Source organism: Saccopteryx bilineata, chromosome 5 (assembly GCF_036850765.1).
Source record: "Saccopteryx bilineata isolate mSacBil1 chromosome 5, mSacBil1_pri_phased_curated, whole genome shotgun sequence".
NCBI classification, from domain to species: domain Eukaryota; kingdom Metazoa; phylum Chordata; class Mammalia; order Chiroptera; family Emballonuridae; genus Saccopteryx; species Saccopteryx bilineata.
In genome coordinates, this window is record NC_089494.1 from 35,217,786 (window position 1) to 35,361,964 (window position 144,179).

Genomic DNA, 144,179 nt, shown 5'->3' on the forward strand with positions numbered 1-144,179 from the left:
TTAGCCTCTTGAAATTTGTTCAAGGGGTCAGATTGCTCAAGGTGAGTTATATCTCATGACCTGGAAATAATCTGTAGATGAGATTGTGAAACTAGAATTAATAATCTTTTTGAGATATCGCAGAAAACCAGAGCAGTGACAGAACAGTGCAGACAGGCAGCCATTGATCCTGATTTTCAAAAAGATGGATTCAGATGAGGTCAACTTTGCTCTCAGGCAACTTTCTGGATCTGTTCTGGAATGAATTATTGATGGGAGGGCCTAGAGCACTGGTCCCAAAGGGGAGGCAGGGTACTCAAGAAAACCAACCTCATTTTCTTTTGAGAAAAGATTTCTAGACTGAGAAACTAGTCAGTGTCATTGACACAGTACTGGGGCTTTCCCAAGGCACTGGACAGTGTCTGCCCACCCTCTGTGGAGGAGATGGAGAAAGGTAAATGCATAATGCCAAGAAGGGTTTGTACTTACTCCGAGCAACAGTTCAATGTTAACAGTATTGATTAATTTTCTTGTAGTTCTCCACTTGGCTTATTCTGATCAATATTTTAATCAATGATTTGCCTTCAGAGTGAAGGCAATGTTTATCAGCTTTGCAAATAATAGAGTAAAAGTTTAAAAGAATCTTGAAAGGATAGAATGCACACATAAAATTTATAGTAAGAATTTAAAAGTTTCCAAAAGGACAAAAAGAGGAAACACCACTTAAAAAGTCATGAGGCATTTCAAATAATTGCCAGCTTATGAGTCATAAATGATTTTTTCCTAATTCCTAAGAATCTCTGATGTCATAAGCATGAATAGTACTCAAGTAACAACTGTAGCACCAACAGCCACAATGAAAAATATTAACAAACCAAAAGGTCATTGCTTCTTTCGGTTAGTTCTAAGTACATAATTAAAAGATATTTTAATTACTACTATTTCCAAACATCATTCCAATAACGTGGCAATTGCATCGAGTCGCCCATGCAAAGACTGTTTCGATAAGCATATGCTACCTAAACATATATTACACTAAAACGATCGGAAACAGTTGGTTTGCTGCCAATTTCCATCGTAGTCATATGGAAAATTCACTTTACTTTCTGGCTGGCTGCCTTAGTTTCCCCTCCTGCTAAACAGGGTGGATAACACTTGCCAACACTGCTGGAGAGGCATGGATCATAAAGAGCAACAAATCAATCTTTGTCAAGCCCTTTGGCTTAATTCCTTGGAGGGAAATGCTTAAACACCCTGCTCCTCTGGCTCAAGACAAATCTCATTCTACAGTGTAAGAGGCTCATGACTCACCAGCCAAGCTTCCCATTACCTGCTCTCTGGTTCCGTAGCGGAGTGTAGATGCTCATCACCATACCTGGGGTGCAGGGCCTGCGCTGGGTGCTGTGGCCTTCAGCAATTCTTTCCTAACAGCAAAGAACACAGCCGATCCAGCCTGAAAGCTGAGGGGCGGGAAGCTCTCAGAAATGAATCAGAGGCTCCCGGCCGGTACTGCCAATGGTGGCACAGGCCTGGCAGGTTCCAGCTGGGCGCTATGATTTGTTCACATTGAGGATGCCAAGGGACGCTTTCTGGGAAGAGAGTCCATTAAGGTAGTTGGGAAAGGAAGTCATCACAGTCAACCCAGGGCTTACCTTCAATGGTAGGGCTTGGATTCAACCAAGACACTGAGTATATATGAGCTTTTATTTTATTCTCTCCCTCATTCTGCTACCTTCTGAGGGGAGGGAAGAATTTGAATTGTGAGGATTTATTGTAAAGTCTTCTGTCCATAAAGAAAGTCCAGCTTTTTTACTTCTCATTTCTTGTGCTAATGTTGGAGGGTTCTCTGGTGTTTCATTCACTTTGTCACATTTTTTTTAACTAAGGCATCTTTAATACATGAGTTTTTAAAAATCCTATACAAATCCAGCCCTGAGACTAATGTGTCCAGCTGTTTGCCTCTGATGGTATGAGGGGCTTCATGGGGCAATAAGACAAATAGGCTGGTGACATTCCTCCCCTCAGCCTCTGGCCCAGTGGTCTGGCAGCAACATTTATGGCACACTAATTCCTTCTGGTGTGGGAAGTACTTTTAGAACAAGACATAATCCTTACACCCAAAGTGTTTATAACTTACTATGGGGGATATTCAACACAGACAGCCTTCATTAAAGACTATTACATAGCATGCTAAATTCAAATATTCAAATCACCAAAGTATTTTTTTTCTGGCTAGAATTAGCAGCATGCCTGTTTACACAGACTAAACATAGACTGTGTAGCCTTGTTTTTCTCATTTTATTATAGGAATCAAGATAAATGTGAATTACCTGCTTTCGGTGTCTTTGTGCACAAGAGCCAAACAAAAATCTTTGCCATGAAGTGGGATAGAGGAAAAGTTACACAAATGCAAGAAAGACTGCAAAGTTTCCAAAGTTTCTTATTTGTTTTGCTTTCCCAACAAACACAAGGATGCTGTTTTTCTTCAGGTAGAACAACAAATTGAGTTCAGGGTCTGAATCACGCTCAATGACTTGTGCAGAGGAAATAATTCTATAGAATGAGGCAGTTTTCTGGTGGCCCATTATTTCTGAATACATAGTTAAGAGTCATTTAGGATATGTTTGTTGATCTTGTTTGCCTGAATTGCTCAAATACCATTCTTTGCAATTATAAAATAATGTAACACTGTATTATAGTTAGTTTTATTTCATCAGGACCAAGGGTTGGCTTTGTTTTAGAAGATAACCAGCAAGAATCTGCATTCTAACACAACACTGGTTTGAGGTAAATAATAAAAGGTTATGAAATATTGAATACTTATAAACTTAAAAATCTTTAGGTCACACAGTTGAGTAAGAACATTTTAATGCTCATTGCTACCTGCAGAACATGTTCTTTGTTCTTCACTGACATTTGCAAAGTTAAGAAAATAAGACCTTGGCAACAGTAGATAAAGAGCATTATTTCATCACTCACAGGAAAACACTGGCACAACCTACTGCCACTTCCGGCTAGTGAAAAGATTTTCGAAGACTTGCTACCTCCTTAGGAGAGGGAACACGGCACAGAGGAAAGAGTACAATTTTGGAAGCAGATAGGTGAAAAGCAAGGTCCCTCCAATGCCTGCTAGCTGAGCAATCTTGAGTCTGTTATAAAACTGTGCTGAGCCTCCATTTCTTGTACAGCCCTGTGGTGGTGCAGGCTCCATTTCAAATTGGTTAACTCTTCCCCTTTGTCAGTGGTGCTGAAACTGAAACAGGGTTGCCCTTCAGGTGGAGTGTCAAGGACAGTGAAAAGCAAAGAGCACGTCCCATTTATGAATTACGTTTTAGGCAGAGGCGGATTAAGATCGGTTGAGGCCCCGGGCGCAGAAGAAAATATTGGGCCCCTTAAAAAAGAAAGAGAGAGAGAGGGAAAATAAAAATAGATGTTAACTATATTTTTAAATAAATAAAAAATATGATGTACTACTAATTAATGTTAAAATTGCACATATGAAACCTAACTTGATGTTGTTAGAAAAAAGTGTGAAGTTGTGGTTTTGCGGGGCCCTTCAGAAGTCGAGCCCCAGGGCGCGTGTGCCATTAAATCCACCTCTGGTTTTAGGAAAATCTCAAAAGTTGAAAGCAAAAGTGGCCAGAAAATTATTTTGCCCGTTCTCATAAGTGATACAAGAATCTCTGCTTAAAGGAGCAACATATTAAAATGTAAACTAACTGTGAAATGTATTCCTAGCTTTCCGGTATGGTTTCTCTTCTATTCTTGCTTATCAAAATTTTGTAATTCTTTGCAAGTGGCCTGAAGGTTTTACTCTCATGTGTGTTTGTGGTGTTGGTGGTGTTTCAAGGAGACAGAAGGGAAGAAGGGAATAGGGAGGAAGAGAGAGATGAATAAAATTGTAATAAAGAAAAGTGGATGCCTAACACTTAGATGAATACAAACACAATTACAAAATGTAGTCATAAGTCATCAACACGATCAGGTGCTTTCCACCTAAGGATCCTAATACCTTTTATAAGTAGATTCTCTCTCCTGTGTGTGCTCTCTCACACACTCTCTTTCTTTTCCCCAGGAGAACTAGAAATATGAATTGATATGAGTTTTTCAGTCAGAGAGCAAATCACCAGCTCACACACTCATCACCTGAATAAACATCTACTTTTCTACCATGGTTCCTTTCTCTACACGAATTTAGAAAAGGCAGTGTGGCAAACTCTACCTTTCTTCTGTTCATAAAGAAAACAACTTCATTTGACTTCTTAGAATGGACATTATGCTAAAATAATTGGCTGAAAGTTGTGAAGTCTTATAGAAAGTACCTATTGCTGTGTCCACCTGAGAAATTTGCCAAGATGCTCTAGTGGAATGACGGACAGCCAGCCATGGGGGGTAAGGTGATTCTGTCCTGTCCCCTGAGTGTGTTCCTCCGATCAAATCCTGTCTCCCTATGCTGCCAACCCTCTTACGTCGCTATCATCCTCCGCTAACTCCAGTTTCCTCCTCCCTTATGCCAATTTGGTATTTCAAATCTCAATCTTATTTTTACACAATGCACACTTCTCCCTGCCCTGGAGGTGAGCCACTGGAATAAAATTTCTTAGAGTCAGCAACAAAAGCCTTCTTCAGTCAATGAACTGGAACTGAATCATGTAAATGTAATGAATTCAGGCACATTTGCAGGTGTTACATGTGTTTGTTTACTAACTTGTTTTAAATTTAAAAACTAATGCATTTTTTAATTTAGAAATTAAGTTTAATGGGGTGACATTGGTCAGTAGGAATACATAGGTTGCAGGTAAACATCACTATAGCGTTGGAACTGCGGATTGCATTGTGTGCCCATCGTCCATTTTCCATCACTGTTTACTCCCCTCCCCCCACATTCTTCCCTCTGGTAACCACTTCACTTTTGTCTAATGTATATTTTTAAAAACTAAGAAATGCAAAAGCCTATAAAGTAAAAAGTGAATATCCTTTACAGTTCATATTACTAATAAAACTATTTAGAAAATTGCCTTTCACTAGACAGTATCATTTCTGTTGGTGGATACAAGCCAAATCTGAATCATAAGCAGTCATCATTTTCTATTCCATTCAGCTGGATAGGTTTAAGGGACAGAGTAATGGAGAATATCTTCGAGAGGAAGCCAGTTAGTGTTTATACCATTTAAAATATGATTTCTAAATTGCTTAAGCATATTTATCAAAATCTAAATGGGACATTTAAAATCAGCATCATATAAAAGCAATACTCTGTGAAATGATTTCTGAATGGTGCAAATTTGTCTTTCAGACCTAGCATCTTTGAGCATAAGAATGGGATAGATTACTATTCTGAAAGATTCATCCGCTTTTCTCCAGAAGTTTGGGCTTGATTCAAATGGGTATATTCCAAGGAACGTAGGATCCAGGTTTGTCTCTTGGAATCTAGAATAAAAGGACAAATTTGTAAGTTTGCGTTTGGAAAACGTCTGTGGTGGGTAAAAAATAGCAGAATATAAAACAGGATAAAAACCACTCAGAGGGTGACAGGAACAAAACGAGAGGTCTTGCAATGACAGCACGACAAGTGTGGAGAAACCTAGGAGAAGACGAAGCTTCGGGTGGGACAGAGCCCCTGTGAGAGTCATCATCCCATCTTGAAGATGGACAGATCAAAAGTGGATCCGGGCTGTATTTCTCCAGAGTGAAGAGGTGATTCGTGGGTTAGGAACAGTCATAAGAGGGGCCACAACAGCCAGGATGACAGGCAGTACGGAGGGGGTCTCCCCTTAATATAGGAATAAACAAGGAGTAACTTGTTTACAGTCAGAAAGGTGACTGGGAAGGACATGAATTCCTCCCAAAATTAAAAATCCCGTCACTGTTTCAGTGTCCAAGGAGAGGTGCGAAGTTTGCTCGACAGGGATGCGGATGTAGGTGGGATTGCTGCCACTGGGGGTTGGAAAAGGGCCCTTCGAGGGCATGTGACTCAGATCAGGAATTGCACACACTCCGGTGCCTAACTGGCGTGGCCGGAGAGGTACTGCTGGAGCAGCCCATATCCTTGGCCTGGGTGTCACAGGCTCAGGGCACGGTTTCTGAACCTCTATTCTGGACCAGTGTGTCCTGGGAAGAAAACAAAACCAGGAAGGAGCATATACCTGATGATAAAAAAATAAACCTTCCTTTTTGAGTGGGACAGAACTGAACCCCCGTGCAGGCCAGCCAGGGCCAGGCTGGTAGAAAGATGCTATTCAAGGGTAGCTCTGCTCTTCTGCTCAAGTGCCCTTGGGATTCCTGTCACCTTTTCTTCCATGAAAAACAGCTATGGTGGGTTCATAAAACTTGACCACAAGAACAGGGGGCAAAAATTCATAATTTTATGAGCAGAACATACCATTTTTGTGAACTTGTCTTCACAGGCCATTCTAATCCTCTCTGGGGTCAGTGGACTATTGAGCGTAAATGGTCCAGACAGGCCTCTCTCCTGCCGTGCAGCCTTCACCGCGTCATGGATGGCAAAGAACACCGAACACCCCAGGAACATCCCGGACTCTCCCAGACCCTTGCAGGGGAACAAGTGAACTAGATTATGACTCTCTCTCTCGCTGTGTGTGTGTGTGTGTGTGTGTGTGTGTGTGTGTGTGTGTGTGTGTATACAGGCAGTTTCCAGCTTGCAAACAACATGGATTCTGTAGGTTTATTCTTAAGTTAAAACAGGTATATTTACCTATTAGATGCAACTTAGATGGATGTTTGTCATAACATAGTATTCAGTTTTACATTTCTGCACATATAAATACTTAAACATTTTTGAACCTACAGAACCTATCTTGTTCGTAACCCAGGGACTACTGGTATTTATGTATGTATGTGTGCATCTATAAGTAATATGTGCATATATAAAATATTATATATATGTGTAACTTTTTCCTTTAAAAAAAGTAGTTTATTATTTAAACCCAATATTCCCATTCTTAGGATTATAGTTTAAGAAATGATTCCAAACAAAGGAGATATAGGTATAATGATGATTACTGCAAAGCAAAAATTCAGATGTAAGCTAATGGTAACACCAGTTTGTGTAGGAGTCTGTGGCGTATTTTTAAAAAATTTATAATGTTGTTAAATTATTTTATATTTTAAATTATTTTTTATTTAGAAAATTAATTTTAAGAGGGTGACATTGATCAATAAGTGTATACAGATTTCAGGCAATCATCACTCTATCATTTGAATAGTCAGTTATATTGTATATCCATCACCTAAAATCAAATCATTTTCTATCACCTCATATTTGTCCCTCTTTATACCCTTCCCCCAGCCTTTTTCTTCTACAATTCTGGTAAAAACCCCAAACAACCAAGAGATGAATGTAGCTTTTCCCTCCCTGCACAAGTATACATAAATATGCATTTATTCATAGAGCATAGCTTACCTTAGATGAATACAGGGTATTTGAGTTTTCAGATGGAGGCAAGAAAGAAACATGAAACTCTGTGGGGGTGTCCCGGATGGTGGGGATTTTATATTGGTTTGGACCACGAGTGTACAGGACACCCTGAGGAGAATAATGCAGTTCCTCAGTTGTATAAAGTCCCATGCCTTGAATAAATGCACCTTCAACCTGAGGCAAAAGAAAAAAAATTAGAATTTCCATGCATGCGAAAATACAGTCAACAGTAGCATTTCAACTTCATGCTATTTATCTGAATATTTATAATACAGTGCAAAAGAGATTTCAGTATGTCTTGGAGAATGTCTCTGAGAGTTTACTTAAAAGTTTACCTAAAAGCATGTCTAAACATCTTATGAACACTAAGTTCAAAGTCAAAGGCCTTGAGTTCAAATCTTAGCTTGACCTTAAAGTATCAAGGACTCTAGAAGAGGACTCAGAAAGCTGGTAGCTCAAATGCCCTCATTTCTTCTTCCAGATAAAACTCTCTCTGACTGATGTGTTCGCAGACCCCGGCATACGAGGACAGGCTCTCAAGGCTCTAGAAACGGTCATCACGTCCTAACGTCCTTGTTCCCGAGCTGGCTGGCCTCACATCTCCAGACTCAGTTTCCTCACTTGTAATAAAAAGGGTCTGAACTGTGTGTTCCCCAGTTCTTAGATGTGCTAGACTTTTGAATATTTATGTAAAATGGCTTGTGATCTTTCAATCTTGTCAATTACCTTATATTTAAATTAAAATGTCTGTGGACAAAATAGACTACCTATCAATACTGCTGCTATTGTTTGATCTTTGTTATCCCTGCCCAACTTCAAACTCTTTGAGGTGAAAGCTCGTCATATGCCCGTGGCTCAGCACTTAGCACTGCATTTTAATTCTGCTCCAGATGTGTGGGGCTCACCCCTCACCTCTACGCTTAGTCCTCCCTCATTCAAGCTCCCCAGTCACAGGCTGTATGTTTCTTCAAACACTACCCAAAACACCTTTGCCTGCTTCTCTCTTTTTTAGAAAGATAGAGGGGGGGGAGGAAGGGAGGGAGGGAGAGAGGGAGGGAGGGAGGGAGGGAGGGAGGAAGGAAGGAAGGAAGGAAGGAAGGAAGGAAGGAAGGAAGGAAGGAAGGAAGGAAGGGAGAGAGATGATAAGCATCAACTTATAGTTGTAGCACTATAGTTGTTCATTGATTGCTTCTCATACGTGCCTTGACTGGGGGGCTCCAGCTGAACCAGCAACCTTTGGGCTCAAGCCATGGGATCATGTTGATTGTCCCACGCTAGGCTGGTGACCCTGCACTCAAGCTATATTAGCCCATGCTCATGCCGGTGACCTCGGGGTTTCAAACCTGGGACTTCAATGTCCCAGGTCAACGTTCTATCCACTGGTTAGTCTGCCTTCCTTTTTTAATCAACAAGAGAAGTGAGTTCTGTGGCTGGTCTGAACAGAAAGATTCTGACTACAGGGGTAGAAAAGTAAGATGATGCATAAACTAGATGGAATGTTTCTCCCGAACATCCCTATAGCAGTTTTGGCTTTTACAAAGAGAAGTGAAGGAAATCAGTCACACATACCTGGCCGATATCAAGGGCTGGATTTATACTGTAGCCAGCATCCATGACAATGTCTGTTCTGATGTTCTAGTAATAAAAAAAAACAAAATTGTTTACTGTGATGAACACAACTTAGGGAAAGAAAGCTGAGAAATAGTTCCCACCAGGATGGCATTGATATAGAACTTTTCTTTGGGCTACATTATATTTCAGGAGAAAGAAGCAATATTTTATGTCACGCAGTTTATTATGCATAAATTTCAGAGTTATACAAATACGCCTAAACAGCTTAAGCACTGATTATTTTTATTGGAAATAATAGGAGAGAAAAAGTATTTACTTGACTTTGATTCCAGCTGAGTGATGTAACATACTGAATTTAATCCACTACGATGAGCATAAGATAAAATGTCCATGGTCTTTGTGATCCTTGTTGGAAAACTTTGTGGCAACCGTATAACCCAACACCCAGAGTCCAACCGGCTGCCCGATGTTTACTGAATCATAGAACTCACGGTGCGTCAGCAAAAATGATTTTCAACTGTTATCTGCTGTTCTAGATTTTTCCTTTTTAGAGCAGAAGAGAGAATAAATCTAACATTGAAACTTGGTGACTAAAAATTATCTGAAAACCTACAAATGAGGAGGAGTAGAGCAGGCTCAGCCAGGGTGGGGCTAACACTTTTGCTCTCCAGCAAGTTTGTACCTTCTTTTATGTGACATACGGTCTCATAATGGCCATGACAAACAAATTCTACTTAAAATTATTAATAGAGCAAAGGAAACCTACGAGTGTCCTTATTTGAAGAGGGACTTTCACCTAACATTTTTCTTATGAAAATTAGATAGTGAGCTAGAATGTTCGACTATAAGAAATCTTCAAGCACTCGTCTCTCTTACTTGAAGACACAATGAAATATAAAGTTCTCTTTGACACCAGTTAGTAAGGTTGGCGCCTCCCATGAGACAAGTGGCCTCAAGTGGAGAGCAGGGGAGTTACTCTCAAGTCTGTGGCGTTTATGAGGGTTTTTCTTTCAAAGCTGTGAGCTAACTACTGTTTCTCATTGGCCTTTGACCGAGTTAGAGAGAGGGGCTTTAGTTGTAATTGCCAGCCTCTCAGATCTCCAGCCTCAATGGTCTCTACGTCCTAGTTTCATAAGGATGAAGCTTTGGCTTGTCCCCTCCTGGTAAAAATACCAGGGTTGGTTTATGTGACCATTAGGATATGGCAGAAGTAATAGTATGTCACCCCAATATTAAGTTATAATTAGTCTGGTTATATTATATATAATCTGTCTTGTTAGCAGAGTATGGATGCTTATGAAATCCTCAAGAATGTCATGTGATCACTGTTAGATTCAGGGAGTACTGGGGCTGCCAAAGAGTGTAACTATTGAGGGAACAGGGAGTGTTGCAAAGGGTGTAACTATTGAAGGAACAGTAAGTGCTGATATGGCTCCTGTGAGGCTGAGAACAAAGAAGGTCAGAGACCCTTATCAGAAGTTTATGTTTGAAATTCGCCACTAAGCTATGCCGGCCCCTGTTGCTATGCCAGCCCCTGTTGCGTATGACCTCCCTAGCCAATAGCTAAACTGCCACATCTGACTCTGTACTATGCTTGCTCACTTAGGATATATAAGGGCCTGGCTGTAAGCTCCAGGTGCGGCTCCCATTTACAGCTCCTGTGAGCACGGTGTCTCCGGACATCTCAGGAGTTCACCCCTGCGCAGGTTAAACTGGCCAATAAAGTAACATCTTAACTCCTGAAAGTCTCCGACGTTTGTTCTCGTACCCGGTGGATGCTACAATCACATGTCACAAAAGCGGTCACCAGGGCCAGTTGTCCCAACAGTCTACATGAAAGCCCCCTTTAGGTTGTGTTTCTTCCCTGAAGTAGCTTCTGTCCTTATTCCCTCTCAAAGGGCCAGGGAGATAGAGAAGAGAGACCACTGGTTGTTTTCCGTGAAAGCAACCATAGCACCAAGGCAATGGCAGAGCTTCTACTTTCTTCTGGTAACACAGAGAAATTATCTTTAGGTCAAATACATGGTGCTTCCACAATGCTCCGATAGATAGGAAACATGGAATTCAGGTGTATCTAGAAGACCCAACTGGTACTGACCTTATAAGCTCCTGTCAGGCAGTCTATTTCCACCTCGGAACAGGCGGCTCCGTAAACAAAGTATTCGAAAAAGTGGCCTTCGCCTGTTTCCCAGTTCATGTTTGACTCATAACCCCTGGAGAAAAGAGAATTCTTGAGGAATGATGTTATGTGATTATCTCTTAATTGCAGATGTGATCACTAAGCAGGCCCATTAGGAGCTGAACTTGATCCGTATGTGCTGTAAGCCAGAGGAGAAGACTTGTACAATGATGTGTCAGCACATAACACACACAATATATGTGTTGAATAAATCAGTCCTTACTTACTTCTTATTAAATTTGTCTTGTTTGATAAAAAGCATCCAATTTCTCCCTACCAATGACTCCTTATGCCTGGAAGTTAACTTTCACACTATGATTATCCATCCAATGGCTTTGGCCTAATATTGGCTCAGGTAATCCTATTGTCATCAGATTGGGGAATTCCACTTGTATTTTACACAGAACACTACTTCAAAGACTCACACTGGCCTGTTTATTTGTCTTTCTGGCTCTAGGATTTAGCCCCCTGTGTGAGGGATCAGGCCGGTGGCTGTCTCTGTCCTGCTTTGAGACTACTCCAATCTCCCCCATCAGCTCATCTCTAAGGACACCAAATGAATGTCGCGGTCAAAGAGAAGCATAGGTATATACCCCAAAACCTCAGAAACATTGATACGTGAAGACACATGTAGCCCCATGTTCATTGCAGCACTGTTCACAGTGGCCAAGACATGGAAACAACCAAAAAGCCCTTCAATAGAAGACTGGATAAAGAAGATGTGGCACATATACACTATGGAATACTACTCAGCCATTAGAAATGATGACATCAGATCATTTACAGCAAAATGGTGGGATCTTGATAACATTATAAGGAGTGAAATAAGTAAATCAGAAAAAAACAAGAACTACATGATTCCATACATTGGTGGAACATAAAAAATGAGACTAAGAGACATGGACAAGAGTGTGGTGGTTACCAGGGGTGGGGGGAGGGAGGACATGGGAGGGAGGGAGGGAGAGAGTTAGGGGGAGGGGGAGGGGCACAGAGAACTAGATAGAGGGTGGCGGAGGACAATCTGACTTTGGGCGAGGGGTACGCAACATAATTTAATGACAAAATAACCTAGACATGTTTTCTTTGAATATATGTACCCTGATTTATTAATGTCATCCCATTACCATTAATAAAAATTTATTAAAAAAAAAAAAAAAAGAGAAGCATAGGCCAGCAGCTCGCTAGCACATTCGACCCTTTTTCCCTCTGCTCCCCCAGCCTGGAGGTGGCCATGACAAATGCTCCCAGCGCCTACTCCTGATAGCCAGCCAGTGCCCTGGCACACCGGTGACAGCTGGCAAAGTGCAAAAATCAGGCAAGCCTCTGGATCACCCTGCTCTCTGATGGCTTTCACTCTCCATTAAATAACTAGATAAATTAGCTTCCAAAGGATGTGAGTTCTAGTTGTTCCACATCTTGATAACACATAATTATTGTCAAATTTGTTTTCTTTTGCCATCGAGAAAGTATAAATGGTGTTTATCTTTTTATGGGTTTGATTTGCATTTTCAAACTTTGTTTCTTCACTTAAAGGATACACTGAGGTTTTCACAAAAGGTCAGCCAGTGCTGTGGGTTCCTGCCAGTCTTCTGCACTAACCCCAGAGAACCCTCTAGAACTAACTACCCAGTATGATCTGAATCATCAATTCAGCTGTATTTTATTTGCGTGCCTACTTTTCCCAATAAAAGCCTTTCTGGACATGCGGATAAAATAGCAGCTAAATGTTCTTTATATCAGTGGGTCACTCGTAGGCACAAAATCAATTGGTGCCAAAACCGCAAACAGAAGTGAAAATGTCCCTCAAGATGCCCTTGCTATTTTCCATAGCACATGACCGGAGGCACTGTTTACCTGAAGTATCCAGTAGCTGAGAGACTAATGCTTTCCGCAAAAGCAGCCTGCGCCTGTGAAAGAAGGGCATCATATGACACAATAAGGATGTCTAAAATGAAAATGACTTGAAACTTCAATTTTAACTTTAGTACGTGTTAAATCAAGCTCTCAGCAGTGATGACCAGGAAGAGCCAACATTAATGTATTCCTGTCGGCATTCTCCATCTCCACAGGCACTTGTGGTTCACTGCCTGCAGTAACAGCAATCGTTCAGTGCCTCTCACTGTGGTCGATGAGGCCACGGGTGCTACACTTACAGCCTGGACTAGGCGGGGCAACTCATATTCTGCTTGTAACAACTTTCACTCAGTCATCTGGAGAAACTAAGCCTATTAACGTGGAGCATTTCAGGAAATGGTGGATGGTTGGCTGTTTAGTTTTAACATTATATATCCATAACAGTCATAGGTGAGGGGTAATATTTTGCTAAATTGTATCATTTAATACAAAAGTTCTCCTCACTTTGCAGTACGAACAGTTGACTAATAGGGAAATGGGGGTTAGGTCCAAGTCCTCAAGTCTGAGAAAGAAAATCTGAGAAGTATAATCATTATAGAAGAAAGTGGGCTGGATGGCAGCATTTCATGCCAGGGGAACACTGACCCTTTCGTACCGCATCTGACCTCTGTGAGACGGTATTTCTCCAACCAGACCTTCTCAGCCTTCCTGGGCCCTGGGCCCAGGCAGCACAGAGCAGGGAGCAGAAATAAATACGCCCCAAAGGACTGAGAGCTCCCTAAATATGAATTATGGAATGAGTCCTAACTCTATGGAACAGAAGAAACCATTTCTGAGTAATATTTCCCAAGTGTTATTTCCTCCAGACCAATACTTTCTATGTGACATTCTATAACAGTCATCATGGCACATACTCCTAGCCTTTATTGATTTCCATTCCATATCATCTGGTACTTTAGAGCCTATTGCTCTGAAAATTCTGTTCATTGACTTTAGAATGTGCGTTTTCTCTGCCAACTACAACATAAGTAGATCAAAGGGAGCAGTTGAGGATTTTCATCCCATTCCAACTATTGGTTGAATATATACCCAATGATTTGCTTTCTTATTTCCAAATAACTGTTTACATGGTTTTCAGTTTTAAGGAAGAAGAAATGGGAAGTGTTTTCTTCCCGTTTTAGGAATAGTGGAACCCAAAGAAAGAGAACAAACAGATTTATAGTTATTATCTAGAAAATACCTAGGTTCCATAGGGAGAAATTTTAATTAATTATTGCTTAAAATAAGAGTTGTGATAGAGTATAATCAATAATATTGAAGTAACTATCTATGGTGTCAGATGGAGACTAGATTTATTGGGGTGCTCACTTCGTAAGCTATATAAATGCCAAATCACTATGTTATTAAAAAAGAGTTTCTACTGTATAATTTCAATTTTAAAAAACTATAGACCAAGCAACTGATCTCTAGTGACAGAAAGCAGATTGACATATTTGGGGATCGTGGAATGGGTATGGGAGGGAGGGAGAAGTGGGCATGCATTACACAGGAACACTACAAATCTTTTGGGAGTGATGAATATGTTCATTATCTTAACTGTGTTGAAGGCTGCATACGTATGTACATATCGCAAAACTTAAATTATACACTTTAAATATGTGCAATGTATTTTATGTCAATTATACAGGTTTTTAAAAATTTAAAAAGTAAATATATTAAAACATTTAAAAAAAGAGTTCTGGACAGACTAACCATCGTTTTCTCTGACATAGGATTTTCCCAGATGTGAGGGTTCTTCCATCACATCATGACAGAATTTAAACATGCGGAGACTTTCCGAAGGGCCTCTACTTGTTACCACGTAACTGCAGTACCTGTTAACGCGCTCTTTCCACTGATAACTAATTCACACTTATCTTTCACCCCCTCCCCGTCTTTCTAACAGAACACAAAGTGATTCTCACCCAGTCCTTCCACGTGCCTCGAGGGTTCTTGCTGATGATGGGTGCAAGGCGCTTTAGGAGAGTTTGACAGGCATCCTAGGGATTATTTTTTAGTTAAAATTATTATCATAATTTCGTGCAAACACCGATATCAAAAACGCATGCTATGTGCCATTACAAAGGCTTATTTAAGAGACTCAAGAACATGGAAAAAGAAGGAACCAATCCTATAAGAGGTAACGTGACAGACTTCACGGGGTGGGTTGAAGTGTGACTGCCTAGGATGGGTGCCGTGCTAAGAGGTAGGATTTACCAGAAAAACTGTTGGCAAACCACCAGCCAGTATTCGTAAACAGCATTGTCAGGTTTATTTTGTGAGAAGGTCACTCCGACCACAGGAAAGCAGAGTGAAAGGCAACGGCACTAGGGTGGAGAGAGAGCCTGCCGCGTGCTGGCAGCAGAGGTGAGTCTGTACAAAGCAACCACATTACCGGAACACGGAGTGGATAGACAGAGGCAGTATTGCCTCGAGTTGAACTGACCTGCCGACCACTGAGCTGTCAGGAGTGATGGAGAAAGAGAGGTGGGTTTCCAGCTCAGGAGAGCGACTGGGTGTTATACTGCCCATTGAGCCTGAGGCTGGGGGAAGGGCGGTGCTCACCGAGAGAGAGTGGCAAGGAGATAAGAGCTGGATTCATTCTCAAACCTTCTGAGTGCCACCCACACGTTGGTCCTGATGGTGTTAATGGTGTGAACACCACTGCTACGATTCTTACCTTGACTGCCATCCCATTGAAATCTGCCACCACAGATCCTCCGGAGACATTGGCATTAGGGATGGTTTCCGTGCTTGTTCCACGCAGGTGGACATTGGACAGCGGCATCCCTAATTCACGACTGGCCACCTGGATTTTAGAAGAGAGCCCCCCCCCCACCAAATACTTTGGTTGGTCACAGACCCATGAATGTGCCCACATGGTAGAACATATGTGAAGCCCTGATATGCCCAGTGGGGATTAGTGGGCAGAATCACAAAAAGTTTCTCCTTATAAAAACCCTGTAGCTAGTCTGGACCCCAAGCCCTGAGCACATTTTCTCTTTTATCAGGAAGAGAAAGCAAGGTCCCAGGCCAAGGTAGAAAGAAGTGCTTTATGCCTTTGTCATCATGAAATCAACACATGTGAGGCCTCGCCTACACTGCATTCTGTAGAATTCTAGAAAAGCCAGCCTTATCGGAGAAGAGATGCCTTATCCACATTTTTGGAAGTGCTCCGGGAAGAGAGGACTTCTGAGAAAGAACAGTGGCCTTGTCAAAGCGGCGGCGCACACAGGACCGCAGGAGGGGAGGGTGCTGGCCGCGCACACAGGTCCGCAGGAGGGGAGGGTGCCGGCCGCGCACACAGGACCGCAGGAGGGGATGGTGCCAGGGCCGCGCACACAGGACCGCAGGAGGGGAGGGCGCCAGGGCCGCGCACACAGGACCGCAGGAGGGGAGGGCGCCAGGGCCGCGTACCCAGGACCGCAGGAGGGGAGGGCGCCAGGGCCGCGCACACAGGACCGCAGGAGGGGAGGGTGCCGGCCGCGCACACAGGACCGCAGGAGGGGAGGGCGCCAGGGCCGCGCACACAGGACCGCAGGAGGGGAGGGCGCCAGGGCCGCGTACCTAGGACCGCAGGAGGGGAGGGCGCCAGGGCCGCGCACCCAGGACCGCAGGAGGGGAGGGCTCCAGGGCCGCGTACCCAGGACCGCAGGAGGGGAGGGTGCCGGCCGCGCACACAGGACCGCAGGAGGGGAGGGTGCCGGCCGCGCACACAGGACCGCAGGAGGGGAGGGCGCCAGGGCCGCGCACACAGGACCGCAGGAGGGGAGGGTGCCGGCCGCGCACACAGGACCGCAGGAGGGGAGGGCGCCAGGGCCGCGCACACAGGACCGCAGGAGGGGAGGGGGCCAGGGCCCAGGACCGCAGGAGGGGAGGGTGCCAGGGCCGCACACAGGACCGCAGGAGGGGAGGGTGCCAGGGCCGCTGGCCAGCACCGGGGCCAACGGGCTGCTTTGTTCTTCTTGCTTTCGGTGCTGGGGAGCAAAATCACATTACTAACTTCAGCTGATCCAAAAGTCTCCTCTTTCTGCAAGCAGTACAGCTTCATATATAGAATTTATTCAGAGCTGTGATAAGGGCAGGGTCCTATGGAGTCTCTCTGTACTGTTGATTTTCAGAAGATCGTCTACACAAAATGCATAAGCTTAGAAAATAAAGGTCTGGTGGCCCACTAAAGAAAACACTGAAGTCTCACCCCCAAATGGAAACAGATATGACCAGACAATTCTCAAGTGACTAATAACATGAAAGAAAAATATCTATTCAATGTCTCTCTAATCAGAAAAATGCAAATTAAAGCAATAAGAAGGCAGTATCAATCACCTATTGATTTATTTAAAATTTGTAAACAAATCATAACATACAATGTTGGTGAGTGGTGTCATGAGATGGCTACTTTCTGGAAAACAATTTAGTAATATGTTTCAAATGATTTAAGATACGTCCTGTGACCAGTAATTCCTTTTATGATAATCTATTCTAAGAAAATATTCATTGATTTGATCACGGGTTTATGTAAAAATATTCACTGAAATGTTCATCAATCGGGGAAAGTTAAATCAATTATATCTACGCCCACATGCAGCCATTACATATCATGCATGCAAAGAATTCTTAATGGCAGGAAGAAGTGCTCACTCTATGTAAGGATAGGTGAAAAACAAGGATACAAAATTATATAACCAGAATGTTAGCAATTTTTGGAAAAAGAAAAAAAAGTCAAGAAGGGAAAGAACCCCAAATAGTGATTATTACTAAATGATGACATTGTGAAAGATCTCCTAAAAAAATAATTATTTGCTTCTTACAAATGTTTTATAACCTATATTATTACTAGTATGGTTAGTAATGTAAATAGTTTGGGGAATGGTTAGATGGTTAGTAAAATAGAAACAGTACCTAAAAATCTAAAGTAAACGAGCCAAGAGAAAACCGGTGAGGTTTGGTTAGAAACACCAGATGTGATTTATATTATCAACTGTTTAAAGCCCTTACTATAAAAAGCCAGAGATAGCATAGCACATCACTTTTGTTGTTCAGCAAAGGTTTCAAAAAGACAACCCACTTGTTATTCTATCCACAGAAAGCGGCAAATAACCCCACAGCCTTGTTCAGCAAGAGGACAACCCGAGACTCTTCTGCCACATTCTTTTAAAAGGGTCAGTCACAAACCGGCTTGTTTACCCAGTTTCTGCTAACAGCTTACCAGTTTAAGTAGTCAAAGCTAGAGTCTCCTTTTTATTTTGGATCAGAGAATGCCCATTCACAGTTTCTTTCTCACATACATATCTATAAGCACACATACAAGTTCATCTGATTATTGGCCTTCTTACCTGAATCATTTTAGTGTGGACACCTTGTCCCATTTCGATTCCACCATGAGTCACCAGCACAGACCCATCCAGATAAATGTGAACCAGGGCAGAAGCCTAAACAAAAAAGATACAATTTCCATGATCTTTTTGGCTGATATTATCATATGTCTTTCCAGTTAAAAAAAAAAAAATTTCCCTGGAAAGGATCCCCTCTCTTCTGTCTCCTGCCAAAATTTACAGACACTTTTCCTATCGCCCAGGGATCTCTGAGCAAAGCCAGCGCAATGCTGGGGCATCTGAGGATCTCCCACGAGAGGCCAGACTGCTGCTGGACAGCTTGGAGTCTGGGGCAGCACTGTATTCCTTAAGCTATTATTTCATCGTTGAGACTTTCAAGCTTACTGGTACCTTTCAACGATGCCCTGACATGGGTGGAGCAACAATTTAGGTTTGGGACTTTTGGGGGAGCAGAAGGGGTGTCAGTTTTAACATGCAAAGTTAAATGTAGATAGTTTGGGGAACAAGGAGAATTATTTATGTCAACACACATTCTCACAGTTGTAGATTGTTATAGAGAAGCAAAAATGAAAATCCAAGTAAGAGGAAACAGAAAGACATTAATTTTTTTTTTCACTGCAAAATGAGCTAAGCCCACTCTAAATTATCTTGGCACAGAATTACAGAGCTTTAGTTGAAGGGGAACTTGGAAGAAATCTTATCTAACTGAACAGCTCCCCACAGGGATCCAGAAGGAACCAAACTGCTGACAGAATCAAAGGCTGCTGAAACCAGAAACATCCAAACTCTTAAGCTAAACACATTTTACAATTAACAACAATATGCCATCTTGCCAGTCTGCTCATGCTAAACTACTAGGGGGTATGGAGCTATCTCAGGAAACTGCAGAAAACAAGGATGGCTTCTTCACTTTGAGTCTCCAGTGTAAGAGCGACAGTAACAGCATATGGTCTTAAGAAAATGCTTCTGACGCTGCGGTTCAGGAAGGGCCATAAGGCGTAGCTTTGCAGCCATTCCACTGGGAAGTCCCATGCCCAGAGATGTGGTCTGGAACTGCCAGGGGTCACTTAAAGCTCTTTCAGTTAATTTTCTTAATACCTAAGTTCCGATCCAGAGTGACATAATTATCTAGGATTTGTAAAGGCAGGGTCTACAGAAAATTCTAGTAGCAAGCTAGTTTCCATTTAATAAAGCTAAGATCTTAATAATTATTACTCACTGAAATTACTTATAAACAGCCCTGGTCATAAGCCCAAATCAATGGACTTTGTATCAATTGCCAGGTACATTCCAAAGGAAGGATTGCATTCCTAGTTCCCCAGAAGGACCTTAATAGCCACCTGTGGGCCATAGGTCACATTTGGAGAATTGCCTCTTTACCGCTGTCCAAAGGCCTACATTACTCCAGCAAATGGCAAGCAGAAGCCTCTAACATTTAAAATAAGACACTTTGACAGTAAAAATGGTTCTGTTTACCTGGTCACGTGTGTGAACTAAGGATGCAGTGGGAAGATAGGGACATAAGGGTACCACCCTTTCTTCAAGGACAAAGGCACATACATTCGCAGCCCAAGGGAGAATTTTAGAACCTAAAGAAAGGCATCTAGCCATTATAATCAGCCCAAGGGCCTTGGGAAGATGTAGCGGAGTGTGTTTTACACTCTGTTCACACAACACTCTTGGAAACACACTCTTGGAAACACTGCCTTATGTTCCTGGCCATTTATTCTCAAAACAGTAAAGATAAGGAGTGGCATTCTCTAAGACAGCCAAGAGCTGGCTGCCCTAAGGTTGTCCATGGGGTGCCAGCTGCAGTGGCTGCTCGGGCCCGTTCTACGGCACTTCATTGCACTCTCCTAGAATGTGAGCCCCTGAAAGGGAAACCACTGTCCTAAGGCATCCTCTGGAAACAACATAGTATCTCCTACTGAGTAAGTGCTCAATAAAAGTTTGATAAGTGAATGTGCATCAGCATGGACATTCAATCTGTTTCTCAAGCTTATAGACCGTATTTGGTCTCTTTGGCTCAGCTAGCTTTTCAGAAGTTGTGAGTGAAATTCGTAGCCGGCTCATATGACCGAGTGATCATTACAGTGCATTGTGCGTTTCCTACAGTGTGTGACCCTGCTGGCAGCGAGCGGCAGTCTGCTTGCGTTGTCCAGGGCAGCATTTCTATCAAAGACTGCTGAATAATTTGTTCCTTGTGCTGCTGCTGCAATCTCCTTGGGCCATTTGAAATGTCAAATTTGGTTCAATTAAGTGGCATCACCGGATAGTTCATTGTTAGCATCACAAAAGATAATTCTACAAAGCTTCATCTACGAAATCGGCACAACTGGAGCCTTAGAACAGATGGTTCCACAGTAGAAGCTGGGGACTTAGCCTGTGAAATTTAAGTCTTCAAGCAGTGCCTGTTGGTATTGGTGAGAAGTTTGCTTTGGTCCCAAAGATTCCCAAATGTCTCAGCCATTCCAACATTTGAGCTCCTACTCTGCTCCAGGTTCCACACTGAGATATTGGGATTGCAGAAGTCAATCAGATACTGTGTGTCCTTTGGTGTTGACGGTTAGGAATTAAATATAATGTAGGTGAGCTATGTTTGACCCCTCAGCTGTTGGGAGCACAGGAGCTACTTCTGCTCAGGGAGGCAGCGTGGAATGATGGGGCACATGGGATCTGTGTCTCGACAGTCCTGAAGTCAAAGCCTTGTTCCGTCACTCACAAGGCTGAATGTCCTTGGGCAAGAGAGTGAATCTCTATGGTTTATAGAATAAAATCACAATTCCCCCAACAGACAGGGGTTCAATCAAGTGCAGGAAAAGAAATCACCCAGCCTAGGGCCTTATACATATTAGGTGCTCTGTTATCATTTCCTGTCCCTCTCTATTTGGTTTGCTTCAGAGTAGTCTTTGAGCATACGGCCTACAGGAGGCAGACTGACCGATCTCAAATTCTTTGATATTAAGCAATGACAACCATTAGATAGAGACAGCTGCCATGTCTACCGCAGCCTAATGCCCAAGGATTTCCACACAATGATGGAGATTGTTCTCCCTGTGATCTCAGCCAGCCTGCTAAAGGACAGGTAGCCTGGACTGACTGCTCGCTAGCTGCCAGAGAATCAGTTTACCTGAAAACTATGTGCCCAATTTCCCTGCTCACTATCTTTTTTCTAGTGGTATTTCCTCCCTCTTCCATCCTTTTGAATAACTTTGTTTTTGCCTTTATTCTGCAACCAAAGCCTCTTGAGTGTCTCCCTCTATCAAGTATTAGCACTTACATGTTTTTTATGCTGCTTTTGTGTGAGTTCATGAGAATCCTTTCCTTATGTTTCTGATATAACTCAACCTAGTATAGGCACACTGTAGACTCTTAATACTGGATGTATTTGTGAATAGCTGTCTCCCTCATCTGGGTAAACTGGATGTAGATGACTACACAATTCTGCATTGTTTCCGTCATTACAAACAGGCCAGAGATGAAACACCTGTAGTAAGATCACCACCTGTATTGTTTCATTGCCTCTCTGAGTTAATCTATCTGCAGTCAAAACTGCATGAAAATGATTACACTAAAGCTGAACCAGGATGGGTAAGATGGACAGATGACAATGAAAATGAGGGAAGGATCTTCCCACATGCTTTTCTTGGCCTCCTCAGCACCCAGCTCACCCACCAGTGGCCCTCACAGCTCCACCCCATTTATCCCTATTCTGTCATCACTCAACACACCTGCCACACCTTCCTCATGGCTCAGCCAAAAGTGTGAATTCTGCAAAGGAGAGTGACAATCGTTCCGAGGGCTCTGCTATCTAATCCACAAATACGTGTATATATGTGTACATATACGTAAGCATGTAGATAACAGGGGTCCCACGTCACTGCTGTACAATGAGCTAGGAGAGAGCAGTCCTTCGCCAGCTGTTTGGGATAAAGTTCATTCAAGAATGAAGAAGTGGGCCCTGGCCGGTTGGCTCAGCGGTAGAGCGTCGGCCTAGTGTGTGGAGGACCCGGGTTCGATTCCCGGCCAGGGCACATAGGAGAAGCGCCCATTTGCTTCTCCACCCCTCCGCCGCGCCTTCCTCTCTGTCTCTCTCTTCCCCTCCCGCAGCCAAGGCTCCATTGGAGCAAAGATGGCCCGGGAGCTGGGGATGGCTCTGTGGCCTCTGCCCCAGGCGCTAGAGTGGCTCTGGTCGCAACATGGCGACGCCCAGGATGGGCAGAGCATCGCCCCCTGGTGGGCAGAGCGTCGCCCCTGGTGGGCGTGCCGGGTGGATCCCGGTCGGGCGCATGCGGGAGTCTGTCTGACTGTCTCTCCCTGTTTCCAGCTTCAGAAAAATGCAAAAAAAAAATAATAATAATAATGAAGAAGTGGAAACAGCAAGTGAGATTTAGCAAACAAGCAGGGAGTTATTTAATCAATTAAAAAATTACACTACATGAATAGCTTTTTCAGTCTTTTCCTTCACATTCTTAATGTCTATGAAGTGAAAGAATTCCTAAAACTGTGTTATTCAATTATTCAAATGATCTAATTTTCTGGGCTCAGTTTACCCACCAAGAAGGGAGAGACACCAAGTAACTCGTAGCTTCCTGTTTCTGTTTCATGGTCCAAAGACACAGGATCACGGAATTGAAAGTGGAGAATTGGCAGTCATTGGTCCCACCTTATTACATTGTATTTGAACAGTCTGGGGCCCAGAGTGAGTTGACTCAGCTGCTCAATGCTAGGTCCAGGAGTAGAGACTGGGTCTCCCAATTTCCCAGGAAGGTTGCTTGTCAGCAACCCCAGGAATGCTGGCAAAGATGTCCTTGTCTCCTCTGGAGAAAAGCTATTTTGATTGAGCACAACTCTGGTGAAGTATTTAGCGATCAGGTATTGCAAACATACGACTAAGTCACCTTAATGGAAAATTTCCTGAACATCTTTTGAATTGTCTGTTTGGAGAACTGACCTGCCCAGCAGCTTGTGAGCCAACGCCAATAGGGTACTTCATGGGAACCATGGCCAGCCCCTTCTTCTTCCAGTGATTCTCCGAGTTGAATTTTTCCACAGCCGCTTTCCTCAGGGAGTAGGAAGACATGGCCATGCATTCTTTCCAACACTGGATTAGAGTCTTGGCATTAATCTCTTGCTTGTAGTGCGTTTGATCAATTTCCTTGTACAAGTTTATCGTTCGAACCTATAAAAGAGAAGGAAATGAAAAGGGTGGGGGTGAGGACTCTTGGCAGACAGACTCTTCCAACCACTGTCCTCCTAGTCAAAATTTGCTCATCCTGTATTAGACCCAAACTGAGTTCAGTGTCCACCTTGTTGAAGCATGACATTCTCTTCTACCCAGAGCCTCTATCAAGTATTAGAACTTACATGTTTTTCATGCAGCTCTGCTGTGAGTTCCAGGGGAAGATCCTTTCCTTAAGTTTCTGATATAACTCAACCTAGTGTAGGCACACTGTAGACTCTTAGTACTGGATGTATTTGTGAATAGCTTTGGACAGGTAATTCTGAATTTAATTTCCATGCTACATGATCTACATGATTCGGATTATTCAGATGCTGTGGCAAGATAAGATCACTTACTTCTAACTGGCAAAGTTTGTTTAAATATAATCCATAACTAGGATGAAGAATAAATTAAAAGATTCCACCCCAATATGTTCGAAGCACCGAGTAGAATTCTTCCTGAATTCTCAGAATTGGAGACTAAGACCCACAGCTGAGAAGGAGAAGTCAAGTACTTCACATTCTCAGTTGGGAAAACTCAGCAATTAAAACTCAGCCATCTCCTCAAGGCTGACTGGGGCCATTATAGACATATAGTCTCCCCACTCTCCTAAAAACATCCCAGATTATTATTAAAAATGACTAAAAATTAGTGAGCTATGCCATTTTGGGGCAGGCAGGTTTTGGGTTTTTTTATTTACTGATTTTTAGAGAGAGAGAGAAGAGACAGAGAAGAGACAGAGACAAAGAGAGAAACATTGATTCACTGTTCCACCTATTCGTGCCATCACTTGACTGATTCTTGTATGTGCCCTGACCAAGGATTTAACCCGCTATCTTAGCATGTCAGGATGATGCTCTAACCCAGTGGTCCCCAACCTTTTTTGGGCCATGGACCGGTTTAATGTCAGAAAATATTTTCACGGACCAGCCTTTAGGGTGGGGCGAATAAATGTATCACGTGACTGAGACAAGCGTCAAGAGTGAGTCTTAGACGGATGTAACAGAGGGAATCTGGTCGTTTTTAAAAAATAAAACATCATTCAGACTTAAATATAAATAAAACGGAAATAATGTAAGTTATTTATTCTTTCTCTGCGGACCGGTACCAAATGGCCCATGGACCAGTACCGGTCCGCGGCCCAGGGGTTGGGGAACACTGCTCTAGCCAACTGATATACCCAGTCAGGGTCAAGGTGGTGATTTTAAGGGTGACTATTTTTTCCTCCAGCCTCCCCAGGGATGAAGGGAGGTCATTATCTGATTTTCTTCCCTAGTGCTACCAAATGTGACAGAGCACCTGGGAGGGAGAGGCCATGGTGAGGTGGCCAGGGAGGGAAAAGCAAGGATCCTCCACAAGTGCAAACAGCACAAAGACGATGGTTCCCGCTTATGGTCACAGAGTCTCACAGTGGGGGAAAGAAGTTAGATGAATTGAGGACAGAGGCTTTCTGAGGACTGCTGCAGCATGGGCAGAGGAGTGGGCATCAGGGAAAAGCTGCGTGAGGTGCCAGCTGAGATCAGGTGAGACTGAACGCCCCCTCAGGGGACTGTTGACTTATTGAGAGAACTGGCAGAAATGGAACCTAGAGACAATATACTTGAAAAGTGGCTACATCTAACCAAGGAGAGGCAGAGAACTCCCTGGGAGGAGTCACATGAGGAGATGGCATCTGTCTTCCTGGTCCTCCTCTTCTTCCCTGCCCCAACAATGCAGCAGAAGGCACAGGGGAGAAGGGGTAAGAGAGCACACCGAGTCCCCCGACCCTAACTCCACCCAGGATCCTGGGTGAACAGGTGCAAGGAAGAGAACAGAACTTGTTCATGACGGAGTTGAAACTTACTTCCAGAGCTGAAAGGAGACCACTGTCAGAACTGAAACTTTATGACGCTGCCTGAGATGTTAAAGAAGCAGGGGAAAGAGGTTGTGACAAAGTTTGTCGGTAGCAGTTACGTCCCCAACCATGGAGACTTCTCACTAAACAAATTAAAATGTCATGCTTACTCTTCAATATCTTCTTGTTGCCAGGATTTCTGACAAGGAGGCTGAGTAACACAGGGATCACTGAACTTGGAGACCCGGCTCTGCATTAACTAATGAATCGGGTTACCTGGGGCAAATCATTTAGCCTCTATGTACCTCACATTCCTGATCAAAAGGACCACCCCAATGGCTCTCCCACCTCTACAATTCATTATCTTTTGTACATGAGTCTATTTTAGTGTTACCTGTTCAGGGGACAATCCACACTTAGCTGCAACCTCCGTGATACAGGATTCGGTGATCAGCCCTGCCTGAGGAAAGCCAAACCCACGCAGAGCCGTGTTGGACGGAAGGTTCGTTCTGCACACCCATCCTCGGCAACGCAGGTTGGGAAACTTGTAAGCATTGTCTATTTTCAGAAGTCCTATGTCTAACACCTGGGGAAATTCAGAGTTGGTGTGATGAGACCCTTATCCTTCTGCACCTGTGTTACCATCCTGAGACCCCAGACCAAAACCAGGTCAGAAATGACCGACCTCCACACCATTGCACCAAACACGCTAAAATAGACTCAAGTCTCCATTTAAATGCATTTTGATGTAAAATAATATTTAAGAATTAAAATATTTTTTCTTTTAAAATAATTTCTTATTTTCATATTTTAGAGTGAATGTATTTCCCCCCTCCCCCCAGGTTTCAAACATTTTCAAAAGCCTGTGAAGCATTCATATACCCTAACTACTGACTCTACAGAATGTAACAAATATAGATAATATCCTAGAAAACAGGAAAAACATGTTTTGGCATTTGGTCTAATGCATTGGTTCTCAACTAGGGGCAATTTTGCTCTCTTTTCCCCTGGGACATCTGGCCATGTTGGGAAACATTTTGGTTGTTAAGTGAAGTAATTATGCCACCGGGATCTGCTGGGTGGGGCACATATACTGCTAAACATCTTCCAATGCACAGGACAGCCCCCACAACAAAGAAAGCTCCAGTCCAAACTGTCGTCAAGGCTGAGGGTGAGTTCTAACGCTTGCATCTGGGAAGGAGCTGTAAGTGCAAGGAACATGGAGAGACCACGCAGAGGCAGACTTAGACCTGTCCCTGGGCTCACGCTGGGGGGCTCTCCCCACGATGAGGGTCTTATTGCTTTTATAAATTAAATATTACTTAGCTATTGAAATTTTTCTGAGTAAAAAAAAATTTTCTAAGTAAAACCATTCCAGAATGTGAACTTGCTCCTTAAAATACTTACAAATTGTGACTCATCAAGGGTCGCACCTCCATTGCAATAATGCTGTATGTCCAGGGCCAAGATTCTGCCGTCATTCATGAAACCAGCCTGGGGAAAGAGGGCAGACTTTTACACTAGTGCTGGAGGCCAGGTCTCTCCCAAGTGTGCTTGGTTACTTGTGAATCCTCTACACATAGGTAGCATGGCATTGGACTTGGTAATGATTTCTTGGATATGACATCAAAATCAGAGGCAGCAAAAGAAGAAAATAAAAACAGATAAACTGGACTACATAAACATTAACAATTAAAAATTTCCCAAGGACAGAATAACAGGGTGAAAAGACAACCTAGAGAATGGGATAAAATATTTGCCACTTCTGTATCAGTTAAAGGGTTGATGTTCAGGGTGTGTAAAGAACTCTTTCAGCTCAACAACAAAAACCCAACCATCTGATTTAGAAGTGGACAAAAAACAAGAACTATTCCAAAACTAAAGATCTGATAAACATTAGAGCCAAAAATTGCATTCATAACCTTTGGCTTCCTCCCAAATGAAACAGTAACTCAATGAGTACAACATTAAAACATACTCATTAAGTGTTTCCCAGGGTGCCAAAGTTTCAACCAAAAAAGGGGGGGACTTGAATAGACATTTCTCCAAAGAAGATACACAAGTATCTGATAAGCACATGAAAAGATGATCAACATCACTAACTGTTAGGGAAATGCAGATCAAAGCCACAATATACCACTTCACATCCATTAGGATAGCTACTATAAAAAACTCCAGGAAATAGTAAGTGTTGGTGAGGATGTGGTGAAATTGGACTCTTTGTGCACTGTTGATGAGAATGTAAAATAATGTAGCTACTATAGAAAACAGTACAGTAGTTCCTCAAAAAATTAATAATAGAACTACTATATGATCCAACAATCCTACATAGAGCAGCATTATTCATAATAGCTGATGGGTAGTAGTAACTCCACTGTCTATCAATGAATGAATAAATAAATAAATAAGATGTAGGCATATACAATATAATGAAATTATTATTAAGCCTTAAAAAGCAAAAAAAATTAATACATGCTATAATATGGATGAACTTTGAGGCCATTATGTTAAATGAAAGAAGCCAATTACAAAACAAATACCATGTGATTCCATTTATACGAGTAGTCAAATTTATAGAGACAGGAAGTAGAATGGTAATTTCCAAGGGCCTTTGGGAGAGGAAGGAATGGGGAGTTATTACTTAACGGGTACAAAATTTCAGCTTCATCAGATGAAAAGAATATCAGAAATGGATGCTGCTGGCGATTACACAACAATGTGAATAGTTAATGCCACTGAAACGTATACTTAAAAATGGTTAAGATAGCACACTTTATGTTATGTGTATTTTGCCACAATTAAAATAAATAATTAAAAAGGAACAGTATGACTATCACCATACTGTTATCTATGTCTATGTGCTTTCTATTTTTAATTTTTTAAAATTATTTTATATATGTATATTTTTGCTTAATCCCTTCATCTTCTATAATCTGGTCCCCCAGCCTTCCTCCCCTCTGACAGCTGTCAGTCTGTTGCATGTGTCCATGTCTCTGTTTCTATTTTGTTTGTCAGTTTAATTTATTCATTAGATTTTACATATAAATGAGATCGTATGGTATTTGTCTTTTTTCTGACTGGCTTATTTCACTTAGCATAATAATCTCCAGGTCTATCCATGCTTCCCAGTCTCTTTTGCACTGAGGTGGCAAAGTTCTGGCCAACAACAGGTAGGCAGAAGTGAGGCCCACCACTTATAGATCTGGTGACTAAAACACCCCCCACATGACACTCCGTGCTCCCTCTCTCTCAGTCTGTGTCCTTTGCAGAAGATCCAGTGGAGGACTCCGAGTCCCTAGGGCCGTACTATCCAACAGAACCTTCTGTGATGTTCTAGAATTGCATGTTCAATATAGCAGACATTAGCTACATTGAGCACTTGTCATACAAAGCTAATGCAACTGTGGAACTGAATTTTAAATTTTATTTAATTTAGTAAATTTAAATTTAAATATATCCATAGGTGCCTAGTAGCTTCCATGTTCAACAGTGCAGTCCAAGGGAAAGCTTGAGTCCCTGCATGATTTTGTGGGGCAGGTCCTCTTTCCTTCACCTTCTCCCCCTCCCCAACCCCCGCCGGTTACATTTAGCTGTTACTTGGGCAAGAAGTAACATAATAAAGGTTTAAATCCCTGAGAGTTTTTAGTTGTTACAACCATTAGCCCATTCTGACAAGTTAACTTATTACTTATAAAGTAAAAAGATAATTAGTTTCTGCTATGGAAAATTTTCTGGGACAGTCTTACAAAAATACCCCAATATATTTAAATATGAGGAACTTGTTGGCAAATAACTATAATTTCACACAACACTGATGTTTAGAAATCATTCTATTTTTAGCTATTTTATATGTGGGAATAGTATGATTATCAGATCTATTTTTGTGGATACACTCAGATGTTTTCCAGTTATTCACTCAGTAGCAGCCAGTACCACCTAGCACTTTTCACAAATGGTCATCCTTGAGCCAAGTAGAAAAAGCTTCATTGTATGAGTCAGTAATCACGCAATTAGCACAAGGAATAGAAAGTGAAACAGAAGCACAATTTGTTGATTTGCTCAATGTTATTCCCCATTAGAGTAGCCAAGAGCCACCCACTGCATTCCTGAAATATTATAGTGACAACATGAATCCTTCCCTTCCCTTCTTCTACTCACTTTGTACTTCCCAAGGTAAGGGTGGCGGCCCGCAGTTATTAACATGTCTTCTCCACGTTCCAGAATGCAGCGGACAGCACGACCATGTCTAGAACAGGAAAAAGCAAGGGAGGCAAACTCTTTAACTAAGGAGGTGTTCCCTGGGCTTTACGTAACCCCTGGTGATAGCTTAAATGGCGCCCACACACATGATAGAACAACAGAACCATTCCCTGAGCCCAGGCTGTGCTGATCTCAGGCACCCACAGTGGCCTCCCCTCTCTTTGTGTCAAGACACAACAGCTGGCATTCACAACTTATGGGAGGGAGGGCACAAGTGCCAGAGGCTCCAGAGTATTGCTTTGGGGGTATATCCCACTGTGATAACAACCTCCACAATGGGCAAATAGTCCAAGGACCACATTAGGACAAGTATCCGCCACTCTCCAGGCACAATAATACTTTTACTGTGGTTTGTATTCTTTTCAGTAACTGATTCTCAGTTTGGTTCTTGCAGTGCAGTTTAAAACAAAGCTGTTACAACTGGCAGCTTGTTTATGTGTGTGTTTATTATAGGTGATTTTGACCCAGCATTCTTCCTTCTTAATTCTGATATGCTAATATTCAGCACGACCTCATATCATAGTAAGTCTATTTAGGAGTTTTTCTCCACTTACTTGTTTGCTGCAAACGCGGTGATGGCTGCCATGAAGCCAGTTTTAAACGCCTTCCCCCCAAATGCTCCACCAACACGCTTCACATGACACATGACCTTGTTAGCTGGGAGCTTCAAAACTGAAGCAACTATGTCCTGTGGATGATAACAGCTCTTATTAATTGGACCCATCAGCGGCAAGGGAGTTGGGACAGCCCTTACATGTTTCATTCTATAACATTGTATATGATGCACAAACTGCACAGTTATGCCAAATTACGGGCTAATTTCCAATAACCTAGGCGTGCATCCATGCTGATCTCAGTGGTATTTGGCTGCAGTGACATCATCAAAACTATCAATTAATACTGAGTAGTCCTTTCAATAGCAATGAGGTATTTCTGTGCTAATAATTTTTAATAAATTTTCCCCGTGAACTATATCCTTTTCACACTAGTCCCGAGGAATACGTTTCCTGAGCAGTGAGGCGTGGTGGCCTTCCAAACCTCTTTCCGATTAGGTCTTTTCCCTGCCCTTTCTAGCTCTCCACCGGAGAATGCACTCTTCTCGCCTCTCACTTGGATTACTGCTACAGCTGGCCAACAGATCTTCCCTGAATTCAGGTCTTCCTCTTTTTTGCCATCCTACTGTTTAGAGGTCAGCTAGTCTTAACAACTCATTTTTATAGATAGGGAGAGTAAGAGGGGTAAAGAGATGGGCCCAACATCACACGGGAAGTGAGAAGCAGAACAGGACTGGAATGGAGTTTGCCTGACCCTTCTTAGTGCTCCACCTTCCACAGGCCTCATTCTCCACATTCCCGCATTCCCACCTGCTCTGACAACAACACTGCTCTCTATGATCTACTGAATCAGGACCCCTCTGCTTTGTTCCCTTGCTTTCATCGTGATGCTTAAACTAGATGCCCCTACAGTGCATCCTCCATGCCAGCTTAGGCAGTCCTGGTGTTCTCCCTCCTTTCTTACATGCATGATGCCTGGTATATAGGCAAAAAGTGTTTGTAGAAGGGACAGGTGAAGGAATGAAGGAATGAATGAATGAGTGGTATTTGACCTTGGTGTGGACAGCTTGGGAATGACATCTCACCATTTAGAGAGATCTTATTCTCAGTATAAATCCAAACTAAAGACCTAATTTCATGGGACTTTCTGGCTGATTCTAGCTCTTGGCAGCCCTCTGTTTCCTGAACTCTTCCAGGTCTGTAAATTCTGACTCAGCTGATTTACGCGAGGTTGCATTCTCCCCAGTATAGTTTCCTAACTGCTTCATGTGAGTTGGGTACTACAGATATTGAAGGGCAGGCTTTCCTCTTTTATCTTTTTTATTATTTTTTTCAGTTTTATTGAGAAATGATTAACATATATCACTGTATAAGTTTAAGGTATACAGCATGATGGTTTGATGTACATATATTGTAAAACGTTTATTATAATAGGTCTAGTTAACATTCATCATCTTGACCTGTGGTGGCACAGTAAATAAAGTGTTAACTTAGAACGGTGAGGTCACCGGTTTGAAACCCTGAGCTTGCCAGGTCAACAAGAAACAATACTATGAGTTGATGCTTTTTGCTCCTCCATCCTGTTCTTGTGCTCTCTCCTCTCTCTAAAATCAATAAATAAAATATTTTTTAAAAAATTCATCATCTCATATAGATACAATAGGAAAAACAGGAAAAAAAGGAAAAGTAATTCTCTTTGACTCTCAGAATTTACTCTTTTAATAACTTTTCTCTATTATCATTCAACAGTTTAAGTGATAGTTTTCACTTCTTTTGTATTCTTAACAGTGTCAAGAGTATAGCAAAAGAGACCTGCTGATTCTGTAATTGTTTTACACTTACAGACACACAAACAGAAGGTCTCTACTCTTATAATACTAATTTAAAAGCTTTAAAATAGTGTGGTTATTAATATCCAATTGGTATGGCTATTAGTATTCCAAATTCCTTCAGTTTCTGAAATGACATTTTTGTCTCAAATTGCTCTTGGTATATTTTTCTGGCAGAAACCATTCAGCTATGTCCTCTCCACAGTGGCCTTATATTACCTGTATGCCTTTGGGATACTGTGTGGACACATAGATATCCATTTCTTGATCCTCTCCTCTGGGAACAGCAAGCATGCTTTGGGTTTCCATATAAAAATGTTCTTGACCCCCCATATGTATTTCACCTATTGGAGGAAAATATAGCATAATCAAGAAGGCTGTCAGAGAGGACAGGTAGCATCCCCAGATGTTTTCTTATTATAATAGGACAAATTCTGACAGTGCTTCTGCTGGGGCTGTAGGCTGCCTGGGGAAGGGCCACCAACAATAATCTTTAGCTTTCTTTATACCTGCAGGTTTAAAGTAGAGTTCTGTTGGGGAATCTGTCATGCTGGCCAATATAGTAGATCACATAGTCCTAGGGAAAGGTGTCTAAAGTAAAAATAGGATGACAAGGAGGCCCTGGCCGGTTGGCTCAGCGGTAGAGCATCGGCCTGGCGTTCAGGGGACCCGGGTTCGATTCCCGGCCAGGGCACATAGGAGAGGTGCCCATTTGCTTCTCCACCCCCTCTCCTTCCTCTCTGTCTCTCTCTTCCCCTCCCACAGCCGGGGCTCCATTGGAGCAAAGATGGCCCAGGCGCTGGGGATGGCTCCTTGGCCTCTGCCCCAGGAGCTAGAGTGGCTCTGGTCACGGCAGAGCGACACCCCGGAGAGGCAGAGCATCGCCCCCTGGTGGGCAGAGCGTCGCCCCTGGTGGGCATGCTGGGTGGATCCCGGTCGGGCGCATGCGGGAGTCTGTCTGTCTCTCCCCGTTTCCAGCTTCAGAAAAATACAAAAAAAAAAAAATAGGATGACAAGGAGACTTCTACTTCTAAGACAACGGCACGTTTCCCTGTTCTTTGTGCTGACAACCCTAGACATTATACATAAAAGAAACATCAGAAGACTTTAAAAGAGAGAGAGGGAAAAGAGACCAGCCAGGGACTCTGGAACCCAACGAACGATACAAAAGTGAGTTCAGTGGGTTATGCTGCTATTGTTCACTTCATATAGCCTATACTTGGTACCAGAGGAGCCAGAAACCCCAAAACACTAGCAGACAAAGACAGAAAAAAAAGTCCCAAGAAAAGCCTACTTTCTCTAGATAAAGAACCAGGAAAGGAGAAGCCTAGCAAAACAGAAAGCATTTATACAAAAACTACTCTACTTCAGCCAAACAGTACAGAAAAAACTGTTGATCTATCTTTATCTGCAAGAGTTGAGTGGACAGCTTAGAGTTACCTTATCAAATTATAATGAGGTACCTCAAGTCCTCTGTTGGGGTGGTTTCAGTGGAAATCATATGGGGAGCCCAGACCTCCTCCCTCTACCAGGCAATAACAAGGTATCACCCCCCCCTTTCCCCACCAACACAGGGCCTGAAGAATTCTGGTAAAATAAAAGATTTAAGTAAGATCCAGAGTCTTATAACATAATACCCCAAATGACCAGCATACAATAAAAAATCACTCATCATACCAAGAATTCAACTCTAATGAGAAAAGACAATCAACAGATGCCAATGCTGAGATGACACAGACTGTGAAATTATCTGACATGGATTCTAAAGCAGACATCATAAAAAAAAATGCTTCAATGAGTATTGACATGAACACATAAATGAGAAAAATAGAAAATCTCAACAAAGAAACAGAAAATATAAAAAGATCCAAATGGAAATTTTAGCACAACCACCACCAAAATATAAAAGGCTTAATGGATAAGCTCAATAATAGAGTGAACAGAAATTATCAATGGACAAGAAAATAGAACAACAGGAATTTCCCAACCTGAACAACAGAGAGCAGATTGAAAAGAAAAAGAACAGAAACTGAGGAACCTGTGTGACTAAAATAAAACATCAAAACTTGGTATCACTGAAGTCAAGCATTGGAAAAAATAATAGCTGAACATTTCCCAAATGTGGTAAAAAACAACAAATGTTCTAATTCAAGAGCAGAGTAAATCCCAAAGGGATAAACCAAAGAAACCCATGCCAAAACATCAGAGTCAAACTTCTGAAAACTAAACACAGAATGTCTTGAAAGCAGAGAAAGAAAATATTACATCATCTACAAGAAAAAAATATTTCGAAGGGTAGCAGATTCTTCATCATAAACCATGAAGGTCAGAGAAACTGGTACGCCATCTTCCTTCAAGTGCTACAAGACCTATCAACTTGGAATTCTATATCCAGTGAAAATATCCTTCAAGAATGAAAAAGAAATCTAGACATAAGGGAAACTAAGAGAGTTTGTTTTCAACAGAACTATTCTAAAATAACAAATGGCTAAGGAAAGATAAGAAAGATTAAAAAAATATTTTAGAACATAAGGAAGCCAAGAGAGCAATGGAAAGAATAAAAGTACAGGTAAACACCATTGACTTTCTCTTCTTCTTGAATTTTTAAAATTGTGTTTGAAGTAGAACTACAATATTGCTCCATGTGGTTCTCAACGTATGTAGAGAACATTTTAAAGACAATTATATTATAAATGAAGGACAGTATGTCTGGGCCAAAAGAATAAGGGATGTTCTAATCTATACTGTATCCAGATGTGGTTGTCCAGAAAATGTAATGAGAATGAAGATTCAACAAAAAGTTCTATATATTAGTTATCCATGTACTTGTCACCACTTTTAAAAATCTACAGTTAATGTGGATGAGAACTAATCACTAAATGTCAAATAAAGTTATAAAATGAAACAAAAAAAACCCTCACTACTGATAAATCAAAATGGAATTCTAAAAATGTTCAAGAAACTCATTGAAAGGCAAGTAAAAAATTAAAAACAGAGGTTAAGAAAACAAAACAGAACACATACTCACTTTGGCAGCACATATACTAAAACTGAAACAATACAAAGAAGATTAGCATGGCCCCTGTGCAAGGATGATTTGCAAATTTGTGAAGTGTTCCATATTTCTTGATGGACACACAATGCAATATGCAGATCATGAATCATAGAAATCTTCTATACATGAAACTTCTATGATCCTATTAACCTCAATACATGAAACTTCTATGATCTTATTAACCTATGTCACCCCAATATATTTAATTAAAATTAAATTTAAAAACACAGAACACAACTATGACAGTCATCATACTAGGAGGGAAGCAGAACTTTTAAAAAATTAAAAATGTACCCAATAATGGTGATTTATAAATTGTTTGAGGAAGAATCCCAAGGAAATTTTTTGTAGTGGAGTCTGGACTTTCTATCTTATCCAAAATCTGAGTAAAGAAAGGGTACAGAAGGCCCTGGCCGGTTGGCTCAGCGGTAGAGCATCAGCCCAGTGTGTGGAAGTGCTGAGTTTGATTTCTGGCCAGGGCACACAGGAGAAGCGCCCATCTGCTTCTCCAACCTTCCCCCTCTCCTTTCTCTCCATCTCTCTCTTCCCCTCCCACAGCCAAGGCTCCATTGGAGCAAAGTTGACCCGGGCACTGAGGATGGCTCCATGGCCTCCACCTCAGGCGCTACAATGGCTCCAGTTGTAGTGGAGCAACGCCCCAGATGGGCAGAGCATTGCCCCCTAGTGGGCATGTCAGGTGGATCCCGGTAAGGCACGTGCAGGAGTCTGTCTGTCTGCCTCCCCCGCTTCTCACCTCAGAAAAACACGCACACAAAATAAAGGTACAGAAGAATGAACAGAGTCTGCTTCATTTATAAGGTGCAAAAATTAAAAGGTCAAGGGCTCATATCTCAATTTCAATTTAAGCTTTACTTAAAGACTACATTGAAAACCTCACTTATTATTAGGCTCAAAATTCATGGTTTGAAATATTAATGATTTATACCTCAGATTTTATTTTGTTAAATAGTTATTTCATTTAAAAACTACAGAATTTAAAGAAAAATATTAGAGCTTTTTCTGCTTAAACCTTTCAGGTAGGCAAGTTCTAGAGCCGTTACATTGCGCTGCCCACCCACACACGCCGACATCCTCTCCTGACTAGGGTGTTGCTCTCCAACTCTCTAGGCGGGAAACCAATTTGTTCAACTAATTCCTGAAATAAAAATTTTATCCCAGTATAGGTTTAGGAGTGATTCCTTCGGGCATATTTACATTTTAATAAGGGGCCCTTAAAGAAGCAAAAGCCGTGAAGATATGAAGGCGTTTATCAGCATTCTGCCCAACAGGACAGGTTGTGGGAAGATAATCTCAGTCCTAGTGCTTCCAGGTCTCTTGCAAATCCTGCAGCAGAGATTGTCATCCACCTCGCCAGGGTAAAGCCTGTTCCAGCTAATGACGTTTTAAAGAGATAAATGAGAAGCAGTTTAATGCAGAGGAGAGAACGTGCTAACTTCAGAGTTGGGGAACTTAGATTTGATTCCTGCTCAATCACTTGCCTCCCTGACCTCGGCTGGCTCATTTGTAAACAGTGTTCTTTAATGCCTATGACACCAGGGTTAGAGAGGGCTGAAATCTATCTATCTTCACAGCTGGTAAAAGCAAATTATATCACTCCCTTCAAGAATGCAGTCTAAGATTTGATGTAATGCTTCACATATTTTATTTTTGAAGTGTTCTTTCTTTCTTGGACCACCTATTTCCCTAAGGGGCAGATAAAGTGCTCTTACGATAATTATTTATTACCTCACATTGAAACAAGTGGTCCAAATTCTTAAGACAAACGACAATTGTAGAGTAAGAAAACAAACAAACCTCAAACTAGTGAGTTAAGAGAATGAAAACAAAAGAGTCCCTTTTAAGCCGTCTTAAGCACTGTACTGCTAGAAATTATTACAGATGTTATACTTGTTAGCAGGGTATGAGGCAGGCAGCATGTCAGCATTCAAGTGAGAGACAGAATGCACAAATTACCTAACTGAAGTCAATAATTAAATACGATGTAAGGAAAAATACAAAAGTTAAATTACTACACAAAAACTACTGTGACAAGAGCAAAGGCAGGGACATATTATGGCACAAGTCGGGGAACCCCCTAATTATTGCTCTTTCCAAGATGTCCATTCCATAGACTCTCTATGCAAAATATGCTCCCTCTTTTCCCAGGAAAGCAGCTCACCCTCCGAGTGGACGCTACATTTTATTCATCCTAAAAATCTCCTGGACCACTGTTGAAACTGGTCAAAAACCAGAATCCTGAGGTGCCTTGCATCCCCTAGCTCCAGAATCCCAAGAAAGGGGCACAGGAATCTCCAGTGAGGTTTCATAAGCATCTCACAGTGAGAATAAATGGGAAACCCTGGGTTTGATAAATGCACGCCTGCCAGAGTGTTAGCTCAACAAAGATCATCTTTTCTAGAGGAGAGCAGCAAAAACATCTTCATCTAACAATAATTATGGATCTCTTCCTATGTGCCAAGCACACATTTATTATCTCTTATAATCTTCACAATGGATCTTTGAGATCAGTATTATGTTATCCATATACAGGCATATTTCATTTTATTGCATTTTGCTTTATTGCACTTCACTGATGTTGCTTTTTTTTTTTTTTTTTTTTTTACCAATTGAAGGTGACATCTTCCACTAGCAAAAAGGTTACAACTCACTTTACTGCAGTGGTCCAGAACTGAACCCACAATATCTCTGAGATATGCCTGTATATGTTTTGGAAGAAAGGGATAAATAAGAGAAAGGATGAAGAGAAAGAAACATGGGTTTCAGAAATCATAAAAAAAAGCTGTCAATTCCACGGCCAGCTTTGTCTCTTAGTAGTTGTTGTATGACCATGGTCATGTTTCTTAACCATTCTGAGCTTCAATTCCCAACCTGCAAGGTGGTTGTGAACAGAACAAGAGAAGACATTTATGTAACAGCTGTGACCACAACTGCTTCCCCTTCATCACATTTTTTCATGTAGTTTTACCTTCAAGAATTTGATCAACCACTTTAAATGCTTCATCAACATTCCCGCATTCCAATTTCCTTTCTGGCGCAAAGTAGGAGTTGTGTTGTATAGCTTCCTAGAAAGAGAACAGAAAAGTGAGGCCAGCTGGACATGGTCTCCAGCCCGATGGCAGTGGCCACGTGCAGTGGGCATCATTTGAGTCTGGGCAGCATTTCTCCTCTCGCTCTGAAATGCCACACACTTTCAGCATGACTGCACTGCTGAGCTAAGAACCAGACTCCAGGGAGACTCCCCACAGAGCAAATACAAATGTCCTCCTCTAATGAAAAGAAATAGAGTAAGCTCAGAAAAGACCTGGCACCCACTTGGTCCCAGAGTGGAACTGATCTTTTCTGGGCAGATTATTCCTTCATTCCACAACCCATTTTCTGTAGCCAAGGCCACACAGAGCTTGGGCTCTGGACCCTATCCGAGTCGTGTCTGGTTCTTCCATTTACTAGCTGTTGACTGTGGGCTACTACTTCACTTCCCTGAGCCTCACCTGCCAGAATGGAGGTGTAGTTGTGCATAAAGCTCCAACAGAGTGGTGGAGAGGATAAAATGAAACAATGCACATAAAGAAGCTTACACAGCTCATAATCCGTGCTCAAAGTCAGCTGAAGACACTGATAAGGATCATGGCGGCTCTCTGCCTGTGTCCCCGGAGAAAGCCCAAGTCCAATGGGCTTTTTCCTCCTTGGTTCTTGTCATGCTCACGAGAATGAATTCAGGTGATAGACACAGTGTAGCGTCCCAGCAAAACAAGCAGTTTATTAAAGCAAAGCTATACACCTGGCATAAGGAATAAGTGGGCAACTCAGCTAGTCTGAGTGCCCTGCTTGTTGGGGTCTTAGGAGTTATCTACTCTTAGTTTCAAGGCTTTGTTTCCCTGTTATTGAGCCTAAGGTATGGGGTTTCAAGGATCCTCTTCCCATAGACCAACATACAGGGTTTCAAGGCCATCTGGACAACCGGTGCTTTTGTTCTGGCAGACCTTAAGCTGCTGACTCCTTCCTTCAGTAGGTGAGATGAACTTCGCTTTGCTCCCCCCTCTCTTTTTCCTGCCCTGATTGTTGTCTACCCTACCTAACACATCTGCCAGCTCCACGAGCCTGCTTTGGGGAGATGAGCACACCATTTGCATAGGGCAGTACTATAGAACCCCTGGGACCTCCAGTCTTGAAAGTAAAATTCCATTACAAGCCCAACATTGGTACCACCAATCCGATTATGCACTGGTTCTTATTGGCTTCTCCAGGGTTCCCTGTGAACAGGTACAGTAGTGGAGACACATAATCTGGGATGCAGCTACAATAATCTAGGTTGGCTTTCCTATCTATCCTTAGGAATTTACCTTGCTGTAATAATCCCTGTGTCAACAGGAAAATGTGACACGCCAGCTCCTGAAGCATTATCTACCATGGATTAGTGCCCATTCATGAAATTCCAACCTGCTGGCAGTTGGGGATTCTCTAACTCTGGTTCCCTTCAGCCACACCAGGAGGCATCTATCAACATAGCTTTCAGGAATGTTCTATTGCGATCCTGCCAGTTCCTCCACTAAAAGGCAGCTGGTTTATTTTTACTGTGGGGCCCAGTTTCTTTGATATATGTTTGCTGACTGCTTCTATTATATTACTGACTAGCTGTGTCACCTTGGGTAACCCTGCATTTTAGTTTCCTTATCAGAACAGGGATAATAAAAGTTTTTAATCTCATAGGATTGTAGTGAGCATATAGTGAGTCAACACAGGAAATCTGTTTAGAACTATGCAATTCCATAGTTAGCTCCGTGTAGGAATGAGCTATTATTGTTGCTCATGATGACTGATAAGAGAGTCTGGTCAAGAGCATATTTTTCTAACCAAGGTCATTGGCCTGATCCTTTGAGCCAATAGTTTTCCCATTCAAACTATTAAACACTCTAAAAAGCATAGGTTAGGTAAAACCTTAGAGATTAGTGACAGAGACACACTTGTTTTTATCCTCTTATGATTAATAACACACTTTTTCTACTGGAATCAATGCATGTGATTTTCTTAATCTAAGACTCAAATATTCCAGTTAAGTTTTATAAACCTTATTTTTAAAAGTTTAATCTCATTCCCACTTCACTTGCTGCTTGTTTTTTTAATAACTTTGAGCTAATTTACTGAATATTTTCTTGTGAGGAAAGTGATTAAAAAAGAACTTTAATGTATAGGGAGTTGGGCATACTTCCCAGCTATAAATGACTTTGATTAAATCCAAATCTAGCTCACTGACCTTGGATAATGATAAAAACACTTGGTAGTTCTACTCTACACGTTGGAGTTTAATATTGGTGCTGGTGTTTTCTGGAAGGCAATTAGAGGTCTGCTGACTAGAGTTGGGAAGGACAGAAAGAGAGTATTATCTATTTGCTTATTTGAAATTTTATTTGGCTAGAAGGTGGGGTGAAGGGAGGGAAGAGAGTAAGCCATTGGCATTGGACAAAGGATTATAAACCATTTTTTTATGAAGCATTATGTCAATAATTTCTTATAAAAAAGTAATTCTAACACTGAAATAAAATGTTGGTCAAGGCGTAAACTGAACTAAGGCAGCAGGCACTGTATGAGTGACAAGGGCCTAAGAAGGGAACATGTCTGAATTTGAAACTGGCCAGAAAAATTTAGAAGGCGTAATCGCTCTTTAAATCCAGTTAAACTTTTATACTTTGTTTTCTTGACATTTTATTTTAATCTTAAAACACAGAGGACATTGTTCAGAAACAAACTCTGAACTCTGGATGCCCAGGCGTAAAGCAACATGAGGAAACATACCCAAGGCCAAGTTCTCCTGGAGGCACCAAGCTTGGCCAAGCCCTGTCCTCATGTTCTGCATCAGGGCATGCCAGCGCCCAGAGAACAACTGCTCCATTCTGCTGTGAAGATAATATTGTATTCCCAGAGTACATCGTATCTGTGTGTGTTGAAACTAATCTGTTCGTGTTCCTTTCCCAACTTTCATGCTTTTATTAGTAAACTGTAGGAATAATTGCATAGAGGTGCATCGTAAAACCTTTATAAATTTCAAACTCTTTTCTAAAAAATAGGATAAAAAATGTAATTCTCCAACTTGTTTAAATTGTCAAAATGCCTGAAGTCACCATAGGATCTACTTCTCATACTCATTTAAGATATGCATGAAAGGATCTAAAAATCGTGTCTCCACGATTTGCTTCTTAGAACATCTTGTTGGTTCCCACCGTGTGCCTGGGTGAGGAGTGTCTGCGTGAGTCTGAGTGAAGGCGAACACAGCAAGTTTGCACCCAGCTTTGATGGGTTCATGGAACTGTGGCAAAATGATATATAACAAAACCAATATTACCACAAACTAATTGATGACAGAAACAAGAGTTAAGTTCCTAAGGCATCTCATCACCATTATCACAAAAAAAAAAAAAAAAGGTTAAATGAAACAATGTTATTCAAGCATTGAATTATAGAGTGTTTCTATAATTATAGAGTGTTTCTCCTCCCCTGGACCTTGTTGGTTATCCACCCAGCATCCCTCTTACCTGTCCCCTTCCAAACAATGCTCAGATTTCTGTTTAGGTCTCCACCACTCCCCCATACAGGCCATATACTTCAAAGAAATCTGACCAACCAGCAGTAACCAACAGCTCTCTGTTCCTCTGGTCAATCAATAACTCCAAGTTGGATATGTGACTAAGTGGCCTGATGAGGCTGGATTTCAGGACCCATGGAATGTTGGGCCAATGCGTTCTCCTTTGCTTCTGGAATGTGAGCTGGAAGCCCCTGCCTGCCACCCTGTGACCACAGAGGATGAAGCCTGGACTGACTGTGGCAGCAGGGAGAAGAGGTGGAAGATCAGGTTTCTTGCTTGAGACTTATTTGGAGGTTCTAGCAGGGGAGCGCAGCTACTCGTATACCCTTGACCGAAGAACGATCCTCTCCTCTAGTGGGGAAGGTCGTCCTCTTCAACCGAGCGCACAGCTTCGGGAGGGACGCACATGGAGCGGTGAGGGAGGAAGGGGACACCCGCCTAGCCAGCCAGATCAGCCGAATCAACCCTGGCAATCAATGGGGTGACAGATGTCACAGCCAGATCGCCCTCACATCCAGGTTTCTTGCTAACACTGATATAATTTGGGGCAATCAAACCCCTATGTTTTAGAAGCGTCTTTGTGTCAGATTTCCTTTCCTGTTAATGCAGTCAAAGCATTTTTATTGACACACCACTGAAATCTGCTCTTCTGGCACCAGCCTTGAACTCATTACCTCAATGGTGAAGATCGCTGGCTCCACATCTTGGTAGACAATCTTCACTAGCTTCACAGCTCTCCTTGCCTGCACCTCGGAGTCCGCGATCACCGCGCAGACCAGCTGGCCCACACAGAATGCCTAAAACACAGGGAAGACCTTTGTGTTCAAGAAGGCCAGGCCCCAGGGCCTCTCCTCTCGCCCACTGTTCTCCTTCCTCCCAGCACAGAGCTGGACACATAGTAAATGACCCCTTCACCTGTGTCTTAACCACAGTGCCATGGTTGACAAAGGTTTTGGTAGGAAAGTACACTTGTCAGAGTTGACCTGCTGCCCTTCTGCACTGGGGGAGTTCAGGTCTTTTTGCTGCATTGTTGGCAGGGGCCACGAAGAGGTCAAGAGTGATGCTGCCTCCTGTACAGCAGACTCAGGCTCCATCCAGGCCCAGCCTACAGGGCTGCTCAAAGGCCAGCTGGTGCCTATGAGCACGAGCAGAGCCATTCTGAGAGGCAGCTGTGCCTTCACAGATAGGGAGCGCCAGGAGGTACCGCCCGTCTCATCCAGAGAGGAAGGAGGGGGAGTGAGTGATGGTGCAGCACTGCCGTGGGCAGGTCTCGACCCCAGCCATGGCGGAGCACAGGCTTCCAGTGAACAGACCTGGCCACGGTGTGACCCCGCACAGAATGTTCATTTCACCTGCGGTGGGCGAGGCAGCCTAAGGAGTTTACACAGGGAGCAGGGCACAAAGTTGATGGAAAACAAAATCAAGGCTCCAAGAAGATAAAACATTCAGGCCTGGAAAAAGTCACCTTGACCATTTTGGTCTCTCTGTCATCTTATCCCATGATCACAATGAAAACTTAATCACTTATTTTTAAAATCTACATTAGACTAGTAGATCTTTTCTACAGGGAGCATATAGTAGTTTTATCATCCGGGGGAAAAAAATGGTAGTAAAAGAGTTTAAATCCAGAACACACACTCATGCAAAGTGTTTGTTGGGTATGGGTGGGTGGGGGCGGTAAGGAGACTAATGGCAAAATGTTGGTAATTATTGAATCTCTACTTTTGTGCATGTCTAAAATTTCTACAATGAAAATAATTTAAAAAGGCATAGGTGCCATAGACAAATGTTAAAAAAGAAATGAAACTAACAAAGGCAATCATTTACAATGGCTCTGTTCTCTGCTCTCCATTGATGACTGGTTTTACCTCTGGCATAGAGACACCATCCCCAAGAGGCTCATAACCAACAGGCCCACACCTCAAAGTGTGGGAACTACCATGCAGATTGGAATGATCTTGCTTGTTTAGTTAACATTTATGTAAAGGCCACAATTCTCCTTGTCTTCTGCCAATGCCACACCATGATGTCTTGGGGGAGTTTCAACCTTGACTGGAGACTCTCAGTCATCAAACTTTCATCTTTATCAACTAAGTCTGCCAGCAAGAGCTAGAAGTAGCTCTTGTTTCAAATGACGATGCTCTTTTGGGTTAACACAACTGAGAAGACTGAATTCTGCACAAAACCTGCTGAAATGTCTTTGCTGCATTTTCTGATAACTAAAGATATGGTAGCCAAAGTTTTAATTACTTAAAACTTTCAAATAACAACAATGCTAGCATTGTTTCTCTACTCATTTACCCTGCTACTTGGGAAGCAGTGTGTGGACTATACATATGAATCATACATGGAGTCTCAGTCAAAGACTTTTATCAGGTAGAGGGAATATATAAGTCATAAATAAATAAGCTTAATATAAGATAGAAAGTTCATTAAAGGTCTACTTTGCCTTCCCCTCTAAACTTAAGCTCTGTGAGAACAAGGACCACACTGGTCTTGTTCAGCTACAATGAGTAGCCACAAGGTCAAAATGCCTGTTGACCTTGATCTCAAACTTGAAGGAGGAGTCAATTTGCCCAGTGAATAAACAAAGGGAGACTGGACTCAATAGCCCTGCAAAACTCCTGCCCTCCAGACCCGAGGCTGCATGGATTCATTGCCCTGTGTTGACAAACTGCTTTGCAGTTGCCTGGAACAAGGGATTAGCTCTAGTTTCTGTCTCTGCCAGGGCAAATACTGAGAGATGTCAGGCTCAGTGACTTCAGAGTTGCACTTTATTGTGTGTGCCACAGAATGGATGTATTTTCCTGCCCCTGCCCCCCAAAATGAGAACTCGGGGGCCAAGACAGAGTTGAATCCTAGTAAATGAGATCATAGAATAAACTAAGGGCCACCCCAGAAAGCAGAGAGTGAGGAAAGTACCCAGAAAGTATCCAAAAAGAGTGAATAGCAATTGATCCTGCAAAGTTTCCTGTACAGAAGGGCACCGGGCTCGCAGAGATGGTGAGGGAATGTCGCCTAACGTCAGACCAATAATCAATAACTGCAAGGCATGTGAACACCAACTGTCCTGGGGTCTCCCATGAACTCCTGTCTCTTTTCTTTTGTAAATATAACTAATAGTCAAAACTATAAACACACGTACTTATATAAGTGTTTTCTCGAGATTTCATGTATGATCAATCTATTAAAGTGACCAATACATTTGTTTACAAATGTAACTGATCATTACAGCTCTCTTGATTTTTCAGCTATCATTAAGTTCCCACTTAGATGTCAGTGAGCTCTAACATACAAGTTATATATTAACAGTAATGCTTATGTGTCTTGTAAATATTTGATTAATGTGTTCCTGGCTTGTGTTTTTATCAAAGCGTGGATTATAAGAAAGTGTATATATCTCATATTTGTATATTTCTGAGGGGAAGGGTCATATTTGTTTAATGCAGGAGTAGTCAACCTTTTTATACCTACCGCCCACTTTTTTATCTCTGTTAGTAGTAAAATTTCTAACTGCCCACAGGCTCCACAGTAATGGTGATTTATAAAGTAGGGAAATAACTTTACTTTATAAAATTTATAAAGCAGAGTTACAGCAAGTTAAAGCATATTATAATGATTACTTATCAAGTACTTTATGTTGGATTTTCACTAAGTTTGGCAGAATAAATCTTTATAAAACAACTTACTCTAGTTAAATCTATCTTTTTATTTATATGTTGGTTGCTCCGCTACCACCCACCATGAAAACTGGAACGCCCACTAGTGGGCGGTAGGGACCAGGTTGACTACCGCTGGTTTAACGTATTTTACACAGTGTTAGTTCCATGCACCAGGGCATACATGAACAATCCAATGTGAAAAAGATGCCCATTAGAAACATGGCAGTATGAATGGATGGGTAAAGGTGAGTTTAGAAAGGGAGAGAGAACTCCTGGATTAAAGGATAAGAAAAGGCTCCATGGGGGTGACATCACTTGAACTTGGATTTGAACTTTGGACACACTGACTGGAGCAATGGCAAGAGATTCTCAGAAGAAAGATTAGCAAATAAAAAAGTATCATTATTTTCTCTTCATTTGTTCTTTCATACTTGTTAGCAGCACCCTTTCTTACTGCTAGAGAATATGAAACAATCAAGTACAGTACCTTCTATACAACTAGTCAACTTCTGTACTTACGTGAAAAACAAATGTATTTGAATTCATTCATCATTAGAATATAGCTTTTTATAATAAACATTCAAAGAATATTGGAATCATTTATGATGTGCCAGACATGATACTATCTTTAAGAAAATCTTAAGTGCCATTTTGAAGTAAGTTATTATTAAAACAGAAAGCAAAAATGCACTACCTTATCTGACTCCAGAAGTTTCTCAGGGCTGCCCAAAAAAGAGAAGGAGTTTACGCCGTGAAGATGTTCCTCAGTCAAGACGTCCACCACGCCTGGCAGGCTGAGCGCTTCCGAAGGATCGATAGACCTGCATGATAGCACACAAAGCAGGGCCCCTCAGAGCAGCCCACAGCCGAAGACCAAGGAGAACAGGCTTCATTGGAGAATGAGATATAAGAGAGTTAAGACATGTCAAAAACACTCCAACGGTTCAGTGCCAGACAGTTGGGGAAACTTTCCTGGGACAAAGTAGTTATTAGATGGAAGGACAAACTTCAATGAATCTTAAAATTTCTATTGCATTTCACTTCTAATCTTCATTGACTATCACCAATAGCTTACCCTCCTCATACCATTACTGTCCACTAATGGGACTTAGATGTGAAGGCAATCATTAAAGTCTACTGGGTAAGAATTTTATCACTTACACAATCTTAGCATGAGCTCTTGAACTTGTTACAAAAGCCAGGAAAAGTTCCCCTTCCATTGCAGGCATGTCGTCACAGTAGATGGCTTCACCTGTAGCATGCTTAATACCAGACAGATGCATGATGGGATGGCCAACTGGGTCTTGAGGAAGCTGCTTTGGGTCTACATTCTGTTTAATCAATAACCAACATATCATTTTTATAATCATATTATACACATCTTCCATAAGACAGTAGATATATGATTACATCTAAACCAGAACACTTTTGAAAATAAAAAGTTATTATTATTAAGAGCAATACCAGGACAATGAGCCTATTTTAATGATTCAATAGGGAAATTGGGATATGTATAGCCATGATGTTGTTCTTATTTTTCCCCACTTTTTTGTTTTATTTATTTATGTGTTTGTTTGTTTGTTTGTTTTGTGACAGAGACAGAGAGAGGAATAGATAGGGATAGACAGAGAGGAAGGGAGAGAGATGAGAAGCATCAATTCTTCATTGTGGCTCCTTAGTTGTTCATTGATTGCTTTCTCATATGTGCCTTGACAGGGGGTGGGGGTAGGCTACAACAGACTGAGTGATCCCTTGCTTAAACTGGAGACCTTTGGCTCAAGCTGGTGAGCCTTGCTCAAACCATATGAGTCTGTGCTCAAGCTGGCGACCTTGGTGTTTCGAACCTGGATCTTCCACGTCCCAGTCTGATGCTCTACCCACTGTGCAACCGCCTGGTCAGGCCCCACTTTTTTGAATATAGACCACAAACATCTCTGATACAAATTCCATTTTTATAAGTAAATGAATATAAATTTTCCTTCCTGGTAACATAAAATCATGTCTCTTTGCTAATGCTCAGGTATTTCTTTGAATTTTACTATCAAAATTATTTTACTGTTTGAATCTAAGCATGGCACATATATTTTGCAGAAGAGCACAAGGACCTCATGACTATGTTTATGGAAAATGTTAAGAGCACGTCATCAGCCAGAAGAGCTCTTTTTTTCTATTTTGAGTGAAGAAGCCTAAGAATAAGTGTTAGGCTTAGACACTTCTGATAAAGAATAAAACCAAAGGAAGATACATTTTGAGTGATGATCAACTAATATTACTCTTTCTTAGAGATCCATGGGGTAAAATGTCTTGCTACTGGTTCTGTAAGTACCTTAAATATGTTTCATTAACCAAAGCAGAAATTAAGAAACACAGTCTCTCCCCCAGTGTTTCAGCTTTCCTGGTTGATTGGTTATTGGGGGAAGAAGAATTGGAAGAATAAAGAAAGAAGTTAAGAGACATGATGTAAGCCAAACTCAGAGACTGGGGTGAAGGCTGTGGCTGGGAGGGGGCTGATGACGGGAGTGTGGGAGGTGGAAATTCCAGGAAAACTGCCAACCACGCAGCCACTCTCTAAAGGAGGCACAGCTCTGGGTCTACCGCTCTGCCCAAGGAGCTGCCCGCTAAGCTGTGCTGGGCAGTCCCATCCACAACTCACGGGGTCAGCCTTGTGCTTGAGTGAGCCAAATTCCCGGGAGCTCTGCCTGGAAGACTTGGGGGTAAAGGGAATACAGGAGGTTGGCTAAGGTGTGGCCTGGAAAGAGCTGTGGAGGTCTCCTCTTCTCACTCAGTCAGTTGGCCCACACTGCAGTGCTTGTGCCGCTCAAGAGCCCTGGATGGGGCAGGGACTTCTTCTTGGAAATGAGCCTCACAGTGCCAGGCCACATCATACAGCCGGAGAGGAGAGAGAACACATCACCAACAGAACACACACTGCCTAAAACCTTTCCTGGGGGAAAAGGAGCCAGAGAAGCTGATCTTTTTCCAATGCAGCATCATTTAAGGCATCTGAGGGGGAAGAAACTTAAATAGTTCTGTATTTGATTACCAGAATGTGCAGCTTGAGAAAACCTATGCAGTACATATTGACAATAAATGAGACATTTGAATCCACCTAAAAAAGTCATCTCATTTCAATCATAGCAGCTGATTTTCCAGAGTCAAAGCCTTCCCTGGTCCAACGAAAGCTCTCTGAAGTTCTTTCTTGTTCTACGGAATCAAAGGGAAAGACCCTTGCTGACTAGGATCCCACTGATTAGCTGACGTTTCTTTTCATACAGATGTCTTACTCTCTTTTCCTTTCTGAACATTTGGATTTAACTGTGCAAATACCGTGAATGGGGAGGGCCATCATGCTTACGATGGGAACTTTATATAAAGACAACTGAGAAGAACACACTTCTCCAATGTCCTCTGCTGCTCACGGGACTCCAGAGGCTGGTCCTTGCTCACTGCCAACCCGCTTGAGGGATGCCAAAAAGAAACCTTTGGTTTGCACTAGCTCAGAGGCCCCCAGGCGCAGGGTGAGGAGGGCAGATGGGGGCAGGCCTGGCACATGAGGAGAGAAAAGGAGAGCGGCCTCTGTGATTTGATAACATGTTTGTAATTTTTATAGTTATTTGGAAAATGAAAAGAGAATCCTACTGCTTTCATAATATAAATGACAATAAATAAAATATCAGCCAAATTTTGGCTGACAGTTGTATAAAGAAAGTAGAGTCAACTTTAAAATTAACTTGGCATACGACATATAGGATGCTCTGAATTTATTCCTATTTTATGTAAAATCCGCTATTTCATAATAAAATACATACTAACTGATAAACATTTATTGTTTTAATGTCCATATTTGTTTCATTTTGATGTAAATTTTAATTTTGTAGTTACTATAATGGAATGCACAAATAAAGACTGTGGGCTAAGATTTAGGGTGTTGCTGTTGTCATCCTGACGTCATAAGATAGAAAGCAGAAGATTATCAAGAAAAACAATTGAGAACTTGGTCCAAGCATCATTCAAGAACGGTAGATATTAGGCCATGGAGGGGAACAGGGAAAAGGAGAGGAAATGTTACATATTGGGATTTAGGCATGAAGAAAGCTTTGCACCAGCCTCTGTGCACATCTGTTCCACTGACATAACTCACTGCTTTCCCCACCACCAAAGGCTCTCAGCAGGTAGGTCTCTTTTCCCTCTCCCCTGGGGAGCTGTGAAGGTGATCAAAAGACAACAGAGAGTACGAGGGCTCTGTTTGGTGTGGTTTTCATGTTTCAGGTGATGGGTAGGGATCGACTCCCACCGTCAAGTATCCTCCAAGTGCTACACCATGAGGCTGTGTTGAGCTCTCAACTTGAACATTTCAGTGAAAAAATCACCTAAATCTCTCTCTCTCTCTTTTTCTAGTTCTAGGAGGCTTCTTCCTTCCTGAAGCAAAATTCCAGGTAATTCAGAAGCTTAGACACTAAGGAAACACTTCTGTAGCTATCTATAAAGACACTGGGAGTTTTCAGGGATGTAACACTTTTTACTGTAATAAAATACACAGATTGGGGGGTGGGGGATGCTTTTTGAAAATCACTGTGTGAGGCTTGCCAAATAATGGGGGGAAAATCCCACAGTATATCTTTGCCCTATTCTATAATCAAATATAAACTTGATCATTTTAGCTGAAGACATAACATGTTATTTTTGGTTGCCAGCTCTGGTGAATATCCTGGTGAAAGAGGTTGTACTTAATAGTTGCTTCAGCTTCTTTTGCCGCTAAAGAGCTGATGGAAGAAAGAATGCTGTGCTGTCAAACAGATGATGTCCTGACCTATGTCAGAATGCTTTCAAAGCAAATGAACTGACTTGGGGACAAAGTGTTCAAGCAAGGGGGTTTGTGTGTGTGTGTGTGTGTGTGTGTGTGTGTGTGTGAGAGAGAGAGAGAGAGAGAGAGAGAGAGAGAGAGAGAAACCACAGGAAAAACAAACAAAACTATCTGTGTGGGAGATACACTGCTTCTAAACCTGGTCCTGCAATCTACTTGTAAGGTTACTACATTACTATGAGATTATCACTTTTCTTTGAATGATTGGAACACCCATTAATTTGTTGTGGTTCATTTCTAAGGTTTACTCCATTGTCAAGGTTAGGTATTTATAAACCAAAGGTTGCAGCTGCCATATTTTGCAGATTTCCAGGGAAGAGGGCAGCTGTTTTTAACAGTCAAAATAATTCCTTTCAATAGAGTTTGGTGTATTTGAATTTTTGAACATATTAAACCTAAACCCTGAAGGGTATACATGAACTTCAGTGTTCATTACAACATTCTGTAAGCTTTTATAACTAAATCCAACAACTCAATCAACATTCTTGACTTAGTAAAACGCTCAAGGTAAAGTTTTTTTAATAATACTTTCAAGGAAAAACACATTGAATCTTATCCAGTTTACCAATAGGATGCTTCAGGTGATACTTTTATGCTGTGGCAGAAAATTCCATTTGAAAGTTATAAGGAATTCTCTTCTCCCTGATAGTCAGCCTTCACTATGGAGCTCGAAATCGCTATTAGCGCTAACATTTGCTCCAACTCTAAAACATAACTCACAGAAAAACCAGTTGGTGAATGGGAGTGGGGGAGCAAAGTATATTCAATATTATTCAAACAAAATCAATTAGCAGCTCTTTTAAAAAGCATTACTTCATTTCATCGACTTCCAGGGCCTGTGTTTGCTGCTCCTCTGAAAATAAAATCAAAGCAGCCCAAGGCCCTGACACCGGATGTGACGTGGGTGGTGCTCCGACTTCCATGCTGCCAAGGGTGGCAGCACGTGGCAAGCTAGCCAGCTCATCCTCGTCGACGGTGCAAGGCCACGGGGCAAAACACACAGCCTTCAAGATCAAAACAGACATTGTTTTAAAGCTACGATTGGCAGCTTGGTTTTCAGTCGTAATTCTTCACTGATTTTGGTATTTTAATTAACACTAAGGAAGGCTGTGCATTCACCAGAAGGGGAACTTGGGCTTAGAAAGCTTGAGAATCCTGCTAGGACAGTGGGAATGTCTGAGTGAAGGAGTTACAGACCAGAGTCTTCAAATTAAGGAAAGAAAATGCCACTAACCTGGTACTTAAGTATACTCCAGTGGTGTCTAGAATGAAGATCTTCTAAAGCACTCTCATACCTGTCTGCAAGGCTGGGAAAGCGAACAGGGTCCTAAAAAAGTAAAATCGTTATAGATATTTAAAATGTGCCCAGGTGGTCCTGGAAGGGAGGCTAGCATGGATCCTAACAGACAGCTCTAATCTGAAGTCTAACATTTATTGCAGACTCCCTGGCCTCCGGGACACATGCCCTGGGAGGTCCACACTTCATGAAGAGCCAAGTGAAGAGCGTACATCACTGACTTCCAACATCTCTCTGTTTCCTCATGATTCTCTCATGTTAAGTTCTAAATGCTTTGAGGACTCAGAAAAACCAATAAGACAGGAAGATAGAAGCTAAATAAATAAAATGGCAAGGAATAGAATGCTTAAGCCAGGAAAAACTCAGAGCCAAAGTACACCACTGCAAATGTGCACAGAACCCTGTTTTCACCACCTGACAACTTTGAGAGACAGGAAAACACAGAGGCTGCGATCCAGCCGCAGCCCCGCAGGAGGAAGCATTCTGGGGTCCCAGGAAGAACACTTCTTAGAACAAAGGGCAATGGGTCATTTGGGTTTTTATCCAATGCTTTAAACAATATACCTAATGGTTATCTTTTACATTAGAACAGCGGTTCTCAACCTGTGGGTCGCGGCCCCGGCGGGGGTCGAACGACCAAAACACAGGGGTCGCCTAAAGCCATCGGAAAATACATATTTATTATACAATCCATTTTTAAATAAAATATGTATTATACAATCCATTTTAAAATAAAATATGTATTAGACAATCCATTTTTAAATAAAATATGTATTATACAATCCATTTTTAAATAAAATATGTATTTCCGATGGCTTTAGGCGACCCCTGTGTTTTGGTCGTTCAACCCCCGCTGGGGTGGTGACCCACAGGTTGAGAACCGCTGCATTAGAATTTCTTAATAAAAAATTAAAGCCAACAAAGGCTATTATTTTTAATCGTAGAGGGATACTGAATAGAAGAAATTGATTGAAAGTACAAGGCTACCAGGCAGAAGCTTTGAATTAGACCACTTAATTTACCCCAAAAAAACTATTTTAGTTTGCAATTAATTAGAGGAATCTACTTTATTTTTTTTCTCTTGTGATTACCTGGTGATACTATGGCATTTATATATGATTTTAAGCTTTTAGTCTCAAAAATTTGATATAACTGTTTTTGTTCTTAGTTGTTCCCATGTATAATGGGAAGATACACTCAGAAGCAATGATAAGAGAAAATTGTGTGCCCCTTATTAAAAGTGATCATACTAATTTTGATACCACATAAAGAATGCTCTTGGCTTCCAGTCCAGGCCTCCAATTGATTGTAGCATGGGATTGATGAGGCCAATACAGTTCAAGTTCCCTTTGGGTCCAGCAAATTTATTCAGAGAAATCTTTTAGTTTTGTGTCCTCCCTAGCCAACAATTTTGTAACTAATAGTTTGTCAAAAGGGAGACCAGGCCAAAAAATTCTTGGATGATTGCTACTGTTATTGAGACTAGTACTGGGTCGTTTTCGTCATGTTCCTCTAAAGCCCTGGGGATCACGGTAAGAAAGCCCTGGGGATCACAGTAAGAAGCTCCTTTCCTATGATGGCCTGTTTCACAGGAACCTTGTAAAAGTGCTGTCACCATCATCTCACAGGTGAGAAAAATGACGCTGAACAGGAGAAGCAAGTCCAACGCCCAGAGGTAACCCTCAACAAGCGGAAGACGTGCTTCCCTGAGGGGAAATAGATTTACATCATTAACAAGGTTTCTGCACACCACCTAGACAAACATGGATCAGAAACAAATTACCCGAGTGGGGTTTAAATCCTGCACAAGTCTGTGCTCTACTTGCAGTTCTTCCCTAAAACTTACGAGCTGTCCACAGACAGCTTGGAGGCTTCCCAGCAAGCCCAGGTGTTTCTAACCCGGTTGTCTTTTCTGTGCTACAGCTTTTGGCAGGGAGTTGCTGCCTCCACTCTGGGTATCACCATGGTCTCTAATACCAGGGAAGCTAACACAAGGATGGTCAGTTCCACTTACCATCCTCTTTAAAATCTGTGAAACTTCCAGGTAGAACTTGAAGAGGAAGCTGATGATGAGAGTCCTCTTAAACTCCACCTTCCCACCCGGAGCTGAGCCTGGGAGGGAGACTTCGTCGAGAACCAGCCTGCAAGCTGCATCCAGCATCTCTTCATTCCAGGGCCTGTGAGAGTGAAAAAGGAAGACTCCTTGCCTGACAGGACTCATCACCTCCAGGCTCAGCTAGTGTGTAAGACAAAGAGCTACAACTTAACCCAAGAAATAAGAGCACAAGCTTCTAGGTCGGGCAACCCACGTTGAACCCACAGTCCACCACCCTCAAGGCGTCTGGAGCAGGCCCACCTCTTCGTCATCCAAAAGAGGGAAATAATAGCGGAGCTCACCATGTGAAATGGTCATGAGAAAGAAATGACAACCTGAGTTAAGTCCTTAGCCCAAGGGCGACAGACCCCTATCTCACTAGAATGTTTACTGCAAGACAGGTTTTTGTTCTAAGCACCTTATATATATATGTTCATTCATTTAAACCTCTCAACTGTCCTATGTGGTGGGGATGATTGTCCCCTTCCCACAGAGAAGGAAACTGAGCTATTTTAATATTAAGTAAGCTGAATGAGATCACATAATTAATAGGAGTTAAACTGAGATTTGAACCCAGGCCTTTTGGCTTACTCGTGGTTATGTTTTTAACTATTACTCTCTACTACTCAGGTAATGGTAATTGATACTCAGTAAGTATTCGAGAAATATTGGCTATTGGTATTGCCTAAAGATATAAAAAGTCAAGTAAGCAAATGCATTTAGCAATTTATGATAAAACAAAATCCCAGCCTTGACCAGGCAGTGGCACAGTGGATAGAGCGTTGTACTGGGATGTGGAGGACCCAGGTTCGAGACTCCGAGGTTGCCAGCTTGAGCACGGGCTCATCTGGCTTAAGAAAAAAGCTTACCAGCTTGGACCCAAGGATGCTGGCTCGAGCAAGGGGTTACTCAGTTTTCTGAAGGCCCGCAGTCAAGGCACATATGAGAAAGCAATCAATGAACAACTAAGGTGTCGTAATGAAAAACTGATGATTGATGCTTTTCATCTCTCTCCATTCCTGTCTGTCTGTCCCTATCTATCCCTCTCTCTGACTCTCTCTCTGTCCCGGAAAAAAATAAATAAATAAATAAAAAATAAAATAAAAAACTCCCACATTCTGTTTTTCATCATGGTAAATTATTCTCGCAACAAAGAATGCAAATGCACTCATTTTGCATAATGCATCTATGTGCTATTGGGACATATCCAATATGTCCCAATGGACACTCTCTCTCTCTCTCTCACACACACACACACACACACAACACACATACAATTCCCACTTCAGATTTTGCTAAAATCAAGACCTGTGGAAATAATTATGAAGTCCTGTTGGAATTCCACACCATTAAACAAAAAGGCAGTAAGCACTGTCTCGTAACTGTGTGTCACCGAAAAAGAGCTGCCCTATAACTTGGCGTCTACGGACATGATGCCATACCTTCCGATGAGTTTCTGGCAGGAATTCTTTGCACAGATGGTGGTTGGACCAACACCTCCATACGAGATGGATAACTCTCTAATGATGCCATCCCCTTCTCCAAAAAGGACTCTCATTCCTGAATTGACTATTGCAAGTGCATTCTGTTGCCGCTGGGCTTGGCGGAAAGCTGACACAAACTCCCACTGAAAGCAAAAGGTAAGTGGCACATGAAGAAACACACTGAGCTTCTAGACAGTTTAGGTTGCCTCATACATCCTTGTCACACTCTGTTATGAGTTGAATTGTGTCCTCCCAAAGCTGATGCATTTAAATCCTAACTTCCAGTGCCTTAGAATGTGACTGTATTTGGAGACAGGATCTTTAAAGAGGCAATTAGGTTAAAATGAGATAATTATGGTGAACACTAACCTGACATGGTGGTGTCCTCATAAGAAAAAAAAAATTGAACACTATATAAACAAGGGAAAGACCATGGGAAGACACAGGAAGAAGATGGTCATCTACAAGCCAAAGAGGGAGGTCTTGGAAGACACCAGCTCAGCTGACACCTTGACACCAGATTTCTAACCTCCAGAACTGTGAGGAAATGCATGTCTGCTGTAAGCCACCCAGCCTGTGGTACTGTGTTATGGTGGCCTGAGCAGACTAGCACATCTGCCAACTCGGGCTTGGTTATTCCTTTTCTTTTTTAAATTACTTTCGTTATTTACTTATATATTTACTTATTTTATTCAGTGAGAGGAGGAAAGGCAGAGAGACAGACTCCCACATGTGCCCCAACCAGAATCCACCCAGCAAGCCCACTAGGGGGTGATGCTCTGCCTATCTAAGGCGTTGCTTCGTTGCTCAGCAACTGAACTCTTCTTAGCGACTGAGGTGGAGGCCATGGAGCTATCTTCAGCACCTGAAGCCAGCTTGCTCCAACTGAGCCATGGCTGCAGGAGAGGAAGAGAGAGAGAGAGAAGCAAGAGGGGGAAGGGTGGAGAAGCAGATAGGCACTCCTCCTGTACACCCTGACCCAGGACATCCACACACCATGCTGATGCTCTACGACTGAGCCAACTGGCCAGGGCCAATTATTCCCTTTTTATAGATGAGGATTCAAGGCTCAGAATGAGTCAGCAATTAGTTCCAGGTCACAGTAGATTTGGAAACAAGGATTCAATCTTGAGGCTAACTCCAAAGCCATTTTTTTCCATTATGTTCTATGACAAATGTATTTTCTTTTAGCTTCTTTCAAACCCCAAGGTTTAGGTAGAGCTATATTTTCAAGTCTTATTTAGGATAAAGCCTCATAGCACAAAGATTTTTTTTAGTAAGCAAGTAACTTTAAGGGAGAGAGGGAGGGAGAAAGAGAGAGATGGGGCAATGAGAAAGATCTCCTGATTCCAGGAATAATAGAAGATTGCATAGCACAAATAAAAACGACAGTAATTACTGTAGATTTTTAGCAACCTCAGCATAACAATTTTATTTTATTTTTCATTAAGTCAAGAACTTCTATCTTTTCACTTAAAAGAAGCACTTCACAGCTTCTCTTTAGCATATCCAAATTGCCAGCATCCCTACTCTTGGGCTTTGGGGCCATTATTAAGTAAAATCAGAGTTATGTGAGCACAGGCACTGTGATAGGGCAGCACTCGATCTGATCATCTATTCTAGAAAGCTACTAAGTGACTTTCTCAACCTTTTCCAGGCAAAATTAAGTGACTCTACACAGATAACCTCCACACCAGCTCCCTGTGGTGTAGGCCCTGAGCACTGCCTGGGGTCATCTGGCTGGTGGGCATGGAGATGACAGTCCTGCTCTGCCTGGATGCAGTGAGTTGGCACAAGATTTCATCATACTACTCAGAACAACATGCAACTTACAATTTATGATAGTTTATATCTGGAATCTTCCATTTAATATATTTGGACCACAGTTGACCACGGATCACTAAAAATGTGGAAGTGAAACCGCAGGTAAGGGGGACTACAGTATTCACAAATCCTCATAGCTCTCCAGTAAACACCACACGCCTTTTCTTCACCGACTACGTGTTGGAATTAACCAGCTGCAGGCTCACAGGTAGAAGCAGAAATCAGAGGACCATGCTCACCTTCCTCGAGTAGGGGACGCTCACTGAGATCAAGATTTCTTCAGGCTTCAGATCAGCACTGGGGCACTTTTGGAGAAACTGCTCATTCAAAGGAATGTGTCGTTCTCCTTCTGTGGAAAGAAATGACACTTTTCCCTGGAATTTGTAGTATTAAACAATCAAACTCCCAAATTCTTGGGAAAGAATTCTACCAAATACCTGAGAAAACTAATTGTTTGGGAAAAGAAGTGTTCTTCCCATGCTTAGTAAATCTTTCACCTATAAAGACATTTTGCAATGTTTCTTCCCATCTAGGTCCCACCTTTCCTTTTCTTTTTTCTTCTATTTTCCTTTCTTTTTTCTTTTTCTTTCATGGCTTATAAATAAGAATAGCTCGCGGAGTAGGCCAGAGGTCAGGAAGAATAAGACCTTAGCAGTCCTCTTCCTGGACAGCACAACTCATTTCGAGCCTCATAAATAGGGAGTAGATATTAATACCCCTTCTGATATTCCAAACAAGTTATCCAATAAACATGTACTGTTTCTAATCAAGATTCTACTAGGTACCGTAGTGAATAACTTGCCTTTAATGAATTTTTTATAATAGTGAGGTGATATTTTATTTGTTTATATTTATATCTTTTTCCCAGCACCTAAAGAATTTCTGGTATTTTTGGGGAGAAACTGTTTAAAGCTCTAATGAAATATGACTTTTGGATGAAATCTTAGAAGCTTTTAATTTTTATATTTGCATACAAACCTCTTTATCATTATATGACTTTTTTGTGTTTGTGACAGAGACAGAGAGAGGGACAAATAGGGACAGACAGACAGGAAGGGAGAGAGATGAGAAGCATCAATTCTTCATTGAGGTTCCTTAGTCTCCTTAGTTGTTCATTGGTTGTTTTCTCATATGTGTCTTGACCAGGGGGCTTCAGCAGAGTAAGTGACCCCTTGCTCAAGCCAGAAACCTTTGGGCTAAAGCCTGCAACCATGGGGTCATGTCTATGATCCCATGCTCAAGCCAGTGACCCCGCACTCAAGCTGGATGAGCCTGCACTCAAGCCTGATGAGCCCGCACTCAAGCCAGTGACCTTGGGGCTTTGAACCTGGGTCCTCAGCGTCCCAGTCTGATGCCCTATCCACTGCGCCACTGCCTGGTCAGGCAGTATATGATTTTTTTAAGGGGGATGTTACATAAATCGATAATTCTGAATGCAAATCTTCCTCCTTAGAAAAATTTTGTGGTTTTCATGATAGGAAGAGTAAGTTTTTAAAAACGCAGATAATAGAAAGCTAGTCTATATTTTTAAATTTAAAAATAAAGATTTAATAGACCAATTAGAATTTCCTAAAAATTGTTGACCAAGTTGAAATAAGAGAAATAAATTAAAAATCCTTTGACTTAGTTTCAAAAACAAAACTCAAGTAATAAATATAAAATTAAGCCTAATCATTGTTCAACAGAAAAAGGTCCGGAGACTTTCATCCATGACAAATTAAGCATGAGCACATAGCATGATGTGGGAGCCACCATACTCCTGAACCACCCGGAGAAAGTCTTCAGCAAAGGGCGCAGTTGTTCTCAATAGCACGTAGTTCTCTCCACTGCTAGGATCACATCCAGACATGGACAAAACAAGTGTGGTCAATGTCAGGTGACCATTATGGGAACATATTTAGCACAAGTCCTCAAAAAGAGATAAAAATATGGGAAGTGTGTAGAATTAGGACCAGACTGACTAGCTTTCCAGCATCCAGAAAGGCAGAGAGAATTATTAATAGTACAGTATATAGAATAGTCATTTTCGGAACTTGACTTCCTGCATCCCCAAAGAGACCCCGGGTAGAAGGAGCAGATTTAATAATCTTCAAGAAGGGGCCGTCACTTACGTGTTGAGAGCAAGTGGAGGGTGCAGTTGCCCACGGCCAGGAGGGGATTCAGATCTGAATCGAGATGCCTGCTCACGATGTGGCCCCCTAGAGACTTTTTAAAATAATGCGTTATTTTCACCTCAGTTATGTAATTATAAAAGCACAGGTGATAAAATAAGAATTAAGCGAGGCTTTGGAGAACTATTCTGTCTGCCTGTCCCAAAAGAATGAAAATGTTGTGATTTGTCAAGGACAGTCATTGACAGGACACACACCAGTTACTGTCATCAAATATTTATACATACAGCCATGTTCCTGATTTGGGATCCAGCCAGAGTTCCCAAATGCTTCAGCAAGGCATGGTATGTCTGTGTCTTCTCCTCCGGGAGCTGCAGGATGGCATCGGCCAGGATGTCCTTCACCTGAGCCAGGCTGAGGCCGGCCCCCAAGGTCAGCCCTGCAATGAAATCATTTGTAAGTAATACAGTGTGATCACTGCTGACCTGGAAATGTCCATTAGGTTTCAGATTGCAGACTCGGGATCTTCATACTGGATACACGCTGCCCTGCTCATGGGCAGTGACAGTGGCAGTGGTGATGGAAGTGGTGTTGGTGACAAAGGTTGTGATGGCGGCTGAATGTTTTGAACATTCAGTGTGTCAAGCACTGTATTGTTGAATGTGCCATAGCTTCTCCTTGAATCCTACCTAACAAGTCTTTGAGATATTATTAGTCCTATTTCACAGATCAAGAAACTGAGACTCAGTTAAGTAATGTGGCTAAGTTTTTGCAGCTGATATAATGACACAGTCAAGAATTATGCTGTAGAGACAGACTCCAGTCTCACATTTATATTGCTTCTCATCATTGCACTAAAACAACTGCCTTTACCTGAATGGGGGAAAAACCCCAGTCTGTCACAAACTTGCTTTGCTCACTGCTCTGATCCTGGAATGCAAGGACTGTGTTTATTCACCTTCACCTTCGGTCCGGCACTTGGCACAGTGTCTTTTATGGAATAGTTGCTACACTTCTCCGATATGGAAAACTTTCCGACACACGGAAAGTTCTTTAGAAAAAAAATCTGACTGTTCAAACTCTTAGTATGTCATCTAATTATACAGCATTCGTCCCTGAGCCTCCTCCAGAATCTCATCATTCTTATAAGAAGTGAATCTCTCTGAATATTGTAATTATAAATAATTCTTCTGGTTATCTGCAAGGCAAGGAAAATAAATTGATTAGTGCATTTTATTTAAGACAACAGGACCTGAAGAACTCACCGTCAGATGCATAGTTTACAACATTCAGTTCTTCAATTCTATCAGGAGAAATGACAACCGGGTGAAAGACGCCTTTAAATTTCACTTCAGGCCCTAAAGGGTTAAAAAAAAAAATGAAAAGACCAAGATAAAGGGGGCTAACTGACTTGTTAATTTTGAAATTGGGATGAAAAATGATACCTTTAAATGTATAAAAACACTGTATCTTTCTACTGGTCAGTTCATTGCCAAGTCACACAGGCACAGACAGAATAGCCAGATGACGTTTCACTGCCCCGGAGGACCCTTTGGACTTGTTAGCCTTAAAACTTGGCTGATTAGCCCTGGCTGGTTGGCTCAGTGGTGGAGCGTCGGCCTGGCGTGCAGAAGTCCCGGGTTCGATTCCTGGCCAGGCACACAGGAGAAGCGCCCATCTGCTTCTCCACCCCTCCCCCTCTCCTTCCTCTCTGTCTCTCTCTTCCCCTCCCGCAGCTGAGGCTCCATTGGAGCAAAGATGGCCCGGACGCTGGGGATGGCTCCTTGGCCTCTGCCCCAGGCGCTAGAGCGGCTCTGGTCGTGACAGAGCAATGCCCCGGAGGGGCAGAGCATCGCCCCGTGGTGGGCAGAGCGTCGCCCCCTGGTGGGCGTGCCGGGTGGATCCCGGTTGGGCGCATGCGGGAGTCTGTCTCTCTCCGTTTCTGGCTTCAGAAAAAGGGGGAAAAAAATTGGCTGATTAATCCTAGCAATTTAGAGCCCTTTGGTAGAGCTCTAAGAGACTCCCCAGAGAAGCAGGAAGTCGAACTGATTTTACAACGGACACAGTAGAGAGACCCTATAACTACAGCGTACCAGCTGAGAGGAAACAGAGCCATTTCAAATACAAGCCCCAGATCAGTCTCCACGTGGAAAAGACAAGACAGCCATTATTGGAACTGCTGCTCCTGATTTGTTAGGCAGCAGACCTCCTGGGTGCAACTCTGTGTACTGCTCCAATAGGGACAATAGCAGTTTACTTATGTAATGGAAGCTGTAAAAGTCTTTTAAACAATGCTGAGGAAGTCCACACTGAATCAGGCTGGTTTTCCTCAAACATGCATATACAAAGCTCTTTTCCCCAAAGCACTTTCCTTAGGTTTCCTCATAAGAAGTCCCTGGGGTTCGGCATACCTGTGGAGGTGTTCCCCATGATGACAGGGGCTTGGGGATACTTGGCTTTAGCTTCTATAAGTTCCTTCAAGGTCACTGGGGAAATCCATGTCATTCTGTCACCAACAAAAACCCTAGTCCTCTGTGGTTGTTTCTCAGCCATCATCTATTGAAACACCAATAGGGATTTGAGATTATTTTATGATACTATCTCCACCTGTTTTTGCTCTATCTTTGTAGGAACAAAGAAAGGAAATAGAAATTAAAATTAAATTAAATTAAAATGACCTCACAGTACAGCTTCACTAGGAATCAGAATAAAACGGTGATAATATTTTACTCCGGGAGTCAGTCAGTCTCAATGCCTCCTTTTGGTGCTCTTATATTTCAAAGAGTTCATTTCAGTGTTTAAAAATATTTTAACGGGCTTCATTTTGTCAGAACATTCTAGTGAAGAACAAACTCAGTTTTTTTTACTGGAAATACAAAACATATCTAAATCCACAAATGTTGTGCTGTCATTTCATAACATTTTTTATAGATACTAAACTGCTGCTTCTTACATTCAATGGCCTCCTCGAGGTGACTCTGCCCCTCACTGCCCCAGCTCTGCCTTGGCCCCACACTTTTTAGACCCTGAGTTAAAGATGACAGATAGATATTAGCTGTTTGCCAATCAGTCTTTGAGAGGATCTGTAAGGAAGTAACTTTCTACCATTTTACCATGAATTCTTCTAGGATGAGCTCAACTTTGCCTTCACTTACCATTAACTCGGGAGGAAAAATCAACTCCTGAGTTGGATCCAATGGTAGAAACTCCTCTTCTGAGAAGAGTTTTGAACGTGTCTTAAAAAGAGAAAGCACCAAAAGTTATTGTCATCAGCTACAGCCCTTTAAATCCTTTGTGGAATGAAGTGAGAAGAGAGACATATAGCCAGCCGACAGATCAAAAAGCAACTGGCCCGCCAGAGTCCTGGGCTCTAACACAGACCCAGTCCTCAGTAATCAGTGCATACGGCAGCGTGCCTCCAAAGCCCACACTCCCTGAAAGTCCCCTTCAGAGTCCGGGGAGAGCAGAGGAGGCAGGCAGCGCGCCAGGTACAGCTGAGAGCAACACCACTTCCCTGAGTGGCCACCTGTTCTTTCATCCTCCTAACCTCTCCACTGCACTTCTGGCCCTTGGAGAAAGACCTGAAGGAGGATTTTCCTTAAAAACTAAGAAACACTAAGGCATTGATGTGTTTTCTCTCCTACAGATAGTTGTACTTTGAACGAGAGTAATATCTGGAATGAAGAATGAAGCTGATAGGATAGGTGTGTGTGTGTGTGTGTGTGTGTGTGTGTGTGTGTGAGAGAGAGAGAGAGAGAGAGAGACAAAAATGGAGTAAGGATGGAAGAGGGGACATGTTGACATACCTCAAGCTTGACTTAACTTGGGTAGCCATTTATTCTTCCTAAAAGTCAATTGATCTCTGATCATGACCTGAGAAACCCTTATAAAAATTTACATTTCACTGACCTTATTTCCTTCCTCAAATTCCGGTAATTCATTTATTCCTTGATTCAAACAGCAAACCCCATTTTCTTTACTTTGACAGCAGCCAGAGGTCTAGTGGGTGAAAAAAACAAGTAACCAAGAACCTTATTGCTGATTCTACTAGGATTTTCTCCAGCTTTATTGAGGTATAATTGATAAGTAAAACTGTATACATTAAAGTGTACAATGTGATAACTTGATGTATGTATATTTTGTTAATTGGTTACCACAGTCAGGTTAATTAACACATTTGTTACCTCACATAATTACCATTGTGTGTTTGTGGTGAGAACACTTAAGGTCTATTCTCTTAGCAAATTTCAAGTACTGTACACAACACAGTAGAATTAACTATTGTCACCATAATTTAAAGCTCTTATAATAAAGTCTGGCAGATAGCAATAAATATTAACAATGGTTTGTTTTTAATATTAATATTTAATTAGTAATAAATATTAACAAGTATTATTATCATCACTCTATTCTTATTTGTGATGTACTGATTTCATAGTTTAACTTCCAAAGTGCAATCTTCTGTCCTTCGTTTCAAGGTTGTTTGTTCATCTATTCATTCCACAAATATTGACTGCGTATTCAATCGGTGAATGGTGACCAGCCTTGGAGACACATGGCTCTACTGTCAAGCAGACCAAAGGCTGATGAACAGACAGAGAGCAAATGGGTGGTCCCACCACAGTGTGACTAGTGCTGGGATGGGGCATGCACAGAGGGCTGCAGGAGCACAGGGTATCTGCCTCAGACAAACAAGGCAGGAACAGTGACCCATGGCCAATATCAAAGTGTGTGGGTGCTCATTGCCCTGACAAACAGGGCAAGCCCAGAGAATGAGGGTAAACACTCTGCCCGAGATCAGATAACCAACAACAATTACAGACCTTGAGATAAAAAGGAGCCCTGAGTCAGTACAAATGTGTATTCTCCTAATCATACCTGACAACCCCTTCCATTTTTGTCATTGAGGAAAACTATACTCAGTAATATATTCCTTTCTACTCACGTTACAGAAAGTCTTGCAGGCATCAATTATGGGCCTATATCCAGTGCAACGGCACAGGTTACCTGAAGGAGAAAACCCCGGCTCCGTTAATCAACGAAAGAGAGGCACAGACTGCGAAATGCATGAGGGAAATAATGCCCCCATCTTAGAAGGAAGCTTTGTTTGACATTTCAGTCCACCTAATCTACAAAGTCAGATTTTTTTCACCAGCCACTTGGGATATTTGGTTGATATATATAGTTATTGCAAAGAGTAAATGAGATAATTTTACATAACATTCAATGCAGTGTGCAGCACATGGCAGGTGTCTAATATTAATGTTCATCATCATCATAATCATTATTTAAAAATAAAAGCACACACATAACCTACCACCAAGGGCATCAGTTAGCTGATCCAAAGTGGGCTCCGGGTGGTTCCTGAGCAGCGTGTACATGGACATCACCATCCCAGGGGTGCAGAAGCCGCACTGCGTGCCGTGGCACTTGGCGATCCTCTCCTAGAAGGACAAGGTCAGACATGCAGAATCTCAGGCCCACCCCAGACCTGCTGAATTACCCCTGCCTTTTAACAAGGTCCCCAGGCAAGTTGTATGCACATTAGAGTTGGAGAAGAAGCCCCAGAAAGTCCTTCTCATCCTTGGGCTGAGTGGCCATGATTACTGGTCTTCACCAGCTTTTGAGTTTCATTCGAGGTCACCAGGAGAGTTAAAAATTCTCCAAAAGCAGCACCTAAGATCAATTGATTGAGACTCTCTAGGGGTATAACATGGGCATTTATTTTTTAAAGATTTCCAGGTAGACCCTGGCCAGTTGGCTCAGTGGTAGAGCATCAGCCAGGTGTGTAGATATCCAGGGTTTGATTCCTGGTCAGGGCACACAGGAGAAGTGACCATCCCACCCCCTCTTCCTTCTCTCTCTCTCTCTCTCTTTCCCTCCCACAGCCAAGGCTCCACTGGAGCAAAGTTGGCCCAGGCTCTGAAGCTGGCTCCATGGCCTCGGCCTCAGGCACTAGAATGGCTCCGGTTGCAACGGAGCATTGCCCCCTGGTCAGGCACATGCAGGAGTCTGTCGCTCTGCCTCCCAGCTTCTCACTTTAGAAAAATCCAAAAAAAAGAGATTTCCTAGGTGGTCTCAATTTGTAGTCTCAAATGGGAATCACTGAGATAAAGGTCACTCCCTGGAAGTCTTTCAGAGAAATGAACTGAATTCTACCCAAGTTCAGGGGGAAAAGAACCCAAACAAACAACAAAAATAAACCTCCAAGTATTTCCCAAGTCCCTTTATCTGCCTACTACTGCCCTAATGCACATAGAAGTTTGTTTACAAAGAGCCATTATTCACCCTGAAAACAATCAAGAAGGAAATATTGCCTTTATTTTTCTTCCAACCCTTTTCTGCCCCAGCATGTTCTCCTGGGACTCTTAACTTCAAAAGTGCAACCCTGTTTTGGAAGCTGTCTTCTGTCGACATTGCAACCAGGAGCTTCGCAACAGTTACAAAATGAAAGTAAGTATTTTCATGCCTGTGGATAGTGAAGTCTCCCAAGGGTATCCAGGCAGAATTCACTCCCTCGGGGTAATGAGGTTTCATAGAACATAAAACCCAAGATTTCTTCAAATTCAGAGAATTTGAAATTTGGCCATTTTCTATGTTACCCCAATCATTTTTCCCTCTTCAGCCTTCTGCTCATAAATGACGTTCATCAACTAGGTAAAGAATGTTAACGACAGTATTTCTATGGCAAACATAAATTATTGAAAGACTCAGAAGTTAGAGGTGTCCTTTCACTTGAGGCAAAGTTCTAAGAAGGTGCTGCACATTAGGAGAAAAGACAAAATTCAAGGACAATTCTGATTATCTGTCTTTTGAACAAGCTCTAAATTGAACAAATCTTTTTGGTAGCTAAGATTTTTTTTTTCTTTTTTAGAGAAAGAGAAGAATAGAGGAGGGGGCAAGGAAAGAGGGAGAGAGAGAGAGAAAGAATGAAAGAGTGATCAACTTGTTCCACTTATTTAGGCATTCATTGGTTGATTTGTATGTGTCCTGACCAGGATCAAACCCACAACCTTGGTGTATTGAGACGATGCTCTAACCAACTAAGCTACTTGACCAGGGTGGTGGTTGAGATTTTCATTCAATTTTAAAATCATGTTATTTCCTACTATATAAAAAAGGCAATAAAATTATACTCTTCAATGCACACAACTCTCATTTCTTTGTAAGGTTGAAAGATGTAAAGTGGAGAGTAGATAGGTCCCATCTAATTAGAACACAGAAAACAAACCCAGCGATTTTTTTTAAAAGAGGAAGTCCTCTTGTCTTCAGAAAGCATCTTCCCAAAAAGTCAGTCAGACATCTGCACAGCCCAGGTTTCAGTCCTGGTCCCCAGCTGAGTTTCACTGGTGGCTGACCAAGCAGGAGGGCCCAGACTGCTCTATTGTATCAATCTCAGGGACTCGTCGCAACAGTAATGATTTTCCAAGCTCAGAAATCCTATGCAGAAGAGCACCCCTCACCTGAACAGGATGAACTCTGGTCTTGGTGCTTCCTATGCCTTCTACTGTTGTGATGGCAGCACCATGCACGGAACAGATGGGGATCAAACAGGCGTTGGCTGGATAATGCCTTCAGAATGCAAAAGAAAAGCACAACACAAATTACACGGTATCCAATGGGAAAGGGGACCGAACATTCACCGAAAACCTCCAATAAGGAAGGTTTTGTATAATGTCCCAGGCTTTGTATATACATTTTATCCTTAGCTCATGTTCATTTTACAAAAGTAGAATCTGAGGGTCAGAGTGATTTGCTCAGGGACACAGCTGGAGCATCAGAGACAGGATTCAGTCAGACCTCCAAATTCTAACTCCAGAACAGTTTCCACTAACTTTGTTTTGTTCTCCTGAATGAGGGGCTGACACATTCCTCTCTAGTCACATGTGATTAATCACCTCGAGCACACTCCACCTCCTAGGCAGGTGCTGAGCCAGGCGCTGGTTGGGGAATAAAGTGAACGTGAAATTGTGCTTCAGGAGAAAGAGGGTGTATGATACAGAACTCCTCAACCCCACAAGCCTGTTCGAGAATGGCCAACTCAAAACCTCTCCTAAAATGTCCTCACTCACCAAACAAAACTATCAATGGCCAAGAAATACATGAAACACATGTTCAACCTCAAAATAACTGAGAATAATTCAAATTAAGCAATGAGAAACACCACTTTTGTCAAAGAAAATTATAAATAGTTTTTTTTTAATTGTCATATGCATTATTAGCAAACGTTTGAAAGAGAGAAACTTATGTAATGGTGAATAAGAATGTAAATTGATAGAGCTCTCTGGAGACATTTCACTGGAAAGCATAAAAACCTTTCAGCTGCATACAGCCTTTTACCCTGAAATTCCACCTGTATGCATGTACTATAAACAATCACAGATATATATATATATATATATATACAGATATATATATATATATCACTGACACATTGCTTATAATGAACAAATAAAAATCTAAATGATCACTATTTGAGGATTGATTGTGGTGCATTTAAGTGATGGAACATACACAATCATTAAAATTATATTTATATTTTCAAAAGATATTCATGAGAAGTTAAGCAAAATATATAGGTTTCTAAATGGTATATGCAGTATGCTTCTATATGTACACATACAAAAGAAAGATTAAAAGGATATTAATCACTTATAAATACATGTAAATATTTATTGAGTGCCTACTACATGCCAAGGAGAGTTCCCGATGCTAGGATTCATTGAATAAAATCCTTCCCCTTGTAGAGTGTACACTTAGTGAAGGGCAGATAGATAATACTTATGTACACAGACAATACATATATAAATTGTGATGGTGAGAAGTGCTAAAAAATAATTAATATAGGCTAAGGTAATAGGGAATTTCAGAGGTGAGATGGGGGGTTGCTATTAAGGGGTGATCAAGGAGGGCTGAGAATGTAACATTTTTGCTGAATCCAGACATGAACAGTTGCGAGGGAAACATTCCAGGTAGAGGAACAACACATGTACAGACCGTGAGGCAGAAATGAGCTTGGGATGTTTAAGGACAGAATGAGGGACAAACAAATAAACAAACAAAGCCAATGAAGCTGGAGCATTGTGAAGACAGGGAGTGATAGGATTCAAGGTTGAGAGAGAAGAAGGAACAAGGTATTGTAGATAATGATAAAAGACAGGAGGGACAGGAGTCTGAATATTGATTCCAAGGCAACCGATTGTTCAGGTCAGATGTATAAAGTTGTAAGAGACCCTTGACTCTCATTCTAATAAGCTTAACAAGTCATATAAGATTTATAGTCATGGTTTTAAAAAAAATTCATGAGATGCAAAGTATGTAGAGAAACTTAAATGAATTAAACTCTGTTAAGTGCAAACCCTTCATAAAGGAGAAAAGATATGGCTATTCTCATCTTTAACTGAAATGAACAGAGAAGAAGCACTCTGCTCTAGAGAGTAGTAGCATGAAACCAGACCAAATTTCAAACAACTTTTTATAGTTTTAAGAATTTATTATAATGGCAATTTAATTTATTTTTTATTAAATATTTTGGAGTGACATTGGTTAATAAGATTGTATAGGTTTCAAGTGGACATTTCTATGACACATGATCTGTATGTTGCATTGTGTGCCCATCACCCAAAGTCAAGCCACCTTTCGTCACCATATATTTGGCTCCCTTTACCTCCATCTCCTCCCCCATTCCCTTTGGTAACCAGCAGGTTATTGTTTATGTTTGAATCTCAGTTGTTAACAAACTTTTAGCAGCTATGTGGGGGCTGATGTAATTAAAATAAATTAAAATACAAATCTGGACTCACTGTTGCCAAATTCTTTCCCACCAGACTTTGACGTTTAATACCCCAAATATGAGAGCAAGGAGGGAGTGCTTAAAGAAACTCTCCAGGCATATTGGCTCTTAGACAAGGAAGACTTGGAGAGAGCAGGAGACCTGAGAGAAAACCACAGGCACTCCAGCTGCACAGAGTGTAGGACAGTTGCCACCCTCCAGTAGCTAAAGACAGATGGCATGGCTGCAAGAGATCTCCCAAAGCATAGCTACTGAGAAGAACTCCCAGTGACCAAAAGAGTAGGCAGCCAGGCTGTAAAGTTGAGAGGGATGTCCCAGGATTTAGGAAACAGCTGGTTTGGCTGTGGGATACAGGTAGACCTCTGAAATCTCACCAGTGCTTAGATCCTTTGCCATCATCTGAGATCTATGGAATGATGTAAAATGAGCTAACATATGCATAGGTGGTGTCCCAGAAAGGGGGGGGTGTGTGTGAGAGAGAATGGATATTTGAAGAGATAATGGCTTGAGAAGTTTCCAAAGCTGACAGAAGACATAAACCTACAAATCCAAGAAACTTGGCAAACATGTAAACTTACACTTAACGTCTTCTTTATACATGAAAGAGAAACTGTTGTGATCTGATTTATATTTGACACAGATCTTTCTGAGTGAGGTATGGGGAATGCATTTTATGGGACAAGGGTGGTAGCAGGGAGATCATTAGTAGGTTGTAATAGTATTATAAGAGTGTGGTGACGGCATTATCCTTCCCTGCCTTTTCAGCTCTTCTTTTCTTCCCTAGCCAGCATAGGGAATCAGACAGCCTTTTAACTTTCAACAGAGGATCTTTAGTTATTTGTTATCCTTACTGATGGCACATTTTTAATAATCTATTTATATTCCTGAGATGATGTTTATCTTGTTCATCACTGTGCCCCCAGTACCTAGCACAGTTCCTGTCACATAGTAGGTGCTCAATACTTATTTACCAAGTCAAGGAATAAAACAAAGTTTAAAACTACAAAAATTCAACCATATGTGTCCTTTGCTGCAAGGTACCTTATCTTCTTGGTAATGGGATTATATCGTGATATCATCACGGTGCAGGCACCACAGCCTCCCCCTCCACAGCCATACTTCGTTCCCGTGAGTCGGACTAGAAAAAGTACAGTTAAGGATAATGTGTTTTCCACAGTTTTCTTACCAGAATAGTACTGATCTTAGGAGACAACACTATTAAATACTTAAATATACACAGTGGTACCTTGAGATACGAGTTTAGTTCGTTCTGTAACCGAGCTTGTAAGTCAGCCAACTCGTATATCAAACAAATATCTCCCATTTAAAATAACTGAAATAGATTTAATCCGTTCCAGCCCTGTGAAACACCCCCCAAAATCCTAAATTATGAAAAAAGACATGTTTTTAATTAAGAAACACACATGTATACTTTACCAATGCATAACAAAATATATGAAATAAAAGAAAAAAGTGTTATTTAGTACTGGATTCTTACCTTGGAGACAGACGAGTGCGGCTAACGGAGGTGAATGGCGGAGGAGGAGGGAGGGAGAAAGGGATGCAGGCCCTGTAGACACGTAAATTAAAACTGCACTTTCTTAACACTAAATGTAAACTAAAACTGCATTTTCTTTACTTTAAACAACACTACAACTGCACTTTCTTTACTTAAAATGAAACCACAAAAACTTAACTGTAAAAAACTTTCTTAATTTTAATCTTAACATAAACTTAACATTACATATTTTTCATTTAATCATCACCTGTTTTTGCCTTTTTGGCTGCACTTTCGCTTGCAGGACTTTTGAATAAAAATCTATCCAAAGAGGTTTGCTTTTGCCTGCCTTTTAAAATGTTACAGAAATGTAAGTGTCATTAAAAAGTGCTGAAGCACGACCAGTTGAAACTTTTTCTGGGTGTTTCTTTTTAATGAAACTTGAAAGCTTCTCCCACATTCCACATTACCAGCATGTCTTTAATTTCACTTGTAAAAATCACTTCCTCTAACTCTACCTCCTCCTCACTACTAATCTCTTGCAGAAGCTCCATATGTTGCATCATCTGTAGCTCCTTCAACTCCTCAGTTGAGAGTTCCTCCTCATGTTCTTAGACAAGCTTGTTTATGTCACCCTCATCTACCTCCATACCCATCGACTTTCCAAAGGACACAATCTCCTCCAACCCTTCTACCCCAGTCTTGGTCTCTGATTTGAATCCTTCAAAGTCCCTGTCTGCAACAACATCAGGCCATAACTTTTTCCATGCCAAGTTCAAGGTTCTTCTTGTAACCTCTTGCTATGCCAAGTCAATACTGCATAAACAAATCACAGTGTTGTAGTGATCTTTCCAAAACTCTCAAAGGGTTAGATTTGTATTCTCAGTCACCTCAAAGCAGCAGCAGAACAAGTGCTTTGTGTAAAGCTTTTTAAAGTTGGAAATGACCTGCTGATCCATAGGTTGCAAGATTGAAGTCATTTTGGGTGGGAGGTAGAGGACTTTCATGAATTTGAACTCATCAAGAATGTCATCTTCAAGACCAGGTGGGTGGGCTGAAGCATTATCAAGGATTAGTAATGCTTTCATTGGGAGTTTATTTTCTTGAAGATATTTCTTCACTGCAGGACCCAAGATGAGATTTACCTATTCAATAAAAAACTGCCGCATAACCCATGCCCTAGCATTGGCGTGCCACATAACCTGCAGTTTTTCTTTAAGAATCTTGTGGGTCTTAAAGACTGGAGGATATTTGGAATGATACACTAGCAGTGGCTTTACTTTACAGTCACTACTAGCATTTGCACACAATGCAAGGGTCAGACAGTCCTTCATGGGTTTATGGCCTGGCAGCTTCTTCTCCTCTGTAGTGATGAAAGTACTCTGGGGCATTTTTTTCCAAAACAATCCTGTTTCATCACAGTTGAACACTTGTTGGGGGATGTAGCCTTCCTTTGTGATAAGTGCAGCAAAACGTGCGATGTACTCCTCAGCTGCCTTAACATCAGCACTCGCAGTTTCACCATGCCTCACCAGCAAATGGATGCCAGATCTCTTCTTGAAATTTTCAAACCAGCTGTGACTTGCCTTAAAGGTATCTTCTGCTGCCTCTTTTGAGGTTGATGGTTCTTTCTTCTTCAAGTCACCGTAAATAATATGTGCCTTTTCGCATACTGTATTACAGTCTGTCACTGTATCTCCTGCCAGCTTTTTCTCTTTCACCCATACCAGCAGAAGCTTCTCCATTTCTTCATGGATATTTGTCCTTAATTGGGATATGAAGATAAAGCTGCATGCTAAGCGAGGTGGTGAAACAAAGTATAAGGAGCTTGGTTCCCTGATTATGTTGTGACTCTGGTTTTCTAGACCTGATGTACCTACTTTGGATTCTTTTATGTGAGTATGACAGCCATGAGAATGTGCCTCTCACATGCCCTCTTCAACAGGGAGAGTAACTGACCAAGAGACCCAACAACTGCACTTTGAAATCTATGACTCCAGGTATCCCTCCCCATTTCCTTTCACTCAAGCATTTCTTTTAATAAGATTCTTGCACATTTAAACCCATTTTTAGGTCTCTGCTTCCCAGAGAACCTGAGCAAACACAATGAAAAAGGAACTATCTTCTATCTTGTTTATTGCTCTTGGGATTTTCTGTCACTCACAAGTGAACCATATTTGAAATATTACACATTAGTACCATGGATAACCAGAAAATCAGTGTTTATTATTTTCATGTCCAAAGATCTTGAATGACTTTCAGAAGATAGTTATTGATGTTTTTTAAGTGTGTACTCTTTTGAAAATTTCACTCTGTCCAGGAGAAAAAAAATGTACAAGGTCCCACTGTCATATAATTTTGTATATAATTTTATGAGGTCTACAGTACTCTAGAAACCCACTGGAGTTCATGCCTAGCAGGTTTTGAATCCATTCCTTAGATGACTTTTATTTAGAAAAGATTTATAAGGTATCACTCTCAGGGTTAATTTCTCCATCGTCTTTTTTTTTCATTAAATTTATTAGGTTGACACTGGTCAACAAAAGTATACAAGTTTCAGGTACACAATTCCACAACATATCATCTGCACACCACACTGTGTGTGCACCACCCCAAGTCAAGTCTCTGTCCATCACCATTTATTCCCCCTGTACCTTTCTGCACCTCCTCCCACCCTCCCCTAGCAAGGTGATTTTCCATTGTTCTGTTACTTTCATTTCAGGAGATTTCTGTGCTCTCTTTTTCTGATGGACATAATGACTAGTCCTCGAAGACAGAATGTCAATATTGTGACTCTTAATTCTAAAGGATGCTTAATTAAACTCTTTTTACATTCAGTGTTTTTATTCCCATTGCTAGTTTCTTCATTTGTAATACAATATATTATCTGCCAGAGAGAGACTGGAAAGAACTTGGATCTTCTGACAGTTATAATTGTGCACCGCTTTTAAAACAAAGATGTAGAAATTTCTCAAAGAACATAAAACCATAGTAGTAGAGACTATGACTCAGTGTAGCTCTGAAAAGATATTTGAAATATCACCTGATGAAGTTGTCAGAACCCCACTCCGCACACACACACAAACACAAAGCAAAGGATACGCTTCTTCCTCAGATATGGTAATAGCATTGTTTCAGGATCAACATTATTTTCTAGCACCTATACCGGAAGGAAAATAAAGAGTTATGCACACAAACTTGAGAGAGCTAGTGTTATTTCCATATTAGCAGACCTATGTTACCTTGATGTAAACGCACATTAATTAACTCGCATTTGTATATGCAACTTGATTGAATGTTTATAGAATATCTGTGATATACAAATCACTTCTCTTAAGTATAGACTCTGAATCTTGGGCCCCGCCATCACTTCGTCACTGTCCTTGGTCCTGAATCATCACTGTTCACTGTTCTCTAAGTGGTTGTTTCTACTAATAAGAACAATAGTGACTCCTGTCCAGCTTCTCCAAGAAAGTCTAAATCGAGTAAAGGAATATATATTAGTAGAAAAGAATAAGGGAAAGAGAGAGAGAGAAAGAGAGAGAGAGAGAGAAAGGGAGAGAGGCTTCTGGAATAAATAGCTTTTGAGAAACTGAAATCATCTTTTTAAAAGACGCATTTGCTTATTATGCTCAAAGAATGAGTTTCCAGAAATAGGTCACAATCAACCATGGACCCCAAATAAAAAGAGAAAACAGAAGAGAAGATAAAACACGCATATCTAGTGACACAAAGATGTATGAGCAAGGGCACCTAACAAGCAAGTCTGTGGGTGCCTCACAGCAGCACATCAGTAAAACAGCACCCAAGAGATGAGATGGTATGGCTGAAATGTCACAATTGGTTGTTTTGCAAAGTAATAAAGTTTTCTTTTTTTGTTTAAAAATTAGGGTTTCTTTTACATTCACAAATAAAAGCATGGCTTGTTTCACAATTTCAGAAGTAGAGTTCCTCTTTCACCATGTTTCACTAATTTTTTTTTCTGGTAAATTAATTTTCTTTCTAAAAAAATTTTCTACTTCTGGAAAGTAGATGAAGAGGAGACATGTGCCTCCTCATTCTTAATTCTAAGGGGCCAAATTCTAGGCAAAGAAGACATGTGCCAATTGCCTAGGTCAGGTATATGCCTTAGAGGAGTCTGCAATATACTGAGGGAGATGTGATTGTGTGTGTGTGTGTGTGTGTGTGTGTGTGTGTGTATGCACGCGCGTGCTTATACTGTAATACAGGGGAGTGCCCCAGGCATCCCAAGCTTAATTAACAGTCAAATGGAACTTTTTTATTTTACTCCCTGCCTTCTTTTTTCTAACTTGTTTAATAGCTTTACCATCTGCTTAGGTCATTCAAGATTAGAAATCTTAGCTATTTTCCACTTTTTCTTTCTTCCCATCTGCCACAATCAGGGTCACCAAGTTCTGCTAGTTATACTTCCAAAATGATTCTCTAGACACCCTTCACTTCTACGACTGCTCCCTGAATTCAACCCTTATTACCTCTTGCTTGACCAAATAAAATAGCTCCCTAACATGTACCCTGCCTCCATTCTTGGCACCTGTGATATGACCCTCTATATACCACTACCAGAGCAACCTCTCTAAAATCCAACTCCGATCATCTCCTATATCTGCCTAACTTATCACAGGTTCTTGGCTGCCTAACTGCCATGCTGAGAATTCCTTAATCACTTGGGTGACTTGTTAAGATGAAACCCCGTGGAGTCAGAATTACTGGAAGAGCGAACCAGAAAACATAAATCTTTACTGAGAACATTGAGTAGGTCTTAGGTGAATTTATATTCTAGAGTACCTGGAATACAAGAAGGGATTCAAACTTCTTGGAATAGCCTGCAAGGCTTCTTTGATAAACATCCCATCATCTCCTGCCACTCAAGCCATGTGCCTTGAACTCCACTCACATGGGGGAACCAGCCAATCCCAGCAGTACATGGACCTTTATCCTTCACTATATGTGAACATAGACTTCCTTCTGTCCTGAAAGTCCTCCATTTCTTCTAGCTTAACAGAATTTTATGTCATTCAAAGCCCCTCTTAAAAACGCTCTCTTGTTGGGGGCTTGTTGCCCTCTTATATCCCACTCTGCTCCAAGAAGCCATTCTTTTCTGTGCTCCCATGACCAGTGTTTACACATATTTCACAGAAAGTTTTACCTTGCATCATAACTATTTGTGATGTACAAGCAAGCCTCTCTTGATCCCTGAGAGAAACTAACATCTACTATTCTTCTTTGTCGCAAATACTGAACTAGGTGTTAATGAGATATCATAGGGACATAATACATGTTAATTAATTTAAATTAATAAGTTGAACATGCTATGTACAATTAGCTATGAGAACACTAAGGAGGAAAGAATGATTTCTCACCAGCTGGGACATCTGGACAGAAGAAAAGAAAGACAAGTATAGAAGTGCCACTAATGGTGGCAGGAACTATTGGTTGTCTAGTCCACTATTCATTCTCCCTTTTTGCTTGCTGCCTGAAATAGGGATGAAATGGCTGGAACTCCAGCAATCATTTTAGACCATAAAGAAACATATTAATGACAGCAGAGGAAAAAGAAATAAGGAACCTGGGTCCCAGATGACATTAAAGCTTCTGGACTAACCTTGTGTCTCTCCTCAGATATCCTTTCTTTAAAAATAAAAAAGTGATTTATCTTGTTTGAACCACTGTTAGCTTTAAATTTGTACCATTTCTAGCTGAAAATAATTCTAATTAATACATATGTTGGCAAAGCCACAGAAACTCAATTTTAATGGAGAGACAGGATCTGGGTAGCCTAGATAGCAAAGAATAGTATTATAGGTTTGAGACATATTTTTAGAAGGAATTAATGGAAGCAGCAGGCCTTGCTTGTTTGGGTATTTGTTCCAGATGTTCAAGAGATCAGAGTTTGGCTCAAAATGCCACTGGCTTGAAATATGTTTATTTTTCTTGATTTGGTGCATGTCATATTTGGAGGAGGGACTCAGGAGGTGGAATCTAGCATGCACCCTCCCCTGGGAAGTGCTGGAGTGAAACAGGGAGGTCAGGATTAAGATAGTGGCTGGGGTGTGGGATGGGGTGGAGAGGGCATGAAGAACAGAGCTACTCCCTGACTCTGGTTTGGAGACATGATACCATTCCTCGGGTCAGGGTCATCACATGTTCTTGTCTCAGGACAGCGTTGGGTGTTGCAAGAACAGTCTGTCCCTCAGTATTCCCACCAGCCTTTTGGGAAATTTCAAGTTCACATTGCACAAGGTTGAGAAATCACTTTCCTTTGTGCAGGGCTGAGGGGTCCTGGCCAGATCCAAGACAGAGGCAGGAAGAAGAAAGAGAAAGGAGACCAGGGGGAGAGAGAAAGGAGGTAACAGAATGGAAATAAGGGAGGGAGAGATGTAGGTGTGAAAGAACAGGTTGTCAGGCAGAAGAGGGAAGAAAGGTGTGTATTGCGGGACACTGTCAGTGGAGAAGAACAATAACCAGTGGTGGGACTCAAATAATTTAACAACCAGTTCTCTGTCCTAATGACTGCTTTTGTTTTTAGTATAAAAAATAGATATACCAAAAGGTGGTTTATTATTTCATGTATTTAATACTTAAATAAGAACAATAAAAGAGGTACACAAAACTAAATTATAAGGAAGAGTTATAAAATATTAATGAAAAAGTATTAAATAATACCTGACCAAAAAAACAGTAAAACTGTTACTTAAGATATCTCCATATTACTTCTTGATTGGCGTCTTCACTTGCAATTTTCTTTGCTTTTATCTGAGCATCATCGTCTGTGTGACTTATCCTTAACCATCTTTTCACTGTAGTAGTAGGATCCCATTTCTTTAGAGGTAGGCTGATTAGACTAGTAGTCATTGTGTTTGATATATATTAGAAACGGGGGTTCTTGTCTCTGAACATACTATGTTCATCTTTGAAAAACCCCACCCTAGAAAGAACCCTGATTACAAGTGCCATTTTAACAACTGGTTCGCCGAACTCAACCAAAAATTAGGTTATCAGTTTCACCAGACTGGTGCAAGATAGCTAAATCCCACCACTAACAATAACCCACGGCAGAATTAAAGCAGAGAAGGAGGTCCCAGGGTACAGGCAGCGAAGACACTTCTGCCTGAGCTTCAGGCTGCTTTAAAGTTCATTTTCATTGTTGGTTTTTCCTGCCAAAGCCACCCCCACCCTCTCCGCTTTTCTCTGAATTACAGCTGTCCCAGCAGCCCAGAAGCATCCCCTGGCAGGCCTGTAACCAAAACCCCAGGAAACACTAGCCTGTCCAGATTCTTATGTTGGTATCAATACCGTTCCTTTTGTTGAGCAAATAATGTGTCGGCCCCCTTGATACTTCTGGGCAGGTTCTGTCTCTATGCATGAAGTCCAGATACTGAAAATCATCAGATGTTTACTGTGTGCCAAGTACCTTGCTAATCATTCTCCATGGAATTTAATTTTCACCCTAATTCCATGGGAGAATGCATTGTTACCATCCATTTTGCAGAGAGGAAAACTGAGGCTCAAAGGTATTAAGCAACCTGCCTGAGGCTCCTGAGCTGCTGAGTGGCAGAGCAGACAAGGCGGGATTCACACCCATGTCTAACGAGTTTGAAAGCACACATCTTTGACCTCCACACCTCACTGCCACATCGGATGGCGTGCCTTAGTGCCAGAGCTGTGTTAGAGAGCAGCATCTAGGATACATGATTTGTTCATGGGTTCTTCCCCCCTCAAACTCCGTGTTAACCAAGAAATCTGTTTTGGGGGGCCCCTGGTAGAGCAAGTCAGACTTCAGAAATCTCTCTGCAATTAAATCTCTGACCAATGGACAATGGCTTTAGACCAGGGGTTGGGAACCTTTTTGGCTGAGAGAGCCATGAACGGCACATATTTTAAAATGTAATTCCGTGAGAGCCATACAATGACCCGTGTACGTTATGCATTATCCAATAAAAATTTGGTGTTGTCCCGGAGGACAGCTGTGATTGGCTCCAGCCACCCGCAACCATGAACAGGAACAGTAGGAAATGAATGGATTGGAATATCTGAGAATGTTTTATATTTTTAACGTTATTTTTAATTAAAGATTTGTCTGCAAGCCAGATGCAGCCATCAAAAGAGCATCTTCTGGCTCATGAGCCATAGGTTCCCTATCCCTGCTTTAGACCCTACCCAGTGGTACCTTTTGGAAACTTGGAGGGATTTCACAAAAAGACCGCAGGCCAATCACATCACTTATTCTCCTAATTGGCTTCTATACTTCCTTTTAAGGGCAAATTTTTAAACCCACATGTCATGCTCTGCTCAACTTCAAGACCCCTCCTCCCTGCTGCTTTCTCTCTCACACTTTTCCCAACAGCCTCTTCCCCCTGAACCAGAAACTTTATTCTAATTTTGCCCATGTGACAATCAGGATTTCTTGCCACAATTAAAGCACACACTTAACAGATATTGGAAGGGAGGGGAACAGATATGGAAAGGGAAAAGGTGACGTGATTTCTTTTAACAAAGTAATTGCAAAATCAACCTCTCTATAATGTACTTTCCAAATGACCTCAGGATATTTGGTTTATAAATCAAGCCCATAGATAAAAATCAGCTTATCTTTTAAAAAAAAATCAATAGAGCACTAACTGTTGTTAGCCAAAACCCTTACAATTGCCTACAAAGCCGAGCTAATCTGGCCCTGGCCAGTCTCCAGCCCCACCAACCTCCTTGCCATCCTGCAAGCACGCAGAAATCCTTGTTACTGAGGACCTTTGCACCTCTGCTCCCTCTGCCTAAAATACCTCCAGATTTTGCATGGCTTGTTCCCTACTTCACACCAGTCACTGCTCAAATGGCACCCTTCAGAGAGGCCGCAACATCCATCCCAACTAAAGTATCAGCTCCTGCTACTCTGTCTCACTTTTCTTTTTTATCTTAGCAGTTATCACTGTCTGACATTATACATTCCAGCTCATTTGTATGCCTGTTGTCTGTTTCCCAGCACAATGTAAACTCCATACAAGTCGGGATTTTGTCATTTCTGTGTTCTGCTGTATCCCCTGAGCTGGGGACACTGCCTGGCATCAAGTAGACCCTTAAGAAAAACCCGATTAAATAAATACTCATTATCACTCTGTGATGGTCGTAGTTTCATTCCCTTTTAACAGAGGAGCTGAGGCTCTGAGAGATTAGGGAGCCTCAACAAAAGTTAAAGCTGGACTTGAACTCTTGTTTGTTTAAATAAAAAGGCCAGGGCTGTACTTACTATACCATTCGGTTATGCAAAAGAAGAAAACATGACATAATGTTAATACTTTCCCCCACTGCCACATGTCATTCTTGCCGCAGCCTTGCCAGGGGATCCCATTACAGAAGAGGAAAAACAAGCTGCTCTTATCCAGTGTGGAAACCAGACAGCAGGGGTAGAGGCGGGTTTTATGAGGCCTAGAGCTTGTAGTTTGAGGTGGGGTGGAGGGGAGTCCTCTTTAAGAAAAGTAATACAAAACCACAAATGCTAATTTAACCTCAGGGCCTTTGAACAGGTCTCACATGGGAGGCCCTGCTGCTCGACCTCCATTGACTTCCTGGCCAGTCCCTCGTGCCAGTCGGGGAAAGTGCTGTGGCTTCTGTGGCCCAGAAGCAGGGGTCACAGGTGGCTCCGAAAGCCCTGGCACTGTGGAAAGGTAAGCAGTATGGCTTGGTTGTCAGCTCTTAAGGAAGCCCCTTAACCTTTTTTCCTCGGTTTCCCCCTGCAAAATGATGCCAATATGCTGGGACAACGTTAAGAGTGAGCAGAGTCTAGGACTGTGTGTGGTGGGAGGGGGGGGGGGAGGCAGGGGGAATCGGGAAGGGAAGGTGTTTTAAAGGATGCCAGGGATTTCGCTTCTCCCGAACGACCACGTTGCCTGAACTGTCCCAGAGGATCTGCAGAGCCAGCCTGGCTTCTGAGGAGAGCACAGAGGCCACGCCAGCAGTGGACCCAGTGAAGACCAAGTCCCGGAGCCCAGCATTGGTTTTAGCTCTGCCAGGAACTATCTGTGACTTCAGAAAGTTATAATTGTATTATCTGGGAAAGGATGGGAGTGGTCTGAATTAGTTCAACGGGATGGTCCTGTCCCAACTCTAAACTGCTCCCTGCTCATCCAAACACACTCCCAGAGCTGAGGAGTGTGTTTGTCCATAGATTGCTCTCAGTCTGTTGAAAGACATTCTCCTTTCCTTTCCGGTGGGGTTTTGACGGAGGGATTTGGGAGTGCTGACCTCGATGAGTAAGAATGACTCTAGCTCTTCTTGTTTACGGGATGGGATGGGGTGGTTATCAGCCTGTGCGTCCTGGACTGAGAGGGGAAAGGAACATCAGAAAGGTGGGGGCCGAAGATCCCGGGCAGTCCCTAACTCATGCCTTCCCCGCCCCGGGGGTGGAAGCGGGGGTGCACAGGCGAGTCCGCCTTAAAACCACAAGTTCCGTGCGCGCATCAGAGCTCTGAGCACGGCGGGGTGGACAGGAGCCCCTCCCCGCGGTTCCCGAGGGTCTGGGTGCCCCGGCAGTCCCGCGGGCGTGCTCACCTTGCGGCCGTTCACGTAGAAGAGCAGCTCGGCCGCCCTGTCCATGGTGGTGGCACGCAGGTTCCTCTGCGGGGACTCGAGATCCGAAGGCACTGAGGAGATGTCGCTGGCACCTGAGACCCCGGCGAGGCTGCGCGGGCTAGTGAGACCGGGCTGCTGGCGCCGGAAATCAAGCCAAGCCGGATGGGGAAAGTCCTGATGAAGGTCAAGTTCGGCGAGCGCCTTCCAGTTAAACTCTTCCCCGCAAAGTTAGGACGTCGGTGGAGCGCCCCACCTGCACTGTCACCCCCTTGCCCGCAGCGCTTAGCGTCTGTGCTGCCCCCCTGCCTCTTAGCAGGTGCTGCAAGTCGTGTGACGGTCTCTTGGGCCGTCTAGTATCATTACCTATCTTAAGTGGTTTACCAGCTAGATTGCCAGGCCCGGAACAATTTTGTTTTGTTCTGGTGTTTTGTACTTCCCCTCCCACCACGCCTTCGGCAGTCACGAGCCTTTTAGTTAATAAACAATCACGCTTGTTCCAACTACACAGGAAAGGAGCTTAAGGACAACAAATGGTTTTACAATTTTATCTGTTTTATAATTATTCAAGTTTATTTTCAAAATCAAGAGCTACCTTAATATGTAAGTAAACTTCAAAAATAGTTTGATCACTATTAACAGTTTAGTAAATCATGACAAAGTTTATTTGCTAAATATCAAGAGAAGTGAAACAACTTGTAAAACTTTAAAAACGGAAAATGCTGAAAAACATAAAAATAAAAATCACCATAAGCCAACAACTTGGAATTTACCAGTTAACTTTTTGGGTCTATCTTCACACTTTGAAATCTACACTGTAATACCTTTTAAAAATTCAAATGGAACAAAACTAGTTATTTCCCAGACTTATTTTACATAATACTGGAAGTTTGAAGGAGGAGAGAGAAACTCCCAGCCTCCTGTTTGCTTCCTATTCCCGAGCACCACGTTAACGGTTCCCTCTGGCAGGAACAACCGCTTCAACAGCAGGTTGGCTCCAGTTGGCAGCTTTTTCACATTCTTGGTTTTGTCATAGCCCTTCAGGGTAACAGCAACGCCCAGTTGCACACCTTCCCCGGAGTCCTGGAACTCTACCTCCAAGCCTTTCAATGCCATCCTTTCCTTTTTGTTCACTCGGCCCCAGAGGTGGTGAATGCTCCCCATAGTTACTTCCTGATATTCTACTGGGCCCTTTTGCCTTCTCAGTTCTTGTCAGTTCTCTAGTACATGGTTAACAATTTATAGAGTAAGTAGGTATCTGCCCTTGGCTAGACCCTAACAAATACAATCTCCATCAATGCCAAAAGTCACTGGACAAAATTAAACGCTTATTTCTGATTTTTTTAAAAACGCACTCAATAAAGTAATAATTGTTAAATACTTGAATGTGATTATAAATACACATTAGCAGCTTAGAACTCAGCGTCATTTATTTAATGAAGTAAAACCAGAGGCATTCCCATGAAAATCAGGAAAAGCACACAGGAAAACCCACTATTCCCACCACTTGCTTCACATGTATGTACTCAAGGCAGCAGCCATGAGATTAGACAAGAAAAGGCAAAGAGCAGCGTGAGAGATGAGGGAAACAGAGGGAAACAAGCTAGAGGGAAAGCTAGCTTGGTTCTCAGGAGATACATCTGGAAAATACTACAAACAACATAATAATTAATATACAGAAATCAACAGTCTTCATATAGGCAAATCATAATCAATTAGAAGAGAAAATCAAAGAGAAGATTCCAAATATATTACTAAGATAAACAGTAAAATACCCTCAGGCTCTCTCAAACACTATATAATTCGCCCCTAGTCTGTAACCAGTGCTCTTCTCCCCCAGAGAAGTGCCCGGCAGGGTTCCTTTCTTCCTTTCAATAAAGCCTGTTACTCTGGTCTTTCGGACTCCCATGGATTCCAACAGTACCAAACTTTGAGAAGAACTGCTGTAAGAGTACAGCATCCCACAGAACTTACTCATAGTATCAACAGTGTGGGTTGAATTGGGGCCAGCGGCTCTTTCTTTTTTTTCTTAAAGAAACAGCTGACACAGTTTGGCACCCTGACATTCTTTGTTCCCTTTCCTTCTCTTCAATTATTTTCAGCCTTTAGACTTCCAGAGTCATTCTCTGAAATTATATTTTTGTTCCTATTGCTTATTTCTATTTTTTCTCCCATGAGATTTGTCTTTTCTTCTTTTCCCTTCCTATGCAAATTATTTTCCGTATTAGGTAGTCATGTTTATCAACCTTTTTATTTGGTAACAGTAAGAATCAAGAAATGCGTGAAACCTCTGAGGTAAACTTTGCAATTCCCCTAACGTCTCTATAATTTAAAGAGTTTGGTAGTGGGCATAAAAAGACAGACTAGACAGAAAAAATTGAGGAATAAATTTAAATGCATATGGGAATATAACATTTTTAAAAGGTGGCATTTCAAATAAATAAGTAGTGGAAAACATAGACTTTTTAATTAATGGGGAGTCAGGTTGAAAAAAGGCCAAATTGCATTCATACCTCAAACCATACAATTGAACACAATCTACATGAATCAGAAATTTAAATGTAAAAACAGGAAAATGTGTTTATAATCTTTGAACAGTAAGAACATTGATTCTTACTGTTACCAAATATCACCAGTAACAAAGTAAAAGGTTGATAAACATGACTACCTAATATGGAAAATAATTTGCATAGGAAGGGAAAAGAAGAAAAGACAAATCTCATGGGAGAAAAAATAGAAATAAGCAATAGGAACAAAAATATAATTTCAGAGAATGACTCTGGAAGTCTAAAGGCTGAAAATAATTGAAGAGAAGGAAAGGGAACAAAGAATGTCAGGGTGCCAAACTGTGTCAGCTGTTTCTTTAAGAAAAAAAAGAAAGAGCCGCTGACCCCAATTCAACCCACACTGTTGATACTATGAGTAAGTTCTGTGGGATGCTGTACTCTTACAGCAGTTCTTCTCAAAGTTTGGTACTGTTGGAATCCATGGGAGTCCGAAAGACCAGAGTAACAGGCTTTATTGAAAGGAAGAAAGGAACCCTGCCGGGCACTTCTCTGGGGGAGAAGAGCACTGGTTACAGACTAGGGGCGAATTATATAGTGTTTGAGAGAGCCTGAGGGGATACTGAGGCAAAAGTCCTGGTATGTTCAGAATGCTCCTCCTTGGGGGGCTTCGAGCATGTGGGTGTTGAATCAAAAGTCCTGGTATGTCCGGAGCCCCTCCTTGGGGTGGCTTGTCAGCTTTTTGGAATTCCTCTGTCTCAGGGGCGATAGTCCAGTAAGGGTGAGGTCTGACAGATAAGCAGAACATCAAGAAGGCAGTTTGGAATACACATATCTATCATTTCTCAACTCTGTGGTTACATATAAAAAAAAAGGCAGTTATTAATTTTATAATATACGGTAAGGGGTGATGAAGAGAAAGGGGAGAAAAAATTGGAAAATTATTGATTCTTCTGGAGAGAACTCAAGAAAAGAACCTTGCCAAGCCAAGTTCTTCATCCAGTTAAGGAGGTCGTCAATTTCCATGCTGTGGGAGGTCTGAACCAGGCGATGTCCTCGAAAACCTGAGTGAGGAAGTAGAATAATTTTGCAAGGTAATAATTGTTAGTTGCTTGCTGCGAGTGCTGATTGAACAGGGTGACATGGTGATACACGGTCTCCTGGATGAGCCTCCTGAGACGTGCTGGTCTGGTTCCTCTTGAATGAAAGGACATGTGGGGATTTTTAGAGACAGGGAACCTGTTGATGTAAGTTTTTAGAAGGACTGAATATGTGTTGTTTAAAAGGAAGGGGGTTTGAAGAACATTCAAGAGGGAACTTCTCGGGCTGAGGGGCAGCTTCTTTCTGCTGTCATCCCTACCTATTTGATATTTCCCTCGTGAAGTTCTCCTTGGGGTATTGGGGAATAGGAGTGTAGGAGCATTTGTTTGTAGGTAATCCTAGAGATTTCTCTCAACCAGGCCTGTAGGAATTTGATTACAAAAAAAAAGAGGCAAGTATTTGGAGATCAGGAATGCAGAGATAAGGAGGGTTGTATAGCGGGGGTGAAAGTTCTCCCATGGTAAAGTTAGAGATATTTTTTCCTGGCAGCCCTGGAGAGAGCCGTTAGCTTGAGTTAAAAGAAATGTTTCATGTCTGTTTGTAGGCTCTTCTTCAGCCAAGAAGACCCAGCTATCTTGTCCCCTTACTATGTGAGGGGTAAAAAGACTGAGAAGCGTTAAGAGGTGATTGCTATTCATTCTCCTAGTTCTTCAGGGATACGGGAGAGCTTTAGGGTTTGGGGACCTGTAGGGGTTGAAAGATAGGATTTAGGAGGTTTGCTGATATAGGGTTTCAGATTCTTTGTTTCGCAAGGGCAGGTTTCAGGGTTGGTGTGTAGGATTAGGTAGATTTTTCCAATTTTCTGATTGGCAAAGGTCTGCATGCGGTTCTGTAAGAAACTAGTGAACAAATGTAAGAGGCAAGGTCTAAAAGTTAGAAAAATAAATAGGAGAGTGAGTGGACTAATGGAAGGCAATTGTCAAGATACCCAGGTTGTGCGAAACCACTGACTCCATGTTTACGAATTCACTGGGCTTCAGAGAGAGAGAGAGAGTAGGAATTAAAACAGGGCAGTGTGGCTAGTCCCCCTGTCCCTAGATCTACTTTTATAGAAATTTTTAAAGCAACAAGAAGAGAAATTACCTGTATAGCTTGTTTGGTCCTTAGATTGACGGATAGTATACTAGAAACTGGAAGAGGCTCATGGGGTGGGATTAGGTTGATATTTGGGGTGAGACAGATTAGGGTACAAATTTCTGTACACTTAGTAAGGAGACACATATAGGTGTTGGTCTCATACAAGTAGAAAGCCCCTGATTGGGTGAGGTAGGCTGAGAGGTGAATAGAGAATAGAAGGACAAGGGGTCAGTTTTGTTTCTCTGTTTCTGAGCTCCAGATGGTCAGGGTAGAGGAAAGAGTCGTCCCAATAAGTGGGGAGAGTAGAGGATTGTTAGCTAAGGTGACTGATTAAACATTCTTTGAAAACCAGTTTTCTGACTGTACAACTTCTTTTTTCTCGGTACAAATCTCCTACAACCTGCACAAACCTTCTACAACTTACTTAAACCTTCAGCTTTCATGCACTTTCTTATCCAGAAATAACTGGCCTTCATACCAACTTGCTTTTCCTTTTTATTTCAAAAGTATTTCCATACCTTATACCTTCTATTATCAAAACCATACAATTCGGCCCTGGCCGGTTGGCTCAGCGGTAGAGCGTCAGCCTAGCATGCGGAGGACCCGGGTTTGATTCCCGGCCAGGGCACACAGGAGAAGCGCCCATTTGCTTCTCCACCCCTCCGCCGCGCTTTCCTCTCTGTCTCTCTCTTCCCCTCCTGCAGCCAAGGCTCCATTGGAGAGGAGATGGCCCGGGCGCTGGGGATGGCTCTGTGGCCTCTGCCTCAGGCACTAGAGTGGCTCTGGTCGCAATATGGCGACGCCCAGGATGGGCAGAGCATCGCCCCCTGGTGGGCAGAGCGTCGCCCCTGGTGGGCATGCTGGGTGGATCCCGGTCGGGCGCATGCGGGAGTCTGTCTGACTGTCTCTCCCCGTTTCCAGCTTCAGAAAAATGAAAAAATGAAAAAAGAAAACAAACAAACAAACAAAAAAACACATACAATTCCTTTCTAGTCAGAACTCTTGATTTAAAAATCTTTAACCTTTAGTGACAATTAAATTGACTTTTTTTTTTTTTACAGAGACAGAGAGTCAGAGAGAGGGATAGACAGGGACAGACAGACAGGAACAGAGAGATGAGAAGCATCAATCATTAGTTTTTTGTTGCGCTTTGCAACACCTTAGTTGTTCATTGATTACTTACTCATATGTGTCTTGACCATGGGCCTTCAGCAGACCGAGTAACCCCTTGCTCAAGCCAGCGACCTTGGGTCCGAGCTGGTGAGCTTTTGCTCAAACCAGATAAGCCCGCGCTCAAGCTGGCGACCTCGGGGTCCCGAACCTGGGACCTTTCGCATGCCAGTCCAACGCTCTAGCCACTGCGCCACTGCCTGGTCAGGCAAGTTGACTTTCTTTTTATCCTAGTTTCCCTTTTCCCAAAGCCTGATTAAAACAGTCCTTAGTTTTTTCATATATTTGCCATATGTAGACCAACCAGCTTCAGGTTTGTGGTTGGAGTAAGGCATGTCGTTTTTCTATTTTAGCAGCAGTGGGAGTTGTCAGGATCATGGTGTGTGAACCTGTCCATGTGAAAGTCAGTCCTTGGGTGATGTAATGCTGTAAGTGCCTCTTGGACAGACTTTGAACACTTTGCTGAGTAACCTATAAACCCTGCGGGTACTTAGGGAAAGGGTGATTACATTTCTACACTTTGCAGTTAGAATTTAAGTCCTAGTGACTACTGCTTCTAGCTGGAATTAGCAACAGGTCCCAGCCTAAAATAGGCATGGGGCATTGAGACAAGAGGAATAAAGGAGATATTATACATTAAATAAAGTAACAAACTCAGACTGTCAATACCCACAGTAGAGATTTTTGAAGGATAATTAAAACTCAAATATTCAAGCGAGGCATAGTAGATGGCCCCTATGTTTACAAGAAATGAGATCAGCTTATCTGCTACTTGGAAGAAATATCTTAGGCTTGTGAATGATGTCCTTGGGCCTTCAGTGGCAATTCCCAGCATGCTGGGCAAGGTCAGGTCACAGGTAGCTGGAGCAGGGCTAGAAGAGACTGAACCCTCCCTTCATGGAGCAAGGGGGCAGCTTACCTTCTTGTGTCCCTCTTTCCACAGCAGAGGTGTGCCCCTTGACGGGGCTGGGAAGCCTGGCAGGCTTCAGTTCAATGACCTTTCTTTCCACTCTGGAGCAGGGCCCTGATGGAATTCTATAAAGCCCTTTAGGGCACTGGAGCCAAAAGCTGGTATTTCCTGACTTCTTTTGGGCCTTATTTGCCTTTTCTGTCACTTCCTTTGGCCATTATAGACCTTAAAAGCCATGCTCAGAAGATCTCACTGAGGGGCTTGACTAAGAGCAAAATTGGGAATTCAGTGTTTAAAGAAGCCTATTAGACCGAGGAAAGAAAAGATTTGATCTGTGGTGGTAGGTGGTTGGAGACTGTGGAGGGTCTGAGTTTGATCTAGGGTGAGACTTCAGGTGGTGGGGGTTAAGGTGATGCCTAGATAGACTAGGGACTGAGAATAAAGTTGAGCCTTAGCAGAGAGGACACAATATCACTTCATAGCGAGGAAGTTAAGAAGGGTGGCGGTGTGTCTCCTTGAGGCAGGCAGGGGCTGCAGAGTAGGTTATTTACATATTGTAAGAGAGGACTAGTTTTGAGATTGCATGCTGCTAAATTTTGAGCTAGTGCCTGCCCAAACAGGTGTGGGCTGTTTTGAACTCCTGGGGTGAGACAGTTCATGTAAGTGCTGGGCTGCATTAGTGTCCAGGTAAAGGCAAACAGAGTCAGGGTGTATGTAGAATGGTAAAGAAGGCATTCTTGAGATCTAGGACCCTGAAATGAGTGATGTTTGAGAAAATGTGTGACAGTAACTTGTAGAGATTAGGGACTACTGGATGGAGGGGAATTATTTCCTCATTGATTAGGTGTAAGGCTTGTACGAGGCAATAAGCCCCTGAAGGTTTTCGAACAGGGAGGATGTGGGTATTGCAGGGAGAGTCCGTGGGGATGTGTATACCTGGTTTGAGAGGTGGGTAATTATTGGTTTAAGGCCTTAGAAACAGACACAGTTACACATTAAACAGAGACTTTACATAAAAGTTATGAATTAAGGAATGTAAATGTGAACGTTGTTTCAATTCAAATTATATTAGAGATATTTTCTGACAAGAGATAAGACGGATTACTTACTCACATAGCTTAATATACAACTCTGCTTTTTTAAGTTTTTCAAGATGGCAGGGAGTTGCCAGCATAGAGGGGAGGAAGAGGGAAAGCAGATGGATGGACAGAGTGAATAGCTGGATGGAAAGAAGGGTCAGAATCTGCAGGGAGGAGGAGGAGATTAAAGTATTGGTGTGGCGCCATGTAGTCAGAGGAGTCAAAAGGTTTTAGAGCTCTGAGGAGAACGGAGAAGACAGGGGTAGTGGAAGGCACAGTCTCTGAGGAGGGGGGAGAGGATGGGTCGAAGAAGAAAAAAGACAGCCGAAGCCAGTGGGGTGGGGGAATGGGTCAAAGAAGAAAAAGGGACAGAGCTGTCCATCTGTAAGGAGTGAGGAGGGGTTTAAGAACCCCCTGTGAAGGAAGGAGCCCCTGGCCAGCAGGGGAGGAGAGCGTGGTATTGCAGGTGAATGAGAAAACAGGTTTCTATGAAAGGAGGGGGCTTTCTGGAGTGAAAAAGATTCACAGAGGGACCAGAGAGGGGTCCTGAGAGAGGGGTGCCCTCAGGGGTCAGGCAGAAGAAGAGAGTTGGGAGTCCCTGGAGAAGGAAAGATTAGGAGCAGAAATTTTAGGTGAGGTTTCTTTGGCCAAAAACAGCCTGCGTATAGAAGGTACAGAAATTAAGGACAGGAGAGAAGGGAGAAGAAAAGCCTGCACGTAAGGAATTTCTGATGCCCTCCCCGTCCGGTGGCAGAAATTGTCAAGATCTCTTAGGATATTGTAATCGAATGTCCCATTCTCAGGCCAATGGGAGTCATTGTCTAGTTTGTATTGGGGCCACGCTGTGTTACAGAAGATTAATTCCTTCAGTTTGAGGTCTGAGACCGAGTTTGGTGAGATTTTTTATGAGACATCCTAGAGAAGTCTGGTCGGAAGGCTTAGACTCTGAGGAGCCCATAGTGGAGACAGGTGAGCAAGAGGGGGCATCCCGCCTTTTGTCACTGTCCCAAGAAGAGAGAATCTCCGTGTGGGGGAGTCGTCCCTGATAGAGGTCATCACCACCTGTCAGGGAACTCCGAGGATGAGAAGTCTGAGAGAGGTTTGGCTAGGTGCCTAGTCTTCCGTGCAGTCCACTGAGACTGAAAGTCAAACCCTTCAAAACGTGAGGCGTGTCAGAGAAAACCCATCCGACCAGGAAGGGGTGTTTTTAGAGAGAAATTTAGAGGCCAACTGGGGAAGGGGAAGGGAGAAACTCCTTACCTTCTGGTCCAGCAGGGGTTCAGGACAGGGTTAGACTGCTGGCCAATCAACCTACAATTACACGTCCAAACAGAATCAGGAGTAAGCCCGGGATGAGCTGCCGCTGCCCATTGCTTCCCTGGTTGTAAGTTTGGACGGCAAAGAGGGATCGTCCAGGCAGTTAGTACCCTGTCCCAGGTTTCAGCACCAAATGTTGAAATCTATGGGAATCCGAAAGACCAGAGTAATAGGCTTTATTGAAAGAAAGAAAGGAATTCTGCCGGGCACTTCTCCTGGGGAGAAGAGCGCTGGTTACAGACTAGGGGCGAGTTATATAGTGTTTGAGAGAGCCTGAGGGGATACTGAGACAAAAGTCCTGGTATGTCCAGTATGCTCCTCCTTGGGGGGCTTCGAGCATGTGGGTGTTGAATCAAAAGTTCTGGTATGTCTGGAGCCCCTCCTTGGGGTGCTTGTCAGCTTTTCTGAATTCCTCTATCTCAGGGGCAATAGTCACTCAGTAAGGGTGAATTCTGACCGATAAGCGGAACATCAAGAGGGCAGTTTGGAATACACATATCTACCAGGTACTAGAATATCTGCTCCAGAATTATCTGAAATGTTTGCTATTCTGGGCCCTCTCTTTCAGCTGTCAGCTACTGTCTTAAGAAAGCTTTTACGTCGAGGCAGAACAGAATCTGATTAGTCATTTGAATATGTAATAAGTCATGTTCACTGATCTCAGAAACAAATAGGATTTATTACTTTTATCAGATTAATAAGTGATCTTTAAAATAAAGTTAGAAAAACCAAATTCAAAAGAGCCTAAAAGGTTAACCCCTCAGCCAAGTCATCAAATAACACATAACAGAAGTAATATAGAACTTAATACTTAAGTAATTACTGACCAAGTAATTCTGAAAGCATGAATGAATGAAGGGTGAGAGAAAACTGGCCAGGGCAGAAGACTTTTAAAATCTTAAAGGTGTTCATATATATTGAATGGTTTAAAAACAAAACTAAACAAGTTAGCTTGATATATAACAGGATAACCAGTGCAAAAGTATTTATAATACATTTTATTTAGCTATTGTTTATTTAAAGTTGATTAGGTTGAAAAAGCTGAATGAGTAGGAAGTTATAGGATAACCAAAATGATTTTAAATTTTGTAATAAAATTTAATATTACAAAACAGCTATTTTATGCACATATATCTAAACATAGAAATGGATAAATCAATAACTCCATGAAAAAGCAGAAAATAAAACAATAAATACAAAATGTTTCATCATGTATTTCCTCTTCTTCTAGTGATGTCCCTGCTTTGATTCATTATGGTTTCGGAATTCAGAAAAACCAGAATCCAGAAATTCACCTCATCTTCTCATCTTGCTGCAAAATAAAAAAAAAGGGGAAGATTAATAATAATAACAACCCAAAACAAACGCTTGTGCCGTGAAGCATGAAAAAAATTGCTGCATCACACTTATGTAGAAAGCAGTTTTCTCAAACCATGAGCTGTGCCATGTCTGAAACATTCTGTGGTAGTGGGAATTATAAATATACTTGAAGAAAAAATAATTACATAGACTTTATACATTAGATGCTTTACTACAAGTTTCCTTTTAACTACAAACTTTAACATACATAATATATGAAAATGTGTAATTTTGGATCAACCAAATGCTGAAGTATGTAGCACCTAAGAAATATTACATCTCAGACGCCCCCAGTGTCCTTTCTGATCACAGCCTTCTCCTCCCCCAAGAAGTAACCACTATCCTATGTTGTATTAGTCGCTTGCATTTCTTTACAGTTTTAACCATCTGTATATAACACTCCTAAAATGTATATTGATTTTAATCTATGTTGGATCTTTCTATAAATGGAATCATTCTACAGGTGTTTTTCTATAACTTTTTTCACTAAATACCTTTAGTCATTTTCAAGCCTCTCCTTTATTGAAACATTAAACATTCTAAACTGTGTATTCTGTATCTGATTCTGCTATCAGTTGCTTTTGCTAGTATTTATTCTCTTGTATGGGTAGTGTTCTTTGCTGTGAGCTGGCTGCTTCATTTTCCTTGCAACTTCATTTGTGGAAAATGTGTTCAGATGAAGGAAAGCTCCCCTTAAAAATATTTGCATTTGCTTCTAACAGACAACAGGGCAATACAAGTTATGGGTAACACTAAATCCTCTGTTTGACGTTTTTTGTGACTTCCAGATATTGTGAATTACAGCTACAACACATGAAGGTCTGATTTTGGTTAGGAATTCTCAGAAGATATTATGCTCCTCAATTCAGTATCAGAGTTATTTCCTGGGGCTTAAAAAAGCTGGTGGGAAGGTTATTTTTAGTTTACTCCTCTATTTGAGAGTAGCTCAACTTTATGAAAGGAGATCTACTATTAGACTCCTCATTTTAGCTAGCCCCTAGTATCTGCCTTCAGTCCCCAGCTCCATATTGCTGTGAATCTAATGCTTAGGCTACTGCTACAGGTAAAGGCCCGTTTCAAGCTTTACTTACCTTTCTGGCTTCCCACTCTCATCTAATCTGAGCTTTTTTACATCTCTACTAGCTAACAAATGCATTCAAGGGTTTGTTTTCTATTTAATATTTTGTCCAGCAATTTTATTTGGTTCATCTATAAACCTAGTAGGTAATGTTGCAAGAAGTACAGTTTTATTTATTCTTTATATTTGGGGGGGGTGAGATACATGAGATACATACATATGATCACAGATTAAAAGGTATAAATGAGTAGATAGAGGTCTCTTTTCCTCCTCTGTATCTGTCTGCAGAGCTAATGATACCACTGCCTTGGGTAATCAGATAGAATTTAATTGATTTTTTCAAAAGAGCTACCTATTCTAAACAATACATAGCAAAATGTTGTAATAAAAAAGCATCCTATTTTAGTTTAGATATACTGGGCATGTAGATTATTTGGTAGTTTAGTTGGTAAATTTTTTAAATGCAAACTCACAATGTACATTGGTATCTTTATTATATGAGGCTTAAGTGTCTGTCTGTCGCCGATAGCTTATTGGTTGCTTGCGTAACTGTACTAGCCAATGGGGTGAAGTTGCCACGGCATTCAAATAGTCCCGCCTTCTGGGATGCCACCTCACAAACTGAGGTTAAAGATTGGAGCAATTATTATGCTGTTAAGAAATCTTAACACCAGAAGGGGTCTTTGCAATGGTACAAGACTAGAGGTTCTCCAATTGAAAAATAATGTCATAATAGCTAAGTCTTTGACCGGCTCCTCTAAAGGTGAAATACATGTCATTCCAAGAATTGATTTGGCTCCATCTCAAACAGGGTTGCCGTTTCAATTGAGACGTAGACAATTTCCTGTAAAACTTGCCTTTGCTATGACCATCAATAAGTCTCAGGGCCAAACGCTTAAGCGTGTTGGCATTTTTTTACCCGAGCCTGCATTTGGACACGGTCAACTTTATGTTGCCTGTTCAAGAGTTCGTGAAAGAACGGACGTAAAATTAAAAATAATTGATGGTCCTCTGCAAGGCGAGCTTAAAAATGATGGAAAGATCTACACAAGAAATGTTGTGTACAAAGAGATCTTTGACATGTGAATTAACATTTTATTATTTAAATCACCTTTATTTATTGAGCTGGCAGTGGCTCTTAAGAAATGTACCGCCAGTGGTTTCCTTCATTGCACTCTACTTTAAGCAATTAAGCAAGTAGAAGGGGGAAACCCCGTGGGGCAGTAAGCAAAGGGGCATCCTCGCCGCCTGCCCTGGGTAATTCAGTTTGAATTAGCAGACACCTTTGCACAAATCATTTTAATTACAATTTATAATATCTAGAACAGCGGTCATTTCGTATGACCGCCGGGCTTTCTAGTAAATACTAAGAGTGATGGCAACCCAGCTGCCATCTTTTTCGTTTTGGATTGGGAATGGCATGCAGCATATATATCACAGCTCCTGAGAGGCCCTTGTGAGAGTAGATCCTGACTGAAACTGCATGCAATGTATTAGGAAGTAATCACCATAGATATTGAGGATAGGAGTGGCAGGAGTTATTAGGAAGGTAATACAAATACGTTTTTAAAAGTCTTTTTCTCTTAGTTCCCAAAGTCTGAACATGACAAGAGGACATTTTTTAATAGTAAACACCCTACTTCACAATGAATATAGAGTAATTTTGGTATTTATATACCAAATAGTAGAGCAACTACCTTTATGAAACAAAAACTACAGGAGATTTATGCAGACAGATATGATCACAATAATAAGAGTTATACTGCCTGACCAGGCAGTGGCGCAGTAGATAGAGCGCTGGACTGGGATGCAGAGGACCCAGGTTCGAGACCCCGAGGTCGCCAGCTTGAGCGCAGGCTCATCTGGTTTGAGCAAAACTCACAAGCTTGGACCCAAGGTCGCTGGCTCAAGCAAGGGGTTACTCGGTCTGCTGAAGGCCCGCGGTCAAGGCACATATAAGAAAGCAATCAATGAACAACTGTGTCGCAACGCGCAATGAAAAACTAATGATTGATGCTTGTCATCTCTCCGTTCCTGTCTATCTGTCCCTGTCTATCCGTCTCTCTGACTCTCTGTCTCTGTAAAAAAATAAATAAAAATTTAAAAAAAAAAAGAGTTATACTACTTTTAGTACAAGACAGATGAAGTAGACAAAAACACCAGTTAATAAATCTAATGAAATAAGGCATAAAAATTTTTTCATTGATGCTGAAAACTCCATTGATTTTCATGATTCAAACATACAATAGACACTAAGGAATACTTTCTTAGTATGATAAATTATATATACATACTTTATCCTAAAACCAGTATCTTAATGGGGAGACAGTAAAGGTATTTCCACTCAAGTCAGGAACAAGGCAAGAATACCCACTATTCCTGCTACTATTCAACACTATACTTGAGAAATTTAGTCAATGAAATTAGACAAGAGAAATCAATCAGAAGCATATGAATGTGTAAAGAAGAATTAAAAGTATCTCTATATTATAGTATTCCTGGAAAATTACAGAGAATCAATGAGATAGAGAATAAAAGAATTTAGTTAAGTAGTAAGTTATAAACTTACACAGAATTCAACAGCTTTCATACCTATAAACAATAAACATTGAGCATGATATTCATGTCCAATTTACACATTCATTTACAATAGCAACAAGGAAGACTGAATACCTACAAATAAATTTAACAAGAAATGTATAAAACCGCCTGACCAGGCGGTGGCGCAGTGGATAGAGCATCGGACTGGGATGTGGAAGTACCCAGGTTCGAGACTCCGAGGTCGCGCGCGGGCTCATCTGGCTTGAGCAAAGAGCTCGCCAGCTTGGACCCAAGGTCGCTGGCTCCAGCAAGGGGTTACTCGGTCTGCTGAAGGCCCACGGTCAAGGCACATGTGAGAAAGCAATCAATGAACAACTAAGAAGTCGCAACGCGCAACGAGAAACTGATGATTGATGCTTCTCATCTCTCTCTGTTCCTGTCTGTCTGTCCCTGTCTATCTCTGCCTCTGTAAAAAAAAAATAAAATAAAATAAAATAAAATAAAAAAAGAGAAATGTATAAAACCTATTCAGAAAAATTTCAAAACATTTCAAAAAGATACAAAAGAAGACTTAAATCAGGTAGAAAGACATTTCCTATTCTTATGCAGTACAACTCAATGTAGAGATAATAATTTTCCCTAAATTAATGTATAAATTCAATGCATTTCCAATAAAAATACCAAGCTAGACTAGTAGTTTTCAATTTTGCCCTCCAGGTAACATTGTGTAATATTTAGAGACATTTTTACTGTTATAAATGCACTAGTGCTACTGACATCTATTGAGTAGACACCAGGGATACTGCTAAACACTCTACAATGCACAGAACAACCTCACACAACAAAGAAATATACAGCCCAAAATGTTAGTAGAGCTGAGGTTGAGAAACACTGAGTTAGACAAGTCAATACTATAGTTCAAACATGTAATAACAGCTAGGAAAACAGTGAAAAAAATTATTAGTATTATCCCTTTATACCAGACATTATAAAGTCTCTATATTAAACAGGTAGACCACTGCAATAGAATAAAAAGTCCAGCATTAGACACCTCAAAAATACATTACAAAAATTTAGAGTATGATATGGTTGACATCTCAAATATTTGAAATAAAGATGCAAATAAATAAATGGTGCTGGGACAATTTGGTAGTCATTTGGGAAAAAGATAAAATTAGATCAAATCTTCACACACTACAAAAAAACTCTAAATGGACTAGACATTTATGTAAAAAATTAAACTAGAAAAGTACTAGAAAAAAATATGGGCGAATTTTTCTTTAACCATGGAATAGGGAAAGGCATTCTAACTATGACTCAACATTCAAAGAAAATGAAAGAAAATATGGACAAGTATGACCACATAAAAATAACTAATTTTTTTGTGTGTGACAGAGACAGAGAGAGGGACAGACAGGGACAGGCAAACAAAGAGAGAGATGAGAAGCATCAATTCTTTGTTGCAGCATCTTAGTTGTTCAGTGATTGCTTTCTCATATATGCCCTGACTGGGGGGCTACAGCAAACCAAGTGACTCCTTGCTTAAGTAGCGACCTTGGGCTCAAGCTGGTGAGCTTGCTCAAACCAGATGAGCCCGTGCTCATGCCGGCAACCTCGAGGTTTCGAACCTGGGTCCTCCGTGTCCCGATCTGATGCTCTATCCACTGCACTACTGCCTGATCAGGCAAAATAAAAAATTTTTATATAATTAAAAGCATATGTCAAAAAATAATCGATAATCTAAAAAAATACTGACTACACATAGCACAAGGACTAATATCCCTTATAATGAATTCTTAATAACTGAGGAGCCAAGACCAAAAAGACAATTAAAAGTAGGAAAAAAATAGGACCACCAAAAAAATTATACAATGGCCTCCAAGCATGAGGAAAATACAATACTTAAACTCACTTATACAGAAATGCAAATAAAACACTGAGATACCATTTCTTGGTGATCAGAGTGGCAAAAAATTTAAAATATGACAACATATTCTGTTGATCAGGCAGTGTGGAAAGAGTGCCACACGCTGCTGGTGGGAATGCAAATTCATACTAGCCTCTGAAGGGAAGTGTGGCAATACTTAACAAAACTATATATCTGTGCCTGATCAGTGGTGGTGCAGTGCATAGAGTCCCAGGTTCGACACCCAAGGTCACTGGCTTGAGCAAGGGGTCATTGGCTCAGCTGGAGCCCCATCCCAGTCAAGGCACATATGAGAAACAATCAATGAACAATTAAAGTACTGCAACTACGAATTGATTCTTCTCATCTCAGTCCCTTCCTGTCTTTGTCTCTCTCACTAATAAAACAAACAAACAAACAAAAACTATATACAGTGTGTCTGTAAAGTCATAGTACACTTTTGACTGATCACACGAAAGCAACAAAAGACGATAGAAATGTGAAATCTGCACCAAATAAAAGGAAAACTCTCCCAGTTTCATACCTATTTAGTGCAGTTTGATGTGGGCTCACGCACAGATTTTTTAGGGCTCCTTAGGTAGCTATCTCGTATAACCTCTACAGACTCGTCACTGATGGCCTACCAGAACGGGGTTTCTCCACCAAACTGCCAGTTTCCTTCAACTGCTTATCCCACCGAGTAATGTTATTCCTATGTGGTGGCGCTTCGTTATAAACGTGCTGATATTCATGTTGCATTTTGGTCACGGATTCGAATTTAGCGAGCCACAGAACACACTGAACTTTCCTCTGTACCGTCCACATCTCGACTGGCATGGCCGTGGGCTGCTCCGCTGTATACATGGTGTTATGTCATCATCTGTACATGAGCACATGCTGCCACATCATCCTATGGAAACTGGGAGGGTTTTCCTTTTATTTGGTGCAGATTTCACATTTCTATCGTCTTTTATTGCTTTCCTGTGACCAGTCAAAAGTGCACCATGACTTTACGGACACACTGTATATGCTCATTTTTCACCCCTATAAACCCATTTTTAGGAATTTACCCTGAAGACATTCCCAACAATATGAAAAGATATATGAACAAGATTATTCAATGTAGTATTGTTTATAATTGCAAAATATTGGAAAGAACCTAAATTGCATATATAAGAATGTGATTAAATAAACTATAGTACATCTATACACAATTGAGTACTGTATAATCCATCTGTTAAAAAAGTGGAGAAAATCTCTGTGAATTGATATGGACTGATTTCCAGAGCACAGTGTGGAATGAAAAAAGGCAAAGCCCAACAGAGTAGCTAGAGTCTTCTACCTTTATGTAAGAAAATGAAGGATGTATACATATATCTACTTATCTGTGCAAAAGAAATAAAGAAAAGGTAAACCAGAAACTAAAGAAATTGGTCACCCACCAGAGGTGAGTGAAAACAGGACAGAAAAAAGGGATAACGGGAATGGGGTAGCAGAGAGAAGGAGCTGACACTTCTCTGCATATACTGTTTGTATAGCTCCGACTTATACAACCCAAGAAATATTTCACATATCCCAAAGTAAAGAACAAAGCCTACCACAATGTGGAGGAAAAAATGAAAAACAAACAATAACAAATATATGTAACTGAATAGCAAATAAATATGTTTTAAGGGTTGTTGAGAAAAAAAAAACTAACCAAAGACAAAAAGAACTATATCTAAATGTTGTAATTTAGTTAGTAAATATATTTCCCACAGGGATTTGGATTAGCCATTTTGAAACTACTTTATGTGTATGCTAGAAATATAATAAGTAAATATAAATAATGAGAGCCATGCTTATCACTGATAAATGGCCAGACTCTGAGGAGGACCTTCCTTCCCCCATGATCCCTGCCTCCAGTGTTCATGGCCTTGTATAATCTCCCCTCTTTAGGTGTGAGAGGAGCTGGGACTTGCATCTAAACAATACAATATGGCAAAGGTGATGAGATGTCTCATTTTTGAAATTACAGTTCGTTATAGAAGATTCCATCTTGCTGCAGGATTTGCTCGAGTCTTTCTGTAGCTAGCTGAGTATGTGGCCATGTTGGGAGGCCCAGTGGCAAAAAAGCTGAGGGTGGCCTCTAGGAGTAGAGGGCAGCTTCCAGCCAACTGCAAGAAGTTGAAGCCCTCTGTCCTGAAACTACAAGGAAATGAATTATGCCAACAATCTAGTGGCCTTAGAAGCCACTTCTTTCCCCATGGAGCCTCCAGATGAGCAGCAGCCAGCATAGCACCTTGACTGCAGCTTTGTGAGACACCAAGCAAAGCACCCAACTACGCCAAGTCCAGATTGCTGGCCCACAGAAATTGAGAAAAGATAATACATGTATGTTGTCTAAGCTATTAGGTTTATGATAATACTGTTAGGCAGCAGTAGATAACTCATACAGCAGAATATAAGCAGTGAGAATATCTAGTGCTCAGATTTTGGTTTTTAAACAAAAGTATTCAACCAAAGGAACCAGGATCTTTGAAGAAGTGACTGACTGATTTAGGGGCTGAGGCAGGAAAAACTTCTGCCCCTGGAACATCCTATATGTCAGAAAGTAAGGAAGTGCTCAAAATTATATGAGGTCTTGTTGAAACAACACAGACGCCAACCTGAAGAAACTTCTAATAGCCAAAGTTGGAATGAAATAAATGAGGGAAAGGGAACAGCTCTTCTCTACAGAATTTCAAGTACTGTAGAAGAAAAGAGGGAAGGAGAAATCACCACTAGGCAAACACCACCGTAGAATTATTACAGACAGGCTCCACCCGAGGATGCTAAAATTAGTGGGTAAAGGTATGAGCAGAAACAGGACACACAGACTCAAAGATTATAGCTCCCCCAAGGCTCATTACTGTACTCAAAAAGACAGTAACTTTATAGTGAATAGTACCCAGCAGACACCACCTTACTCTAGTAATCAGACATACTGACATAATTTGATACAATGAGGACATACTATTTCTGTGGAACTCTTGCCAAAACCGCATACCGCACTGTTATCATGAGAAAACATCAGACAAACCAAACAGAGAGATAATCTACAAAACCACTTTAATATCATCGAAATACTTACTCTCTGAGACTTGGCTCTTTGAAATGGAGAGGAGCGCACCTTCTCCTCCGGCTTGGAAGCTCTACAGATAGATCTTCGGACTTATTTTCAGCTTTAGCAGTGTTATTTGAAACAAAATTGGTATTTGTCAAGTCTTGTAGTATTCTGCCACCTGAAGAGAATATTTTTTTCACAAATATTTGTAACCATGTAGAGATGTGGAAATAGATATGGGATATTTAGAGGTATGCAAATCATTGGTAGCAAATTTTTAAACTTAACAATAATCAAGTTACAATTTTAATTACAATAATAGAACCACAATTATTTGTAAATCAGTTTTTCTCCAGCCATAATTAGAAAAAAAACTTAAAATTCAAAACAAACTATCAAAGTAGCCACATTTTAATTCTGAAATCACATATAGGCTGAGAAAAATTCTTCATGGTTCAATTGTATTCACAGAATACTACAAATTACTGCATTCATTCAATCTTTGTCATTGATTGGTCACTTTGTGAAAAGCACCATGAAGAATATAGAGATGAAAGATGGCTCTCATGCTCTAACATGTCCTCTGACTCTGGACCTTTGTATGTCTTTTGCTTTAGTAGTCCTTTCACCAGAAATAGCCTTATCCATCAAAATCCTAGTGTCCTCTAACTTGAAAAAATATCTGCACCCTCATGTCTATAACAGCATTATTTACAATAGCGAAGACATGGAAACAACCTAAGTGTCCATGGATGAATGAGTGGACAAACTTGTGGTATATAAATATAATGGAATATTATTTAGCCAAATAAAAAATGAAGAAATCCTACCATTTGTGACAACACAGATGTACTTTACAGACATGATGCTATGTGGAGTAAATCAGAGAAAAATAAATATTGTATGATCTCACTTATATGTGGAATCTTAACACAAAACAAGGCCCTGGCTGGTTGGCTCAGTGGTAGAGCGTCGGCCTGGCGTGCAGGAGTCCCGGGTTCGATTCCTGGCCAGGGCAAACAGAAGAAGTGCCCATCTGCTTTTCCACCCCTCCCCCTCTCCTTCCTCTCTGTCTCTCTCTTCCCTTCCCGTAGCCAAGGCTCCATTGGAGCAAAGTTGGCCCGGGCACTGAGGATGGCTCTGTGGCCTCTGCCTCAGGCACTAGAATGGCTCTGGTTGCAACAGAGCGATGCCCCAGATGGGCAGAGCATCGCCCCTTGGTGGGCATGCTGGGTGGATCCCAGTCGGGCGCATGCAGGAATCTGTCTGACTGCCTCCCCGTTTCCAACTTCAGAAAAATACAAAAAAAAACCCCAAAAAACAAAAACCCAAACTCACAGAAAAAGAGCTCAGACTTGTGGTTACCAAAGGCAGAGGAAGTTGAGAGAAGAGGTAAGTAGCAAAAGGATGCAAAAATATACAAACTTCTAGTTATAAGTACTAAGGGTGGTATAATGTACAACATGATAACTATAGGGAACACTGCTATATGATATACAGGAAAACTGTTAAATGAGTAAATCATGAGTTCTCATTACAAGGAAAAAAAATTTTTTTTCTTCTTTTATTGTATCTATATGAGATGATGGATGTTAGTTGAACCTATTATGGTAATCATTTTAAAATATGTGTGAATCAAACTATCATGCTGTACACTTTAAACTTATACAGTGATATATGCCAATTATTTCTTAATAAAACTGGGGGGAAATCCCTGTGTTCTATATATTTATACATATAGTGATATGGAAATGCCTGATGTTAGAAATTTTCTAATAATAAAGGAATATTTATAAGATCCAATGTTAAGAGAAATAATGTGAGATAAGTAATGTTTTCGAGTATGATTTTAAGTATATATTTAAGAACCCATAGATTCAAGTCTATGCATATGCATATTGACTGCTGTTCTGCTGGGTGGTTGTTTTTCCTACTATTTTCTGATTCTCTGCTTTTGATTTCTTGCAGTGAGTGTTATTTTAATAACTAGGAGAAAATAAAAAGTAAACATTAAGATAAAAATCCTACCCTTTAGGACCTAAAATGCTACTTATTTCATGATGTCATTGCAGGTTGCTCTAGTCAGAATTACTCCCCATTAAGTCCCTTAGCATAATATGTATATTTTATTCAAAGCATTTACTACATTTACCACTGTATTTGTAACTTTTACATGCAGGTCTTCTGAGGAAAGGGAGTTGACATTGTTTAATTCTAATCCTCTAAAACACCTAGAATAATATTGATCTCATTAAATATACAGGGTGGGGCAAAAGTAGTTTACAGTTGTAAGCAAAAGTTTATTCTCATATTATTTATTATTGTATTATTTTTCCATACGAACAACTATAAACCTACTTTTGTCCCACCCTGTAATCTTGTTATAAAATCCTACCCTAAAGAAACTTCCAATTGTCTTTGATAAAATCAATCCAGCACAATTCCTTATTATATAAATATATATACATTTAAAACAACTCAATTTCTTTCAAACATTGAAAACGACAACTATCTGCCTAATGACACCAGACAACTCTGTGGGAATTGCCAGTCTGTGTTTTTAGGTTATATTGATAAATGTCCAAGACATTCTCACTGTGATCCTTCCAAAGTATTAAACTTTCTTGAAGCTCTTTCACATTGTTTCTATAGCTCACGCTAGTTAAGTTTTTAAAATTTCATAATAATATCAGTTATAACAGGAAATACTTTACGAGTTAAGTGGGAATAAAACACTTGTAAAACTTGGTCACTTCAGGTATTGACCTACCTATTTCTGATTTTTTGCTAGAAGAAATATGCAAAGGTCTTGAACTTTCACGAACACTGTTAAGGGAAGAATCATCTATGGTAGGTGAATATATCTGAGACAAAGATTCAAAAACCTTGGTATAAAAGTCTGCCTTAATTTCCTTATTTTCCATTTTTTTCCCTGCACCAGCGTGTTCAGATTCAAGCGGCATTCTCTTATTGGTGTCTGATAGTATCTGCATTACTTCAGGGCTCTCTGGAGGAGCTATCACTGTCTTCCTTTTCTTTGCTTTGGGTGTCCTTTTATTCCCTCTTTTGACCTGGCACTCTCCTTCCACCAAGGGGGTGTCTCTTTTGTTATTCAGAGTTGCAGTGCTTTGCTTTGGATTCTTTTGTGGTCCCATTTCGTTACCAGAATCAGAATCTGCTTCATTAGTAACATGTTTTAAAGCTGATTCTAAGGAGAGAGATGTCTGTGAAGAATCTGTTAATTGAAAAATAGGTTTGGTTTTACCTTTTGTTTTTTGTTTTGCCTTGCCTGATTTTTTCCCATGCTTTGTAACTTCTTTGTAAGGATTTGAAATTTGCTCACAATCTTCCTTTTCATTACTATTGATTTCCATACATTGTCCACTGATAATACCTTGGCTTTCAAGTTTCTGTTTAGATTCATTTATTTTAAAATCAAGATTTGTGTAGCTTTCTTGGTTATGCATATCTTCATTGTTATCTCTATATATTTGGTCCATTTCAGAAATTATTTCTGTCTTCTGATTCACTTTCTGCCTAAGATTCTTATTTATTTTTGAATCATTTTGTTGAGTACGTTGCATATCAGTTACATGCTTTTTCAAAGCCAACATATTCAGGGGCGCATAATCATATACATTTCCATTACCTCTGGTGGAAAGGTAAGCTGTTTGAAATTCAATTGTGACTTCTGGGTTTTCAGAAATTGTTTCATTATCCTCTTGGGTTAGGAAAAAGTAGTTACCATTTTCTGGGTCATGCACACCTTTGTTATTAAACTCATTTGTTTGGTTTACTCCTAAAATTATCTCTGTCTTCCGACTTCCTTTATCTCTACGCCTCTTATTTATTTTTGATTCATTTTGCTTTGCACAGGGCATATTAATAACATGCCTTTTCTTCCCCAAAATGTTTCCAGCCTCATAATCACAGAGGTTCCTATTATCTCTGGTGGAAGGATCAGCTACCTGAAACTCATTTGAATCTTCAAGGTTTTCAGGAATCATTTCTTTATCCTTCTGGGTTAGAGAAAATAAGTTATCCTTTTCTGGGTCATGCACATCTTTGTCATCATTCTCATGTATTTGGTTGAGTTCCGAAATTATTTCTGTCTTCCGACATACCTTTCGCCGAGGCTTATCTGTTTTTGATTCATTTTGACAAGTAGTTTGTATATCATGGATGTGCTTTTTCACTCCCAAATTACTTTGAGTCTCACAATCATATAGGTTTCCATTATCTTTGGTAGAAAGGGCAGGTGTTTGAAACTCACTTGAATCTTCTAGGTTTTCAGGGATTTCTTTATCCCTCTGGGTCAGGAGGAAATGGTTACCATTTTCTGGGGAATACATACTTTTGTCATTATTTAAATGATTCACTTCAGAAATTATTACTGTCTTCCGATTTATTCTCTGCTTAAGATTATTATTAACTTTTGATTTATTTCGCTGAACAGGAAACACATCAGTGATTAAGTCTTGCAAACCCAACATATTGTGGGGATCATAATCACACAGGTCCCCATTATTGCTGGTGTACAGAGCAGGATTTTGAAACCCATTTGACACTTCTGAGTTTCCACAGACGATTTCTTTATCCTCTTGGGTTTGGATGGAAAAGCTACCTATTTCGGGGCCATGTGCATCTTTATCATTATCCCCATATATTTGGTTCATTTCAGAAATTACTTCTGTCTTCCGATTTACTTTCTGTCTAAGTTTCTTACTTATTTTTGATTCATTTTGCTGAGCAGGTTGGGCATCAGAGACATGCTTTTTCAAATCTAACATATTTTGAGTCTCATAATCACATAAATTTCCATTATGTTTGGTAGCAAGATCAGCTGTTTGAAATTCATTTGTGACTTTTAGGTTTTCAGAAATAATTTCTTTATCCTTTTGATTTAGGAATAAGTGACCTTTTTCTAACTTATGAATCACAAATGTCTGTCTAGAAGCTTTATTTTTATTATAAGCTAGAGAACTTTGACCCATATCAAATTTACTCTCCTGCTGTAATTTATCTGAACTTTGGAAGAAAGAGTATGTTTCCTCTTGCTCATTTGTTACATGTATTCTTTTCTTCTTGCTATTCTCTGTACTTTGTCTGTCATCTTGATCAAGGTCATTATGAAGGATTATTGTCTTCAGAATGTTCGACTTAGTCATCTGTTCAGTACTGAAGATAAAATTTGGATCTTCTGAATCTCCTTTTCCATTCAGGCCAACAGATCTTTTTTCTGATTCATTCCCAATTTCTTTCTCAACACTCATATCTGAACTATTTTTAATTTGTCTCTTCAGTCTTTTTCTCTTTTTTTCAGAGCTTGAATCTTTCACTTTCCTGAAAGTTTTGATTCCACAGTCATTTGGTTTTTTATTACTTTTATTTTTAGTGCCTGTTGAAACTGTAACAATTTGGCCTACTTCACTAGCAGTTAAATCCATGTCTGCATCATACACAGTTTTCTGCCACTGAAAGTCATCATTATTCTGAACTTGATTCATGCACTTTGCAGTAGGTTCGCTTGCAGACTCAGATGAGTCAGGAAGGCACTGTATGTTCCTTTGCATTTTAGTATACACTTCATCAGTATGATCATTTAGCTCATTCCAATTTAATTCTGGACTTGAAATCCATTGTTGATCTACACCTGTCACACAAGAATTGTTTGCAGGATTATTTGATTCCAGAAACGATGTACGTCTTTTCCTCTTAGTTACATTACTAAGAGGTAGTTTCTCCTTTCTGTGGCTGATAAACTGGGAATTTTTCATCTCACTTGTTAGAGAACTCTTGGAACTCTGGCCTGAGTGAGAATAGCTTTCTATAAAATAAAAGAAAACAAAACTCAGAACTAAGTAATGGTAAGTTTATTATTTAAAAAAATTAGATTAGAAGTCAAGCTGTTTCACAGAGGATTTCTAACAATATATTCTGTTCAGATATTTGTATTATAAAGAATCTACGCTGATAAAAATAAAGTAGAAATGATGAGAGTAGTCATAAGTCACATTTTACATTTTTATCAATGGAAAATACATATATACTGAGAATTCACTCTGCCTTGGTCCCAACATAAAGTGGGGTATAGCCAATAGTAGAGTCACTAACATACCCTTCTAAAGTGGGATTTACCACCCCCAATAAGAGTGATAACTCTGATAAAAATTACTACTAGACGCCTGTCAGCAGACAGCTCAAGTTTCTATAAATTATACACAGATACACTCACATAAATTTTTAGAAAGAAAAAATAATTCTAAGCTCCAAATTCAATATAGTTATGGTTCCATATACTAACTGTGAAATCTATGACAATATGTAAGCCAGACTATACTGCACAATTATTATTTTGAAATACTATGTAAATAAAATGTATCATTTTCTCTTGTTCAACCGTTATGCGTTTTGCTTTACTACTAAGTTTTTGCTTTACTACTAATTGGTTATGATTTTGAAAAAGTCACTATACTTATCCCCAATTTTCATATTTATAAACAGGATAAGAGGAAACTATATATCTATAAACAGGAGTATATGAAACTAACATAGTATCTTTCAATTCGAAAGCTAAGATATCAAGAAAAGCTCTTTTTAGGCTAGCTCATTTCTAATTAATGCACCCAGAGTAACAGTATCAGGCCACTGTGGATCTGACATTTGTTAGCACATTTACTTTTAAATTTTTCACCAGCACTTAAAAATAGTAGAAGTTAGCAAATCTGTAACATAAGAGATCTAACTTAACTGTTAATTCACCATGGTCATCAAGAAGAAAATCTGATGAAATTAATAATGATAACTCAAAATGGATTTTTAAAAAAAGTCTTACCTTTTGGAAGTATATCAACAATAGAAGATATATGTTCTGAATCATCTAAACCACACACATTTTGATTGTTTTCTTTAAGACATAACAATTCCAAATTATTCTGAGTTGATGAAGAAAGTGCTGTTGATACCAAAGAAGGAATATCAGGTGATGTCTTTGATATAACGTTACCACATTGTGTTTTTGTTTTCTCTTCATCATCATCATCATCATCATCATCATTTGAAGTTAATGGAACCCTAAAGGCAAATGGGAATGAGTGAAAAATTTTGTATTTTGTAAAAATTATTTAGAAAATTACATGGCTAGTTCTTTCTTTATTCCATTTATTTAAGATCCAACCACAAATCCCTTCTGGTACCTTTTTGTGTTCAATGAAGACAATTATAGGTAGGAAGTAGATAAACTCAGAATAAAACAAGAATGCTAATCTTCACAGCCCAAGTGCCTCCAAAAGGAGGTAACCGATAGACAGGTAATCACCGGTTGGGCTATTAGGGGAGAGACGGCCAGCACATGAACTCAAATAATAGTGGTATTTTCTAGTTTTGGTCTACTGCAAATATGCTCTTTTTGAAATGTATGGACACATTTCTTTTGGGTATATACCTAGTAGAATTGCTGGGTTTATATACAGTATTTGACGTTAGGAGAAACTTAGAGCATGCTTATTGTGTTCCCGTTATTTCATATGCTTACTCTTGAGTTTTGCAGATTTTCCTTCTCAGATTAAAGAAGTCCCCTTGTATTTCTACTAGTTTGTTGATAAGTTTTTTCATAACTGGCTGTTGAATTTTATTAAATGACTTTTCTGTCACTATTGAGAAGATACTACTTTACTCTTTTTTTCCTCTTAATGAATTTTTTAAATCCCAATCAAAATGCCAGAAGAGAATGTATATGTGTACACCTATGTTATGTAAACTGACAAGTTGACTCTAAAATTCACATGGAAATGCAAAGACTCAGAATAGCCAAGATAATATTCAAGAACAAAAATATAAATAAATAAAATGGAGATTCACACTATCAAATACCAAGGCTCAGAATAGTGAGTTCAGAAACAGATGTATACACATCCGGTCACACACCTGACCTTTGATATAGATGATACTGCCATGAAGTGGGGAAAAAATGGTCTTTTTTTCAAATAAATGGTGTGAGGTCAACAGGATTTCCAGAAGAAAAAAAATAAATTTAGACCTTTCCCTCACATTATACCCCAAATCTAGGTAGACTGAAATCTAACTGAAAGAGAAAATAATAAAGCTTTTAAAAAAAACAGAGGAGAACAATTAGTAAAGATTTTCTTAAAAGGAAACAGAAAGTAGTAACCATAAGGGGAAGTGGGACTAATAAATATAACTATATAGATACATATATTGGATTTTTAAAAAGCTTCTACTCATCTAAAGACACCATTAAGAGGATGATGGGACAAGCCAAAGTAAAAGATATTTGTGATGCACAAAGAATATATATATAAAGTATTTAAAAACCTGCAAATCTTTAAAAAAATGATAGTCAACTCAATAGGAAAATAAACATATAAACAGATGCTTAAATTTATATAGCATATATGAATTCAAATAATTATCAAGAAAATTAAAATCCCAATGTAATACTAGTACACATCCCCAAAATGGCTAAAATGAAAAAGACAGACAATAACAAATGTTGTTAGAGGCACAGAACAACAGGGATTCTCATATATTGCTGCTAGGAATATTAATGGGTACAAACCCTTTAGAAAACTGAGTTTCACCTAAAACCAAATCCTATATGTAAACCCAGCAATTCTTCTCCTAGGCACCTACCAACAAACTGTGCACATACATTTTGAAAGGCATATACACAGTAGCACTACTTGTAACAGACCAAAACTAAAAGAAAATCAGAAAGATGGAGAAATTATGGTACAATCATTCAATGAAATACTATATAGCAATGAGAATAATTATCTACTACTACCAATACAGATGAATTGCACAAACACAATGCTGAGCAAAAAAAACCAGACACAAAATTCCTATCTACTGTATAATTTCCTTATATATGAGTTCAAAATTAGACAGATCTAATTATCTATGATATTAGAAGTCAGGGTACGTAACCAGGCAGTGGCGCAGTGGATAGAGTGTAGGACTAGGATGCTAAGGGCCCAGGTTCAAAACCTTGAGGTCACCGGCTCGAGTGGCTCATCCAGCTTGAGCACGGGGTCACCGGCTTGAGCGCGGGGTCATAGACAGGACTCCATGGTCACTGGCTTGAGCACAAAGGTCACTGGCTTGAAGCCCAAGGTCTCTGATTTGAGTCCAAGATTGCTGGCTTGAGCAAGGGGTCACTCACTCTGCTGGAGCCCCCAGTCAAGGTATATATGAGAAAGCAATCAATGAACAACTAAGATGCCGCAATGAAGAACTGATGCTTCTCATCTCTCCCTTCCAGCCTGTCTGTCCCTGTCTGCCTTTCTGTCTGTGCACTCTCTCTCTAAAAAAAAAAAAAAAAAAAAAAAAAAAAAAGTCAGGATAACATTTATGTCTGAGTGGTTAGAGTAGAGACTAGAAAGTATCTGTGGTACTCCTGGGGAGGTCGTGGTTCCTGGTCTGGGTAATGGTTAGATAACAATGTTCACTTGTAAAAATTCACCATGCTCTACAGGCCTTTGCATTTTTCTAACATGTACGCTATACTTCAAAGAAAAATCTACTTAAAAAGTACAATGAAATTTTATAGAGGGCTAGTTGACGCTTGATTTGTATGTCTATGAAACAATGTATGTCTAATGACAGCCCAGATATTCTTAAAAAGAACTAACTAAAGGAACTACAAGACAACAAAATGTACTCTTTTAAAACTGCAGCCATTAAAAGGTACTGGCGCAATGTGATGCTAGTACAGCAAAATAGGCAAAACAATGCAGTAAACTAGAAAGAATAGAAAGCAACAGTATATATAAGAAATTTTTACTATGGTACAAATAGCATTCAATATCTAAGTACATTTACTTGTGCACTTAAGTAAAAGCAATAAACCCAAAAGTTATATAACCAAAAGAACACTGAATAAGAGACAGAGGATTTTGGACAATGCTGTTAATTCAGAGTCATTTTATCTCTCTGGACCTCAAAGATTGTCTTTAAAATGACAAGTTTGAAATAAGGTGTTTACTATGACTTATAATCAAATTAATTAAGAAATGGGAATTTTGGCCAGGAGATTAACAACAAATTTTAAAGGTTGGGCAGTTTGCAGGTTAATTAGAAAAAATCATCAGGTTTAGCCAGCAGGAAACCTGAGGCCAGTGGTGACCTGAGGGAAAAGAAAGAACAAAACAGTAGCAGATACTACAGATGAACTTATTTATTGAATGAGGGTAAGTTTCCTAGGAGCCCTGGAGATGCAGTGTGAGCAACATACGACAAATCATCTCATTCCTACCTTAGTAGGCAGCTATAGGTTAACGAAACTCAAACATTACATAACACATACAACAATTGTGTAATATACAAATCTAACTACTACTCTACGCCAAGGTAATTTAAACTCATGTAACTAAAGGTCCATCTGTGCTTCTTCCTTCTCTAGTCTATGGGAAAGCTGAATAATACTTTAAAATATAAAACTAAATTCTATTATATCTTTAATTTCTTTTACTGGGACAATGCTAACAAGTATTTCATTACTTATTTTTATATGTCTTTCTATGTTTCAAGGAAGTCGATCAAATAAAAACCTTCAAAGTGCAACTTAGGTAGAAGTGTGCAAGTTAATATTTAACCAAGTTTTGAAGCAATTACCTTGCAAATGGAAGCTGCATAGACTTGCACTGTTTACTAACCCGTTTATTCTTGCTGGCTGGCAGTGGGAAGGGACTCTGATGGAACTATTTTTGAAAAAAATACAGACAATGAAAACGAACAAAGTTTCTAATCTCATTAAACCATGTTTGATATTAAAGTACCAAATTATACAAGAATGCCAATAGTAATAGAACAAGTCTTCCACTAGTCTTTAATAGTTCAATGGAAATAATGTGATAAGGTTAAATAGTTCATCTTTAATCATGTCATCCAAAGATAATAACCACTAATATTTTGGCATATAATCTCCCAAACTTTCTTCTATGCATATGAATACACATGTGTGTATAACCACACATTTACAATATTTCTACATATACAGCATTTTTTATTAGTGGCTGGGTAGAGGGTCAACCTAACTGATATGTGGATTTTGACTGTGTGGGGATTGTCCAGCCTAACCCCTGCACTCCACATTGTTGAAAGGTCAACTGTCTATAAAATAAGCTCACGTCTACATATATATTACATAATATATTACTGGATTTTGTACATGTTTTTTATTAAATTTATTAGCATAACATTGGTTAATAAGATTATAGAGGTTTCAGGTGTACATTTCTATAATACATGATCTTCAGACTGCATTATGTGCCCACCACCCAAGGTCAAATCATCTTCTGTTGCCATATATCTGGGCCCTTTACCCTTTCCCACCCCACCACACCACTACCATTCTTAAACGGTCTTTTAAAATTGTCTGGGTGACTTTAATGCAGCTTTTAAATTTTTGCTTATATATATTTGCTAAATGTTCACGTTTTCTGGACATGTTTTAATTATTTAATAAAGAACATAAAATTAAGCAACACACAACCATGTGTTGCTTATTACAGTGCTCTGACCTGCAACAGCAATGGGTAGGGCAGCGCATGGATGGACCTGGATGGAGGGCATTATCCTAATTGAAACAGGCCAGTCAGCGAGAGAAAAGTACCGTAAGATTAACTTATAGGTGGAATCTAATGAACAAAATAAATGAATTAACAAAATAGAAACAGGCTTACAGACATAGAGAACAGACTGACAGCTGTCAGAGGGGAAAAAGGTTGCAGGGCTAGTTGAAAAGGTGAAGAGATTATGCCAAAAAAGAAAAATAAGAAAGCTCATCGACACAAATACGGGACTACAAGAGGAAAACGGGGTGGGAGCATAGTAGAGGGTAAAGGGAGGCATAAATGGTGACGAAAGGAGACTGATCTGGAGTGGTGAACACACAATACAATAGCCAGATAATGTACTAAAGACTTGTACACCTGAAACCTAAATAATTTTATTTACCAGCATCACCCCAATAAATTCTATAAAAAAATTTTTAAACAAAAGAAATTTTAAGAAAAAAAAAGGAAAATTAAGAAAATACTCAATATGCTTTTGTTTTGATATAAGAAACAAACTAAAGCAGTTACCTGCATGAAGTGTAGAGAAAAGAGGAGAATGGAGAGGAAAGTAGCCAGTGACAGAGTGACAGAGCAGCAGCACGTGTGACAGTTCTATACTTTTTAATATTGTTCTGATATTAGAACCACATGTCTGTATTACCCATCTTCCTCCCCTCCCCCAACTAAAAAGAAAAGGAATTTCAAAACCTGTATGCAAAAGTTAGTCTGTTTAATAAGCAGTACAAGAAAGTAGACACCAAACTTATATGCTGTTCCCCCATCCTTCAGCTTCTGCATCTACTTACCCTCTGCTTTTTACTTTTCCTGACTCCAGATGCTGATCTCAGCCCTCTTCAAGTTCTCCAGAGAGAACCATACAAAAAAGCATCTGAGAACAATGTTGACTTCACTAAAGGTTTTTTTAAAAGACAACGGAGGGAAGGAGCTTTAAATCACATAACTCACAACAAACAGTTGAGTGACCTTTTAAGGGCTATCTGTTCTCCAAAGTTCCTTGAGATGTGGATTATATGACTCTCCCCTTCCACATCTTGCCAATTAGCTTCTTTCTCTTACTCTCCAAATTAATTCCTGCACTGATTCTACACGTCCCACTGCTACATCTGACACTAGTCTTAAGCAATTTATTCAGGGAAATTCAATTCAGTCCTATAATCTGATCAGCAAAACAAAACCACTTCCCTGACTCCCACTACCCACCCACTCAGTGAAAAGTATTTTTTTTTCTTAGCGGGTGCTAAATGTGGAAGGCACAGCCCCTCTGCTCACTGGTTATTCTGGTTATCAAATTTTTCATGCTAGTAACTACAGCTCCTGTAAACATTATTTCACAGGGACATTTCCACAAATCCTTTCTTCATCCAAATGTGAATTTAGACAATAAAGTACATACTCTTTGGCTAGTTTCCTCCCCCCCTTTGGTCAGCTTTTATAAAAACTTCGGACGAAGCAGCTAAACATTGACCACATAGGTTGAAGGAGTTCCTATCTTCTTATCACAAAGACTGAAATTAAGAGACTTAAAAATAACTTCAAAAAGTTTCTTGAAGGAGAGATTTGCAGAAAATTTAGAAAACACAGGAAAATACATACACAATAAAAAGTAATGATAGCTAACTTTTATTGCACCCATCCTATTGCCAGAACACATGCTAGAAGTCACATTTACTCTTACACTAACTCTCTATTATTCACACCTTGCAGACAAGGACACTGAGGTTCAAAGAGGAAACTGAAGGCCAAGGTTAGAGAACAAGGAAGTAGCAGAGTTGGAATCTAAATATAGACAATCTGTTCCTGACCAGGCGGTGGCGCAGTGGATAGAGCGTCAGACTGGGATGCGGAAGACCCAGGTTCGAGACCCCGAGGTCGCCAGCTTGAGCGCGGGCTCATCTGGTTTGAGCAAAGCTCACCAGCTTGGACCCAAGGTCGCTGGCTCTAGCAAGGGGTTACTTGGTCTGCTGAAGGCCCATGGTCAAGGCACATATGAGAAAGCAGTTAATAAACAACTAAGGTGTTGCAATGAAAAACTGATGATTGATGCTTTTCATCTCTCTCTGTTCCTGTCTGTCTGTGCCTATCTATCTGTCTCTCTGACTCTCTCTCTGTCCCTGTAAAAAATAAAATTTTTTTAAATTTTTAAATAAATAAATATAGACATCCCATTTAAAAGCACTACACTGCCTCCAGAGCTATCAAGAAATTTCTCTACAGCCACACCTGTGGTGGCGCAGTGGATCAAGCATTGACCTAGAACGCTGAGGTCACCAGTTCAAAACCCTGGGCTTGCCTGGTCAAGGCATATATGAGAACTGATGTTTCCTGCTCCTCCCCCTTTTCTCTCTCTCTCAAATGAATAAAGTCTTTAAAAAAAAAAGAAATTTCTCTACAATTGAAACTTCACTGACTTTTCTTCAGTTTATGTATCATATATACGTTGCCTTCTCATTAGTTATTCCTTTAAAAATTATTTTTCTTATTTAAATAATTGAGTTAATTTCACAGATATCTGTTCCTTCTCTCTTCCTGATTTTTCTACTGATTTTCCCCAGGCTTAGTTATAAAAGCTTTTAAACTATTAATCTTAATGCTTTATCTACCATGTTTGATTTTCCCAATCTGTAATTTACCTTTTATTTTTATGATTTTTAGTCTTCTAAAAGAATTATTTTTGATAAAAATCCATCAATATCTTCCTTTATGGTTTCTGTTTCTAGGTACAATAAAGCCTCTCCCACCTAATGAGAATTCATTTGTAGTTTCTTCTCATTTTATATGATTCCTCTTTTTACATTTAAATTCATCTATAATTTATTTTAGAAAACAGCATAAAGGAGGATCTTCTTTTTTCTCCTGTTTTTCAATTATATTGATCTTTTTTCAATAATATAAATTCCTTCCTAATTTGAAATACTACCTTTCTACTAATGTCTTTTATGTTTTCTAGTGTACTTAGACAATATTTGGTTCTACTGAGCTGTCTAATCCTGTCACTTTTAATCAAACCCTGATTTTTATATAAAAATTTCAATAACCAATTATACCAAATGATAATGTTCTGTTAGTCCATTAAATTATCATCATTCCTTTGCACAAAGTTTAAGATATGAATCTCTAACTTTGATACTACTTAACTAACCTCAATTATTCTCAGTAATACTAAAAAAATTATACTACTTACACATAATTCTACTTACCTCAGAAAGAGTGCTCATTTCAATTGCAGTTATCAAGTTATTGTTTATGTGTGCTTCTATTTCTATAAGCTTCTTATTCTGCATAAATAAAAGACCACTTTTAATCAATCAAGATTTGGAGTTCATTATATCATATATTCATAAATACAATCAGTTGAGACTTAGAAAATAGTTGAGATAACACTGGGCCAAGAATTGAGATCATGTTAAGCTAAAAAGGTACTAACTGTACAGTTCAAATAGACACACACATACACTTTAAATACTTTTGAACTATCAATCATAAATTTTTTACAAACATTTTTCCTATCTTTTTATAATAAAAATACATTACATGGCAAGTGTATTTAGTTTGTCGGCCACAGGACTTTAACCCTCAAATGTAGTAAGTGATTTTTTCCATTATTAAATTAATTTCTACTAATTTTAAAGTTAGAGCTATAGTTGCAGCTTTTAACTAATGTTTGAATCGTATTGCCCTGCCTGTGGACAGATTTGGAAATTGGAAGGAAAAGTAAGACTACAATTTTCATTCTGTTGGGCTTGTAGCCAGTGGAATGCTGGGACTAAAGTGTTTGTGCTGGAACACAAACACTCTGGGAACGCCCTTCCTTTCAACTCCTAGAGGAATTACACCCATCTTGTTAACATGTACTAATGTACAAAGCTTTGCTTATGATAAGCAATCAAAGGCTAGTCAGGGTATTAAACCGGTTTGCAGAACCACAGTACACAGAATGGGGACTGAAGATATCGATCTTCTTACAGTCAGCCTGTGAACGTGCACACTCTTTCAATCATCTTCTCAGCAGGAGATTTGAAAAACGTTTTTATAGCTTCTATAATAACAGTTAAAATTTTAATTATAATTTAGAATTCAAACACAATATAGGTTCCATACCAAATTATTTAGCTTTAGGCGAAGAAATGTGTTCTCAAAATTCAGTTTTTCCACTTCTTTTTGCAGTAACATCTTTTCAGTTGTAATTCTTCGAGAATTCTCTTTCTCTCTACTGAGAGCCTGAGCTAATGCCCTGTTGTTGTGCTTTAAAGATATCTTGAAAATAGAAGAATTGTCTGTAAAAAATTTTAATAGTTAATATTGAACTTATACCTTAATAAATTTTCATATTCCTTAATAAAACTATTTTAGACAAAATGCAGTTCACTTTATAAGTTTTAACTGAGGGTTGGAAAGGGAGAGAATGACAATATAAATGTAGTTTTGAAAAAAATGTAATTAGACTTTGGAACTGAAAAAATAAAAGCTAGCTAGACGACAAATAAGATGTGAGGAATGTGCCTGACCAGGCGATGGCACAGTGGATAGAGCGTCAGACTGGGATGCGGAAGACCCAGGTTCGAGACCCCGAGGTCACCAGATGAGCGTGGGCTCATCTGGTTTGAGCAAAAAAGCTCACCAGCTTGAGCCCAAGGTCTCTGGCTCAAGCAAGGAGTTACTCGGTCTGCTGAAGGCCCACGGTCAAGGCACATATGAGAAAGCAATCAATGAACAACTAAGGTGTCACAATGCGCAACGAGAAACTAATGATTGATGCTTCTCATCTCTCCGTTCCTGTCTGTCTGTCCCTATCTATCCCTCTCTCTGACTCTCTCTCTGTTTCTGTAAAAAAATAAATAAATAAATAAAATAAAAAGATGTGAGGAATGCAGAATGTGAAGACAGTTAGAAATGAGAGGACTCTGCTAGACACAGCGTTCTAGAGAAGTAGATCAGTCACAAAAACTGAATCCTGACACCTGCTGCCCTTCCTCCCTTCACACCTTTGACTAGGAGGTCGAATGGAGAAGCCGACCCCAAGCTCTAACTGGAGAGTCCCACAGAAATAAGGGTGGCCAATCTGTGAAAAATTTAAAGCCAGTTTCTGTGGCTCCAGAAATGGACAAATTAATTAATGCTCCCCAAGTCCATTTTTCAAAACATTGAGTGAAAGGGAGCATACTTACTGTGATGTAGGACAGTACCTCCACCCCAAATCCTACCTCTCATAGGTGGGCATCTATCACAATCTAAACCTGACCCCTGCTCTTTACAAGCACTACGGGAACATAATTTAAATCAGAAATGCTTTCCTGTTGGAAGACAAGAAATTTAATTGTGAATTCTTTGGTAAATCTCACCTTAAATATAGTGTGCTCCCTTTGTACACTTAGAACATACTCATATTTTCATAATTTTGATTTATATGCCACTGAATAAAAGTACAGTGTATATATTAAAATGCATATAAAAGCAATAATAATATTTTAAAAATAAAATCAGGGAAAGTCTGGGCAGCTAAAAAACAAGGTCCAAAAAAGTACTTTATCTTCGGCACAGAGAAAATAGTTTGAGACCACCACCTCTGACACAGCTAACCAAAATGGACTAGAACCAGTTTAGGGCTTCCATAGCTAAAGGATAATAAGATTTTCCCACTGCAGTCCTCAAACTTGATCTATTCTTTCTACCAGAGGGTGCGCAATGATCCTGCCAGAGAGACCGCAGGCAGTGGTCCAACATACCTCCTGGCCCTAGAACCTGGGGGACGCTCAGCTTTGGCTGTTTCACCGGCATACAGCTACCCTTCGTGTGTGCCCCCCAGCCCCGCAGAGATGGGTATGATCATCGAGATACTTTTCAAAAGTAATGAAATTTTATACTGGGGAGTTTCCCCCACCCTTTTTTATTTTTTTCCCTTCTAACATCTTAATTCCAGAATCCATGCAACCCCATTTCTAAAGTACTCAGTGCCCTCATAATTTGCTTTGGCTATATAAGACCACCTCCTACGGCACCCTACCTGGGCCAACCACCTCTAGATTACCAATCTCCCAATTGCTACGGCATGCCAAAACAATCTACCACTTTTGTTAGCCCTTTTCAGGACTGGCAGCTGCCTTATGCTGCACCAGGCTCACTGCTGAAAATTCAGCAGTCACCACGGAGGGTAAATCACCATAACCACCTACTAATAGGAGTCGAAGGAAAGGAAGGACAGAAAGTAAAAAAGTATCAGTTAACAAGAATAACCATTTTAGTCATGTTTTATACTTGATAAAATAAAACACCAAATAGTCTTATCAATTCTCCAGAGAAAAGTAAAAAAATGTGAGTCTACTTTAAAACCAATGGCACTTACTTATTATTTTTGTTTTGATTTTGGAGGCAAGAGAAACATTCAATTTTGTAGTCTTTGACATTCTTTTGTCTTTCATATGTCTCCTAATTCCTGAAGGAAAAAGTGATCCAGTTTCTGTCACTGGGTACTCCATCACTGGGGGTAAAAAATAGGGAGGGAAAAAGAAAGGAAAGAAAGGAAAGAAGGAAGACAAGCAATCATAGTATTGATTAATAAAAGGAGTAACTGATACATTCTAAAAAGTAACAATCATAGCAAATGATATAATTTGTACCCAAGTATTTATAGAACCCTTTGTATAAAATTGAAATTATGAATGTAATCAAAGGTATTTTAAAGTAGAATCCAAAAAAAGATAAATGACTTGGTTTTTTCATTTAAACCTGTATTATTATATCAACATGCCAGGAGCTAGGCTAGGCTGGGAACAGAAAAGAGGATATGGTTGTATAAGAATGAATAATTCTGGAACGCATAATCCAATGTGGGTACACAGGCATTTTTTTTTATACAATGTATGAAATGTAACCTTAGAGATATGCATAGAAGAGATATGCCTAATTGTATTTGGGGGATGGGGCTGGAGGATTAGGCAGGAAATCTTAAACTTAACTATTTGTCTATTAGAGTTATAGTATATTTGACAAATAGTGGAAACAAGAAGATAATCACATTATGACAAGAATAATGGATACAATACACCAGTGATCCCCAACCTTTTTTGGGCCACGAACCAGTTTAATGTCAGAAAACATTTTCACGGACCAGCTTTTAGAGTGGGATGGATAAATGTATCACGTGATCGAGACAAGCGTCAAGAGTAAGTCTTAGATGGATGTAACAGAGGGAATCTGGTCATTTTTTAAAAATAAAACATCGTTCAGACTTAAATATAAATAAAACAGAAATAATGTAAGTTATTTATTCTTTCTCTGCGGACCGGTCCCCAGGGGTTGGGGACCACTGCACTAGACAATGCATAGAAAGTGATTAACTCTTCCAGAATGCAGAAAAGGATCAGAAAAGGTTTTACTTAGAAAATACAGTTGATGTAACCATATACATTACTTGGACAAGACCAACTCCCCAAGCCACCACCCTCCTCTCGAAGCCGCCTTGCCTCCATCTGCAGAGGTCTAGAAGAAACCCGATCACCTGCGCCTGCCTAACCTCAATACTCAGCCTCTCCACCACTACCCACCTTCCGAGTTCACAGGACTCATCTCACTAGGCCTACAAACTCACCACAAGGATCTCCAGACTCCCAGGTCACCCTCATCTCCCTCACCCTACTGTCCCTCCAGCTCTGCACATTCTCATTTGGTCTTGCAGTGGGGTGAAAAATGGCCCCCCAAAGATATCAGGTCCCAATCCATTTCATTCTAAACGTAATATGAAAAAAGGGTCTTTACAAATGTGACTGGGGATCTTGTGATGGGAGATTATCCTGGATTATCTAGGTAGGCCTCCAAATGCCATCATTAGTATCTTTACAGGCAGAGATTCAAGTGATGGGGCCAGAAGCCAAGGGTTGCCAGCATCCACCTGAAGCATTATCTAGGTAGGCCTCCAAATGTCATCATTAGTATCCTTACAGGAGACAGGCAGAGATTCGAGTGATGGAGCCAGAAGCCAAGGGTTGCCAGCATCCACCTGAAGCTGAAAGAGGCAAGGAATAGATTCTCCCTTACAGCCTCCTGAGAACTACAGCCCTGCAAACACCTTGATTTCAGCTCAGGGGTACTGAGGCTGGACTTCTGGCCTTTAGAACTGTGAGAAAACAAATTTGTTTTATGTATTTATTTATAAGTGAGAAGAGGGGAGATAGAGCATGCACCCCAACTGAGATCCACCCAGCAACCCTCGTTTGGGGCCGATGCTCAAATCAACAGAGCTATCCTCAGCATCCTGGGCCTAATGCCAGGACCAAATGACCTATCCTCACTGCCTGAGGTCAACACTGGGACCAAGTGAGCCACTGGCTGTGAAAGGGGAAGGAAGAGAGATGGGAGGGAGGAAGCAGCTGGTGGCTTCTCATGTGTACCCTGACCAGGATCGAACCCAGGACACCTTACGCCAGGCTAACTCTCTATCCACTGAGCAAACCAGCCAGGGCCAATTTCTGTTGTTTCAAGCCACCCAATTTGTGGTGATATTTTAGAGTAGTCACAAAAAATAAATTGTCTCCATATCTCACCCTTACTCAACTCGTCAAGTCCACTGGAACTCAAAATCCATCAAAACCTCTAGCCTCAACGTCTTCCATGAACACTCCTTTATCTTCTTGAACAACCTATCCCAGGAGGATGTAGATTCTCCTGCAGCCCTATTAGGTGGTAGCTGTTATTTCTCCCACAGCCCTCCTGAAGGATGGTACCACATTCATATTTGCAGACAATTCACCCTAAAAAATCCCCAATCTTAAATGTAATGTCATTAGACTCTAACACCCCCTTACCCCTTAGGGCTATTGTCAACTGCCAACTCCTGGGTTGCTCCTCTTTAGAGTTGACAATTTCATATCCTGGCTCACTGTTACTCCCTGAGAACAATGAAGCAAACTGTAGAGGACTCTCTTAAAACTCCAATTGTAATTATTTACCCATTATCATCTATGTTTCCATCTGCCTTCTTTCACATTATTATGGTGAACTATATATAAATGGACTATCTATCTATCCTTTCATCTAAGGCCAAGCTTGCTTTACTTAGATGGGACTCTGTACACTGATCTTATTACTTCAGCCTCAGCAAGGACTAACTCCAATTCTCTCCTCTACAATATCAATTTTTTCCTTCTCCACTGGATCGTTCCATAAACATACAGACATACTGCTACTTCCTTCATCTTACAACACCCTCACTGTTCCCTCTTCATCCTCAGACTACAACTCCATCTCTCTGCAGCTTTTTACAGCAAAGCTCCTTGAAAGCTTGTCTGTACTCACAGTTTCAATTTCTCTTGCAAACCTGCTTCACTCAGGATTTCACTCTGACTACAGGGGGTTCTTGGGTTATGAGTCTCAACATACGACATTTCAAGTTTACGACGCTCACTCCCATAAAAACTTTAAAAAATCGAGACGTGTTTTGGCTTACGTTGTTAGCGTTGTACCTATAGACTACGTGGGCAAACTAGTTTGGTTGCACGCAGCGGAAGAATACACAGTACAGTGTACAGTACAGTGTATTTATGTCCTTTTCCTGTGGCTTAGTTGTGTTTTTATGTTCTAGATTATAATTTTACAACTGTGTTAGGATAGGTAAGTGATTTAGGCTAGGGTGCGTTTTGACTTAAACCAAAATTCAGGTTACATCACTGTTGCAGAAATGGAACTGTGTCATAACCTGAGGACCTCATCTACTCCACCAAAACTGCTTTCACCAGTTTCTAGTGATCTCCACACTACAAAATATTATTTAATGGTCAATTCTCAGTCCTCTCCTAATTTGACCTATTCGCAGCATTTGATATGGTTAATTTCTTCTTCCTCCTCAAAAACTATCTCTCTTTGACTGTGGGGTTTTCCTCCCTACTTGATTGTTCCTTTTCAGTCTTTTACAGATTCTTCCAACCTATAATAGGCTCTCTCCTTGGATTGCTTCACTTTATTTATACTCACTCCTTTTGGTAATTTCAGTCATGTCTAAAGTACCACCCAGCCAAGATCTCAAAAATGTATGGCCTCAGTCGGAATTTCTTTCCTGAACTCCCCTGGATTCATATAACTATCTACTCATAATCCCACTTGGATAACTAAACCAGACATATTAAACTTAAATTGCCCAACACTGCTTCACTCAGCATTGTCCCCATTTCTGTTAATGGCAACTCTATCCATCCAGTTGCTCTGGCCAAAAATCTCACATCCCAATCTACCTTCACAGTACAGTTAGAATCTGACTGCTTCTCTGACCTCCACTGTACCATCCTAGACCAAGGTACTAACATATCTCACTTGAATTACTGCTATAGCTCTTATCCCCTTACTTCTACTCCTCTCACTACAGTGTATTTATTGGTGTATACAATCTAAAATTCTCCAATGGTTCCCATTTCTCTCAGAGTAAACAACCAAAGTCCTTACAATGTTCTAGAAGTCCCTCCATCATCCCCTCTTCTTTCCATTTTTCTAATTTGAACTCCTTCTCTTCCCTAGCCCATTCCTTTGAGGACACACCAAGATCTCCCTATGTCTGGCATATATCAGTGATTCTTCAGCTTCAGGTCCTTTGTTCTGGTTATTCTCTATAGAGAAAGCTCTTCCTCCTGATATACAAATGGCTCATTTACTCTCCTTTGAGTCTTTGTTCAAGGCACATATGAGAAGCAGTCAATGAACAACTAAAGTGCTGCAACTACAAGTTGATGCGTTTCATCTCTCTCCCTTCCTGAGTCTCTCTCTCTCTTTCATTAAAAAGCAAACAAAACAAAAACTTTGTCAGGTATCAAGATTAGAAAGGGTATCCTGGAGAGAATGGCATGTGTAAGTGCATAAAAATGAAACATTTAAGAAAATACAAGTGACCTCCTGCTGCTGGAATGCTACTACACTATTTGTTTCCCTTTTCATCAAAACTCCTTTAAAAGTTGTCTATATTTGCTGTCTCCAATTCATTCCCTCCCACTACTATGCAAATTGATCATTAAAGTCACTAAATTGCTGTTGCTAAATCAAATATACTAGTCAAGGTGCATTTCTCATTGTATTTAATCTATCCGCAGTATTTAATATCAGATCATTCTCTCCTTGAAATACTTCCCTCAGCTGGCTTCTATGACCACATTCTCCTGGATTTTCTCTTCCTTATTAACCACTTCTTCTAAGTCCCTTCTCCTACCCATTCTTCAGCTCTCTAACCTCTTACTATTGGAGTGTCCCAGAGCTCAGTCCTTGGATCTCATATGTTTTCTACCCACATATACTCCCTTAGGGCTATCATCCAGTATGCTGGCTTTTAAATTTAAATGTTGATGACTTGCAGTTTATATCCCCAATCAACTCCAGACCTATTCATCTAATTGCCTACTCCTCATCTCCAACTTGAATGTCTAATATGCAGCTCCAATTTATTATGTCCTAATACATTCCCCACCCCCACCCATCTTGCTCCATTGCATCCTCTCCATCTCACTTAATGGCGACTCCAACCTTCTAGCTGCTAAGGTCAGAAACTCCCTCTCTCACATTCCCTACCTACTCTATCATCAGTCATGTTGGTCTGACTTTCACAACATAGACACATGAGCCACTTACCACTATTGCTACTGCTACCATTCTGATCCATGTTGCCTCTCTCTCTCATGTATACCATTAAGACCACTGCCTAAATCTGTGATGGAGAACCTTTTTATAAAAACTGCCCACTTGCAGTGCTGGTCAACCTAGCCCCTCAGGCCCAATAGTGGACATTCCAGCTTTCATGGTGGGTGGTAGCCGAGCAACCAAACAGTGCTGCGATTGGCCCACCATGAAAGCTGCAATGCCCACTAGTGGACGGGAGGGACCAGGTTGACCAGCACTGCAAAAGTGGGCAGTTCTTATAAAAAGGTTCACCATCATGGGCCTAAATGGTGTCCCTGCTTTCACATTCTCCCTTACTATCTATTCTCAACCACATAACTGAAATGATCCTTTTAAAACTTAATTAAACTCATGTCACTCCATAGGTACTAAAATCATGGACCTGGGTTTTAAAGAACATTTTATGAACTTGACTCCAATGGCAAGAGAAGTGAAGGCAAAGATAAATGAATGGGACTACATCAGAATTAAAAGTTTTTGCTCAGCAAGAGAAACTGATATCAAAATAAACAGACAGCCAACTATATGGGAACTGATATTTTCAAACGACAGCTCAGATAAGGGTCTAATATCCAAAATTTACAAAGAACTCATAAAACTCAACAACAAACAAACAAACAATCCAATAAAAAAATGGGAAGAGGACTTGAACAGACACTTCTCCCAGGAAGAGATACAAATGGCCAACAGATATATGAAAAGATGCTCAGCTTCATTAGTTATTAGAGAAATGCAAATCAAAACTACAATGAGATACCACCTCACTCCTGTTAGATTAGCTATTATCAACAAGACGGGTAATAGCAAATGTTGGAGAGGCTATGGAGAAAAAGGAACCCTCATTCACTGTTGGTGGGACTGTAAAGTAGTACAACCATTATGGAGGAAAGTATGGTGGTTCCTCAAAAAACTGCAAATAGAACTACCTTATGACCCAGCAATCCCTCTACTGGGTATATACCCCAAAAACTCAGAAACATTGATATGTGAAGACACATGTAGCCCCATGTTCATTGCAGCACTGTTCACAGTGGCCAAGACATGGAAACAACCAAAAAGCCCTTCAATAGAAGACTGGATAAAGAAGATGTGGCACATATACACTATGGAATATTACTCAGCCATAAGAAATGATGACATCAGATCATTTACAGCAAAATGGTGGGATCTTGATAACATTATAAGGAGTGAAATAAGCAAATCAGAAAAAAACAAGAACTACATGATTCCATACATTGGTGAAACATAAAAATGAGACTAAGAGACATGGACAAGAGTGTGGTGGTTACCAAGGGTGGGGGGGGAGGGAGGACATGGGAGGGAGGGAGGGAGAGAGTTAGGGGGAGGGGGAGGGGCACAGAGAACTAGATAGAGGGTGACGGAGGACAATCTGACTTTGGGCGAGGGGTTTGCAACATAATTTGATGACAAAATAACCTAGACATGTTTTCTTTGAATATATGTACCCTGATTTATTAATGTCATCCCATTACCATTAATAAAAATTTATTAAAAAAAAAAAAAAAATTCATGTCACTCCTCTGTCAAAGACCCTCCAGTGGCTTTCCATTTCACTCAGTCATAATCCGTGCAACAGTCTCTAAGGTACTAGCAATTTGATACTTCTCCTCTTCCCCAGCTCTCCATCAGCAGCTCTCCGATCTCTTCATTACTTTCTCTTCTGCTCACTAAGCTCAGCCCCACTGGCCACCTTGAACGTCCCACTGCAGAATCTTTGTATTCCTTTTTTCCTTTGTCTAGCTCTTCCTTCAGATATTCACAGAATTTGCTCACTTCCTTCAAGTCTTTCCTCAAATGTCACTTTCTAAGTGAGCTTTCTCAGACCAAACTATTTAAAATTGTACACCTGACCCCATTTCAATTCCTGTTTTCTTTTCAACCATTGACTTAACATCTAACATAAAAGTGCATAATTTCACTTAATTTATTGTCTGTCTTCTCCTGCTAAAATGTAAGTTCCATGAGGTCACAGATTTTTGTCAAATTTGTCTGTGTATCCCTCATGCCTAGAAGAGTGCCTGGCACCTAGCAGCTACCAGAGAAACATTTTTTTGAAGAAATGACTATGAACAGATGTAATAAATGTCTAGTATTAAAAACTACCCAATATCGGAATGAGTCTACTTTGAAAGTGTTGAGTAGATATTGAGAAATATCAAGCAAATAATGGTAAGAGGGTTTTAAAAGCAATTTCTCAACAAGGAAGAAACTGAACTAGGAACTTTTCAACCCTAAGGCTCAGTATTTCTTCTAAAGATTTTGCCAAAAAGAAACTTTAAGAAAAATCTAAGATCACCATCTATTCCATAAATAGTAAAACATAGACACACAGAAACTCCATGCAAACTGTAGCATCTTACATACCTGAAAGGGATCCTAACATAGAAATCTAGTCCATTGCCAAAAAATCCAGCCTGGAAGATCAAATCTCATTTTATTAATTAGGAAACCACAGTTGAACAGCCCTCCCCAATGATTCGGTTCTCAGTTCCTTGGCTTAACAAATGTCACTATCACTCACACACCCAAATGCTCATGCCAGAAATCAGAGAGCCTTCCTTAACAGTGCCCTATGATCTTCCACATTAATAACCTGCCCAAGTAACACTTTAGGAGCCAAAGCCAGGCCCCTGTAAATCCATTCCAGGGTGACTTACCATATTGAGAATGGGGTGTTATAGTGTTTGGACTATGTTGGAGTCCCAGTTCCAACATTTCATAGCTGTGTCATTCTAACATTGCTAAGTCTCAATTTCAAGATTTAGAAAATAAGAGCCTCTCATTGTAGGGGATAAATGAACTAAGGTATACACGGTGCCTAGTATTGGATCTGACACATAGCCAACACTCACTAATTTTACCTAATTATTAGGACTCTGTGTATCTCTCGTCTGGCCAGCATCTCAGCTATATCTAAATCAGAAATACCTCAGTTCCACATTCAATTTTCCTGAACTGGATCCCTCACCTATAAAAATCATCCTCCCTATTCCTACCGAAATACAATCTGTACATCAAGATTCAGTTCAAGTTCTAGTTCTTCCCAGTCTTTCATCGCTCCTTCGCCTTCAACTCTCCTCCCTTCTAAACGAGCGCTCCGAAGGAGAGGGCTCCTTCAAGAACTCTAGTAAGCAGTCTCTAACGTTCATTCCGCACCTGTTTATTGGTCGATCATAACGGGCCAGATACTGTTCCACAACCAGGGAGTAGTCAGAAAGAGATATCCCTTCCTTCAAGGAGCTGACCTTCAGGAAGCAGCGACTCAGATGCAAGCCAGCCCCGCTACGAGTCCGGCCGAGCCGTCCTGGGGCGGCCGTTCCGAAAGCCTGAAGGCGGAGGGTGGGCGTGACGGCCGGTCGCGTGGAGCTGGGCGGACCAAGACTCAGGAGGGCCACGCCGGGAGGTTCGGCCTGGGGAAGGCACGGATCCCGCCTGACCGGGGACGGTCCTACCAGTAGTCCCAGATCACTGATTTACCGCTTTTCGGCCCGAGGGGACCACCATCCACTCCCGGAGGTCGGCGCCTGTTGCCAGGACTCCTGTTTAAACAACGCAGCCGTTGGCGCTTGCCACATCAGCCAATCAGGTCCCAAGAAGGCGGTGCAAAAGAGAGCCGTTACCAGGAAGTGGGAAGCGGAAGGGGCGGGATCTCGCGAAGGACGGGAGGGGTGTGGCCAGGAGAGCCCTGCGGACCCAGCCTAGGAGAAGGGACCCCACCCGACCTGGATCGTTGGTAGCTGCGCAGTCATGTGCTGCGGTGATGAAAAATGGAACGGTCCTTTGACAAAATTAACTCTATCAGCCAGCTGTCTAAGGAGCTTAACAGCCTCTTCGAGTCAGTTAGAAGGTTTTTGTTGCTTATGACACTGCTTTGAGACTGCCCGTCCACATCCTTACTTACCATTTCTTCTGCTTTTTTGCCCTATGATGCCGGCGCCGTTACTTTTCACTTAAATGCTCTATTTTTCAACTTTGAGGAAAGAACGGCAATGAAATTTCGTTTAAAATCCTGGATCTCATTCAATATTTAGGTTTGGAACTAATGGTCTGTTTTAGCTAACCACAAAAGATGGTGTTTTCCATTTTACACAAACTTCATATATATGTAATATAGGTTTAATACAAGTACTTTATATGTAACATAATGTATGTCATGTTACACGTGTAATATGTTTTATATATGCAGTTTCCTTTATAAATGTTACTTCATTTGTAAAATGCAGGTTAATAACAGCATCCAATATGTTTTTATGGTGGTTCCAATCAGCAAACCCTTTTGTTCAAATACATTAATATTGCTTTCTTTTTTATTCATTTTGTAGTTACAATTTCAAAAGCATAACAAATAGAAAAGGAAAGACAGGGTAGATGTAGGAGAGATGTTAAAAGTTGTATGTATGTGTATAATATAAAATACATATATATTATTCACTTTATGTTCCAAGAGAATTAGCTTAGTTTTCTTTCACAAATGTCTCTCATAATCTATATAAAGAATTTGGGAAAACTATGCAGAGAAAAAAATTTCCTCTCTGTATTCTATTAGACAGAAAATTAAAATAGCTTATTAAATCTAGGTTTTAATAATTTATTATACAACTTTTCACAAAGATAGCGTGGAAAGTAATGAAGGAAGTCCCTGCCCCTCCCAAAGACAAAGTCAAGGCAAAGGATTTGAAGGCAAAGGAGGCAGTGATGAAAGGCGTCCAACAGCCACACAAGAAAAGGAAGATCCAAGCATCACCTCACCTTCCAGGGCCAAAGACACTGTAGCTCATAAGGAAACCTAAATATCCTCTGAAGATCACCCCCAGGAGAAATAAGCTTGACCACGATGACACCATCAAGTTCCTCCTGACTATGGAGTCAGCCATGCAGATGATGGAAGACAACAGTACTTGTGTTCACTGTGGATATCAAGGCCAAAAGCACCATATCAAACAGGCTGTGAAGAAATTTTATGACAGTGACATGGCCAAGGTCATGAACAGGGCTGATGAAGAGAAGAAGACTTGACTGGCTCCTGACAATGGTGCTTTGGGTGTTGCGGACAAAATTGGGATCACCTAAACTGAGTTCAGATGGCGAATACTAAATATAAATATTTTACACTGTAAAAAGAAATAATAATTGGTTATACAGTGACGCAGTCAACTTCATATTGTTGATATTTTGTTCAACAAACTTGGAGATGTTTCGAGAATCACAACTTTCCATTTTACTTTAGAGAATCCAGAGAAATAAAGCAAAACATGACTTAGAGTTAGACCTCTTAGTCTAATTATTGAAGATCAGTCTCCAAAGAGATCTAACCAGTATCTTGTGTTAGTATAAAAGTATTTATTTTGGGCCAACTGCTAAAATTATAGCATATAGTACAGTAAAAATTTCAATTATAGTGGTTTTGAATGTAATATACTGGTTATAGAAATTTCTGTTATCTAGGGGTTAACTAGCACTATATCTTGTTTACCCAACCTGACACACTAAATGCTCAATATATGTCATATGCTTTTTCAAATGAACCATGTCATGGTTCTGCCATTTAGTGGTTATTTAAATTCACCAAGTTACTTAATCTCTCTGAGTTTCTGCTTCCTCATTTGTAAAATAGATTAATAACAGCATCCAATATATTCGTATGACGGTTCTAATCAACAGTCCTGTCTGTTCAAATACATTAATATTGCTTTCTTCTTGATTCATTTTGCAGCTACAGCTTCAAAAGCAAAACAAATAGAAAAAGGGAGACAGAGCAGTCAGAGTTAGGAGAGATGTTTAAAATTTTATCAAGACATGAATACCAACATCTCTTTTTTAAAAAGTGCTGATTATTTCATCTCAGAACAGTTGAAAAAATTTAACAAACCAAGAGCTCTTTAAAGTATAGAAGTTCCTTTCTGTAATTGTAAATTCTTATCATACACAACCATAACCTTTTTTTTTTTTTTTAGATGAGAGGAGGGAAGATCATGAGGCAGACTTCTGCTTGTGTTCCAACCAAGATCCACCCTACAATTCCATCTGGGGCTGTTGTTGGAGGACCAAGCTATTTTTAGCATCCAAGGCTGACATGCTGGAACCAATCCAGCCACTGCCTGGAGGGCTGGGGCTGAGGGAGAAGGTGGGGAGAAGATAGTCATTTCTCTTGTGTACCCTGACCAGGAATCAAACCCTGGGTCCATACACTGGGCCGACACCTTATCCTCTGAGCCACTGGCCAGGACCAACAACCATAAACTTAGAAAGTTTGGCCTGAGTTTAACCTAATCTCAGCTTAGTTTCAGATCATTTGCCTCTTGATATAATGCACAGAGGCAGGAGTACTGGACTAGGAGTTTGAAGATGAAATTCCTTATATATTGAGTACATATTATCTGTATGTTCTTTGTTGCAAACTCCTTATCTATAAAATAAATCAGTTAAATTAAATGAGCTCACAGTTCTGTTGTGATGTTCTCCTGCACACGCACTGATTTTGCTGTTCTCTCCTCCTTTTCCTTTATTCTTATATTCATTAGTTGCCTGATTTCCTCTACCTAAAGGTAGATTCTAGTCAGTTAAAATTTTATTATCCTGACCCACACTCCCCACACTAATAAATGGGTAGAGGGAAAGAAACAAGAGGAAAGCTAACTGCTAAATAACACAACAATGAAAATCATTGTAAACATCACACCATTACTAAAACAAAAATCCATGAAAAGTCATCCCTGAACAAGAGCCAAATAGAAGACACACTGCAAATCAATAAACCAATAAAACAAAGCAGAAATAGTATACTTACATTTTATTAAACTATCTGATCTGATCATCTGTATTGGTTTGACAGGTTGAATTGCACCAAGAAACCCAGGCTGATAGAAGCAGAAAAGGACAACGGGTAGTTAAAGCTCAGGGTGATTTCTGCCTTAGTGGTCCCCAAAGTAATTCTCCTAGTTTCACCAGTCCCCAATGTAAAAATGTTGAAAACCACCTGTTTAAAAAATTTCTGGAGAGGATAGAGATGTGGGCTTGTAAAGAGCAGAAAAGGGGGCCTTCACAGTGGACAAGGACCGAGCTACAGTTGTGCTAAGAGTACAGCCTGTGTGAGGAGCAAGAGCAGAGCAGACTTTCCCTCAACTTTTGACAATCCAATATGGAGTCGCTGTCAGCCATTACAGTTATGTCAAGGGGCAATATGCCCAAAACTGAGGTAATGTAGTGTAATGGGGAATGCCCTTGGGAGGGGTCCAGAATGCCCAAAACCACAAGTCTGGACACCAGATAAGGATTTCATCTGGACACAGATAAGAGTGGGACTGCTGCCCACTGGGGGCTATAAGAACTTGGACCATTTGACACTTGAACTTGGCTATATCATGGGTCATGCTCTTCCACTCCACCAGACACATGCTACCACTGCAGCCACCTAGCTTGAGACTGACACACCCCCTCTCCATCCCCAGACATGCCAGTGGCCCAAACTTCATGTCAGTCACTTGCTCTGCTGTTTCTATGACCTAAGCTCCCACTCCCTGTGTGTAACTCTATTGCCTTATTAGGGATGTCTCCCCTAATAAACATGGCATTGTAGAAAGACACAAACGTGTGTGAGTGGCTCCTCTCAGGAATGCTCCTTTGCTCATGACAGCTTGTGAATATGCCACTGATCTTGCATAACCAGCAGGGGCCCTACAAGCTGCTGCTGAGACAATCATTGCTGCAGTCTCTGCAAAAAGTAGGCAGGACTGTGCTGGATCACAGGCCATAAATCCTAGCTGCAAGGGAATCCTGAACATTCATCCTGTGCCTGGCTTTTGTAGCTTCTTACTGAGAAGCTTTCCACTTACTCAGGAAAGGCACTTTGAGCTGAACGGCCAAAAGAATAACAAAAGTTCATTTCAGTATTTTTTGGTACTTTACTATAATAACTATATTTTCTTTAATGGAAAGACTTCCTGTTGTGCTAGGAGAGAAATAGGTAAATAAATACAATAGCATTAGATAAGATTTATCAGGTGCTTACCATGTCCTAGGCACTGTGTGAAACCCTTTATATGTCTTTTTAATTCTCACAGTGATCTTATGTGGTAGGTGTTATTATTTCCTTTTTACTTGTTTGAGGAATCTGAGGCACAAAAATCTGAAGTGACTTCTGTAAACTTTAGCAAGTCGTACTGCTGTAATATGAATCCAGGTGATCTGTTCCAGGCTTCTTTGAGACAGTAGAAAAAGTGGCTTTCTATCTCTCACTTCAGTTTTCAGGCATAATTTTCCTCATGTGAATTTCCACATGTTGCCTGCTTGCCAGCTTTTTCTTTTTTCTTCAGTATACAATTTGGGGGAGTCCCTTTGGCACCTGGCATTATGCTAGGAGCAAACATGAATGAGACAAGTCCTCTTTCATTGAAGGAGAAGGCAGACAATGCAAACAATACATTTGCATTGTGGTAAATAGAGACTTGAGGTGATTCAAGACTGTTTCTCTGGTACAGGCAAGGCCAGGGATTATGCCAGGGGTCCCCAAACTTTTTACACAGGGGGCCAGTTCACTGTCCCTCAGACCGTTGGAGGGCCGGACTATAAAAAAAACTATGAACAAATCCCTATGCACACTGCACATATCTTATTTTAAAGTAAAAAAACAAAATGGGAACAAATACAATATTTAAAATAAAGAACAAGTAAATTTAAATCAACAAACTGATCAGTATTTCAGTGGGAACTATGCTCCTCTCACTGACCACCAATGAAAGAGGTGCCCCTTCCGGAAGTGCGGTGGGGGCCGAATAAATGGCCTCAGGGGGCCACATGTGGCCCACGGGCCATAGTTTGGGGACCCCTGATTATGCAATAGGGACAGCAAGTATTCTTATCTCGAAGGTATAGGTGTGTATGGAAGTAAGGCTCCTCAGGGGAGGAAAAATATAATCAGAGGTCTTGGTCTACCATTTTTTCTGGCTGGAAATCCTCCCACAGTAGTTCTAATTACAGCTCCTTCACCTATACTACACTAGCCTACATGCTGTACTATGTTAAGAGACTGGGGTGGGTCTACTTGACAACCTCTATCTTCTGCCTCCACAAGGAATTCCAGAAGGCTCAAGTATTTTTTACTCAAGATTTCCAGTGATAAAATCCAACGCATACAAACTGAAGACTTGGGAGGACTTGAAAAATAAGCTGTTGTGCTCATCAGCTTTCCTGATGGAGTTATGATTACATACACCATCCAACAAGCAGGGCCCTGAAGCCCACACCTCCAGAGTTCTCTCCATATGGCCATCCCCCTGGCTTCCTCCTCATCACCTACTATTTCTGCCTTCCATGACTCACTGCAAATGCAACGAAGAGGCAGTTGTGGAAAATAGTGAATTCTGCTGTTTAAAGCCCCTTTGGACTATCTAGGTGGAAATATTCAGCAAGCACGCAGATGTAAAACGTGGAGCTCAAAAAAGATGTCTGGATTTGAGAACACTAATAGAAATCCTGCTGCAATTGACTAAGAAAGGAGAGCACATAGAGCGCAAAGAGGGTAGAAGGCAGAACGCTGGTGAAAGACAACAAATAGAGGACACGTGAACGGAAAGCCAGAAAGGCAGCGAGAGGTCGGAGAAGACACAGGCCCACTGTGGAGGGGACAGGAGCTGGTTCCAAGGGGGCAGCTGGCCTTGTCTTCTGCAGCAGGAAGATGTGAGTGAGAGCAGCCATGACGGTTGGCTAATGGTGAGGGAGTCACTTATTTTACAGCAGAGAGGATACAGAGATGAGAAATTTTTTTTTTCTGAATAAAATTATTAAATATTGAAAGTAGTTTTGTCTTTATGTCAGCAAGGAATGTTCTGGGTTTAGTTGCTTTCATTTTTCACCAATAGAACTAAGAAAACACTGGAATCCTTAGCTTCAAAAAGGAAGTATAATGGGCAACACAAATGCTCTTTATTTCATGGAAACCTCTATACTTTCTTGTAAGGTTTTTAAGAGATTTATCCCTCATTGGATGACACATTAACGTTTATTAGACTGAAATGGGAATACAAAGAAAACTGAAATCAGAGCACAAAAAAGCTAAAAGATTGGTCAATCTAAATGTATTTTAAAATGCATAATATTGGCCATGAGTCAAAAATCAAATGTTAGTGAAATTTTGTTGTTAGAAATGATTTTTTTTTTTCAACACTCTCTTATGGAAGAGTGCTGCAGTATTACCTTAAGGATAACTTAAATGCAATCAAACAGCTACCTGTGAGGCTTATTTGACTGGCTTTCATGCATTGATATTTTCGTGCTTGAGATGTTCTTGCCATCTTGATAGAATTTGACTGGGTAACTGGCATCGACACTTCTTAATCTCAAAATCAGCTAGTTTGGGGCATAATGACATTTCTAAAAGATACATATTGTATTTCTCCATAATTAGCTTCTTGTTGTTTTCCAACTTTGCTTCTTTACTCATTCCATAGAGAAAATGAAGGGCCGATGGATTGTGGTCTCTCTTGTGCTTTTTCAAGTGCAGATAATTCTTTGAGGATAAAAAGGAGTGGCACTAGCTGCAGGGGAATGCAAGGTGGAGGGAGGGTTTGTATTCTGCTCACAGGCTGGGGGATAGATAGAGGAAAAGTGGATATAGGGAAGAGGTGGGTAGTGGTGGAGCAAAGTTCTGTGGATCTAGAAGTTAGACCAAGGGCTAAGTGAGCCATGAGGCAGGAAGAAGAGATGTTGAAGTCATAGGTGAGTTTGAAAACAAAAGTGCGGCCTGACCTGTGGTGGCGCAGTGGATAAAGTGTCGACCTGGAAATGCTGAGGTTGCCGGTTCGAAACCCTGGGCTTGCCTGGTCAAGGCACATATGGGAGTTGATGCTTCCAGCTCCTCCCCCTCTTCTCTCTCTCTCTGTCTCTCCTCTTTCTCTCTCTATCTCTCCCTCTCCTCTCTAAAAAAATGAATAAATAAAAAAAAAAATTTAAAAAAAAAAAAAAAAAAAGAAAACAAAAGTGCTTTGCAAGCTTTCCAATTCATACTATTATTTATCATTTCATTTAAAACATTTGCTTCCTTTAAAAAAGCCATCACCACATTTAAAATTTTTTTATACTTTCCTTTAATTTAGTACAAACTAAGGCCTCAGAGACATTATTTAGATAGTGTAAGGTATTTTTCCCCGCCGAGAAGGAAGGAAGGGGGCCGGAGCCACCAAGTGTGGAATAACAAAAGGCTTTATTGACTACAGAGCAAGCACCCCGCCTGGCAAGGTTCCCTGGCCCTGAGGTAAGACGGAGGCCAGGGAAGTTGCAAGGATTAAACAGCGTGGGAGATATTTAAAGGGGTCCCTCTAGGGAAGTCGAGCTAACATGACATGGTGAAATCTCACTGGCTGGCAGACGGTCGCTTTTTTCCAAAGGGCTCCTGCAAAGCTTCTTTTGGCGCGCTTGGTTGTGGGTGGTCCTAGCCAAAGTTTGCGGGTCTGAGTTCCCCACGTGACCATCCCCCATTATCCACTCACCTTACATTCTGACCTTTTGTGTTAAATAGAAAAAGGGGCGCCGTTTATTCATCTGGCTACTTCCTGCTGATTAGGGGCATCGTGGGGAGGTGGAGATCGGAAGGTGGTGGCTTTGAGGGGTGTCAGGAGGAACATCTGTGTGGCTATGAGTTGAGAAACTTCACGGATGTGGTCCTGTAAGGATTTTTTAAAAAGGAGTAATAGGGGAATTTGCAGAGTCCAGCCTTTTGGTGAGATGGAGATGGGTAGAGTCCACTGGTTCCGACTGCCAGTGGTCCTGCATGGGAGCAAGCTTGAGGCAAAACTGCATGTCAGGAGTGGCATAAAAAGGGGAAAGAAAGGGGTCCCATCCATTCCCATAACCGAGACCTGTGAGGGAACTAGAGGTCTAGAGTGTGATGGCAAAACAGAGGAGGTAGCCCCCGTATCCACAAGAAATTAGATGGACTTACCCACTCGTTGCAGCATACCCTGTGTTCTCCGTGTCCAGGCCATGTCCTAGGAGTTTGAGTGATGCGCCCACCTGGCTGGATTGGCCTTCCCATTCGGGTGGCTTGTCCTCCACGTAGAGGCGCCGAGGAAAAGCCTGTTGCCCAAAGGGGCAATTGCTCCGCCAGTGACTGGGCTGTTTGCAGTCAGGGCAGGGCTCAGTGGGCAGCTGCGGGCAGGGGCCCTGCAGGGACCAGTGATCCTGCTTGCCACACTTAAAGCAAGCTGCTGGTGGGGTTTCTCTTTGTGGCTTGAACTTGGGTCGGGCACTTCCTGTGCCTTGCCTCTGTTGTTCTACTGGCCTCAGGATTGCCACAAGAGCTGGGGTTTGGAGCATTACCTTCTGCTGCATGCGGGCCTGGCGAACAGCCTTGGCCTGTTTCTACTAGTTGGGACCGTTAAAAACTTTAAATGCTGTGTTCACGGGTTCCTGGTAGGGGTTTGGGGGTTTGGGAATAAGAGGAGGAGGGCTCGTGCAGAGCCCGGCACCCAGATCCTGCAGGAAACACTGGAGCCAAAGGCAGGACAGGGCCAGAACTTCCTGCAAGAAAATTGGTGTTGGACGTCCTGAAAACTGGTGTAAGAGCCAATGCCAGGCTGAGAATGGCCTGACAGAGGAGGGGTTTAAGAACACAGTGGAGAAGGGAAGGGCCCCTGGCCAGCAGGGGAGGAGAAAGAGAGATGGTAGTGGTGGATAAGAAACAGGTTTTTGCGGAGGGGAAGGGACTCTCAGAGGGAAGAGCCCCGAGCACAAAAGAGGTCTGCAGAGGGACCAGAGAAAAGTCCCGAGAGAAGGAGAGAGAGAGAGGGAAAGAGAGAGAGAGAGATGCCCCCGGGGGTCAGGCAGGAGGGAGAGTTGAGAGTCTACGGAGAAGTTAAGATCAGGAGTGGAGGTTTTAGGTGAGGTTTCTCTGGCCAGAAAAAGGCCTGTGCAGTGGAACAGGCAGCACAGAGATTAAGGACGGGTGCACAAATAATTAGAAGCTGTGTATGTAAGAGATCTCCAATCAGTCCCCAGCTTTTTTGGCGATAGTTAAATTGGTGAGGGTGTTAAAACCAAAAGTCCCTTCAGGAGGCTAAGTCAGTGGGTTCTGTGGCCTGGCCACAGCGGAGAAGAAGAACAGTTTCTTTTTCTTTAGGGAGGAAAATTCCTGTGCCCCCATGGCCGCCCTCAGTCCTTGAAGTGGTCAGATTTGAGTATTAGCATCCTAAATCTCAAGGTCTGGCCACAGACGGAAAAGGTATGCTTGAGACGTCTCTGCAAGCACATACTCACTCGGAACGGAAAAGACTTCCCTGACGTAGCTACGGTTTTGGACAGGGAGTCTTGGAGGAAATAACTCAAGGGTGGGTGGAGGCAGGGGACTTACCGCACTGTGCGCCGAAGTGGGCAGAAGGTCAGAGATCCTGGTTCTTTCTCGGAGGGGATGAGGAAAAAGAGTGGTCCTTGCGGACTTCAACTCCTCCCGGGTTTTCGGCACCAAAATATAAGGTATTTTTCCCCGCCGAGAAGGAAGGAAGGGGCCTGGAGCCGCAAAGTATGGAATAATAAAAGGCTTTATTGAGTACAGAGCACGCATCCTGCCTGGTGAGGTTCCCTGGCCCCGAGGAAAGATGGAGGCCAGGGAAGTCACAAGGATTAAACCACGTGGGAGATATTTAAAGGGTCCTCTAGGGAAGTTGGGCTAATATGACATGGTGAAATCTCACTGGCAGGCAGATGGTCGCTTTTTTCCAAAGGGCTCCTGTGAAGCTTCTTTTGGCGCGCTTGGTTGTGGGTGGTCCTAGCCAAAGTTCGTGGGTCTGGGTTCCCCACGTGACCATCCCCCATTATCCACCGACCTTACAGATAACAATCAAAACTTTCTGATCTCCTGTAAATGAAAGAAAATAATTAGTTTATGTGTAAAACTTTCAGCTGTTATTTTATCAACCACTATACAAAGTTATGGCCTCTTAAAAGAGTTTGCAATAGAAAGAAATATGAAAAATACTGGTTTCAAAATGAGTTGCCTGCTGACTAAAGCACCGCATAAGTTGAGAGGGAAAAGAAAAATACATTAGATTGCAGAGTCCTCTCAAAGTAAAAATTTAGACAAGTGAGCTCATCAAATTAAATATTTCTCAGGCAAGGCAGGAATCTGTAAGTAGCTAAATATTGATCATAACAGTAAGTTGTAGAAAAGTTTACTGTGTTCATCCTTAAAGCAAATATGAAGTACTTTTCTCAATTAAAAGGACAACTGCTAATTTTTTTAAACTAAAAAAATATCATGTATCTTCCCCATCACCTTAATTATATTAAGACAGGTAACATAGCTGTTTTTATTAAGATTATATTTTCCATTTTTTAACGTGTAAGAAAAGAACAATATAAGTGGTGGTGGAAATTATTTAGAAAAAAAGGATAAACAGTTGATAGGTGCCAGGTTCTATGGCAGGGATTGGGAAACTTTTTGGCTGAGAAAGCCATGAATGCCACATTTTTAAAAATGTAATTCCATGAGAGCCATACAATGACCCATGCACGTTTCACATTATCCAATAAAAATTTGGTGTTGTCCCGGAGGACAGCTGTGATTGGCTCCAGCCACCTGCAACCATGAACATGAGCAGTAGGAAATGAATGGATTGTAATACATGAGAATGTTTTATATTTTTAACGTTATTATTTTTTTTATTAAAGATTTGTCTGCAAGCCAGATGCAGCCATCCAAAAAGCCACATCTGGCTTGCAAGCCATAGATTCCCAACCCCTGTCCTATGGGATTACAATGATAGAGAGTTTGTGTTTCAAAGAATTTTAGAGACTAGTAGATCTGGCATATACATTAATAATAATACAAGATGGTCCATGTTTGTTGCCATGACAGTAGCAGAGGATAGAATGATTCTTATTTGGTTGTATATCCAGGAAGCCAATACTGAGGAAATTTCATGTGACCTAGGGGGCTGCTGATAAAATGGCTCCCTAAAGATGCCATGACTTCCTAATTTCTGGAATTATGAATATTGCTTTATATGGGGAAATCATGGCTATTACTTTATTTTGAAAAAGTCTTTGAAGATTTTATTATGTTAAGGATTTTGAGATGAGATTATCCTGAATTCCCCAGGTGGGCCCTATATGTCATCACAAGTGTTCTTATGAGAAAGAGGCAGAGAGATATTTGGCACGCAGACTTCTGTGAAGAGAATAGAGCAGAGAGAGATCCAGTGACAAGCTCAGGAATGTCAACAGTTACCAGAACCTGAAAGAGGCAAGGAACAGGTTCCTGTGAGCCTTCAGGGGGAGTGCAGCCATGCCGACAGCTCGATTATGGACTCTGGCCACCAGAGTTCTGAGATAATAAATTTCTGCTGTTATAAGCTGTTGTGGTCCAGCCACGACAAGTCTGTTACGGGGTTCTCAAACGGGAAAAGGTATGGAATGAAATAAATGATAGACAGAGAATTAAAGATATATACATAAAGACAGGTTCGGGAGGACCACATGGCAAGCAGTCTCTACTGCTCCTAAGCCGATGCAATGGTGGCCCCCAGAAGCACATCCGTCTTTATTCAGGGAAAAAACGTAGTCCATTAGCAATTCAATTGTTTTCAAGACAACCCCCACCATACCATTTAGATCTAACTTTATACCAATAAGAAACTAGCTTCCAGCCTCTTCTGGAGAACATGGGTGGGATAAGCAGTAATCAGGTATAGCTCTTTGTTAACTGGGCAGGTGAGGTGGGTGGTTAGGCCCAGCATCTGTCCCCTGGATATAAAAACACCCTGTTTATATTTCGGTCCCCAACAATAAGCTACCCAGTTTGTGGGAATCTGCTACAGTAGCCTCAGGAAACTAATAAAGGATGCATAGGGTTTCGCCAGAGGAGAACTGTAGTGTATGAAAAGGAGCATTTTATGTTGAGAGAAGGGCAGGATCAAGGAAAATAAAATAGAAAAAAAAGGCAAAATTTTCTAACAAATAGTTTAGTTCAGGTATAATATAATTACAGAGGGCTAAGTAGGAAAGAAGGGATGGGTCAATTATTTGGCAATGTGGACACAAATTTTTGGTCAAAAAGGGACATAATCAGGGCTATGCAGAAGATATATATAGATATATGGATATAGATATATATAAGCTTGTGTAAGGTCTTCTGGAATTGCCAGAATAATTTACAGAAAGCCTATATAAACTCTACTTAACCCTAACAAAGGACTGCATTTTTATATATTTGTAAATATATTTATATTTTTATTTATTGTTTTGAAATAAATTTACTTACATTTTTATTATAATACTTTTTATTTTGACAGTTTCAGACTCTATAGATACCTTTAAACTGGAAAATTTTTAAAGTCTTTTTGCCTTTCATGAGCTTGACATTTTTGAAGTGTATAGGCCTACTAAATTACAATGTTTCTCTCCTCGAGATTGATGTTTCTTCAGGATTACACCTAGGTTTTCATTTTGGGCAACTGTATTATGGAAGTGATGTTGAATTTTCTTAATATATCATATCACATATTATATATGATATATATAAGATATATAGAAACATATATATGTGATATATATGTACATAAACATATATGTAAACATACATATATGATATATATAAACATATTTAATCCTATGGGCACATAATAGTTTCTACTGGTAATTACAACTTTGACTTCTTAATTAAAGTGGTATCTGCCACGTTTCTCCACTGTAGAATTAATACTATTCCCTTTATAATTAATAAGAATCTTGTGGGGAGATATGTTGAATGTATGTAACTATTCTGCTACTAGTCAAATTTTTCACTTACTGGTTTTCACATCTATTGATGTACCTTGCCTGAATCAATTATTTCTGAGATAGTTGCCAAATGGTGATCTTTCTATTTTATCGTTTCTGTTACATTTACTGGTTGGTAGAGCTTTCTACTCCATATCTATTTATCCACCTACCTATTTAACAGTATGGACTCATCTATCAGTATCTGTCAGCATTTATCCGTACAGACTTACGAACTCTTGTTTCATTCAACAGATTATAATCTCTAACTATTATAATTAATTTTTATGAGCAAAATGTCCCATTTGATAATTCCCACCATTCATTGAATATGTCCTTACTTTCTGAAGCAGCAGGATATTTATAGCTAATTTTATACTTTCTTGGTCCCAGCTCTGGAATCAGTCAATTGGCCATTTCATTAAGAAGCTCTGGTTTCTTTTACTGGAGGAAAGGGGAGAATGGGATTAGAAACCAAAATCAGGGCACTCGGTGTACCCATTGCTACTGGGGTGTCATTAGTGCTAGGCTTTCTAAGGGGACAGAGCTTGAAAAATCTATGTACATTTATATATACATGTATGCATATATTTTAACATATCCATGTTTTTATATCTATCTATCTATCATCTATCTATCTATCTATCTATCTATCATCTATCTACCTATTTTAGAACCTATGTAGTCACAGCAATACTTAGAATCTGAAACAAAACCATAGGGTTTATTCTAGCATTTTCCTTTTCAATGCATGTATTACTTCTTCAACTATGAGAAATTTGATTTCTATTATTTATAATACATTTAATTTTTACTCAGTCACAGAAAATAATGTGGGAGTTAAAAAAATTAATAGTTCTGAGTTTCTCTAGGCTGGGCTGAAAATCAAATTAACAAAGACAGATCAACAGCAGAAAATCAAGTTTTAATACATGCGCACAGGGATTCACATAGTCATGAAAATTCCAAAGACAGTGAGGCAACATTGGGTATATCAGATATTTTTGGACAAAAGAAAAAGGAGGGAGGATGGAGTAGTAGATTTCATAAGTGAGAATGGGCAACATAAGGAAAAGAGAAACATACATGACAGAAAAATTCTTACAAGACAACTCAAAACAACTGGACACTAAGGAGTATCTAGCTAACAGGCTTAGAGTCTTCCTGCTAGGGTGAAAATTCTTAAAGTGATTAATCCAAAGTTTCCTTTCCAAATTAGGTCTCTGTCTAAATCTCTTGGACAGGAAAGAAGGAGGGTCTAAGTCTTGTTTCTTAATAACCAGCTCAAAATTAATATCCCAAAAAAGGCAGCTTCATGATGGCCAGTAATTCCAGAATTGCTAACCCTACTATTCTTTTTTATATCTTTGCTGAAGGGTATGTATTCAAATATTGTGAACTAAATTTACTTGGACTCATTAATTTCCTCACTTTCTTCAGTGTGACTATGTTATTTATTTGAATTATGGTTAGGTTTACTTACATCTGTTTGTATATAGTTTTAGAATTTTTCTCTCCTTTATATACACGTGTGTTTATACTTATATTTTAGTATGTGAAACAGCAATTAGTTTCAAAAGTCAAAATTTTGTAAATAGGTGTATTAAAAAAGATCACTCCTCTTTTCTTTTCTTCTATTCCTTTCCCACTCCCAGTTCCTTACCTCCTATATTGGTTTCTTATTGCTGCTGTAACAAATTCCCATAGAGGTAGTAGTTTAAAACAACAGAAGTTAATTCTCTGGAGGTCAGAAGTCTGAAATGAGTCTTATGGCACTAAAATCAAGCTGTCAGCAGGGTTGTGCTTCCTCTGGAAGCTTTTGGGAACAATTTGTTTCCTTGCCTTTTTCAGTGTCTAGAGCTGCATTCCTTGCATTCCTCCACTCAGGGTCATTTCCTTCATGTTCAAAAGCAGCATTTTGATTCAGCTTCCCTTTGCTTCCATTACATGCTTTCCCTTTTGCTTACAGTCAAATCTCCATCTGCCTGCTTCTTTTTTCTTTTTAACAGATTTCTATCTATCTATCTATTTTATTATTAGTATTTTTAAGGTGAGTGGAAGGGAGATAGTGAGGCAGACTCTCGCATGCACCCCAATCGAGATCCATCTGGCAACCCCACCTGAGGCTGATGCTCAAGTACCAAGCTATTTTTAGTGCCTGATGCTGCTTTTCTTGGACCAACAGAGCTATCCTCAGCACCTGGGCCGATGCTCAAACCAATTGAGCCACTGGCTGCAGGAGGAGAAGAGAGATGGGGGAGAGAGAGGGAGGGAGAAGCATATGGTTTCTTCTCCTGTGTGCCCTTACTGGGAATTGAACCCAGGATGTCCATATGCCAGGGTGACACTCTATCTATTGAGCTACCAGCCCAGGGCTTGATTGACTGATTTGAGAGAGAGAGGGAGGCCCAGAAACACTGATCTGTTCCTGAATGTGCCTGACTAGGGATTAAACCTGCAACCTTTGCAAAGCTGGACAATGCTCTAACCAACTGAGCTATCTGGCCAGGGCCCTCTGCCTGTCTCTTATAAAGATATTTGTGATTATATTTAGGACCCATCTTAATAATCCTAGACAATCTCTCCATCTCAATATACTGGATTTAATAGTATCTATAGAGACCCTTTTTTCCGTAGAGGGTAACATTCAAAATTTGCTAAGTTGGGATCTAAATGGCCATTATTCAGCTAACTGTAGGTATCTAATCTTAACAGTTTCTTGTTTATGTTTTCTGTGTTTCTTCACACAAATGATTAGATACATGTATGTTTGCTCATTTTCTATTCTTATACAAAAACTGACATACTATTAGAACTTTTGCAATCTGTCTTTTTAATTTAAAAGTATCCTAGAAATCACTTTACATTAGTTTATAGAAAATGACCTCATTCTTTTTTTACAGACTCATAATACTCCATTGAACATGCACCTCACAGTTTATTCACATACTCTCCTATTGGCAGAAATTTAGATTTCCCCTGAATTACAAACAACACTCCAATGACTTTGTCATACTTCTGGAGGTGTATCATCAGAGTAGGTATAATTTGCATTTCACTTGCGATGACTGAATTTAAACATCTTTTCATATTTTTGAGAAGTATGTGAGAAATGTGTGTATGTGGAGGGGGAATTCTCTCTTGGTTAGTAACTTGTTTTTATTATTTTTGTTGTTGTTATTCAAGAGTTTTCAAAAACGTAGTCAAATTTATCAACTCTATTTTTTATTGAGTCTGAATTTTAAATCATGCTTAGAAAGCATCCCCTACATTAAAGAGAAAATCATACATACTTTTTCCTAGTACTTCTATGGTTTTATCTTTAACATTTATATCTGTGGTCCTTTTGGAGTTTATTCTTTTTTTTTTTTTAGATTTTTTAAATTGTTTTTTTTTAGAGAAAGGGGAAAGTGAGAGAGAAAGAAAGGGGAGAAATAGGAAGCATCAACTTGTAGTGGTTGCTTACTATATGTGCCTTGACCAGGCAAGCCCAGGGCTCTGAACTGGCAACCTCAGTGTTCCAGGTCGACGTTTTATCCGCTGTGCCACCACAGGTCAGGCTGAAGTTTATTCTTAATAATAGTGTGAAACTTGGTTCTAATTTTATCTTTCTGCAAATGGCATACCAGTTGTCTTACCAATATTTATTAAATTGCCCATCTTTTCCCAAGTAATTTGAGATACCATGGTTATCACATATTAGATTTCCATATGCATTGGATCATCTATTTCTAGGGCTTTCTATTTTATCCCGCTGGTCTATTAGTCTATTTGTATGCTAGTACCATGAATAGATAAACCAGATTTATAGTGTATTTTAATGACTGGTAGGGTTAGCCTCTCTTCATAAATTTTTTTTTCCTGTTTTCCTGGCTATTTTTGCATTTTTATTTTTCCATATGAATTTTAATGTCAACTTGTCTAACTCCATAAAAATCTTGTTGGTATTTTTATTGGTATTTGTTAAATTTATAAATTAACTTAGAGAAAACTGATCTTTTTATGTTACAGGATGTCTTTCCTTTTGTTCAAGTCCATTTTTATATCTTTCAGGAGTGCAAAAGGTTTTCTCATATAAGTTT

At 40.7% G+C, this 144,179-nt stretch overlaps 2 protein-coding genes and 1 non-coding gene across 8 annotated transcripts; 1 reads left to right on the forward strand and 2 right to left on the reverse strand.

Annotated features, from left to right (window-relative positions):
• Positions 1 to 4,713: 4,713 nt before the first annotated feature.
• Positions 4,714 to 81,389, reverse strand: LOC136337559 (aldehyde oxidase). Its single transcript, XM_066278896.1, has 35 exons — positions 80,940 to 81,389; positions 73,482 to 73,539; positions 69,923 to 70,019; positions 66,552 to 66,660; positions 64,406 to 64,532; positions 64,034 to 64,095; positions 62,998 to 63,087; positions 62,244 to 62,324; positions 61,500 to 61,644; positions 60,354 to 60,446; positions 59,376 to 59,527; positions 59,089 to 59,182; positions 57,217 to 57,326; positions 55,112 to 55,296; positions 53,589 to 53,751; positions 51,512 to 51,604; positions 46,575 to 46,744; positions 46,108 to 46,234; positions 42,426 to 42,548; positions 38,140 to 38,236; positions 32,318 to 32,442; positions 30,270 to 30,403; positions 29,614 to 29,701; positions 26,863 to 26,949; positions 25,850 to 26,041; positions 23,352 to 23,579; positions 18,398 to 18,493; positions 15,742 to 15,870; positions 14,987 to 15,061; positions 13,023 to 13,075; positions 11,088 to 11,202; positions 8,987 to 9,052; positions 7,403 to 7,591; positions 6,362 to 6,529; positions 4,714 to 5,409 (listed from the first exon to the last, which is right to left on the reverse strand). Exons 1-35 carry the CDS (start codon positions 80,982 to 80,984, stop codon positions 5,359 to 5,361), a joined length of 4,017 nt encoding a protein of 1,338 aa, XP_066134993.1. The 5' UTR covers positions 80,985 to 81,389; the 3' UTR covers positions 4,714 to 5,358.
• Positions 35,119 to 35,225, forward strand: LOC136307097 (U6 spliceosomal RNA). The gene has a single exon (XR_010725789.1). It is a non-coding gene; the product is annotated as a U6 spliceosomal RNA (small nuclear RNA).
• A 9,595-nt stretch (positions 81,390 to 90,984) lies between the features above and the next one.
• On the reverse strand, positions 90,985 to 126,924 carry SGO2 (shugoshin 2). Of its 6 annotated transcripts, none has more exons than XM_066278899.1 (10): positions 126,829 to 126,882; positions 125,716 to 125,765; positions 118,025 to 118,159; positions 115,783 to 115,958; positions 114,882 to 114,959; positions 110,720 to 110,805; positions 106,920 to 107,158; positions 102,855 to 105,911; positions 100,112 to 100,262; positions 90,985 to 91,427 (listed from the first exon to the last, which is right to left on the reverse strand). In XM_066278899.1, exons 2-10 carry the CDS (start codon positions 125,732 to 125,734, stop codon positions 91,412 to 91,414), a joined length of 3,957 nt encoding a protein of 1,318 aa, XP_066134996.1. In that variant the 5' UTR covers positions 125,735 to 125,765; positions 126,829 to 126,882; the 3' UTR covers positions 90,985 to 91,411. The 6 variants fall into 6 exon arrangements, with proteins under 6 accessions (XP_066134996.1, XP_066134995.1, XP_066134994.1 ...); XM_066278898.1 differs by having other exon boundaries at positions 126,597 to 126,872; XM_066278897.1 differs by having other exon boundaries at positions 126,508 to 126,872.
• Positions 126,925 to 144,179: the final 17,255 nt, after the last annotated feature.

What these genes read in the sequence shown, in the direction of transcription:
- LOC136337559 (XM_066278896.1), bottom strand. Translation starts at nt 80,984, where the DNA reads ATGGACAGGGCGGCCGAGCTGCTCTTCTACGTGAACGGCCGCAAG. An exon ending in AGTATCCCAAAGGCATACAG is followed by an intron (nt 30,404 to 32,317) that starts GTAATATAAGGC and finishes TATCATCCACAG; the next exon opens with GACATAGTTGCTTCAGTTTT. An exon ending in TCCACACTAAAATGATTCAG is followed by an intron (nt 15,871 to 18,397) that starts GTAAGAAGGCCA and finishes TCTAAAATCCAG; the next exon opens with GTGGCCAGTCGTGAATTAGG.
- SGO2 (XM_066278899.1), bottom strand. An exon ending in AATCAAAACAAAAATAATAA is followed by an intron (nt 115,959 to 118,024) that starts GTAAGTGCCATT and finishes AATTTTTTACAG; the next exon opens with ACAATTCTTCTATTTTCAAG. An exon ending in ATGCAGCTTCCATTTGCAAG is followed by an intron (nt 107,159 to 110,719) that starts GTAATTGCTTCA and finishes ATTTGCCTTTAG; the next exon opens with GGTTCCATTAACTTCAAATG.